At 40.6% G+C, this 144,179-nt stretch overlaps 4 protein-coding genes and 1 pseudogene across 9 annotated transcripts; 3 read left to right on the top strand and 2 right to left on the bottom strand.

Moving 5' to 3' along the window:
* Positions 1 to 12,156: 12,156 nt before the first annotated feature.
* LOC132136830 (guanylate-binding protein 4-like) lies at positions 12,157 to 23,433 on the bottom strand. Its single transcript, XM_059547409.1, has 9 exons — positions 23,220 to 23,433; positions 23,004 to 23,131; positions 20,329 to 20,438; positions 15,190 to 15,380; positions 14,022 to 14,264; positions 13,642 to 13,922; positions 13,203 to 13,415; positions 13,013 to 13,115; positions 12,157 to 12,738 (listed from the first exon to the last, which is right to left on the bottom strand). The coding sequence occupies exons 1-9, from the start codon at positions 23,392 to 23,394 to the stop codon at positions 12,293 to 12,295; spliced, it is 1,890 nt and encodes a 629-aa protein (XP_059403392.1). The 5' UTR covers positions 23,395 to 23,433; the 3' UTR covers positions 12,157 to 12,292.
* A 2,919-nt stretch (positions 23,434 to 26,352) lies between these two features.
* On the top strand, positions 26,353 to 26,469 carry LOC132154193 (5S ribosomal RNA; annotated as a pseudogene).
* A 14,511-nt stretch (positions 26,470 to 40,980) lies between these two features.
* On the bottom strand, positions 40,981 to 47,943 carry LOC132136962 (guanylate-binding protein 4-like). Its single transcript, XM_059547440.1, has 9 exons — positions 47,753 to 47,943; positions 47,537 to 47,664; positions 47,188 to 47,297; positions 46,747 to 46,934; positions 45,440 to 45,682; positions 43,761 to 44,041; positions 42,626 to 42,838; positions 42,314 to 42,416; positions 40,981 to 42,041 (listed from the first exon to the last, which is right to left on the bottom strand). The coding sequence occupies exons 1-9, from the start codon at positions 47,925 to 47,927 to the stop codon at positions 41,599 to 41,601; spliced, it is 1,884 nt and encodes a 627-aa protein (XP_059403423.1). The 5' UTR covers positions 47,928 to 47,943; the 3' UTR covers positions 40,981 to 41,598.
* Positions 47,944 to 59,772: 11,829 nt separating this feature from the next.
* LOC132139002 (gastrula zinc finger protein XlCGF8.2DB-like) lies at positions 59,773 to 71,473 on the top strand. 3 transcript variants are annotated; one of them, XM_059547732.1, is made up of 3 exons: positions 59,773 to 59,833; positions 64,225 to 64,359; positions 70,093 to 71,473. In XM_059547732.1, the coding sequence occupies exons 2-3, from the start codon at positions 64,275 to 64,277 to the stop codon at positions 71,103 to 71,105; spliced, it is 1,098 nt and encodes a 365-aa protein (XP_059403715.1). In that variant the 5' UTR covers positions 59,773 to 59,833; positions 64,225 to 64,274; the 3' UTR covers positions 71,106 to 71,473. The 3 variants fall into 3 exon arrangements, with proteins under 3 accessions (XP_059403715.1, XP_059403706.1, XP_059403724.1); XM_059547723.1 differs by lacking the exon at positions 59,773 to 59,833 and adding an exon at positions 59,892 to 59,995; XM_059547741.1 differs by lacking the exon at positions 59,773 to 59,833 and adding an exon at positions 59,901 to 59,963 and having other exon boundaries at positions 64,227 to 64,359.
* Positions 59,902 to 121,061, top strand: LOC132138271 (gastrula zinc finger protein XlCGF8.2DB-like). 4 transcript variants are annotated; one of them, XM_059547665.1, is made up of 3 exons: positions 59,902 to 59,995; positions 115,565 to 115,699; positions 119,719 to 121,061. In XM_059547665.1, exons 2-3 carry the CDS (start codon positions 115,615 to 115,617, stop codon positions 120,741 to 120,743), a joined length of 1,110 nt encoding a protein of 369 aa, XP_059403648.1. In that variant the 5' UTR covers positions 59,902 to 59,995; positions 115,565 to 115,614; the 3' UTR covers positions 120,744 to 121,061. The 4 variants fall into 4 exon arrangements, with proteins under 4 accessions (XP_059403648.1, XP_059403655.1, XP_059403665.1 ...); XM_059547672.1 differs by lacking the exon at positions 59,902 to 59,995 and adding an exon at positions 105,971 to 106,099; XM_059547682.1 differs by lacking the exon at positions 59,902 to 59,995 and adding an exon at positions 106,110 to 106,271.
* The last annotated feature ends 23,118 nt before the right edge of the window (positions 121,062 to 144,179 follow it).

The following is a 144,179-nucleotide window of genomic DNA, read 5'->3' as shown; positions in this document are numbered from 1 at the left end:
GGAGCTTGACAGAGGTGTCCTTAGATGTGCAATCGTTAGTGTACAGGGAGAAGAGCAGTGGGGAGAGAACACAGCCCTGGGGAGCTCCGGTGCTGATTGTACGGGTGCTGGATGTGTATTTTCCCAGCCTCACTAGCTGCTGCCTGTCTGTCAGGAAGCTGTTGATCCACTGACAGACGGAGGTGGGCACGGAGAGCTGAGTTAGTTTGGGCAAGAGGAGGTTTGGGATGATCGTGTTGAAGGCAGAGCTGAAGTCCACAAACAGGATCCTCACATAGGTCCCCGGTCTGTCTAGGTGTTGCAGAACATAATGCAGTCCGATGTTTACTGCATCGTCCACAGACCTGTTTGCTCTGTAGGCAAACTGAAGAGGATCTAGCAAGGGTCCAGTGATGTCCTTCAGGTGGGCCAGCACCAGTTTTTCAAATGACTTCATGACTACAGACGTTAGAGCCACAGGCCTGTAGTCATTTAGTCCTGTAATTTTGGATTTCTTTGGGATAGGGATGATGGTGGAGCGTTTGAAGCATGAAGGGACTTCGCACAGTTCCAGCGATCTGTTGAAGATCTGTGTGAAGATGGGGGCCAGCTGGTCAGAACAGGATTTCAGACAGGCTGGTGTAACACAATCTGGGCCTGGTGCTTTTTTCCTTTTCTGCTTCCTAAAGACCTGGCGCACCGCATCCTCGCTGATCTGTATTGCAGGTGTGGGGGAGAGGGGGGATGCAGGAGGTGTGAATGGTGAGAGCGGTTGATTGGAGAGGTGATCAGGATGGGTTGCAGGAGCTGTGAATGGTGTGAACGGTTGTTTGGAGAGGCATTCAGGGTTGGTTGCAGGAGTTGTGAATGGTGTGAATGGTTGTGTGGGGAGGTGTTCAGGGCAGGTGATGGATGTTCTATTAATATACATTTAATATGTATATTAAATATCAGTAAATATAACAAAAAATTATAAACAATATAGTTCCTCTCACTCTACAACAAATCCTTTATATTTAATGGTATTCAGAACAGAATAAGAATAAAAAAATAAGCAGCTATTAAATTATATATTAAACTATGAAATAAAACACAAATAAGGCTATAGTGGCATTCATTCATTAAGCAATAGTTAATAACTAACAGTATTAGGGGAGCAGTCACTGGGCTAACACGTAGATATACTCAGATAACTATGTACCAGTACGTATCCAGACCAGATGGTGGATCAGCACCTAGAAAGGACCTCTACATCCCTGAAAGACAGCGGAGACCAGGACAACTAGAGCCCCAGATACAGATCCCCTGTAAAGACCTTGTCTCAGAGGAGCACCAGGACAAGACCGGCTACCGGAAGGGGGACCTACTGAAACTAGCCAGACAACAAAGAGTGGGCTCTCTACTTACAACCCATTAGAGGAGTTAGCATTCTCTAGGTAAGTAAGGGCTCAAGAGAGCATTACTTAAAACCCTAAGCAGGGGAGCGATCTCTGAGCTAGCACATAGCTGTATTTGGACCGATCAAACACACAACTATTAATTACATTTAACAAAGAATTTCTAACAACTCCTCATTTAACCAAAGGGTCTATGGACCCTTCCCCCAAAAATGAAGCTATCACCTCAAAAAGGACAGAACAGGCCTCTGGTTCCCTAGCAACCAAAGGCTCAGCTTGGGATAGTGTCCATGAGCAGTGCTTGTTGTGGCTGCGTGGTGTTATCAGTGTCCTTGTGGGATATGTCAACCACATGATGACTCGGACTCGGTGTGTGTGTGCTGAATGGATTGACACACTCTGCTGAAGGATGACGGAGGGAGAAGTAGATATTGTCCTTAAACACTCTAGCACCAAGTTTGTTTGGGTGGAGGCCATCCGGTTTAAACAGTTGTCTATGGCCCCAGAAAAGATTAAGTTGTCGATGAAATTCACTCCTTTTATATTACAAGATCTTTGTAGCCATGTGTTCAGCCCAAGCATCCATGAAAACATATTTGTTCCCTTTGCTGGGAGTGGTCCACTGATGAACGACTGAACTTTGAGTCTTCGAAGTGTTTTAAAGAGTTCACTGAAGTCCTTCTTAAGGAGTTCTGACTGCTCTTTCCGAATATCATTCTTCCACACATGGATGATGATTCGATTTGCAGTCTTGTGCTTCATCAGAATGTTCTGAAGTTCCTTGTTCACATCAGAGACCGTTGCTTGAGGAAGGCAGCATGTTGTTGTAGTCCTGCTACGGATGTTTCTGATAACAGAGTCACCCACTATCAGAGTCCTGCATGGGCTCGGCGGCGCTCTGAGCTGAAAGCCGCTGTCTGTTCATCCTTGAGCGCCTGTTTGTAGCGATGTTAGCTGCTGGCTGATCAGATCCATCTTTAAATACATTTGGGGATTCCTCACCCACATTCATTAATGCTTCAAATCTGTTCTCAAGATGTATAGGGGGTGGTTGAATGCCAGTATTCACAAGCCTTGTCATAGTCGAATCTGGGGTAGAGGAAGCTACGGCAGCAATACGAGAAACTTGTGACAATCTGATGCCTCGTGTTCCTTTGGGTCTTGCTCCCTGTTTGTGCCATCAATTAGTGTGGCGATCAGTTTCGGCTTGTTCCTCTACACTTGGTATAAACTGTTGAGATTCAGAAGATTCATGGGACTCACCGGCTGTATGCTGAGAGGGTCCATGACGACTGTCTGCTAAGTGTTCCGTCTGTTTTGGAATTCCAGCAAGTAACTTTGTTTCAAGAATCACAATCCTTTGTAGAAGTTTGCAGTAGTTCATGCAACAAGTAGATCCAACAGGATGCCTTTTTTATCCCTTCTGTTTGAATGTAGGCAGTTGTTATCCTTTCTCAGGAATAAATATAAGCTGCTAGCAGTGGGAGAAAAAGTCTTCTTTTTGTAGTATTATTCCAATCCCAATGTTTGTAGTTTTAGTGTTTGTGCCAAAAAATCTGTTGTTTGAGCACTGTGCTAATCTGCTGAAGTAAAAATCTAAGAAAAATCTGAGAAAAGTACAGAAATAATAAGCAAAGCGCAGGGCAGTAAGCTAGAAAGTCCAAACAGTAGCAAAGCCGGATGATAGATACAGTAGAAAAACCTTTCTTTTTTATTAATTCACATATACTTTAGGGCATTGTGTATGTTGTTCCTGTTCTTGTATATCGTGTTTTGTGTATTGTATATGTAACAAATTAGCTCAAAGTGAGATGTACATAATTAATCATAATGGGTTATAATTAACTACATTCATTTACTTGTAGCATTATAGCATTAATAGAACAATAAAACGATTTGTTCATCCACAGGACAGATAGTGTTAATCAATTATTGACTAAGTAAAATAATTTCTCTGGCCACGAAAATGAATTTTACTACCAATGCATTGCTTCCAGAGCATGTAACAAAACCGGAACGTTAAAGTGACCTTGTCCTTTGAGCAGCAAACACAGACAACCAAGTGTGAATACATATGGATGTTTATTAACCTACACTACAGGGGAACATGAAACATCTGACTAATAGATGCCAACGCAAGGAAGGCATGGATAGAGAGAGAGAGAGAGCGCGAGAGAGCAAGCGAGAGCTCACATGCAAGAGAGTGGAGAGTCATGGCAGTATTTACTCAAAAACTAAATCACAACCTGTTAAGAACCATCAAAGAATAACATCACATTAATTAAAAGTGGTCAAAGCCTAGAAGTGCATCTAAATAGTTAAAAAGCGATTACTTGCATTGGTTCTGTAGTTGCTGAGTAAAGTGTCCCGGTGCATGTATAATGCGTAGATTCCTGTTGAATCCTGTTAGGAGTGGAACCTTCATCATTTCATCCATGGGTTGACTGCTCCGAAGTGAATCAACAAAGTTGCTGAAAACTGCCATGAAGATCAGACTCTCCCCCGAAGGGGAGCCGCAAGGTTTCCAAGGTGATGGGTGTCTCCAGGGAATTGCAAGTTAAGAGAAACACACTTTTGTCTGTAGAAGAGGTTTTATTTGGTTTCACGGTAACACCCATTTTGGTTGGGATTGACCAGTAACAAGGCATATAGTTTCAGCAGGAAAGTGTTTATTTGTCCCAGTGACACCTTCATTTGCATGTTTGACTGGCATGATTAACTGGTAACCCAAGCTATGGTACAAATATTATGATGCATTTTATGATAATATAGTGTACATACTTGTTTGAGGAATAAAAAGCAGCTAATTTTGATACCAAGGAATAAAACATGTAGAAGATCTTAAAGCAGAGATAAACTCATACACCTGAATATAAGCATTAAGAGTCTAACTAATACAAATAAAGAATTGTAACTAGGCAACTACTACAATAGTGAAACACAAAAACAATACATGCACATACCAGATACAATTGTAACTGATTAATTATAGTCTAAATGAATATAAGTGTGTGTGTTGTGAGAATGTGAGTTGGCTGCACAGCCAGGGCCCTTTGGTGTCTGGCATCGAGGCTATCACGGAATGTGTTTGAAGTCGGATGGGGAGACCTGTTCAGTATCTTCTGGATAATGGGGGAAACAATTCCCTTTAGGCACCCATATAAATGTATACCATGGGTCCAGATTCTGTAATTGAAATAAAGGAATCCCTAAAACATAAAACACAAATGATCATACATGATCCTAAGCAGATGCTACATATATGTTTTATACATGCTTATGATGGATCACAAGTTAATATAACCTCATCTATATGATGTTTGGTATCTTTTTTCATGATATAAATGAGAGTGTATATTATACATTGATGCCTATGCAACACATTAGTTTTATAAAAATCTTAAAGATTCTTCTCTTGAACCTTCCAATCTAATTTCATATGCAAAACACCATACTAGGACCAAAGAGTTGTACCACTTCCCTCCAAAGGCACCATTCATCATTGGCTCACTTAAATCCTGTGGGTGTGACATCATCCCCCATATAGATCACTGATCATCAGATTAGGGCGATTCTTCTAGATTCAGGAATTCCAGGAGAAGATGCTGAGCTAAGAGCCCTCAAACCCTACTAAGCTTGTGCCAGGCTTCAGCCTTGACTATTCATTCATCAAGATCCTCTGATTCGAACGGGTCTCATAAACTCACTTCAGCAGAAACCAACTGGAGCCCCAAAGTACATCAGGACTCTTTTTCAAACAAGCGAGGCATGCAAGTATTAATTCATGCAAACTTAGTCCTATTAATTGATACATTTAAGTATCATATACACCTTTTACAAAGGTGTATGTCAACTAAGAAACTGATGTTTCCTTCAGTCTGAAGATCTGCTGAATACTTTACTTCTCATCTCTTTACTGCTTAAGCTTTAACCCTTTTTCCTATGCCAACTATATGTGAGTGTGTGTGTGTGTGTGTGTGTGTGTATGTTAGTCTAGTTTAAGTGTTTATGTAGTTAATAAAGTCTTGTATCCACTTGAGGTTTTTCATTGTCTGCTCATAACTGAAGTCCCTAATCATGCAGATTTTAGCTACATGCTCCGAGTAGTATTGTATTGTAGAAAAGTTATTTTCCTTAAACAGGAAAGTAACATTCTTAGAACTGACAGACAGTTGGCACTGAGAGGTCAAGTAAATACAGCGGATCAAAATATTTAAAATTTATCGTAACTAGTTACAATTGATTATTCATATTTCCCCTTTGATATGATTCGCAACATACATGTAGCTATTCTCAGATAGCTAGGCTATAGTAAAGGGCCCCTATAACCACTCTAGGTGCTGAAAACCCTGAGAGAGAAAACTCTCCACAGAAAAAAAGCCATTTTTCATGCCTGGCAAGGCTCTCCACACACAATAACATGCATATTAGAGAGGCACGGTCCAGCTGAATATAGCCCCATCCACGATCTCGCAGGATCAGGGCTGAAACGATACGAGTTGAGTCTATACACCTAGACATCATGACACAATTTGCATGTAACTCTTAATGTGCATGTTCTTCTCCAAGACAAATGCGAAAACAGTACATGTCTTCGAGTGTTAGAATCCTAACATGGAGGCAGAGATCCCCTAAATGGCTGCTTGACTCGAGCGCTTTCTGTGGGATCAGATAACCCAATAAGAGCATCTCAATCCTGCAATCCGAGTTTTCGTCATGCCTCAGCAACAGCAGGACCCAAAACCGTGAGACACAAACACTTGTCTCTCATCTCTCAAGAACTGAATGTTCAAGTTCCTGACCAATTGCCACTTTTTGCGCACCTGATTGTGCGTGTCCTCAAGATCCACAGCGCTGACCTGCCTTGATCTCTCACATGCACTTCAAACAGATAGATCCTGAAGACGGCAAAGAGGGTGACATAGTTAGCAGGTGACCTTTTATACTTCCGGGACCCCTTCCCATAACTACATGGGCCATGTAAGCCAATAGATTGGTGTTGTTTCACACATGCTTCAGACACTGGTCATCTAAGCTGCGTTCCCCATAGTGCCCCCTAGGGGGTGCAGCGTCGAGTTCCCCAGAAGGGGTTTTTCTGATTGCACTTAAATTAGACATTTAAAATGATATATAGTGCCCTCCATTAATATTGGCACCCTTGGTAAATATGAGCAAGAAGGTTGTGAAAATAAATCTCCATTGTTTATCCTTTTGATCTTTCATTCAAAAAATATACAAAATTCTAACCTATCATTGAAGTAAAACAATTGAAAGTGGGGAAAAATCTCATTGTGAAATAAATGCTCTCCCTTGTTCATGTGTCACAAGTCGTCTAGACCACAATGCACTCCCTCACTCAAGCATTTATCTCCAGCACCTGCTCACCATCCAATCAGATATCACCTGCACCTGTTCACAATTGAATCATCAATTCCCCAGCACATAAAGGCACACACCTCATTCACCAAGTTGTCGGTTCTCGTGACTTCACAGCGGAACATTCCTCTGTCTAAGTTACCTGCATTGATTCCAATAATACTTATCTCTTGTGCTTACCTTCTCTCCAGCGATCTCCAATCTCCTTGTAGCTTCAGTGTTTCACCTGGGCTACAATCTTCCGATCCCTCCAGTTCCCACCATCACTGAGGTGTGTGCTCACTCCCGTCAACTCTGGTCACCCCATCCAGCAAGAAGACATTCTGGTTTCCAGCTCTCATCATTTCCATCCACCCAAGTATCCACTTACCTGCATCATTCCCACTGTTTCTATCTTACCTGTACCAATAAAATCCTGCTTTCCACTAACCCTCTGCCTTCAGTCCGTTTTGTTACAGAAGATCTGACCAAACACAGAATGAGTTGGGCTGAGGATTATGTGTGAGATCCTGCAGGAGGAAAGGTCTTTGGAGGAGTATGTGGAAGATCTGTTTCTCTTTTTGACTGCTGATGATTGTCGCAGACCCGTAGTAGATTTTATTATGATCTCGAGTTAAATGATTCAAAGTTCTTTGTTGATTTGGAGAATCCTGATCCTCCCATCCGGAAGCATGTGGGTGCTCCAGCTCCGCATCAGCCAGCTCTCTCCACATACCACTCCAAAGAGGCTCACTCCCTCCTTTCCTTCTGCTCTTCCCCGAAACTTCCAAAGCTCCTCCCTAGTCCTAAACCTATAAATGTTGGGTCTAGTTTCAGAACCCCAGTTAAGCCCGGTGCCACGTGCTTGATATTTTTGGGGGGATGTTTCGTAACATTTAAGTGAGACACTGCTGGCACTGGGGATGCAACAACATAAAATGCTCAAGACAAAGTCTATTTATTTTGAGAGGTACAGATTAACAGTCCTTAAAGAAAATGATTTAAGAAACTATGGGGGGGGTGAGGAAACGGAGTGACGCCAAAACAAATCAATAATCAAAAGCAGAAACAACCCTGATAACTTAACCCCAACCCAACTAATCTAACTATGAAACAGAAAATGTAGAAATAAAACTTCAGCATATCCAATGCCCAACATAAAGTACCCTAATTAATAACAAAAGTACAGAGATTGCAGTCACTCCCTATCTAGAACCAACAAAATAGAACTATAGATTACATACAAAAAAACTTACCTACCTCCTTTCCCCAAAACTAGGCTAAAAGGACTCTTTGGTTTAGGTTAACTATTCTCTGGTATAATGTCAAAACAGAAATTACAGCTCCAATCATTCAGCAACAGATGTTTCCAAGTTCTAATGATCAATGACCTAGTTCTAGTAACATATCCACAAATCAGGAAAGATCAAACCAACAAATAAGTCAGTTAACTAAACGATTCAGAAAATAACTAAACAAAACAACTCAAACAATCAAAAAGAAAAATGAATGTGGCTGGCAAAAATGGACAGTTGCCCGCTGGCTGAAAAGCAGGATGGCTGACAACACCACATGAAGCCTGGCCCCCTTTTATGCAGGTAGGTTCATCCTGATTTGTTGAATGATGAACCGAACAGCCAGTAAACAAAACCTAAGAATTTAGAACAGAAAAAGAGAGGGAAAGAAAACAGGGAGCAAACAAAAAAATACAAAACATACAAGGAACGTAACACCCAGGATGGCCTCCCAATCTCTTATTGTTCCCAGATGAGGCTCCTGATCTCTAGTTATGCCCAGGAGAGGCACCTGTTCCTAAGTTTAGCCCAGAAGAGGCTCCCGATCTCCCGTTCTGCCCAGAAGAGGCCCCCGATCTCCCGTTGCGCCCAGAAGAGGCCCGCAATCTCCCGTTGTGCCCAGAAGTGGCCCCCGATCTCCTGTTGTGCTCAGGGAGGGCCCCTGATTCCCTGTGGAGCCCAGGGAGGGCCCCTGATTCCCCGTCGAGCCCAGGGAGGGCTCCTGATTCCCTTTTGAGCCAAGGGAGGGCTCTTGATTCCCCTTCGAGCCCAAGGAGGGCTCCCGAACCCCAGTTAAGCCCAGGGAGGGATCCTGATTCCACATTGAGCCCAGCGAGGGATCCCGAACACCAGTTAAGTCAAGAAGAGGCCCCCGATCTCCCGTCGTGCCCAGAAGAGACCCCCGATCTCCCATCGTACCCAAAAGAGGCCCCCGATCTCCCATTGTGCCCAGAAGAGGCTCCTGATCTCCAGTTATGCCCAGAAGAGGCCTCCGATCTCCCGTTGTGCCCAGAAGAGGCCCCCAATCTCCCGTCGAGCCCAGGGAGGGCCCCCGATTCCCCGTCGAGCCCAGGGAGGGCTCCTGATTCCCCATCAAGCCCAGGGAAGGCTCCCGAGCCCCAGTTAAGCCCAGGGAGGGCTCCTGATTCCACATTGAGCCCAGGGAGGGGGGGCAGTAGAGATCCAGCCATAGGAGGCCGAGACGGTGGTTGGAGCCTTGGCCTCGGAGCCAGAACCGCCATGGTCGCCCCAGTCTCCAAATCCGCCCTGGAGGTCCTCCTCTGCTCCACCGTGTTCCTATCCTGCACCAAGCTCCAGGGCGCCCACCCCAGTTTTACGGCTCGGGACGAGCCTTCTGGGAGGGGGGGAGTACTGTCACAAGTCGGTCAGACTCATCATCCACAATGCACTCCCTCACTCAAGCATTTATTTCCAGCATCTGTTCACCATCCAATCAGTTCACACCTGCACCTGTTCACAATTGATTCATCAATTCCCCAGCACATAAAGGCACACCTCATTCATTAAGTTGCCGGATCTCGTGACTTCACAGCGGAACATTCCTCTCTCTAAGTTACCCACATGGACTCCTCTAAAACTTATCTCTTGTTCTTACCTTCTCTCCAGCAATCTCCAATCTCCCCCTAGTGGCTTCAGTGTTTCACCTGGGCAACAATCTTCCGATCCCTCCAGTTCCCACCATCACCGAGGTGTGTGCTCACTCCCGTCAACTCTGGTCACCCCACCCAGCCTTCAGTCCATTTTGTTACACATGTTGGACACAATTATTGTCACCCAATTATTGCAGTGTCCTTTCCCCAAGATAACAGCTCTGAGTTTTCTCCTATAATGCCTGAAAAGTTTAGAGAACACCAGAGACCATTCCTTCATCCAGAATCTCTCAAGAATCTTCAGATTCACAGCTCCATGTTGGTGCTTCTCCTCATTAACTTAATTTTTTTCTATAGAGTTCAGGTCAGGGGACTGGGACAGCTATAACAGAAGCTTCATTTTGTGTTCAATGGCTGATTTTTGTGTTAATCTTGATGTTTGTTTTGGAATACTCCCCTGATTGAAAACATGGTCCACTATATGATTTCTAACAGAGGCAGTCCATGAAGGGAGATCGGGGGTCTCTTCTGGAATCCATGATGCCATGTATCTAAACATGATGTCCAGGACCTCCAGCAGTAAAACAGGCCCACAACATTAAAATTAAAGATCCAGAGTTATATTTAAATGTGGGCATGGGGAACTTTTTATTCCTTTTTGTACTAAACCCGTTTGGTGAGTTTGCTGGCAAAAAGCTCTTTGTTTATTTCATCTGACCATAGAAGCCAGTGGCATTTTAAATTCCAGTTGTGTCTGACAACTGCATATGCTGAAGTTTGTTTCTGGATGAGCGAGGATAATTTTACCTGAAACCCTCCTGAAAAACATGTGGTGATATAGGGGCTGATTGATTTTTTTTAGGCTTTCTGACCCCAAGACTCACCAAATCTCTGCAATTCTCCAACTGTGATCCTTGGAGAGCCTATGGCAACTCAAACTCTTCTCCTCCGCGTGCATTAGGACAATACAGACACACGTACTCTTCCAGGCAGATTTTTTACATCTTTTAGTTGATTAGAACTAGATAATTATTGCCCTGATGATGGACATGGGGATTTTCAATGCTTTCGCTCTATTCTCTATAACAATTTTGTTCTACACACCAGAACTATATTCTTTGGTTCTACTCCTTCTGATGGAAGATTTAAGGGAATCTGGCCTTTGTGTTTCTCATATTTATAATCCAGTAAAACAGGAAGTCATGGCTGGACATGCTCCTACCTGGTGTACTAAAAAATGTAAATATGAATGGGAATATGATTCAGAGATACACAAGAATTTCTAAGGGTGCCAATAATTGTGGACAATATGCATTGGGGAAAAACATTTATTTCATAATGTAAGTCCTCCCCACCCCACCGATTTATTTTCTCAGCCACTTTTACTCATATTTACCAAGGGTGCCAATATTAGTGGAGGGCAATGTAATAAATGATCTGTGGGGTATATAGAGCTGAAATTTAACAGACACATTTAATATTGACACCTGAGAGTTTTATTACATATTGTAAAAAGTGGCATAATAGGTCCCATTTAATACTGCAGTTATAATGGGTTATTCACATCCTGAAAATCCAAACTGTTAACCATTTTAACGTATATTTTATTAACAAATTTTATTTTTTCAAATATTTTGTTCCTTTCCAAAAAATTATATTTAGAGTATGTTTTGTTCTCCAAAGCTACATGGCCTTGTGTGCAATAAACATCTATTACAATACCCACCTTAATTTTTATGCAACAGTAGCACAACCATTGTAACCTGAATGTTCTTTGGATGTGATCCACTTTATAGGTATTTGTAGCAGTTCAAAATGGCTTGTTATACTACTGAATAATGGAAACTTGTATTTTTATAATATTACCTACATTTATCATATTACTTAACATATCACAAGGTGGATAGCTATGTAATTTTGAGGTGTTTTGAGTCGCTTGTTTTAGAGAAACAGTTTGCATTGTGCCCCCCTAAAAACTTGCTCAGTTGTCCATATAGTTATTCAGCCTATGCACATTAGTCTTCTCTTTTCTATATTTTGAGCCTAACTTATGTTGTATATTGTCTCCCTTGACATCATTATTTTTATTTGTATAGTTCAATGGAGTATACAGACGTCAGATTCAGAGAAAAATAGAACAATAAAAATAAGAATATAATTGTATAACTAACTCATTTGTCTTAATTCACCCTACCCCGGGAGTTAAATCGACAGAAGATCTGACCAATCATAATGTATAATCTGCAATTTTGTCTGTCAAACAAACCAGAAAGGATAGTAAATTAACTTCAGTTGACTTGAGCTTGAAAAATGGTGTATTGTTTCTCTGTGGTTGAAATGAGATACAAAATACCTTCTGATGTTCATTCATGTTTATTTTGTGTTATAACTAGTGAAAATAAAGATATGGTCAGTTCATGTACTGCTTGATCTGAGACACTAGAATAATACATCCCAACACATTAAAGAGACACAAAATGGTAACTAAGGGGGCAGGTCTTTGAGAAGGGTCAATTATGATTGTCTGAATAATGATAGCACTCAGTTTAATTAACTGTATATGGAAACAATAATTTCAATTCTGTAATATGTATAGGTACAAAATCATTTATAGTAAGTAAATTGCATTGTACAATTACATGGCTCTTAATGCATTTCACAAGATGCAACATCCATCCGAACTGCGCGCACTCATCTGCTGCTGTAAAGCATTCATCTGTTCACTGTGCTGCTGCATCATCATAGCCATAGACTCCTCATGTCTCTTATTGGAGTTCTCCAACAGCTCTGCAAACTCTCGAGCTCTATTACTCTCAGCTTCTGCGTTCTGTCTCTTGAACTCTTCCATCTCCTGGCTCATCCTATCAGCCTTCTCCTTAAAGCCCTTCTCCATCAGTGCGGCCTGCTCCCTCAGTTTGCTGTCCATGGCACGCTCGGCCTCCTCTCTCTGAAGCCTAATCTCTTCATCCATCTTCTCCTTCATCTGTCTCATCCTCTCTTCATTACTATGTCTTTCTGCTTCCATTTTCTCTAGTAACTGTCGCTGCTCCTCCTCTTTAGCTTTGATTTCCTGCTCCAGGAGTAGGGCTTTCTCTGTTTCCTCTGGTTATTGACAAAAAGAAAAGGAAAGAGATGTTTTATAGGTAGACAAAAGACTCAAACCTTGAGATTAATGGCCTATTTTTCTGTGAGAAATATATACTGTAAACTGCAAAGTAAAATTTTTCATGACACTTCTGTGAACGGCTTTTTATTTATTGCTACTTGTTAGCGCTGTTTATTGCATTTAAAGCTTATCACCTATAGAATTACCTAAACCTTTGATCCCTTCTTTCACATGTTACTTGGTCAGAGATTAAGAATGGGGAACTCTTACCTTTAATCTTTTTTTCCTTCTCAGTCAGTTTTTTGTCGGCCTGCAGAATAGCTTTAGAATCTACAGACTTCTGCTTGAGAAACACCTCTAGGACCGCTTCAGCCTGTTGACACACACAAGCTACATCAGAACATCTCATAGACTTTCATTGTTTTAAAATTAAAATTAAGGTGTGCAACATAGACAAGACCTTGACTTCTTTATTGGTCTGGCTGTTGTATTTCTTCACAATGTCCTCCAGATCCTTGCAGAAGAGCTCATAGCCACCAGATTTAGCATAGATGCCCTGTTTGAGTTTTTCATTCATTGTTGCTGAGAGGGATGACAGGAGATCCTCGCATCTTTTCTTTGAAGCTTGCTCATTTTGGCAAAGGTATCCATTGAAGAGTTCATTAACTTTTTCCTAAAAAAACAAACAAACAGTGTATTTGTTCTTTGGGACTTGGGGCTTGCTATTTGGTCTGACTTGTTTATTTGGAATAACACTGTCAGCACATAATGACATATATGAGAAGATGGAATCAGTGAGAATGTCCAGATCTCATTCACTACTCTGAAAGAAGATCTCTCTATTAGTAAGCTCAAATCAGCTCCTTAGAGAGAGATCCAACTATCGATATCCATCTAACCTCTAGAGATTTCAGGTGCTTCCCATCAGTGTCCCTGAAAGATCGAGTCATGAAGGTTTGTGTGGCCATGCCGCTGAGACGTTGGTGTTCTGATGAGACCTCCTTCAGTTCCAGAGGGAAGGACTTCTTCAGCTTCTCCATTCCACTCTGGTACACCTCGAGTCCCTCTTTCACCGCAGCTTGATTCTCAATCAGTGCCATGGCAATCACAGCGTTCTCCAGACACGGAACAGCTCCACTAGCGATGGCGTCTACATATGTGTTTGCTAGATGACCCAGAACTTTTAAAAAAGAAGGAAAGAAGTCAAACAAAATGATTGAGCAACAGATATTCCACTGAAAGCACGTGTGCAAGCTCTTCACATGTCTTTCTGAATCACCTCTGCCAGTGACTGTGTATCCATCTTTCAGTTTCTTCACTTCACTCTTGTCAAAGACAAACTTGCAGAAACGTCCTGTAACTTCCAGGAACTCAGTGGAAAAGTCAGCAGGATCCAATCTCTCCAGACGAGACACGTTCTCTGGGGCGGTTGGAAACGGGAACGTGAAGCACGTCCTGGAGGGGAAGAATTTTTGGATGCACTCCCTGGGAAGGTTGTATTCCATCACTTTTTTTGATGTTCCTAGAAGAGATGAATAAGCTGTAGCTTTTCTCAGTTCTAGAAATGTGTAAAGTTTAAAAAGAGTGTCTGTCCTTTGAGCAGAGTGTAGCCGATTCACCTAGTCTTCTCTGCCACATTGTCACCAAACTTTTTTTTTCTCCACTTTGAACCCTTTCCATCCACAGTGTATTATAAATATATACTATTATCTAGGTGTCCAATCCTGCTCTTGGAGCGCCAGTGTCCTGCAGAGTTTAGCTCCAGCCCCAATTAAACACATTTGTACCAGCTAATCAAGGTCTTACTAGGCATACTAGAAACTTCCAGAGAGGTGTGTTGAGGCAGGTTGGAGCTAAACTCTTCAAGACAGTGGCCCTGCAGGAGTTTTGGGCGCCCCGATCTACAGCTGTGGTTCCTAATTCCAGTCCTCACATACCACTGCTCTGCAAATTTTGCATGCCCATGGCTGCCAACTAGCACGCATTAAGCGTGAGACTCACACAATTGAAACATTTCGCATGCTCTCACGTCTCATACATTTTCTCACACAGTCAAAACACCATTAGTTAAAATTGTGGCTACGCCGCAGTCTGCAACGTTTTCACACACCGACAAAACTTACTAGAGAAGTGACATTATATACACCTGTGTAAATAAATACAATTTAAATTCACATCTCGCACACATTAATGCCCTTTACATGGAACATATATGATCCCTTCCAACTGGAATCATGGCAAAATATCCTGTGTTGTCCACTTTGCAAACCAGTTACAGTCGAATAGAACAAATATCTGAAGTGTAAGAGATAAATATGCAGAGTAGGGAGGTTGCAAGGACTGGAATTGAGAACCACTGATCTACAGTGGGCGAACACAATCTGCTGTGGATGAAAAATACAGTTTCAGGGCTTTTAAAATAATCTTTTGTACCATATTTAAATTACCATGTTTCAGCTTCAGAGCAAACTCTAGATAATCATTTTCTGTTGCGTCTTTGCCATCAATCTTTCGCTCCAGGGTGAAGTCTCTCACTGCCCAGATGAAACTAGGGAAGAACTTCACAAACTCATTTGAATCATCAACATCCTCGTCTGGTGATTTGACCTTGATGCACTCTGTTAGTTCAGAAACATATCTGACAGTTTGTTTAGGTATGAACACAAAGTGACTGTCCAACATGATTCCTTTAGTATTTGTATGTATTTTACATTAAGTGTGGTTCTACCAAGTACATTTACATAGACAACAAAATGTATAATATTGATTTAACAGCATCTAAAACGATTGATGAATGAACAAATTTCAGATGTACACATTAATCTATGAATGTAAATGCCTTATGGAATTCATTGGTTGATTCTGTCCTATTAATTATCAGTAAGATTATGTTTTCAATTGTATTTAATGCAGTTGAGTCAGTTATTAATTATAACATTTCATTCTGTTCTTTGTGACTTCTGGTGCCAATTTTACATAATTATATATTACAAAAGTATTACGTAATTTTGAACAAGACTACACATTAAAATCCTACAATGAATGTAATTTAAGTAATTGTTTATACATTTAATTGTTTATGTAATTCTGTTGTGTATTTGCATATTTATATTGTTTTATTATTTTTGCACTACAATAGAAATGTAATGCAATAATGTAATGGTAAAACCAAGCTTGTCAAGCACTGTTATAAAGATAAGATGGAGGAGAGGTTCACCAGAGAAATGCAAGAGCAGTGTGGCATAGGCTCAACACGATAATGGAGAGAGCTCAGGTGTCAGTTCAGGAACAATGTCCACACTCAGTTAATGGTTTTAAATCTAGTAGTGTCATTGTTAATACTGAGGTCACACAAGGTTGTGTCTTTTCTCCTGTTTTGTATTCCAAATACACAAATTACATATAACGCCAATGGTTTGTCACTTTTGAAAAATATTAATGACATATCCTTAGTTGCCTGTATGATGGATCAGCAATATCTGTTTAAATGCAGGCAAGTATGAGGACACTGTGGTCCTCTGGTTCTAGGAAAGCTCTCTGGAAATGTAAATATAGATAGAGAATCCTTCACCTAGATATCATACTATAGAGACTGTGTCTGTTTCCTGAACTAGTAAATACAAAAAATGGCCAAACCAGTTTAAGAAAAAAACAAATAAGACTGATGACTAATGAAAAACCTTGGCTTAATTAATACTAGATTCCTTTCTATGAAAGTGCTTTTTGTAAATCATATGATTACATACCCCTCAAGATTACTGTTAGAAATATGAGCTGCGTCCAAATAGTAAAGGTGAAGGTGTTGCTAAAATGTATGGCAATATTTTCCATATTTGTCAAATGTCTGATTTCAAGTTCAATTTATTTGAAATGATGGTGCTTCATATAATTTGATCCAGTGTAATATAATATCCACGTAGATAATAAAAATATGCATTGGGATCAGCATTTATAGACATTCTAAACTCTATCGACAACACGTGTGAGGTCCTGTCATAATCATACTCTAGATTTATAAGTCACATGGAATTGATATTAATGGCATTGAAATTCTGTAGCAGAGCATTGATATCTCAGATCATTATCTATTATTGTGGATTATACATATAGCTAAAAAGCTCCTTGTTACAAATATGTTAGAACTATCACTTCTATGGTAAAAGACTATTCCTGATTTGTCTCCTTAGCATGAAACTATGAACTCTCTCTTTCCTAGCACTTTACACACCGTTGCTTCATTACGGTTAAAAAATGATTAAGGAAATAGTTGAAACATTGGTATAACAAGCACACACTAAAGAGAGCTGCCTGGAAAATGGTGAAAACAGGTAAACACAACTAGAAGCATTTCATATTGCATGGAGGGAAAGTACTTCCTCCTACTGAAAATCAGAGACAATTTATAAGAGACATGCCATTTCCTCAATCCTCAATACAACTATATAAGGAAAACCCGTAACGGCAAAGATGGCGGTTGTGTGCACATGTCCCGCCCCTCCCACTGGAAAGCCAATTATCTGCTTTTAACAGTCAAGCCGGGAAACATTTAAGCCTATCGTCTGGTTACACTGACGTATGCGTACAGTAGAGGAACCCTTGCGCATGCGTAGTAAAAGTATAACCTATGGGGAAAAAGGCGTTTTAAACCTTATTTTGGGGCAAAGTCATCAAAAAATGTTTTTTTTATCACATTTTACTGCTGTTTCTATACATGCAGTTTTTATGTCCCAGTGACCAGTGAAAGTGCAGTTCTGACTCTATGCCCATTCATTTAGATAGGAAACTAGTCTTGTTAGTTTGAAATAGCTGCCCGGAGGCGATCCCAAGATGGCGGCAGAGTGGCACAACTTGCCTAAAAGGACTTTGCTAAAACTACTAAATTTGCTGACTTTTCATCTCTTTTAGAAAAAAAAAACACTGCCACAGGCATTTATTCCAGATAATGATACTACTGCATCAGATAATCCTCTATAGGAACAATGCCACTCAAAGATCTAGGACTGTCAAAATGGCTGAAAAACTAAAATCGAATTTGCAATTAAATATGATCATAATTCAAATTATATTTGAATTTAAAATCCATAATTTCAGTTAGGGTGAAGAAAACCTTTTGGCTTCTCTTCTGAGGCCACAAGAGGGCACATTGGGCAAGATATTACCAATGCATGTTTATTCAAAGCATAAGAAAAAATTACTGTGACAAAAGTGCATAATATTTCAAATAATGGTTATAAACCAATTATAATTAAGTAGCTTAAAGAACTATAAACAAAACAGCATCATGTGTACATGCATAGTTTAATACAAAGGGGTGAAAGCCAAACACACAGAGTACATGATGAATGATGAGACAGAAGTGGTACTACTTGTCGAGCTTGTCCTTCTTTTGAAAGCTGTGCAGACAAGGCTGTGTGTGAGACGGAACAAAATGCGGAATGTGAAGTATACCTCCTTAATGGACACCTAAAATTCTAATACAACATTTTTGCATTCGAATGTGGATTTTTTTTTACTTCGACGAATATTCGAAATTCTATTTTTTTTGACAGCCCTACAAAGATCCTCTTCTGAATATTAATTAATCAATGTCATTAGGATATGTCCCAAAAACCTTAATACTGGCTTTTATTAATATGACGAGTGGGGCGGGCAGAGAGTCATGAGAATGTTGGGAGGCCGTGGAGTAATTGTAAATGAGCGACACCTGCGGCACTCACCGGTCTCGAAAAAGATGAGTTACTACAGTGAAGGATGAGAGAGGACCAGACATGGGTTTTAATTTGTGTTTTGTTTGTTCACGCCAGTCGTCCGCGAGGATCTGACGTGCTGTTTTGTGTTTGTTTTACTCATTAAAGTTTTATTTAAATGTCTGCCGGTTCCCACCTCCTTCTTCCCGACTTGCGAACAGCGTTACATTGGTGCCAAAACCCGGGAGGAAGGAGGGACGTGCTGCCGAAGATCCCTTGCCGCTGTGGTGAGTGCCATCAAGCATGGCGGCTCAGTCTGCCACCGTGGACGCTTGAGGCAGTGGGCTGGAGTGAGTTGTCGGGAGGAGGGATGAACTCGCTGCCACCTGGGATGTGGAGGGACGGCTGCCGTCTGTGAGGGAGTGGAAAAGTCGTCGCCGTTTGCCTGGGGCCAGAGCCTGCAGCCATCCACCATGATGGGGAGGAGCAGGGAACGGGGGACTCCTGCCAGCTGCCCGAATCCGGAGGAGCCGTCGCTGCCCACCGGACGGCCAAGGAGCCATCGCTGTCCACCAAGGGCTATCCAGTGCCACTGCCAAGAGTTTACCCATCTGGTGGAGGGTGACTGGAACAAGGTTTTTTCCTCTCTCCCCTCTCTCATCTCTGAGTGGGACGGGACCGAGGGTCGTGAGAACGGATCGAGGCCAGTGGAGTAATTGGAAATGAGTGACACCTGCACCACTCAACGGTCTCGAGTCCCACAGAGGAGCTCCGGAAGGATAAAGAGAGGAGTTATGGCAGTGAAAGACGAGAGAGAGCCAGGCCTGGGTTTTAATTTGGGTTTTGTTTGAGCGTGGCATTTGTCTGCGACAGACTGTCGCGCTGTTTTGTGTTTGTTTTGTTATTAAACTTTTATTTAAATGTCCACCTGTTCCCACCTACGTCTCCCCGGCTTGCGAACAGCGTTACAATTAAGTCTCTAAAAAAACCACTTTACCCTAAAGAATAGTTAATTACAGACTTATCTTGAATGTAACAATTCTGTAAAATATACTAGAAAAGGTAGTGTACTCACAGCGGTGTTCCTTCTTTGAGAAAAATGTTATCTATGAGGTTTTCCAGTCAGGATTTAGACTATATAATAGTACTAAAACTGCTCTCATATGACCATATGATACTATTGATCACAACACTCTTTTAATATGGACTACAAAATTATGTTGGCATTAGTAGAATTGCATTGGCATGGTGCAAAACATACTTATCTTATGTCATCCATTCGTAGCAGTGAATGAAGAGTTATCATATTGATCACAAGTACAGAATGGAGTACCTCAAGGCTCAGTACTAGGACCAATGGTTTATACACTTTATATGTTAACCTTGGGATATATCATCAGGAAACATCAAGAAATACCCTCCATCACCAAAGACCCTTTGGCTCATGGCCAAAAAGAGCTTACTTAATCTCATGCCAGTGCCACTACACTGTAGTAAGCAACTATCAGTCTACGATACAACTGAGCCAACAGGTATATATAGATCTTTACAACATCGCTCGGTTAAAAGTATAAAGCCAAATTAGAAGGTTTTTACTGATCTCAATTGCCCTATCAAACAAAGATGGTGAAAAAGTTAATGAGTCATTTAGCTCTCTGAATATCAGCAATTTTGTAAACAACCTGCCAGCCTGTGCCATCTAACTTCTCCCAGTCATGTTTTTTATATTGTAGTACATGTAAATATATAAATATATTTTGTATAAAGCATTGACAAAGAAAGTACATTTGCATGGTTTTCCTGTGTAAAATGGTGGTAAACATTTGAACAATCTCTTTCTTTTGCAAATAAACAAATAAATGAATTCATTAAAATCTAGATAAATGTTCAGAAGGATACTGGAGCTCCTCTACAGCCCTGTTGTCGATCGTCCCTCGACTGTTGTAGACCAGAGTGCTGCTCAGTAACACAGCCAGACAGAAGATGTTTGTGTCATGTTTCGAGTCCCCCTAAGATGCAGAACCACATTTGTGAAGAATAATAAGCTGGAAATAGCCTTGAATTTGCACTTACATTGACTTTACAGCAAACTAGCACTAGACTGAATGCATCTGTCCATTCTCAAAAGCCAACAACATGCTGAATGCAGATCCAAAATGAAAAAATAATAAATAACTTCAGACACTCAATTGAATATCGAGTTGGTTGACAGCTGTTATTGCACAGTTACCATTTTAGATTGACTTTCTGTAATACTATAGGGATGTAACCAGAGGTGGGTAGAGTACCCAAAAACTGTACTCAAGTAAAAGTAAAAGTACTTCTAGAAATATTTACTCAAGTAAAAGTAAAAGTACTAGTCTTGAATAGTTACTTGAGTAAGAGTAAAAGAGTATCGGATAAAAAAAAATCTACTCAAGTAGTTAGTTACTAGTTACTTTGGGTCATATATACTGTACTGAGCCTATTTTTATTTAGATATATAGATAAAATGTATGTAATGTATGTGTGCGTGTATAAATGTATATATTTCATCAGCCTTTACTCCAATTTATGTAATTTATTATAAAACCCTGTCTGTTTACTAAAGTAACAGATATAGGTGTCATGCCATAACATATTTTAAATACTACTGACTTTATATTAAATGTGAATTTAACATTGAAAGTTAATGTGATATAAATATTGCTACTAATCTTTCATTGTTCAGAAAGAGAGCAAATAACATTTACATTATTAAAGATCATTTTCACTGACAGTCTACATTTCAATCACTCTCAGAAACTCCCATTAAAATCACTGAAACTGTTAACACTGTGAAATCAATATCTTAATTAAAGATTCGTACACACATCTGCACTTTGTTGTTCCTGCGAGAGAATTTGCCAGAAAGAGGTATTCAGTCAGTGAGCGAGTGAAGGAAGCACCGGCATTTTAGCGATGACTCATCTGAACGCCTCTGATTGGCCAATGCTTTAATAAGCTCAACAGAATCATGTGTGATTGGTTATAATGCGCAGCGCTGTATAAACGCATCTATCTCTGGCTAAGCGCCAGCAAGCAATCACAGATCTGAATTTAGCAGCTGATAATATGACTCGCTGAACGTACTTGCACCAGTGTGATTGTATTAAAATTAATAAAATCTTAATCGGCTATTTTTTGTCTTTTGGAAGCTGCATTCAACTTGACTCCCCTCTGTTATAAGCCACACACGTACAACAAACTAATGTCACAGTGGTATCGTGTACTGTAATCGAATGTAGCCCAAGTTATTACCTGTTAAACAGTAGACGGCACACGCGGTGTTCATCTAATAAGGATCTCCATCGCTAGCAAATAATAGCCTTTGCAGATTTCAATTCAGTGCAGTTCCAGCCACGTTTTCAACGCTCTTTCTGTTCTTAAACGTTACAACTCCGAGTGAACCACTTCAGACGCTCAGCGTGTGCGGCAGGGAACTGAACGACTCATTCAAACTGATTCATGAACCAATTCACTCGTTTGCCAATTGGTTTGATCAAGCCTTTGAACAGAATTGACTCAAAAGAATGAATCATTCGCGAATGTGCATCGCTCATTGCCCAGAGAAAAGTAGACGGCGCGTTTGGAATAAACTGAAGCATTATAACATTTATTGCATTAAGATAAAGTAACGAGAGGAGCGTCGCCCACAGTAACGAAGTAAAAGTACAGATTTTTCCCCAAAAATTTACTCAAGTAAGAGTATAAAGTACCCATCTTTAAATATACTCCGAAAAGTATTCGTTACCCCAAAAAATTACTCAAGTAAATGTAACGAAGTAAATGTAACTCGTTACTACCCACCTCTGGATGTAACGATATCAAAATCTCACGATACAATAATTAACGAACGAGTCAGTCTTTTGTTCGTTATCTGGCTCTGTGTTCATCTTCAGTTCTCTCTTCACAGCAGTTCAGTCAGTGTACTGTTTGAGTAAATGAATTACTCCGGGATATTGGTTTGTTTTAACTCAGAGGGAGTGTCAGCCACATTAAACAAGTTAACAGCTTAAGTCATTTGTGAATTTATGCGAATTGGAGAAGCGAACCATTTAAAAAGATTCAGTTCAATTTGGTGAACTGGTTCAAGAAGATCCGGTTACATCGAATGATTCGTTCGTGAACCAGATATGACAAACTGCTTTGTTTTGAACTCTCTCTCACAACAGACACGGAAGAGAAGACAATGCTGAATAAAGTCGTATTTATAAAAAATGTATTTTCGATGCTTCAAAATATTCTAACTGACCCTCTGATGTCACATGGACTACTTTAATGATGTTTTTCTTACCTTTCTGGACATGGACAGTATACCGTACACACAGCTTCAATGGAGGGACTGAGAGCTCTCGGACTAAATCTAAAATATCTTAAACTGTGTTCAGAAGATAAACGGAGGTCTCACGGGTTTGGAACGACATGAGGGTGAGTCACTAATGACATAATTTAGATTTTTGGGTGAACTATCCCTTTAAGGTAATCTTTGCTGCAGAAGTGAAAGTGTTATTGGACCCTTGGGCACTCGTAATTTGGTAAATTTGTTACTTCACCTTGTCCACATCTCCGAGTCCCTCGGTGTCCAGCAGCACCAGAGTGGTTCCTGCTTTATTGGGGTGAGGCACGCACCACATCCAGATGCCCTTCGTCTTGGACTCGATTGTGCTGCCCAGTGCAAACCCTGATAACCACACACCAGAAACCCCACAATGACTTGCATGCACTCATGTGAAGGACACGAGCGTTTGGATGACATCAGTGCTGCTGACCTGTTTGCTTCCCTGCCAGTCGATTCATCAGGTAGGACTTCCCAGTTCGGTAGAGACCCACCACGGCCACCACCACCACGGGCTGCTGGATCTGCTCCAGAACCTGCAACGCTGAGCGCTGGACACACAGCTTCCCATCGGACGCCGTGTCAATCAAGCACACTGGTTTGTCCATGGCCCCTGGACACCCAAACACACTTCACTTCCTTTAATCAACTGCATTGAAAAATACTCCAATAATCCTGCATTACACAGTACAGTAGCTCCCCACATGAGCATTTCCTCTTTCTGTTCGGGAACTTTATGTAAAATATTGTGTTTTTAGTATTGCATTAACACATATTCCCAACAGATTACACAAGCAGGCTGAATGAAACACACAGATTTGTAATAAATGCTGTCAGATTTGTTTGTGCCCAGATACAATCTATAACCAGACTGGCTTTAGCTGATACTGGTTTCTACTAGAGAAGTGAAATACAAGTTAATCATGTGACATGAACAAAGACCTTTCAAGCTCTAAAAAAAACATGAACAGAACATCTATCAAGACAAGTCAGATTATAGAGTTCACTCACACACACACACTCACGGAGTCTTAAAGTTAATTCACCAACATGAAATCTCAAAGAAACACAGTCACACATGATCAACTGCAGGAGCAAAAACAAACAGGAAGAATCTGCTTTTGTGCTGATGCTGACTGTAAAACACTGAACATTGTATTGTTTGCAGTTATAAGAGCAGCACAAGTGCTAGAATGATCAGAATGAAGGAACGGCTCTTACCTGTTTGCTTTAGTTCACTCCAGTCTAACTTCAATCTGAGTTGTGTTCATGTTGTAGCTTCCTGATATTCTACTCATGTTTCTTAGACACACCCTCCGCTCCAGACTCTCAATGCTGATTGGTCGAGAGGGAGCTAGAGGACATTCCTGGTCCCCTTTTTTGTCAATAGTGTGTACACACAGATGTGTGCACAATGAGTAAGCACAGTTTCAAGCAAAGTGTGTGATTTACTAACTTGTATGTAGGAATGTGTGTAAATATATGAACAAAATATAGAACCTTTTCTACACTGCTGATAAACGAGGACCCTGGTCTCTCAGTATGTCTCAGGTTATTCTATGTGGCTGAACTGAACTCCTATTAACTGAACAAACAACAACACACAGTTTAAATCTTGGTTTTACTTTCAAAATCAGCAAATGCAAAGTGGAAAACATGTGACAGTGGTCACAAGAAGCTTGGATTGTTTCAAGAATGTGCAACCACATAAAAAGAAAAGATGCTTTTCATTTTTGTGGTATTACATGACACAGACTGGAATGACATTTTGTATATCTGAGCCTTAAACAAGACAAGCTGACCTGTCTGTTTATCTGGTGATAAAACTGGTTTCTGATGACATTGAATGGAAATTCCCAAAAACTTCCCCCTCCAGAGTATCAGACACTATGAAAAGAAATGGGAAACTTTAATGTGTACTCATGACCCCATTAGTACTGAATGATATTAACAACACAAGAGTCCAGGGAACTCTTTCATTCATAAACTGTGTACCATAGAATGTGTTAAATCAGTTGATGGGGTAAACCATCAGCTAAAAAGGAAATGATTGTTATACTATACTGGGCTGTGTTATGTCGATGAACCCAAAAGCAGATGGAATGCTCTCACAAGATTTATTGAAGACAAAAAACAGAAAACAAAACCCACGAGGGGGCAAAACAAGACAAAAGGCAAAAGCCTTGACTAAGACCTGACGATGACTAAACAGTTACTAACAACAAAACAATTTACGTTGAACAGAACTCCAGACAAAATACTCACAGCAAGATATCATTTAAGATAGACAGTGACAAAGCTTGACAACATCTGACAACAGTTGGCAATGAACCGACCCAGGACAGAGAAACACAAGGGGTTTATAAAGGGAGGCTAATAATGAACACAACAGGTGAAACAGATACGCTAATAATTACAAAACAAGGATCACAAGGGGGCGGGGTTACATGACGAGACAACGCAAGCACATGGCCAAACAAATGGCCAACACTGGCAAACATAACATATACGACAAAGACGTGACCTGTGTGACTTCACAATCAAATGACTTCAGGTTGATAGGGAACTGACTGCCACACTTCTCACCATTTTTCTTGTTTTATTTCATGTTTGTTGATTTACTTTAGTTCACCCAAAAATGAAAATTATGTCATTAATGACTCATGACATGAGGGTAATTTTTATATTTGGATGAACTAACCCTTTAATGGCTATAAAGTTTTAGAGCTGTTTTACTGCTGCAATGTATCCCAGCATGTCTTCATTTAATTACTGTTTTTATTAACCTTGGACTTTCTCTGGTGGAGTCGACCCAGCTGTTGTTGTACTCCCATTACTGTTCCTGTATTTCAGCATAAAGCTAAAAGACTGTTTTGTACTGCCATAAATTTGAATAACTTAGCACTTCCACTTGGAGTTTTCTCAGTGTTTTTAGCTCTTTCACTACTGTCATTGCTACGTAAGCCTGAGAAATCCTTTGTGTCTGAATCTGCTCTTTTGTTGTCAATGCTGTACCTTAAAGGGTTAGTTCACCCAGATAGCAAATTTATGTAATTAATAACTCACCCTCATGTTGTTTCAAACCCGTAAGACCTCAGTTCATCTTCAGAACACAGTTTAAGATATTTTAGATTTAGTCCGAGAGCTCTCAGTCCCTCCAGTGAAGCTGTGTGTACGGTATACTGTCCATGTCCAGAAAGGTCAGAAAAACATCATCAAAGTAGTCCATGTGACATCAGAGGGTCAGTTAGAATATTTTGAAGCATCGAAAATACATTTTGGTCCAAAATTAGCAAAAACTACGACTTTATTCAGCATTATCTTCTCTTCCGGGTCTGTTGTGAGAGAGAGTTCAAAACAAAGCAGTTTGTGATATCCGGTTCGAGAACGAATCATTCAATGTAACCGGATCTTTTTGAACCAGTTCACCAAATCGAACTGAATCGTTTTAAACGGTTCGCATCTCTAATACACCTTAATCCACAAATGACTTAAGCTGTTAACTTTTTTAATGTGGCTGACACTCCCTCTGAGTTCAAACAAACCAATATCCCGGAGTAATTCATTCCGGCAGCCATATCACCCTGGAGCCCAAGACCGGTTTCCCACTGAAGCTAAGCAGGGCTGAGCCTGGTCAGTACCTGGATGGGAGACCTCCTGAGAAAACTAGGTTGCTGCTGGAAGAGGTGCTAGTGAGGTCAGCAGGGGGTGCTCACCCTGGGGTCTGTGTGGGTCCTAGCGCCCCAGTGTAGTGATGGGGACACTATACTGTCAACAAGCACCGTCCTTCAGATGAGACGTTAAACCGAGGTCCTGACTCTCTGTGGTCAGTAAAAATCCCAGGATGTCTTTCGTAAAGAGTAGAGGTGTGACCTCGGCATCCTGGCTAAATTCGCCCATTGGCCTCCGACCATCATTGCCTCCTAACAATCCCCATATCTGCTGATTGGCTTCATCACTCTGTCTCCTCTCCACCAGTAAGCTGGTGTGTGGTGGGCGTTCTGGCGCATTATGGCTGCCGTCGCATCATCCAGGTGGATGCTGCACACTGGTGTTGGATGAGGAGATACCCCCTGACTATGTAAAGTGCTTTGAATGCCTAGAAAAGCGCTATATAAATGTAATGAATTATTATTATTATTATTATTTGCTCAAACAGTACACTGACTGAACTGCTGTGAAGAGAGAACTGAAGATGAACACCGAGCCAGATAACGAACAACAGACTGACTCGTTCTCAAGTTACTCATAGTTAATTTTTGGACCAAAATGTATTTTCGATGCTTCAAAATATTCTAACTGACCCTCTGATGTCACATGGACTACTTTGATGATGTTTTTCTTACCTTTCTGGACATGGACAGTATACCGTACACACAGCTTCAATGGAGGGACTGAGAGCTCTCGGACTAAATCTAAAATATCTGAACTGTGTTCAGAAGATAAACGGAGGTCTCACGGGTTTGGAAAGACATGAGGGTGAGTTATTAATGACATAATTTTCATTTTTTCTGTAAACTAACCCTTTAAGCATTCTTACTTTGGAGGACTTTAACACTGAAAAACACAGTTAAGGTCAAAGGTCTCTGTGTCTCTATTGAGTGTTCTGATTTGTTACAACATACTGACCGTTCTGCACATTACAAAAGTCACATATTAGACTTTTATATTGTTAATTTGTCTTTCATGTTTCAGTTTTTCTTTCTTTCTTACCATCTTGCCTTCCTCTTAATATGGATTTCCCCTCTTAGTAAGTCTTACTTAAAAGTTTTACTAGATTGGATTCTTTTGCTCCTTTAAATAAATGGCAAGTATGTTTACAAACACAAGGAGTTTGTCTAATAATTAAAAGTTGAATCCAAGAAAAACTGGCTTTCTTATTCACATCTTCTTTTATGAACATCTAAGTTTTAACTTTGCTAAAGCATGTACTGTATCTATCCCTGCTCACATTCCTCGATAAACCTTTGTCTAATCTTTCTTAAGTTTGAGAAGTACTTCTGCTTAAGACATGATTACATGCTTTGTTTGTGTGAGCTGTATGTTTCAGGTGCTATATCTTAGTGCCACATCTGTGGCATTACAGGGTGTGTGTTGTGTTTTCTTTATTGAATGTGTTAGGTACACATACTACAGATGCCTTTCCTTCAAAGTTTGCAGAAGTCTGCAGTCAACAGATTTGAGATATGCTAGGGTGTCACCATTTGCTTTTGTTCTGTTTTTATTTATTGTAAACATTCTTTTTCAGTAATATGTTTTTTTTGGGGGGGGGGGGGGGGCTTATTGTTTGATTATCATTTTACTTTAATTTATTACTGATTTATTGGTAAAGTTTTGATATTTAAAATGAAAAATTTAATTTAAAATGAAAGTCCGCTTTCAATCACTTCTTTGACTGGGTCTCACTGCATCATTGTGTAATAACAGACAGCAGAATTTACTCACTGAAAGATTTATTCATGAGGGGAATGAGGGAAAGCTTTAATGCAGTGAAGGAGATGCAGACTCACTTCTCAAATCTCAAAACGCTTTTAAGATGCACAGTAATATAGCAAATCCTCTTCACCAAATAAATTCAGTTCAGTTTATTTAGTTTCTATCTAGCTAAAACGAGTTGGAATTTGGAGTAAGTTTATATATATATATATATATATATATATATATATATATATATATATATATATATATATATATATATATTTTTTTTTTTTTTTTTCTTAGGCTTTATGAGAGTTTTTAGGAGTGGAGTAAATTAGACAACTTGGTGTCTGATTATGTAAAGATTTATAGAAAAGTAATAGGATTTGTGAACTCAATTCTAAGTTCTTTCTGAAGAGGAATGACATGCGGAAATTTCTTACTTTCAGAACTTGTGCTGCTGCATTCTGAACCACATGTAAATAGGTCATTTGAGACCTTGAAATTACATAAGACAGAAAGCTGCGGTCCAGCCTAGTCATAATTAAAGCATAGCAATTTCTATATCTTTTCATATAGAAGGGGCTTAATTTTAGCAAGCAAGCAGAGGTGCAAAACTAGATCCAATCACAGAGCTAATATGTTTATCAAACTTGAGAGAGTTGTCAAACTCCATTTACTGAAAATCCACTCACTGACAGCAGGTGGCGCTTATGGAAAAGCTGAGTTATGTCAGGATTTACTGCGGAAGGAACAATGGAGATTCTGAGAAACATCAACTATCTTTAATATTGGAATCACAGGGAAAAAATCCACAACAAGAACACGTGAAACAAGACATCCAACAAGTAGACCCGACAAACAAACTGAATAGACTGATGCTTTTAAACACACGGCAATCAGGGGAACACAGATGCATGGAATGGGTCAATTAACTGGGACAGGGAACACATGGGGAGGGAAAACACAACAAAACCAGTCCAGGGGCGTGACATTACTCCTGGGCAGACAGAGTCCAGGGCGGTGATGAAGGAGCAAGGAGCCCAGATGGACCCATGCCACAGCCATTATAATGACTAAAGTTGGAGCCGACGGAGGGAGGAGCCATGGATGAGGAATGGCCGCTGACTCCAGGGGGCCGACCAATGGCGGCGGAGCAGGTGGTGGAGGAACCCGAGGCAGAGAGCCAATGTACCAGTGTGATGGGGAGGATCCAGAGGTCCTAGGCAGAGCAGATGGTGCCGGTGACCATCATTTATCGTTTAATCATTATGATAATCAAAACCAAAACAGATGTTTTTGGCAGGTCCGAGCTGTAATGGTGCAACTCTATCCTAGAAAAGGGGGCAGGGAGCAGCAGCTCATTTGCATTTAAAGACACAAGCAGGAAAATAAGCATGTTTCTGCTTCCACTCAAAATAGGCATTTTCAAAATTATATAATAAATGATCTGGGCGGTGTTTTAAGCTAAAACTTTACAGACAATTGCATAATGTAAAAAAGGGCATAATATGTCACCTTTAAGATTGTGCTCTATGCTAGACAGTATTTATTTATTGTGAGTTTTTAAAATCACGGTAATTGAATAGGGTTTTATTGATAATTAAAATATGAAATGGTAATACTAACTGTAACCCCTATAAAAGTAGGAATACTAAATCAGAGGTAGTAGTATTACCTCTAGGTGGGTATAATGTCCTCTAGAGGGCGCTCTACTCCTCCTAGTAGAGTGGAGCAGAGAGTAAGCAAGAACTTTTTTTTCCTGTCAAAGTTTCTTCCAGAAACATGTATGCATATGAGGCTCCTGAGTGTATATCAAGCGCAGTGTTAGTTCAGTCAGGTCACAGAGGCGATGGACTGGAAGTGATCGTAGTGAGCATGACTCCTCTCAATTGATATAGACACTTTGCCCGCGACTCATCGCCAAAGTTGTACTACCAGCAACTTTACACAAGATCTGCTTCCCTGCTGGAAGAAGCAAGATATTCAAGAAGAATCAAAGCATCCACAAACAACTGGTCATTTCACCTTTATTTCATCGTCTTAACGAAGCTAAGCAAAGTTTCTTTTATTTTTATTGCCTATAGTCAGTGTTGGGCAAGCTACTTGGAAAATGTAGTAAATTAAGCTTCACTACACTGAAGCTACCCCCTGGGAAATGTAGCAAGCTTAGCTACATCAACAGTAGCTTGCTACATCTAAGCTACCTTTAAAATTAAATTTTTATGTTGAACACGTTTTATTACAAGTCAATGCTATCTCAGTGCTCAAAACTGTCAGTCAAACAGATAGGCAGATGTAATTGTTTAGTTCAATTGTGTATTTTGTTCCTTATCAATTTGGCAACAAAAACAATCAAAATACATGTAATTCACGTAATAATGTACACACAAGTATGTGTACGCATCTGTTTGCATGGGCATGCTTAATATAGGCCTTTGCAAAACAAAATGCAATGTGAATGTCTTTGGAAACCCAGCTAAATTGATTTATTTTCTGATTTACTGTTTTCTACATTAAATCATCCTAAAGAACATTATGTGAAAATATAATCTTGATTACATTTAAATTATAATTAAATAATATAATCATATCAGTGATTTAAATCAAACTTTAATGGGGTTTTTAAATTCACAAATTCTTAATTTAGCACAAGGGCATGTGCTATTTTCCCCTTTGTTTACAATATAACTGAAATGTGATTTTCTTAACAAGGGAAATGCTTTTTTTCTACCAACAGATGGAAAAAAAGATAGCTAGAAAGTGCTTAGTTTGTGATTGAAGACTGAATTGCGATGGTTGTATATTTGGGAATCAGTGTCATGTACTTGTCGAGGTACGGCCACGGTCGACTCGCTCCTCGGGATCAACTGTTCTCCGATCCACCCACCATTTCATTGAGTAATTTTTTGCCTGACTGGCCAAGGAGTGGTACCGTCCGGGGCAGAAGGTGATGGTAATGCATCATAAAGCTGGTTGGTTGCTATCCACCGTAAACAAGAACAAGATGAAGTGGCGGCATCACGTCACTTATTGGTCCAGGATCAGTGATCTTAGCAGTTGTATTTCCCGATTTGAGTTTGAGCTTCAGAAATGCTTGCGAAAATGTAGCTTGTGTGGAAGCTACCGCGCTACTTGGTAAAAAAAAGAGCTTCGCTACAGAAAAGCTATTTGATTTAGAAAGCAGCGAAGCTACGACCACGCTACTGAGGAATGTAGTTAAACTAGTAGCTTCGCTGCTTGTAGCGACGCTACTGCCCAACACTGTCTATAGTGCTATGTTGGCGATCATGCTTCAGACATTGCTCATTGTCCAAGGCTAATTGTTCAGTTATGTTTGCTAGGCATACCAATGAGGAGAAGTTGACCAATGAGCCACGTTAATCTGTGGTCAAGGCTGTCGATATGAACGGGCTGCCACTTCAGGCTCATCTATTGGGGATGCTTTCATTAAACTTATCTGACTATTTCCAACACACTGTGTTATATCAGTTATATGCTGTTGTGCAAACTAACTAATGTATCGATAAAGTGCTTGATACTTAAATGTACAGATCATAAATTTCGCTCGTATCAATGCTAAACGTTATCTGTATCTATCAGGGTATTGGGACTGCTTGCTTGTTGAGGCTTATCTAGTGTCCAGAATCATATCGTGCTAGACCTGCCATTGCCTTAGCAGGATTTATGCTTTCACCTGGCTCCAGTGTGAGCCTCATGCTGACTGACAGCACACCTTCCCAAACGGTCAAGGCTTTATACTTAGTTTTTATACTTGTTGTGTTCGCTGTCATACGGGTGCTTGAAATCCTCGAAAATGCTGGAAATGTAATGCAGTGTTTTCAAGGTTAAAAAAATATATAAAAATTCTTGTATTTAGATAAAGCGCTTGAAAATGCTGTACATTGGCTTTCTTACTGAACGGTTAATCATTTTCTTTTTTTAAAATAAGCAGCTCCGCTCAAGTCTGCGCGTGTGGCTGTAGTGTGCTCTTTATTAACGCACACCTTCAGATAGAGGAGAGGGAAGAAACTAAATCCCTGCTCAGTTAACTGTTAACCTGCACCAGAACTGTCACAGTGTCTGGGTTGTGTCCCTGGGTTTCCACTAGATGTCCTCCTTTCTCACGGTGTCTGTCACTTTATCACTTCCTGTCTCCTTATTTGGTCACCTTCCTCCTTGTTTAGTTAATTGATTGTTCCCCACCTGTCTCCTGTTTCCACATCATCCTTTTGTGTATTTATACCTGGTCTGTCTGAGTCTTAGTCACGGAGTCCTTGTTTAATGTTATATGTTAATTCATGTCCGTCAATGCCTTGCCTTGCCTTGCCTTGCCTTGCCTTGCCTTGCCTTGCCTTGCCTTGCCTTGCCTTGCCTTGCCTTGCCTTGCCTTGCCTTGCCTTCTTGTTTATGTTATGTTTGGATTTACCGGTTTTGACCCTGCCTGGACTGTTTAACCCTTTGGATTTGCCCTTTAATAAAGTCACATACCTGCACTTGGTTCTCTCTCCTGTGTTCTCTGTAACACCGATCGTGACAGAAGGACTCCGTCACTACAAGAGCCAGCGGTATGTCGGCTTATGTCTCCTCCCCAGCCACAGTGCGGGAGAGGAGTGGATTTGAAGGAACTCGCCTGGTGGTTTTCCGGGGAACCAGAGGAGGTCGCCGAGGAGGGAGTGGTCGAGAGGATACTCAGCACCGCTCTCAACCAGGGCCGCCCTTCGACCCGGGGCTCGTGTGGGATGGATTAGAGCCACCGTCTCACCATGGCGGACGGAGAGGAGAGCGGAAGCGCACGTCCGCCACAGTGGTGTCACTGCCCATGATGGCCGCTAGTCCAGCGCCACGAGGCAGGATGGACGCCAACACAGCACCACAACCCAAGGCGATCACGAGTCCAGTGCCACGGTGCAAGATGGCCGCCAGCTCTATGCCAACGCCCAAGAGGGCCGCTGACTCATTTTTGGATTATTTCGCTACGCTGTCCAAGATCCTAGAGATTCCAAAGACGGTTAACATCATGGCTGCTGAGCCCGCGCCACAGCACAAGATGGCTGCCAGCCCAGAGCCACAGCACAAGATGGCTGCCAGCCCAGAGCCACAGCACAAGATGGCCGCCAGCCCAGAGCCACAGCACAAGATGGCCGCCAGCCCAGCGCCACAGCACAAGATGGCCGCCAGCCCAGCGCCACAGCACAAGATGGCCGCCAGCTTGGAGCCACAGCACAAGATGGCCGACTCAACGCCTGAGTCTCCAGACAAGGTGTCACCGACTCGCCAACATAGAGGGCGGAGGAGGAGGAGACAGGCGTCTACCGTTCCTCAAAGCCCAGAGGACGTTCCCGAGGCGGTGCCCGATGCTGTTCCGGAGGCCGAGGCGGTGCCCGATGCTGTTCCGGAGGCCGAGGCGGTGCCCGATGCTGTTCCGGAGGCCGAGGCGGTGCCCGATGCTGTTCCGGAGGCCGAGGCGGTGCCCGATGCTGTTCCGGAGGCCGAGGCGGTGCCCGATGCTGTTCCGGAGGCCGAGGCGGTGCCCGATGCAGAGGCGGTGCCCGATGCTGTTCCGGAGGCCGAGGCGGTGCCCGATGCTGTTCCGGAGGCCGAGGCGGTGCCCGATGCGGTTCCGGAGGCCGAGGCTGTTCCGGAGGCCGAGGCGGTGCCCGATGCTGTTCCGGACGCCGAGGCGGTGCCCGATGCCGAGGCGGTGCCCGATGCTGTTCCGGAGGCCGAGGCGGTGCCCGATGCCGTTCCGGAGGTGGTGCCCGAAGCCGAGGCGTCTCAAGTCTCCACAGGCAGTCCAGAGTCGAGTCAGGTTCCAGTTGACCCTCCAGAGGCGAGTCAGGGGCCAGTGAACTCTCCAGAGTCGAGTCAGGTGCCAGTGACCTCTCCAGAGTCAGGGCTAGTCACCGCTGGTCCTCCGGAGTCAGGGCTAGTCACCGCTGGTCCTCCGGAGTCAGGGCTAGTCACCGCTGGTCCTCCGGAGTCAGGGCCAGTCACCGATGACCTTCCAGAGTCAGGGCCAGTCACCGATGACCTTCCAGAGTCAGGGCCAGTCACCGATGACCTTCCAGAGTCAGGGCCAGTCACCGATGACCTTCCAGAGTCAGGGCCAGTCACCGTTGAACTTTCAGAGTCAAGTCAAGTCACTGGGTGGTCTGCTGCTCCGCCCTGTTGGACTCCGGCATCGACCACAGGGGTGTGGTGGTCATCTGCTCCACCCTGGAGGACTCTGGCCTTGACCACAAGGGTGTGGTGGTCTTCTGCTCCGCCCTGGGGGGCTTCCGCTCTGACCACATGGACGTGGTGGTCTTCTGCTCCGCCCTGGGGGGCTTCCGCTCTGACCACACGGATGTGGTGGTCTTCCGTTCCGCCCCGGAGGGCCTTTTCCCCTTACCACACGGACGTGGCGGTCTTCTGCTCCGCCCTGGGGGGCTTCCGCTCCGACCACACGGACATGGTGGTCTTCTGCTCCGCCCTGGGGGGCTTCATGTTGTTTTTTCCTTTTGTTTTTGTGTTAATGTCTTTCCCTGTCCCTTTCTGTTAGTCTGGCCCTCTGTCCCTCCCCCTGAACCTCCTCCGGTCCTCCTCCCTCCTGGTCTTTCCGTGTTGTGTTTCATTCTGGTGCCTGTTCCCCATGTTTTTCTTTTCTGGCCCTCCGTCCCTCCCCCTGAGCCTCCACCTGTCCGCCTCCCTCCTGGTCTGTTTTGTGTCTGTCGTGGAGCGTCTGGGAGCCGCTCCGTAGAGGGGGGGTTCTGTCACAGTGTCTGGGTTGTGTCCCTGGGTTTCCACTAGATGTCCTCCTTTCTCACGGTGTCTGTCACTTTATCACTTCCTGTCTCCTTATTTGGTCACCTTCCTCCTTGTTTAGTTAATTGATTGTTCCCCACCTGTCTCCTGTTTCCCCATCATCCTTTTGTGTATTTATACCTGGTCTGTCTGAGTCTTAGTCACGGAGTCCTTGTTTAATGTTAAATGTTAATTCATGTCCGTCAATGCCTTGCCTTGCCTTCTTGTTTATGTTATGTTTGGATTTACCGGTTTTGACCCTGCCTGGACTGTTTAACCCTTTGGATTTGCCCTTTAATAAAGTCACATACCTGCACTTGGTTCTCTCTCCTGTGTTCTCTGTAACACCGATCGTGACAAGAACGCCCTCGTCCTCAAAGCCTCTCCACACGCACATGTCAGTGATTACGAATAGATTAAATGAAACAGGACAAATTTGATCTTGACAAACTATGTATCATTATAAAGATCTAAGCCTCAAGCATCGACGACAGATCGCTGTTTTCAATGGAAAGCTTATAAAGACTGTATTTGCTACATTTGTGTAAGCAGTACACATAAAAACATGAACAATGAAAACGCTGTATATACCAGATCCATCGTAATAACGAATCATAAACACATCCACAGCTGTAAATCCCGGTTTAGTTAGAAAGTTAAGGGTCCACTGAACAACATCTAATGGAGCACGTTTAGTCCAACGAAGCAATAACGTTGTAATATGGATCATAATTCCTTTGTTTACGTTTCATTTCTTCAGCGACAGAATTGTTTGCGTCCGTTATGGAATAACTCACGGTCGGAAACTGCATCTTGGTAGTAAAAACACGGCATGGTTTTGCAGCGTACTGTGTCACAAACAGAATGAGGCGATCCACCGGAAAAAAGAATGAATTAAAAATAGGCGAAAGATAGTTTATTTGAATTTTGGCGCTCCCTCGTGACGCGCTCTGATGCACCTGTCAGCTGATGGAGGCGGAACTTACAGCGATCGCCTTTTTCTTTGTTTGTTTTATTTTTCACCAGTTTTTATATATGTGAGGGTGTGTTTTATGTTGAATGTGAATGTATCTGCATGATTACCATCTGTTTGAGTGCAAATCAGTCTAGTGTTTTATAATTGAAAAAAACTATGCAGTGGTATGTTTACTGACTAAATAGTTTGTAGAAGCCTTCAATACTATTGGGAAATATATTTTCTTATATTTGGGGGGTGGGGAGTGTAGACATAGTCTCATAAAAATATTTGCAGGAGTCTCATTTTTCATAATATCTTATTCAGATTTGAAATAGAAACTCATGAGACATGTGGCTTTCAACCCATTACTTTTCTAGATTGCTCCAGGACTTATTTCATGTATTTTTATATCAAATAAAAAAATATTTAAGAGTGGTAAAAAAAATTCAAGGCACTTTAGTGTCTATAACTTTTAATATTTTTGAGCATTATCAAATCTGGTTGATAAAAAGTAAAGCCCAAAGGGTCTTCTTTCTAAAGACACCACAATTATGTTTGTAACACACTGAAGTAGGAAACTATTACAATTATAAGTTAGTTAGAGCACTTCAGCTGTGAGTCCCATAATGGCGGGTGCTGGCTAACAGGTTAAACTAAATCTTAAGACTGTCGCAATTAAAGTAAAAAGTGAAAATGAATGAAACGTGTTATGGTGGTATTCTCACACCAAAAATATAATCAACATTAATCATCATTGTCACTAAAATCTAAGGACATTCAAATGTAAGGACATCATACAAACTGTTGTACCGGTTCAAATGCGATTTTGTTTAGAGCAATGCAAATTGCTAATGTGCCTTCAAAAATCCAAACAATTTACAAAGTAAGGTGTGTCTGTGTTGTATCTGTGTGTGTGGCTTTAAACTAAGATAAGATTATGTATATAACAGATAATTTACCACAGTTTAAAGAACTGACAAACTTAAATGTACTTGAAAGTGCTTGAATTTTACTTTGGGAGGTGTAAGAACCCGTGTATACTTTTCTCTGAAACAACAGGGGGTGACGAGGAGTAACCGTCCTCTAAAACCATCGGGAATCACCAGTGAGAAGTTACTGGTTGCATCCGAAACCTCAGGCAATGACTTGGAGGCAGTGTTTTCTGCACAAAAGCAGCTCATGAAGTGATTTTGGACAGGCTTCTGAGTATGGCGTTATTTCCCTGTCAAATGTTGAGAGCAAATTATTGTAGGGTGAAAGTACATAAATATAATGCGTGAGCGCGAATCTCTCTCCTCGAGTAATATAATGTGCGGAGTGCAAATCTCTCTCTCGGATACATGTTGCTCTTGTAAGAATTTTCTCTGGGCTCATTTAGAGAGTATGCCTGCACTTAAAATGTGTTCAGTGCAATCGCGAATCTCTCCTCTTCACTTAAAGTAAGCGTGTATGTGCTTAGACTGTGTCCCGTGCGTTCGCGCATGGTCAAGTACTCTTCTCTTCGATTTCTTTCTCTTTGCTCTTGGCATAAACGCTGTGAAAACGGCAACAACCAATCAGAAATAGGCTTCAACGACTGACCAATGAAAACGCGACATCGTACGTGGAATCTTATTGGTTGATATTGAACCGCACATGGAACACATGGAATAAGTTCACTGAAGTCCAATCGAGACGAACCGAGATGGATCTACCGAATCGACGATCTAAGGTAACCAGTTTTATTTGTTTTGATGTTAAATATGTCAAATGTATGTTAAAAATGTCTGGGAGGAGGACGATTGGTGTCATGACCTTATCTTAGATTCCCCCGAAATATTTGTTCAAATTAGAATTTAGCAGTTGATCTCCCTACGTACTTAATGTTTAATCACTGGTGTGATTGCACGAGACAATGTGTTAATTATCAGACGTAAAATATTATTTTTGCCTTTTGGAATTGGCTTTCAAATATATTCGGCTAAAAAATCTCACTTTCAATGGGCATGGAACACCCTTGCTGCTATAACTTCAGGGGCCAGCTGTTCTATCCCTCAGGGAGGGACAAACACCCCTCAAAAATAAAAAGGGCCTGCTGGTTTCTCCTGCTGGAGAGAACACCCTTTGCTGCTATAACTACAGGGGCCTGCTCTTCATCCCCAGCAGGGTATGAACACTCCTCGCAAGATAAATTGTGTTCAATAACTTGCCAAAGTGGTCCTGTCTGAAATATTAAAATACTGCAAACTTACTGCTTTAAATCCTGAGTTTTTGAATTGAATTACTTTGTTTACTACTCAGATTCCACTTGAACATCGAATGAAGCACTCTTGGTCAACTTTGGTTAAACTCCGGTGACTGAGCCGCATTTGGCTAGTTCTGTTTCTGGCTGGCTACTTAGAAGGAAAGAGTAGTGGTGTCTGTTTGTTTAAAAATACATTTTCCTTACAAAACCAATCTGAGCATCTGAGAATTAAATGTTTTGAACCAACTTTGGTACGTATTATCATAGTAAGGAGAACAATCAATGTTGTTACGACAATGTTCAAACTTTTACTTTCAAGCACACCATGTTTTAATGTTAGAGGCGACATGCTGGCACAACATAATGGGTCTGTGTGACTCGTTTCAAGCTAAATAGTGATTGTAAAGGGGTTATAATGCAGATGCATAACAAGTGTATTTACTTGTGAGTTGTACATGCTATTTGAATAAGTTAAATGGAAATAATGCTATTTCATATCATGTTAATGTGAAAAATTTAAGAAAGCTATATTTTAAGGAAAAACAATGTTAGCGTCTTTATTTTAATATTTTAATTTATGTAATTCATTTTATTTTGGAAACACGTTAATTAAAGATATAATTGCTTATGTAATCTAAGTGAGAGCCCAATGGGCTTGATTTGTCCATCAAAACACCAGATAAGAGCATCAACCTTGTCCACGCTGGTAAGAATACTTAGTGCACTCAACGCACCCACATTTGAGGAGCAGAACTTCTCTTTTGTCTGAAATCCATACACTCATTTAAGGAACTGATCGCTTTTTGGAATCTATGCACACACTGGTTTAAGGAACTAGTCTTTGGACTCAGACACATATATTCAAGGACAAAGAACTCAAAACTGAAAGTGTAATTTAAGTTCTTTTCTGGGTTTTCAGGAGAAAATGCCTCATCACGCGTATACGCGTTAATCAACTCCAGAGGGTTGAATGGGTTTCTATTTGATTTTGTTTATTTCTTATTTTAAAGAGCTCTTCGTTTTATTTTATCGTTTATATACTCAGTTAATGCTGTGTCTGTTACATAGCTGTTTCAGACAATAAATCAGTTAATTTGTTCAACCCGACTCACTCTTCTTAACCAACCCCTGTCCGAGCCTAGATAGATGTTATATCACTGGTGCGGGAGTAAAGGTACTGCGTAACCGTGGGGAATTTTATCATAATTTATTGTCAAACTGGTAATCATTACATCCCTAATACAGATTGTGTCAAAGCAGCTTTACAGTATCAAATAGGAAAATAGTGTGTCAGTAATGCGAAAGGACAATAGTAAACACTCATTTAAAGTCCATTCATCATTGAATTCAGTGATGTCATCTCTGTTCAGTTAATTAGTGTCTGTGCATTTATTTGCAATCAAGTCAACGATATCGCTGTAGATGAAGTGACCCCAACTAAGCAAGCCAGAGGCGACAGCGGCAAGGAACCGAAACTCCATCGGTGACAGAATGGAGAAAAAAACCTTGGGAGAAACCAGGCTCAGTTGGGGGGCCAGTTCTCCTCTGACCAGACGAAACCAGTAGTTCAATTCCATGCTGCAGCAAAGTCAGATTGTGCAGAAGAATCATCTGTTTCCTGTGGTCTTGTCCTGGTGCTCCTCTGAGACAAGGTCTTTACAGGGGATCTGTATCTGGGGCTCTAGTTGTCCTGGTCTCCGCTGTCTTTCAGGGATGTAGAGGTCCTTTCTAGGTGCTGATCCAGCATCTGGTCTGGATACGTAATGGATCCGGGTGACTGCAGTGACCCTCTGATCTGGACACAGACTGGATCTGGTGGCCACTGTGACCTCGGAATAAGAGAGAAACAGACTAATATTAGCGTAGATGCCATTCTTCTAATGATGTAGCAAGTACATGGGTGTTATGGGAAGTGTTTCCGGTTCCGGTTTACCTAATTAATGCAGCCTAAAAATCCTTTAACGGATTTGGATAATAAAAGCATATTAGTATGTTATGTGTATGCCAGGTTAAAGAGATGGGTCTTTAATCTAGATTTAAACTGCAAGAGTGTGTCTGCCTCCTGAACAATGTTAGGTAGGTTATTCCAGAGTTTAGGCGCCAAATAGGAAACTGCAGGAAACGTTAATAATGCTTCACTACCACATGATTATGCACCCTTTAAATAAGTGTTAGCTGAACCTTTTATGAGAGATGAACTTTTAGCTACTGTAACAAAATTTGAGTAAAGGTTGATCAAAGAGTATTAAGAGTATTTACATAATATTGTTGCTAAAGACAACAACGTAGACCACATAAAATACATTTTGGTGCAAAACTTGTTTTATTGCCTCAATACTCATAGGAGACAAAATCCTTAAACAGAGGTTATTCCTTTCATAATTAATCAACATGAACAAATTCCAGGAGAGAACGATAATATTTGTTAATTTATCAAAATTATGTAATGTTTGAAGTTACTTTACATTAATAAAAAAAGAGTAGAGCTAAAAAGCATAAAAATTTAGCACTATAAAAAATACTTGATACTAAATGATTAATAGTAAATGTTCATCAACATTTACAAATGATGAACAGTTTCAACGTGGCACAGCAAAAAGACAAAGAATTAATAAACTATTTACAAATATGTTTAAGTAGTAGAAGTGTGCATGCACACCACAAAAATGGCAAATGTGTCAACTTTACAGACTGTGGTTATGAGTTAATTAATCATGTCAACAGGAGTAGTGTCTAAAAGAGCTCAAATTTACTGACATTTATACAATAATTGCAAATGTAAAAAGTGCATTAGAAGATATAGAATTTATTTTAATCAGTTGAAGCAACAAGTTTACATTACATGAATGTAAGCATTCATTATAACATGTTAAAATCATTTGAATATTGTTATAAAGTGCCTGATCCTATACAGTATGAATTGAAAGTTTATTACCTTTTCATTTGAAGTTAATTCCCACCTTTCCCACCTTAACAAGGATCTGCCACATTCACAATAACACCAGTGGTCAAACCTGTCAAATCCCATGTTTACAGATCTACACAAACACCTGCTGTCATTGGCTGACTTGGGGAACACGTTGGCTGCAACCAACAATGGTTCATATGACCTTTGCCGTGAGCATTCATAAATGAAACATTCAGCCCATGAACATTTTTTATTAAAAAAAAAAAAAAAAAACTATCAACGCTAAACATTAAGTTAATGTAATCATGTAGACATTGCCAGTGTTTGGGAGTAACTAGTTACAAAATAAATGTAACTGTAATCAGTTACAGTAACTTAGAAAAAAAAAAGTGTTATAAGTCAGTTATGAAAATGATTGCGAAGGGGGTTACATGTGAGTGTTGTCTGTAAAAACACAATGAAATTGTTTTCAGTGAGATTACAGTAATAATGAATTCAGAATAGTGTATAAGCAGATTTCACTGTATAGAACAGCCTGAAGATGAAGGTCTCGGTCTGCTGTTGATCGCTTGCATCTGCTGTCTGTGCTGTTGCCTCATCACTTCCAAGTTCTGTGCGTTTCTTCGCTCCTGATCCGCTATCATCTGTGCGAACTCTCTGGACTTCCTGTCCTCTACCTCTTTATTATTCCTCCTCAACTGCTCGATCTCGCTGGCCATTTTGTCGGCTTTCTCTTGAAAGCCCTTCTCCATCAGGGCAGCCTGTTCCCTCAGCTTACTGTCCATGGCGCGCTGCGTCTCCTGCTGTTGGGAGGACATCTCCTCTTCCATCTTCTGTATGACCTGTCTCACCCTCTCCTCATTATTCTGTTCTTCAGTCACCATCTTCTCCTCCAGCTGACGCTGCCTCTCTTCCTGGGTCTTGATCTCCTGTTCCAGAAGGACTGCCCGCTCTCTCTCCTCTGGTCAGCCAAAACACAAGTGGTTCAAGAAACAGACATGCTGTAAGTTCAGCGAAGGAGACAAATCTAACAACATCATTCCTCTTGTTTGACACACTGAAAAGATAAGTGTTCAAAACGGTTGTAGATGTGGAATGAGATTGCATCCATCCCCTTACTCTACAATCCCTTCCACCACCCTTTCATTTAACTGTGCCACTGGGTTGATTCTATTCATATTCTCATGTGCAGGGCTTACTGTGTCTACTTTGTTGAAAACACCAAGCTCTTACCGTAAATCCTTCGTTCGTTTTCGGTTAGTTTATCATCAGCCTGCAGAATGGCTGTGGTGACTGCAACCTTTTGCTGTAGAAATTTCTCCAACACTTCAGCAATCTATGAAGAAACACAGAAAGAGTAAACTTGATGGCAAAAAATATTAGTATCTGAAGACGCTTAGTGTTATTGCTTTAATATATATACAGGATATACACAGCCATATCTAATGGCTACGAGTGTGATATTGCTCATCTCTACCTGTATGTCATCAACACTATGGTAATAACAACAGCATTGCTCTATGTTAATAATGTAACACTTATCACCTTGACTTCTTGACGGGCCAGTGTATTGTACTGATTCACAATGTCCTCCAGGTCCTGACAGAAGAGATTGTACCCACCAGCTGTGGCATAAAACCCTTGATTGATCTTCTCTGTCATTGCTTCAGAGAGAACTGATAGAAGACTTTCACATTTAGCCTCGGAGGCCTTCTCATTGTCCTGGAGATACCTGTCAAACTGTTGATTGATGGCTTCCTAAAACAGCACAACACCACAGGAAGGATTCTTTATGCTCATTATTCGAGTTTTCTGTACACTTAATTTTGACCGATCTAGTTTTTTACCAGATGCTTTTTTCAAAGCAACCTACAAAACAATACAATTCTTTGTATCCAATCCCAACCATTAGGAACAAGGGATTTGGTATCTTGCTCAAGGTCACTTTCCATTCAGACAGAATAATGTTCTGTTAACTATAGAAGGTACAGCTATCATGAAACCAGAGAGAAAGGCCACATGACTATAATATTATGTGAGAGAGTCAGTGGTAATATGGATGTGTTCCTGTTGCTCAGTATTAGAGGAGCTCATCTTAACCTGATAGCTAATCTGCTCCTGACCAGGTTAGTTTCCCAGAATAATATACCACACTCACTGAGCTTGAGCTATAGTCATTTTGATTTATGAAGCCAAATCAAGTGACAATGAGTCAGACTAACTGAAATAAGCCTGGCTTGTTTGGCAAACTTGTTTTATGTAACAGTCCTTTTTTTTTACCCCACTGGCAGATATTTTATCTTGTTTTAAGCTAAAACAAACAGTTATTACGATATGACTTAAGATACAGTATGTCTTGTTTTCTGAAAGATGCAAGTCATTTTTCTTGCTCAAGTGTTTCTGAGCCACCGTGTTCCCTGATGAATTTGCTTTGACATGAATTGAAACTTTATCGGGCAGCTCTCATTGTTACACATGCTTTAACTTCCTACATGACATTTAAAACCATTGTGTGCATTTGTAAATTAAAGTTAATTCGATTGTTATTAAATAATCTGCTTCTGAATTAACATTTGTCACCCATGTTGTTATTGGAGTCCTGGCTGTGAGTTTCATGTTGTTTTTCATAGTGACTTGAAACCATCTATTGTTGTAATGTGGCATGTCCACTCCCACCTACCTCTAAAGATGTCAAGAACTTCCCATCACTGTCCCTGAAGGAGCGTTTCATGAAGGTCTGTGTTGCCATGAGACTGAAGCATTGGTGTTCCGAGTTGATTTCATTCAGTTCCAGAGGGAAGGACTTCTTCAGCTTCTCCATTCCACTCTGGTACACCTCAAGGCCCTCCTGAAAAGCAGCCTCATTCTCAATCAGTGCCATTGCGATCACAGCATTCTCCAGACATGGCACAGCTCCACTGGCGATGGTTTCTACGTATGTTTTTACAAGATGACCCAGAACTGTAGGAAAGCAGAGGTGTCAAACACTAGTAAGGTAACAAATAAATGGATGGTGTGACAGTCAGTCCTATCAGCTTTAGTTTTGGAACAGTGATTTTTATTTTTTAACAGAAGCTTTATGTCATTAAGTCGTCGATGAATAAAAATGCAAAGACAAAAAAGAATTAAGAGTCCAAAACAGTAAAAGCATAATTCACTCGCAAAACAAATATTTGATGACTATTTTAGGTTAAACCATTTGGGTTCTATTGACTTCAATTTGTATGTCCAAAAAACTACAGACAGTTCTCAGAGTAAAGTCTATGTTCCATTAAAGAATGACTGAATGAAATGAGGTTGTGTAAATGATATCAAAACTGTAATTATTGGGGGAAATTTAAGAGACTGTCTTGCTAGTGTTGTGGCTACAGCAACGACTAAAATTGAATGGTGACCAATATAGCATTTGTTGAAAAGCTTGTGGAACCTGAACTGTGGTTGCTATAAATATTGAATGTATTAGCCAGCCATGCGGTATGTTTAACCACCAACACATCTTTTGAAACTAATTTCTAGCATCTCCCCGATTCAACCATTTAGAGTTGGGCGATATGACCAAAATCTTACACTATGACATGAGTACCGTATTTTCCGGACTATAAGTCGCACTTTTTTTTCATAGTTTGGCTGGTCCTGCGACTTATAGTCAGGTGCGACTTATTTATCAAAATTAATTTGACATGAACTGAGAGAAATGAACCAAGTGAAAACATTACCGTCTACAGCCGCGAGGGGGCGCTCTATGCTGCTCAGTTCTCCTGTAGTCTAACACTAAAAACATAGAGCGCCCTCTCGCGGCTGGAGACGGTTATGTTTTCTCTTGGTTCTAAATAAATGGGACTTATAGTCCAGTGACACATATATATGTTTTTTTCCTCGTCATGACATATTTTTGGAATGATGCAACTTATACTCAGGTGCGACTTATAGTCCGAAAAATACGGTAACTTCCCATCACAGTAATGGCTGAAATTTGTTTACTTTTTATATCAAGACATTACTTAAAGCCATATATAACTCACACAGCTTCTTGTATTAATATCTCTCAACACAACACAACACTGCATTTTAATGCCATAAAATTAAATTTAAATTTAATTTTTCTCTGATGTCAGCACTTTCATTTAGCCCTGGCACTGATTTATATGCTAGACAAAATAATAAATACAGTATGGCCAAATCTCAACATAAATCATATCTTCCAGCTCTAAAACTGCTCAAAGTTAAAACATTAAGGCATTGCAGACATACCAGTATTAGCTGCTTTGAAACAACTTCAGTATGTGTAGTATGAGAAGGGCTATAGAAATAAATTTGATCTCTTGGATTAGCCACTGTCTAAATGAACCAATGCTTTACCTCTGCCGGTGACCGTGTGTCCATCTTTCAGATTTTTCACTTGGCTCTGGTCAAAGATAAACTGGCAGAAACGATTCGTGACCTCCAAGAATCGTTTTGAAATCTCAGCTGGGTCTAGTGTCTCCAGATAAGAGACATTGTCTGGATTGGTTGGGAATGGGAAGGTGAAACATTTCCGAGATGGGAAGTATTTGCGAATGCACTCTCTTGGAAGGTTGTAATTGTTCACTTGAATTGAGTTACCTTCAAAAAAAAAAGTAAAAAAAAGGACAGCCTTCAGTCTAAATACACAGTTTGAAGTTTATTCAAGTGTATTATAAGTATAGCTCTTTTAAACTAAAAATAAGAAAGTATACTTTGTCTACTTTTTATTTACTTTGACATTTAATGACATTTAAGTATACTTTTATCCTTATAAAAAGTCTAGATTTATTTGAGCTATACTTGTGAAAATGTTTTTATTGTTATACAGAAGGGGGCGCTATTAAAAATCTTCTGTACAGAATTCCCAAAACAGTCTTTTTCAGCTTTATGTTGTTTATTTATTTATTATGAAACTTACCCACATTCCAGTGTTTATAGAAAAAAATGCATGAAGTTAGAATAAAATGTTTTTGTTTACAAGCAGATACCCTGTTCTTTCTTTTGATGTTTTGTATGTTCAGATAACCATAACAAAATATATACATATTAATGAATAAGGATATAGTAGTATACTTAAAGTATGATGTAAAGTTCAATTAAGGAAAACTTACAAGTATGCTTGCAGTATAAAACTACTAAACTAGTAGTTTACTGAGACTATACTTGTACTAAAGTATGTAGTAAAAATGCAAGTATTTAGTAAACTATTAGTATATTTTAGTATAGTTGCAGTACAAACTTAAAACATAGAGGTAAACTAGTTGTGTACTCAAAGTTTACAACTGTTGTACTTAAATTATACTTAAAACTATACTTTTGTATACTAGAAAATGGGCCTATTTAGTCCCAAAGAGTATTAAAATAGTATACTCACAAGTATACTATTACTACACTGATATTTGTATACTTACTCCATAAAGTATACTTAATATATATTTGAACTTTACTTAAATATATTTAATAACATAAATTTGAAGTATACTTCACTTTTTGGTAAGGGCACATAATGAAAACTTTACCATCAAAGAAAGTGCTAGCTTGTTAATGATATACATGTATGATCTCGGGTGTCATTGAAGATAACACAGAAAGCTGAAATAATTGACTGGAAGTGGCTAGAAATGTTTTGTTAAAATAAATTAATTAATATTAATAAATATTACCTAGTTTTAGCTTCAGAGCAAACTCTAGGTATTCATCCTCTGTTGCGTCTTTCCCATCGATGTTTAGCTGCAGAGTGAAGTCCCTCACAGCCCAGATGAAGCTAGGGAAGAACTTGACAAACTCTCCGTCATCTACAACTTCATCAGGTGACTTGATCTTGATGTACTCAGTTAGCTCAGTGACGTATCTGTTCAGTGTGAGTCAAAGGATTGTTGAACATTAACTGCAGTAATGTAAACCACGGAGAGCTGTACCAGAGCAATCCCAGCTAATGGCCAATTTACAAAATGGACAAAAGACAACTATAATTTGGAGGTTGCTTTACATGGAGTTTTTCTAATATACACATTACTAACCTATTTACCTAAATACTTTGCAGGCTCTCATATCAAACAAACTTCAAACTGAAACTGAAATATCAATTCTGATCAGAAGGATACTGCAGTTCCTCTATAGCCCTGTTGTCAATAGTTCCTCGGCTGTTCAGGACTAGAGTGCTGCTCAGAAGGACAGCCAAAGAGAAGATCCTGGTGTCATGCACGGAGTCACCCTGAGACAGACCAGAGATGAAGACGTGAGACCACAGCCCATAACAGACACACAGTTCCTGATATTGAATCATCTGCAGTTGTGTGATATTTGTTTGGGTTGGGTCTGTCACTACAACAAGTAAACAAGCATACAGAACATTGTCCATTCAAACAGGCAACTAGGCCTGGACAACTGACCAGCCATCAGACAGACAGACGTATAGATTATATATATGACAGAAGTACTTTAGTTTGTCACCTTGTCTACGTCTCCGAGTCCCTCGGTGTCCAGCAGCACCAGAGTGGTTCCTGCTTTATTGGGGTGAGGCACGCACCACATCCAGATGCCCTTCGTCTTGGACTCGATTGTGCTGCCCAGTGCAAACCCTGATAACCACACACCAGAAACCCCACAATGACTTGCATGCACTCATGTGAAGGACACGAGCGTTTGGATGACATCAGTGCTGCTGACCTGTTTGCTTCCCTGCCAGTCGATTCATCAGGTAGGACTTCCCAGTTCGGTAGAGACCCACCACGGCCACCACCACCACGGGCTGCTGGATCTGCTCCAGAACCTGCAACGCTGAGCGCTGGACACACAGCTTCCCATCGGACGCCGTGTCAATCAAGCACACTGGTTTGTCCATGGCCCCTGGACACCCAAACACACTTCACTTCCTTTAATCAACTGCATTGAAAAATACTCCAATAATCCTGCATTACACAGTACAGTAACTCCCCACATGAGCATTTCCTCTTTCTGTTTGAGATACTTTGTGTAAAATACTGCTTTAACAACACACTTTCACAGCAAACTACACAAACAGGCTGAGTAAGACACATACTACAGCTACAATCTATAACCAGACTGGGTTTAGCTGATACTGGTTTCTACTAGAGAAGTGAAATACAAGTTAATCATGTGACATGAACAAAGACCTTTGAAGCTCAAAAAAACATGAACAGAACATCTATCAAGACAAGTCAGATTATAGAGTTCACTCACACACACACACACACACACACACACTCATTGAGTCCTAAAGTTAAATCACCAACATAAAATCTCAAGTACACCTGGGGGCTGTTGCATAAAAGACGCTTGGATTAAAATCCAAAACCTTACTTGAAATAACTTAAGAAACCAATTGGGACTAAAGCAGTTTCATAAACGACGATTTAAAGTCACCATGAAATCAACATTTTAAATCCTTATTTTTTAATGGAATATTTCATTATTATTTTTTTAATTCATGTGCCCTGGTAATCTATAATCAAAACATTAACCTCCCCTCCCCCTCAAAATGACTCATCGTCTCTTCTGGTCAGTGACGGCTAAATGTTGGGGGAAAACTGAAGCTGATGCTTTACTTTATAGAAATTAATGCATTGACCAGTGCTGACACAAGTCATGGCGGAGTACTCTACCTTTAAAATTGAAAAAATATTAGGATATTACCACAACATTGCTCATAGGGCATTGAAAACTTTTTTTATGAATATGACTTAACCTGATGGAGGATGCACTCAATCATTCAGACAGTCTCTCTCTCTCTCTCTCTCAAGTCCCGCCTTCTCATTTCAAATGCTGTTTCACTCGGATAGACGACATGGTAGAGAAATCGCTACTTCTGTTTCATGCCGAAACGGGCTGCTTAAGAATAAGTGTGCACATCAAATTATCCTGACTTATTCAACCTGGATTGAATTGGTGAGATAGCGTGAACTTAATGTCCATCATGGATCAAATCGATCCACCATCACAAACAGTGAATATTAGTACAGTTTAATGCATTTAAAAAATTGTGTTTTCCTCAGTGCATAATTGACACGTCAAAAAGTCATTCTGATATATCAATTTTGCTGTCAGGAGTGGAAGAGGCTTACGTGAGTGAATGAGCATGCATGCTAAACAGATGGAACGTTCAATATTTCTGAATAAAATAGGCATTCTGCTACATAATTTTTTGTTGGACATTAAATGTTACATAGAATTTTGATCCTACATTAAGTGTATTTTTATAATAGCAGTAACTGTGAATCAAATATACGCTAGCTAATACAGCCCTTATTACTAGTCCGTGCATGTAGCAGCATGTTAACCCTTTGAGCGGTACGGTCCCACATATGGGATTCTTATTTCCGTGGCCCTGGGAGTCTGGTCCCACAGACGGGATTTAGAACGTTCGGTGATGTCACATATCTGCCAAATTCAAACTGGCTCCGAGCCAAAGAGAGACCTGCACTGCTCTTGTCATATCACAACTATGCAGTGTTATTAACCACATGATGCATCTTCTAAGATTCAGACATTTAAATAGACATAAATACCAGTAAAACAATATATTTAGAGTTTGAAAAATACACGCATATGTCTATGGAAGCAACAATTACAATCCATTCAAATTTAATTTGCTGATTTTTTTATTATATCAGATACACATGTTGTAAGTAACTATAAAGTTCACTCTATTCTTCTCCCAGTTCACCTGCCACTTAAAAAAAACCATAGGTGAAGGTGAAGTGACATTCGGCCAAGTATGGTGACCCATACTCAGAATTTGTGCTCTGCATTTAACCCATCCGAAATGCACACACACAGAGCAGTGAACACACACACACACTGTGAGCACACACCCGGAGCAGTGGGCAGCCATTTATGCTGCGGCGCCCGGGGAGCAGTTGGGGGTTCGATGCCTTGCTCAAGGGCACCTAAGTCGTGGTACTGAGGGTGGAGAGAGCACTGTACATGCACTCCCCCCACCCACAATTCCTGCCGGCCCGGGACTCGAACTCACAACCTTTCGATTGGGAGTCCGACTCTCTAACCACCAGGCCACGACTTCCCCACAAATTACTTGTAATTACTTGTAATTCACGTGCTGTAAATCTGACTGACAGGACTATGAACTGCAGCGTGAGCAAACATGGCGGCGCCCATCTCACATTAACTAATTGTATGAGTCAGTGGTGATATGGATCTGTTCCTGTCAGACTAACTGAAATAAGCCTGGGTTATTTGGTAAACTAGTTTTATGAAACAGCCCCCTGGTCACACATGATCAACTGCAGGAGCAGAAACAAACATGAAGAATCTGCTGCTGTGCTGATGCCGACTATAAAACAATAGACAATTGATGAGTGCTAGAATGATCAGAATGAAGGAACCTCTCTTACCTGTTTGCTTTAGTTCACTCCAGTATGATTTCAATCTGAGTTGTGTTCATGTTGTAGCTTCTTGATATTCTACCAGTGTTTCTTAGACACACCCTCCGCTCCAGACTCTCAATGCTGATTGGTCAAGAGTGAGCTAGGGGACGTTCCTGGTCTCTCAGTAAGTCTCTGGTTATTATCTGTGGCTGATTTGAGTTCCTCCTATCACTCCTAGTTTCACTTTCAAAATCAGAAACATTAAAAACATGTGACTGCAGGTACAAGAAGCTTGGATTGTTTCCAGAATGAGCGGCCACATAAAAAGATAAGATGAATATCTTTTTTGTGGAACAGTATCACACAGATTGGAATGACATCTTGTATATCTGAGCTATGAACAACAAAAGCTGACCTGTGATATTCCAGAAATAAGAAAAGTACAGAAGATTGTCATTTTTAACCTGTGAACCTTGCTTCTGATGACACTGAATGGAAATTCCCAAAAACTTCCCCCTCCAGAGTATCAGACACTATGAAAAGAAATGGGAAACTTTAATGTGTACTCATGACCCCATTAGTACTGAATGATATTAACAACACAAGAGTCCAGGGAACTCTTTCATTCATAAACTGTGTACCATAGAATGTGTTAAATCAGTTGATGGGGTAAACCATCAGCTAAAAAGGAAATGATTGTTATACTATACTGGGCTGTGGTTTATTTTGATTGTTTGGTTAATATTCTAAGGTGTGCAGTTATTTCTCAGGGAAATCGTGGTTAAAGTAGACACACATGCACAGCAGTAGTCAGCCATTTATGCTGCGGTGCCCAGGGAGCAGTTGGTTGATCAAGGGCAGCTCAGTCGTGGTATTGCCAACCCAAGACTCAAACCCACAACCCTTGGCTTGGGTTAGGAGTCAAACTCTCTAATAACCACTAGGCCACGACTTCCCCAATACGGAGGCAGAAGGATGCAATTTATGTTTCTTTATTTTTTACAGAAGCCAAACACAGCAACCACAGCTGGTTTTGGCTAGGACAACAACTCTTCTGAACTCTGAGTGGTAAACCACCATTTATCTGAGAACGCCCACTAGTGGTCACACTCCCAAATGACACTACATTCCCTTAGCCCTGACAACACTAGTCATTCAAAAATTTGGTCACATATATATCAACAGCATTATATCAACATTAGAACAATTTTCTTTTACATTTGATCACATATCCTAATCCTGAATTCAGGTGGACTGCCTCGTTCCAACAGAGTTCCAGGACGCGTTCTTGCCCAGTGGCTGGGGAACTCACCACTACTCTAAGCAAAGTCTTTCAAGTAACTGGCCATCTTCCTTCTTCTTGTAGACCTTCTAGTTTCAGGCTGCTCCTCTGCCTTTAAAGACTATGATATGGTGGCCTCTGGTGTAATTCCAGTTGTGGGTGCAGGACTGTTTCAGGCAATGGCATCTCCTCCACGTCTTGCAGCGATGTCTCTCAGTGGATAATTGTATTCAGCTGAGAGGAGCAATAAGAAACAAACATGTAGAATGATAACCTATTTTTTTTAAATGACAGAAATTAGCTTTTTTTCAGTAACGATGACTGTTACTCGAAAGACAACAAGAATAAACCTATAGGAAAAAGGAGAAACATACATCAGTTTTAGAATATGTTATTCAAAATAAGCACAAAAAATCTTATAAAGAACATATTAGCCGACAGCAGCAGCATTAATGTTTAATCTTTTTTCTAAATAAGCATTTAGATGCTCGTGACAATATCTAGTTTGTTTTCTCTAGTATTAAGTCATGAAACATCTTTACAGCATCGCTCAGCTCGTCTGACACTGTCATTTCAGTTCAGTTTCTAATCTAACATGTGCGAACATTTGCTGAACAGCGACCCTGGTCACAGTTTTCACTAGGTCACCGATCTCAGCAGTGTTCATACGGCCATCCTGCACTCATGTGAAACTATTTCCTCCGACACGCAACTCCTTAATTCCTCGTCACCAATTATGTGATATCCTATGATGCAGAAGAAAACAGAGACAGAAGGCTGCCATCTGGGCGAAAGTACCACTTCTCAGAAAAACATGATTTTAAAAGATAAAAGTAACGCAACAAGATCGATTTTTTGTGTTACTCTTATTGTTTTTAGTAATTATACCTGACTATGGCCTTCTTAATATGCAACTGCAAACATATTTCATCCTTTATCTTTGCAAAAAATTAGCAAATTACATTTTCATTTAAAAATTCAATTTCAATTTCAATTCATAAACTTGAATTGTTTAGATTGTTTATTGGCAATTAATTTTATAAAACATTTTTTTCGGCAGTAAGAATGTATATATTCCAAGAAACAGCCAAGAGACGCCATGATCATTTGCCTACTCATTGTCACAGTAGTGACAGATAAATGGAGTGTATAAAAAAGAAAAAAGCGAAGAGACAGTTGGTGTGGGTCTCCCTCGAGAGAAGTCGTTTCTGGGGTGGTGTTGCTGATTTACGGAGGTTTCTGGAGAAGTGCTGTGAGAGCTCGGCTGTATTGAGGGTGCAACGGCGATTGTGTGAGTACGAGTCGAAGACATCAAATGCTGGAAAGCGAGTGAGATATGGAGATTGAGTGAAGACTGGAGAACACCGTCATCATTGGAAGGGAGATAAGTAGGATGAAATCGGTTTTGATTGAATGTATGCACCTGCACTGAGTTGAAGACAACGTTGTGAAGTGTATTAATCACGAGTATAATCGTCACTCGAGAGGGGTTGGATTGAGTTATTATTGAACTCTTGTTTCTCTTCTTCTGAGTGGGAGCGAGTGTTGAGGAAGCAATGTCCACTGTGCCAGTGAGGAGGCACCCGAATTCCCTCGTTATGTGATGAGAACTGATTCAGTACGACAGTGGAAGGATCGATCATTGGGTGAGAGCTGGCCTTACTGCACTGAGAGAGAGAGAGTGGATATGCAATGCCTGATTTGATGTGTCACACAGTATGGGTTTGAAGTGAGATTGCAGTGTGTGGGGATCATACGTATATACTGACCGCCGTGCACTCCCCAACTTTTTATTCTTATTCGCTGTCATTGAAGAGGGATTTCAGGTGCTGAATGTGAACCTTTCACTTTTGCATGTTGGAAGAATGTGCGTGCTTGTATAACTTACTTTGTCTGCTCAAATAGAAGAATCTTTCTGTCAAATGTCCCTCTACGTGATGTCTGCTGGGAGGAGAGACTCACGTTAGGAATACTTCTTCGTCTGTCTGTTTTACAGAAACACACCCCAGTAGTAAGCTCTTGTCTTGTATTGAGGAAAAACATACATGCACTTGTATAACTTACTCTGTGCATTCAATAGAGAATTCTTCTGTTAATGCCCCTTTATGTGATATATGCCTGAAGGAGAAACACACATTGAACACACCTCTGTCTGCTATACAGAAACGCACGCTCCAGCTGTAAGCTTTGTCTCTGCACTAAGAAGATACATACATGCACTTGTGTAACTTACCCTGTCTATTCAATAGAGAAGTTCTCTGCCGACGTCCCCTTATGTGATGCCTGCTTGAGGAGAGACACACATTGGATGCAACCCCGTCTGCTTTACAGAAACACACTCTAGCCGTAAGCTCTTGTCTCTGTACTGAGGAGAAGCATAAATGCACTTGAATAACCTACTCTGTCTGTTCAATAGAGAAGTCCTCTGTATATGTCCCCTTATGTGATGCCTGCCTGAAGGAGAGACACACATTGGACACACCCTCATCTGCTTTACAGAAACACACTCTAGCCGTAAGCTCGTGTCTCCGCACTGAGGAAAAGTATGCATGTACTGGTATAACTTACTCTGTCTGTTCAATAGAGAAGTCCTCTACATATGTCCTCTTATGTGATGCCTGCCTGACGGAGAGACACACATTGGATATACTTCTGTCTGCTTTACAGAAGCACAACCCAGCCGTAAGCCTTTGTCTCTATACCGAAGAGGAGCACGCATGTACTTAAGTTACTTACTTGTCTGTTTCGCAGAAGAATCCCTCCGCCAAAGCCCCTCCGGTGGAGGTTTGCTTGAAGAAAGAGACTCTCGTTGGAAGCACTCACATTGTTCGCTTGGCAGAGGGCCGCTCCCCTTCCTTGTCCCGCTCCGTACCTTAAGGAGGTATACGTATCTGGAAATTCACCTGCCTGGTAGAGGATTCCCCCCTTCTGTCCAGCAGCTCCCGTGCCGGTCACGGCTTGACAGTCCGACGGTCCGAGAAGTGTTGCTTACCTGGATACTTCCCTGTTGGTCTGGCCGGTGGCCGACTTCCGCCTCCTTTAGTCGTTACGTTCTGGCACGAGTTGCCTTGAAGTATTCCACGCCTTCCCTGGGGTCAGAGGTTTGGTCCCCACCCCTGTTGGAGGACACAGAAGCTCCATTAGGACTTTTAAATTTATTCAATAAAACTTGTTAAACTTTTATCCACTTGTCTGTCTGGTCTTTTGCACGCTCCTCGAGGTGGTCCTGGGTTTAGGGGTGGGTGCAGTCTGGCTTGACCCCCCCGACCTGTGACAGATTCCTCATCCTTGTTCTGGAACCTGTGGGTGCAGTGTTTTCTTCTTTTCTTTGGAGCGGACCGGCTTCTTCCGGATCCTATTCTTTTGCTCCTGCTCCAGAGCTGCTCTCACCGGAGAGTCTGTGAGGATCGCCGTTGACCTGCAAAATTCAAAGTGAGAAAAAGTGTTGTCAACATTTGTATACATTTACAGGTAGTTATTGCTCATCCTCTGTCCACATGGTAGCAGCATGTATAAAGAAATTACTCAGGACAAAGCAAAACTTGCTTCCATTTTTGTCCTTTCTCGGACCAGCTTTAGGAAAGGGCTGTACAGCTTCTGGAATGAAAGCCTGGACAGAAGTCCTGGAACTCAGGTCTACACTAGTGTGAATGTCGGCCCCGCTTGGGACATCAAGCAGACATCTTTCATCTTCTTCAAACAGCTTAATCAGGTTTTGGAGAAAGGCCAGAAAGTCTGTATCCTGCATCCAGTCTGAGCTATTTGCAGAACCAGCTGAGCCAATGGGACCATTTTTCACAAATTGGTCCTGAAACTTCCTTCTGGAAAAGATGACAGATGAAGTGCGGGGGGAATGCAATTGCCTTGTGTATTTACTGCAAGGACAATGGTGACCAATGTCCCCCTCTCCCCAGGGGTCACAGCACCGACCTGACACTTCCCCTTGGTGGCGATTATTTTATCTGGCACTTGGACTGTTATGGTACCTGAAAATTAATTATAAACACTGATAAGCTTTCATGAACATTTGTAGGTGTTTATACCCGTTTGTATATAGTTACATATTTATTTTCATTACTGTTTTATTATCTCTATATCTGTATTTATTTATTAATTAATTAATGTAAACAATTGATGAAAACTTTATAAAAATCACAAATGTCCATGCACATACATACACTTACTGATAAAAGCAAAATAAATATAACACTGTATAAATACAGTTTATGTAGCACATAACTAGAACAAGTCTCTCATGCATTGAGATCCACAACGGCCAGAAACACTGTAGAGGGCCAACCTTTACGGTTGCAGTAAGCAGCCTGGTCGTCATGAGGTCTTATGATTGGTTTGTGGCACCCATCGATGGCACCTGCACACATCTTGCAGCCATGGGCAACAAAACCCTCAATGGTTTTTTGGGACGCTGGCCTTGAGGCAAGCATATAAAGCGCTTGCAAAGAGCTGTCTTCAAAACATGTGTTACCTACGGTGGTGAAGTTAGATTAACTTTAACTTGGTTTTACGTTTGTATAGTTCTACTACAAATTAAACTTTTTTTTTGGTTTTATACTAATAATAAACAATAATAAACAGGATATGGTCCTGTATTCAGTTGGGGTAACGTTAGCGTACCACCACAACACAACAGCGAGTCTCAGTTGGGGTTCCAGTGGTTTTACAAAATACAAGCGCAGCTGTTTAGAGGTTAATGATGACACAGAATTGACCAGTATTTTGGAATTCATGTGTGAATGGTCCTTTTCAGGAAAATGAGGGAATGGTGTTAACTGTTTAAACAGCGCCATGGCCGTAGCCAGCTATGAGGTCATCGAGGTCTGGACCTCGGTACATTTCTCATGTCAATTTTCATGTGTTGCCAGAGCCAGCTTTTATTAGTGTTTTTTGACTTGTTTTTCCACTAAATTGAACACTTTAGAAAGTTAATCAAGTAGGAAGTTGCGGTTTAGGGTCAGCGATAACTTTATAATATTTATAAACTTAAGAAAATATTTGAAATAATTTCGGTTTATTTTATTTATTTATAGGTTTTGTTTATTTTAATAGCAACATCTGGCAACATTGCATCGCCGGCATTAGTCTGGCAGTTACGTTGATTAGAAAAGGCAGCGGCACTAAGAGCAAATATCTATATATTCTATTTATACTATGTTAAAATAGCATTATTTTCTGCTATTTATACTACTTACTGCAAATAGTGGAAATTATCTGCACCTCAGTATTGTAGTACATTATAAAACTGTATGCAATAATAACTTAGGCCCAATCCCAATTCTACCCCTTAGCCTTCCCCTTTCCCATTGTCTCGATTCTCTTTTGGTTGGAGGGGTAGGGGTAAGGGGAAGGGCCAGATAGCCCTTCAAACGAAGATTTTCTGGGACCACACTTCAAACGAAGGGGTATGAATTATCTTGGCAACATGGCTGCTACAGCGAACAAAAAGACGCAGTAATGTAAGCTTTTTTGGCATAGATAAAGATTTTAACGAAAAGTAATCATTTGTTTTATGTTACAGTCAATCGTGAGTTCATATTAACGGTCATGTTACTCAAAGAAATGTTTGCAAAAAATCGCTAATATTTGCTAACATCATATCATTACAGACTGCGTGATAGTGCCACAGCATATGTCTGATCAGGGCGATAACTGCCGTAGACATTGATGTGGGCAAATCCACCCAATAATTAGAAATCTCTAAATCATTTTCTCAAATATTGTCTATTGAAGAGAGAGAGAAAGAGAGAAATGGAAGTTGCGTATATTCGCGTCTTCGTTTATATTTTTGGAGTGAGTTTACTTAAAAACAGCGATTGTATCCTCTCGTCGCTGGAAAATATAATGTAGCGATTCAGTATTTAAACTGTAGGGGTATATAATAGAATTGGGATTTGGGTCTTATTGAGTCTAATTTAATGGATGCCACCTTATTGGACAATAAAGCCCTCCCTACACCTACCCTTAACTTTTAGACTATTTACTTAATTTTCATTGAAAATACATGCTTTTCTGATGTGATTTGAAATTTGAAAAGGAAGAAAAAGATTTGCCAAAAGCCAGAATCGAACCAAAGATTAAAACACGGGTTGATCACGTCAAAGTATGCATGACACACACTTTAGCTTCTGCGCCACTGGTGCTGCCTGTCAGGTATTGTCTTTTGTACTATTGACTATCTGAAAATAACACATAAAACATCTACATTTCTATCTCTTTTCAAGTGTAAGTGTATATAATTAGTTGTATTTATAGGGGTTATTATAGCACAGTTCTATAATAAGGGGGTTATTATAGAAACCCCCTGGACCTCACTAATTTTCAAAGCCTGGCTACGGTCATGAAGTTTTTTTTTTAAATTTACCAGTAAAGTTGTCCCAGTAATATTACGGCATTACTGTGTGAAAGAGAATGCTCCGGGAAAACGTATCGTCAGTGTCGGTCACAGCGCCTATGAATTGATGTTTTGAATCCAGCAATCATTTATTTACAAATTATAAGCTCTTATTATGACAAGCGTGGTATAAAAGCTTTGTTTATTAGAGGAATAATAGGTTAACGTTAGATCGTGACCATGACTCTGGATGCCGTTCGAACCTAAAGCCTTCATTTATGTGGCTTTGTTCTGGTTCGCGCGAGGGTTGGACATGAATTTCCACAAATTCAATAGCATCTAGGCAATGTTTCTTTTCTTAAATCTTCAGGTTCTAAGCCTCTAATTTCACAGTTTTATTTTATTATCTTTCACTTTTAATCCCTGTTTTTGCATTTCTTACTGTGGTCAACATGGGAAGGGAAATTAAAGATTTCATGAATTAAGAATTCGTTCAATTTATTAATTTGTTCCCTTATTTCAGTTAAATCATGGGTTATTTAGGGAACAAAATTAATGAAACATGGACAATTGCAAATTTAACAAGTTGTAGGATAGATAGCCTTTCCATCCTGTGTCCCGCAGCCCTGCAAATCACACAATATGAAACAATTATATGATGAAATGACTATGATTTCTATTGCTTTCCACGTTGAAGAACTTTTGTGTTGTTTCTATTTTAATGTACTTTTAAAGTTTAAATCATATTAAAAGCTTAATTTGTACTTTGTGAATGAATGATGATGCCGTCACATGTTCTTCGCACGAGCCACACGCAGCCCAACATTGGTTAACCGACCATCGACAGCTTTAATCAATTGCATCTCTTATCGACAATTAATCGATCATTGATTAATCTTTGACATCCCTACTTCTCACCATTTTCTTGTTTTATTTAAAAAATATATATTTTTTATTAATTTATTAACAAAATATGATGTTATAAAAGTGAGTTAACTAATCTACAGTATATAAATATTAATATAGATCAATGATCTCACCTTTATGAGGTCATCTACCAACAATAAGTTAGCTACTTTCAATTGAAAGATGTTGGCAACACTGGTCAGTGTTTTTTTATTTATTTAATCCACACATGACTTTTGTCCACTGTTGTGTCATCACTGGTTTTCATTCGTGTTCACCATGCGTGTGTGAGAGACACGGTCTTATTCACAGCAGGTGTACACAAATCTACACATGAAGTCATTTTCACCAACAAATCATGATTCACCAAAAACTTTAGTACAGCTTCTTCTAAATTTGAATATATATATATATATATATATATATATATATATATATCACGATAAAAATATATTTATGATATATGTAATTCTGTAAGATTAAATCTGGTGAGAGTGCATCTGACAAATCTGTTTCAGGTTCATTTATATTATTGACATTTAAATAACAATGATAATTAGGTGATATAAGTAATACACTGTTATGATTAGATTTACATTTCATCTTAAATATGTGTTTGATGATACAGTTGATACAGAGCTGCAGGGTTTCTCTGTGTGGAAGCTAATTGTGTCTGGTGTGTCTAGTTGTGTCTTGAGAAGGACAGGGAGGATTGTTTTAGGCCTGGACATCGCGGTTTTTGTTTTTCATAGTTTACTCAATATTTATGTTTTATTGAAGGACAGAGAGGACTTTAATTTTGCTCTGGCGGCGTGACGTCATAAGACTGCGCGCTCCCGCGTCTGTTGTGATCCGGCTCGAGAAAGGTCTGTGTTTGAAGCGTTTAAACTGATAGAAACCGTTCAGTCCATTTTAGAGTTTTTAAGCGATGCGAGATCTGCTATTGAATGTAACATACTAATGCTTTATCTAACATTAATAGACGTTATTTTGTGAGTAATCGCACGCGTACACGAGTAACAGAAAAGGTGAGTGTCTGAATCAGTTTATAATCGACACTAACCAGGTCACTTCCAAGTAGTGACGGAGAAACGGAGACTCGATTGAATCGGTTGTTTGTCAAATGATTCAGTGGTTTCAGTGGCTGTTTCACAAAACAAGTTTACCAAATAAGCCAGACTTATTTCAGTTAGTCTGACTTATTGTAACTTGATTTGGCTTCATAAATCAAAATGACTATAGCTCAAGCTCAGTGAGTGTGGTATATTATTCTGGGAAACTAACCTGTTCAGATGAGCTCCTATAACACTGAGAGCAACAGGAACACATCCATATTACCACTGACTCTCTCACATACAATTAGTTGACCTTATCAGTACAAAAATACAAGCATACAGAAATGCAACTTGCGTAAATCAAATAAATAAAAATATAGGCTACAGTCAACTGTATTTAATGTATTGTGTCCAAGATTTAATTACTTTTTTTAAAGATATATTATTAAACCATTTTATCATGCTGTAACATGTTGCCTATTTTATTCAGTATTATCATGCTTTCGTTCTATTGCGTTCCATCTGTTTAGCGCACAGCAGAGCTCGTTTGCTCACGTAAGCCTCGTCCACTCCTGCATGACCTTCTAACATTTAGAGATGAAGAATATACATTTGACGTGTACGTTATGCATTGAGGAAAACACAATTTCTCAAATGCATTAAACTGTACTAATATTCACTGTTTATGATGGTGGATCAATTTGATCCATGATGGAGATTTAAGGGCTGCTTAAATAATAAGTGTGTACATCAAATTATTCTGACTCATTCAACCTGGATTGAATTAGTGAGATTGTGTGAAATTAATTTGTCGTTTATGAAACTGCTTTAGTCCTGCTTTTATGAAACAGCCCCCAGCTGGTCGAAACTGTAAATTTAGCAAGAACAACAAACAAACACGACTGTTACAAACCAGCTGAAAATGTTCTCTTGCTAGTTTGATTAATTGTAAATAATTTACAAACTCTGATTTACTGTATATGCATCACAACTAAATATAACTTGTGTGCCTTTATGTATTTGCAGCGCTAGTTTTGAGTGTTTTTGTCTAGTCAGGTGATTTAACTCTGACTCTACTGACTACTGAACTAGTGTGCTGAGTATTGAACTAGTGTGCGGACTACTGAACTAGTGTACTGTGTGCTGAACTAGTATGCTGACTCCCTTACTAGTGTGCTGAGTCTGCTGACTACTGAACTAGTGTGCCGAGTACTGAACTTATATGCCGAGTACTGAACTTATATGCCGAGTACTGAACTAGTGTGCTGAGTACTGAACTAGTGTGCTGAGTACTGAACTAGTGTGCTGAGTACTGAACTAGTGTGCTGACTCCCTTACTAGTGTGCTGACTACTGAACTAGTGTGCTGAGTACTGAACTAGTGTGCTGACTCCCTTACTAGTGTGCTGATTACTGAACTAGTGTGCTGATTACTGAACTAGTGTGCTGATTACTGAACTAGTGTGCTGAGTCCCTTACTAGTGTGCTGACTACTGAACTAGTGTGCTGACTACTGAACTAGTGTGCTGACTCCCTTACTAGTGTGCTGAGTAATGAACTAGTGTGTTGAGTACTGAACTAGTGTGCTGAGTACTGAACCAGTGTGCTGAGTACTGGACTAGTGTGCTGACTCCCTAACCAGTGTGCTGACTCCCTAACCAGTGTGCTGACTCCCTAACCAGTGTGCTGAGTACTGAACCAGTGTGCTGAGTACTGAACCAGTGTGCTGACTACTGAACCAGTGTGCTGACTACTGAACCAGTGTGCTGACTACTGAACCAGTGTTCTGACTACTGAACTAGTGTTCTGACTACTGAACTAGTGTTCTGACTACTGAACTAGTGTTCTGATTACTGAACTAGTGTTCTGACTACTGAATCAGTGTGCTGACTCCCTTATTAGTGTGCTGACTCCCTTATTAGTGTGCTGACTACTGAACTAGTGTGCTGACTCCCGAACTAGTGTGCTGAGTACTGAACTAGTGTGCTGAGTACTGAACTAGTGTGCTGAGTACTGAACCAGTGTGCTGAGTACTGAACCAGTGTGCTGAGTACTGAACCAGTGTGCTGACTTCCTTCTAGTGTGCTGACTTCTGAACTAGTGCGCTGAGTACTGAACCAGTGTGCTGAGTACTGAACCAGTGTGCTGGCTGACTTACCAGTGTGCTGACTACTGAACTAGTGTGCTGACTACTGAAGTAGTGTGCTGACTCTCGAACTAGTGTGCTGACTCCAGAACTAGTGTGCTGACTCAAATATTATTATTAATTGAAGTTTTACAGCATATAGAACTGACATTGAACGCTCCGAGCAAGCTGTGCTGTGGTAAACATGGAAATTTTTTCTTGACATGAAACTGTAAATAATCAAACCAGTGGAAGCAGTGCATTTATCCTTTATTCATGCAATATCTATTCAGTCAGTATTGCTTTCTCTGCTGAGGTCGAGTTGGGCTCTGCACTTTCTGCCATCTTCCATGCAAGACGCGTCAACTTTCAGCAGTGACGCTGTGCCAGACAGTGCGACTCCTGTGACCTGTCCCTGAACCCTCAGGTGCGTTAGCGCGCCCTCTCGCAAAGCAGATGGCCACGCCTCTACTACGTGGGCATTTTTTTCCCATTTTTTTTACAATTATTAGGGCCCGAGCACTGCAGTGCGAGGACCCTATTGGAATTGCTCCGTTTATTATTATTATTATTATTGGAATATTATCACCTTCGGATTTTATTTTTTTTAACTGTTCAAATATATATTTGAATTTAGAATATTCGTTGACAGCCCTAATTCTAACATAACTGTGGGATTTAGCTCAGTGAGGGCTTGTTTAATATGTTGCACACACACACACACACACACACACATATATAAATATATATAGGCCGTTCAGATTACTTGTTAAAGTGCAATGAAATACCTATCTGCAGACAATGTACGTCTCTTTGTGGATGAAGCCTAATTCACCGGCAGGCTCTAATCCTCATTTGCGAGCATGCGCTGTGTGTGTGTGTGTGTGTGTCTGTGTGTGAAATGCAGTGTTGAAGTGAAATAGCTGGGTAGTTGGATAGCCGAATTATAATAGGCAGCCCTATAAAAGTAATAATTATTATTATAATTTAATACATTTATAGGAGAATGATCCTAATATCATCTTGACTATCAACAGAGACATTTGCTATCGTCGATACATGATACTATCCTCTCTGAACTAGGGAGCTGACTACTGAACTAGTGTGCTTACTACTGAACTAGTGTTCTGAGTACAGAATTAGGGTTCTGACTACTTCACACTGACAGAGAGATTTAGTTGGGTTTACTTTACTCTGTTCATTGTTCTCTTCATCTTAAACAGAGAAAGTCCTGCTGAAGAGACTGAGATCCTCGTGACACACTGATACTGAACTAGTGTGCTGATTACTGAACTAGGGAGCTGACTACTGAACTAGTGTGCTGACTACTGAACTAGGGAGCTGACGGAGATATTTAGTTGGGGTTTATTTTGCTCTCTGTTCATTGTTCTCTTCATCTTAAACAGAGAATGTCCTGCTGAAGAGACTGAGATCCTCGTGACACACTGATACTGAACTAGTTTGTGGACTACTGAACTAGTGTGCGAACTACTGAACTAGTGTGCTGACTACTGAACTAGGGAGACGATGGAGAGATTTAGTTGGGGTTTATTTTGCTCTCTGTTCATTGTTCTCTTCATCATCTTAAGCAGAGAAAGTCCTTCTGAAGCGACTGAGACCCTTGTGACACACTGATACTGAACTAGGGAGCTGACTCCATTACTAGTGTGCTGATTACTGAACTAGTGTGCCGACTACTGAACTAGTGTGCCGACTACTGAACTAGGGAGCTGACTACTGAACTAGTGTGCTGACTACTGAACTAGTGTGCCGAGTACTGAACTAGTGTGCTGACTTCTGAACTAGTGTGCTGACTACTGAACTAGGGAGCTGACAGAGATATTTAGTTTGGGCTTATTTTGCTCTCTGTTCATTGTTCTCTTCATCTTAAACAGAGAAAGTCCTGCTGAAGCGACTGAGATCCTCGTGAAGCACTGATACTGAACTAGTGTGCTGAGTACTGAACTAGTGCACTGACTTCTGAACTAGTGTGCTGACTACTGAACTAGGGAGCTGACTGAGATATTTAGTTGGGGTTTATTTTGCTCTCTGTTCATTGTTCTCTTCATCTTAAACAGAGAAAGTCCTGGTGAAGAGACTGAGATCCTCGTGACACACTGATATAAAGATGGCATTTATTAAAGAGGAGAGTGAAGACTTCAGGATTGAAGAAGTGTTCAGTCTGAAACAAGAAGAGATTGAGGAACAAACAGGTTGGTTTCTTTCTCAAAGATGAATGCATTCATTTGAACCGGTTATTAAATGTCCAGTTCTACATAAATAAATGATGTTTCTGAAGTGTCCTAATTAAAGTATTTTTATTTGACATGGAGCCTCATGTGGACAGATGTTGAGATCACATAACCTGACAAATACTAAGTGCACCTTTAGAAGATCCCACTTGAGTGTTGGACTTTTGTTATTTTGAGGTCATCCAGTAAATCGGGAGAAATAAGTAGCCTAAACAAAACAAGTAGTTTGAGTCATGATTTTGATCTTTTTTTTCAATGATAAATGTTTCATAAAATAGCGTAACCAGTTTTTGTACAGCTTACATTCTCCAAAATGACACTACGGTAATGCGGAGAGACCATAGACTGTATAAAAACGTGGAAGTAGTGTCCTGAAGAGAGTTTTTGAAGCTCAAAGTATGCAGAGCGGGCCATCGCCATCTTGGCAGCGCGTCACCAAGTGACTCTCCCGGACAATCGAAAATGGGCAAAAAGGCGGGAGCTGGTTGCTGAAGCCACGCCCACATAGCGCAACGGCACTGTCAGCAGCGGCGAACCACCTGTCACTCAAGTGGCCATGAAACTAAATATGCAGAACTTTAAGTCTTAATAAAATTTAAACTGATGAGTTATAAAAAAAATTCAGTTCAACTGGGTATTTTCTTAGATGACTTGGATGTGTTATTCTTAAACTTTCCTGAGGATGGTACTCCTTTAGTAGTACTTGGTAACCTCAGCATCCCCCAAGATAAACCACAGGCTGCTGACTTCAACACTGCTTGCCTCATTTTACCTCAAACGAGCGTCTACTACAGCGACTCACAAATCAGTTAACCAATTGGACCTCATTTACACACGCTACAGCTCTACTGCCCACTTTACTTACACCGTTGCACACCTCAGACTGCTTCTAACCTCACACTGACTCCAGACATGACACACACTCTTCTGCAGGTCACCTTACCAAATGTATACCAAGATGGCAGCACGTCCACACGCAGCGGCTTCTATCTGTCACAACAGAACAGTGTTTTCGTGTTTTTTGTCTTATGAGTCGCAGTGTTTTTGTACGTCGTCATCGTGTCTACCTGTCTGTAAGCGCGCATACAGTCGCGAGTTTCTGCTCGATGTCGGCAGAACCGCATTTTTACTGTTAAACTCCGCGCATGCGGAACAGCTGCGGGATCTCGGTCTGCTACGGAGGCCTTCACCATCACCGACCCCCACTACTGCATCTCACCCACAGTGGAGGCGCCACAAGCGGGCTAGGCTAACAGCTAATCCACACAAGCCATCTATCCCCACCATCGTACTGGCTAACGTACGCTCATTGGACAATAAACTGGACTACATTCAATTACTACGTTCAACTCAGAGGACTGTAAGAGACTGTTGTGTTTTTGTGTTCACGGAAACATGTCTCAGCAACAGCACTATTCAGATCGACCAGCTGACGTGCTATCGAGTGGATAGAGCTCTCGTCGCGGGAGGAAAACCCACGGTGACGGGCTTTGTGTTTACATCAATGACGCGTGGTGCCGCGATACTGTTGTGATCAGTAAACACTGGTCACCCCTGGTGGAGTTTATGATTATTAAGTGCCGGCCGTTCTATCTGCCGAGGGAATATACTGCTCATTTCGGTGTACATTCCCCCGATCAACATCATCTGCTACAGGAACGACGCACTAAATGAACTGTACCAGCACATCAGTGAGCAGCAGACAGCACACCCCGATGCTTTTCTCATCATAGCTGGGGATTTCAACCATGCTGACTTGAAAGAGTGTGTTTCCAGAAATACACCAACACATTAACTTTCCAACACGAGGTAATAACATTTTGGACTTTGTTTACACCACACAGACAGGAGCTTACAAAGCCCTTCCCCTCCCCCACCTCGGAGCCTCGGACCACATCACTGTCATGTAGGGCTGGGCGATATACAAAAAAAAATTATATCTCGATATTGTCCAAATTTTTACGGTATTCGATATATCTCGATATGTTTGCATTTGCATTTAAATAATAAAAAATAAAACATGATTTTCTTTTGCCCATTAAAAAAAAAAAAAACTATTTAGATTAAACAGCCAATGTAAGCAGTTAAAAATGTAGACCAAGAGATCACTTACTGCTTTTTATTAAATGAATACATGTATGCCTATATGTAACTGAAGCAGTGCAAATAAAGTAACAGTTACAGAAAGTGCATTCTGTCAACTTTTTAGTGCATGCAATTCACAATTTAAACTATGCAACTGGGATAAGTATTTTATTTTAATTTTTTTAAGTTTTTAAGCTAAGAACACAAGTCTGTCAACTGTCTGTGGTTTTAAGAGAAGCTCTGTGGCATGAAACTATGTTCTTACTGACACTAAAAACCCTCTTAGATGGGGAGCTAGTTGCTGAAGCACATAGCTATTTCTTATATATAAATATATATAAATGAATACCAAAGACTTTTGCATTCTCTCTGTCTATATTATGGAAACTGGTAAACATATCAGTGAAATTCCCCAATAGTAATTCCAAATGGCCATAGCCTATGTTTCTCTATTCAAACATCAGCGGTCGAGTTAGTGCATTTATTTTGCGATCACAAATGCAAACAATACAGTTGAGATCTCACGACAGAACACAGACCGGCTGAACTTGATTTTGAGATTTAAACTCTTGTTATCTGGCAACCGCTATCATTACAGCTCTCGTAGTAGAGGGGCGTAGAGCAGTCAGCAGTTACAGGTTCCTCTTTGGAGATTCGGCGCGTTCTTTTGGTAAAGTATGCTTGAATTTGAAATATTCGATATTCCCGATATATTCAAATTGTACATCGTCGTCAAAATTATTCCGAAAATATCGCTAATATTCGATATATCGCCCAGCCCTACTGTCATGCTAATGCCTGCATACAGACCGCTCATTAAAGTCACCAAACCAGTTCACAAACAGATTAAAGTTTGGCCAGAAGGATCATCAGAGGTTCTTCAAGACTGCTTCAACACAACTGACTGGGACATGTTTAAGCAGGCTGCCACATGCAAAAATACCACTGACCTCCAGGAGTACTCAGAGACTGTCACTGCCTACATCAACAAGAGTATTGATGATGTAACGGTCTCAAAAACCATTACTGTCCGGGCCAACCAGAAGCCGTGGATGACAGGGGAGGTTTACAGGCTCCTGAAGATGCGGAACGCTGCCTTCAGAGCTGGAGATGAGGTGGGCCTGAGAACAGCCAGGGCCAACCTGTCCCGCGGCATCAGAGAGGCTAAGAGACAGCACTCCAGGAGGATAGCTCATCAATTCAGTGACAGCAGAGACACTAGGAACCTGTGGCAGGGGATACAGACCATCATTCCAGTTCCAAAGAAGCCATCTCCATCCTGCTTCAATGACTACCGTCCTGTTGCACTTACTCCCATCGTCATGAAGTGCTTTGAACAGCTAGTCATGCACTACATCAAGTCCCCCCCCTCCCTGGACCCCTTCCAGTTTGCATATCGGTCCAATCGGTCGACCGATGATGCCATCGCCACTGCCGTCCACTCAGCACTCACACATCTGGACAAAAAGGACTCATATGTCAGAATACCGTTCATTGACTTCAGTTAAGCATTCAACACAATCATCACTCAACAGCTCATTTACAAACTGATCCAGCTGGGGCTCAACACTTCGCTGTGCAACTGGCTGTTAGACTTTGACTGGAAGACCTCAGGCAGGACGGGTCGGCAGCAACACATCCAACACCATCACACCGAACACTGGGGCCCCCCCAAGGATGTGTGCTGAGCCCCCTCCTCTTCACTCTGCTGACCCATGACTGCACACCATCACACAACTCCAACCTTTTTATTAAGTTTGCAGATGACACGACTGTGGTTGGTCTCATTAGCAGCAAAGATGAGACAAATTACAGGAGCGAGGTGAGCCGCCTGGCCAAGTGGTGCAGTGACAACAATCTCTCTCTGAACATGGAGAAGACGAAGGAGATTGTTGTTGACTTCAGGAGAGTGCACATTCAGCACGTTCCTCTGACCATCAACGGTGTGTCTGTGGAGAGAGTGAGAGCAGCACCAAGTTCCTGGGTGTGCACATCACAGAGGACCTCTCCTGGACTGAAACCACAGCAGCACTGGCCAAAAAATCACAGCAGCGTCTCTACTTCCTCCACAAACTGAGGAGAGCCAGAGCCCCGGCCCCCATCATGTACACCTTCTACAGAGATACCATCGAGAGCATCCTGTCAAGCTGCATCACTGTGTGGTATGGCGCCTGCAACGCGTCCTGCCGAAAGACTCTGCAACACATAGTGAGAGCAGCTGAGAAGATCATTGGTGTCTCTCTCCCCTCACTCCAGCACATTTACAGAACCCGTCTCACTCGCAAAGCCCTCTGCATCACAGCTGATCCCACCCACCCATCACACAGCTTCTTCAGCCTGCTGCCATCAGGCCTGGTCAGGCCAGGACCAGCAGACTGAAGGACAACTTCATCCACCAGGCTGTCAGGAAGCTGTACTCTTTCCCGAACTTGCCCCCCCTCCCCTCTTCTGCCCCAGGCACCACTGAACTATGAACGCCCCCCAGACCCCCCCCCCCCCCACTAATATACGATGTCATGTACCAGTCACTTTGTGCAGAATTGGTCTGCTAACTACCTCATTCTCCATGGAACTGACGTCATTCCACTACCTCATGGTAGCTTGAAAAAGCTGCCACCCTTTGCACCACGGACTGAAGAGGGGAGCCTGTGTGGCCGCCAGTCTCTGCCCCTTACCTGGACCCTTCCTTCTCTGAACACTACCTGCTCTTCACATACCCCTCAGCACAACGAGGACACCAGACCCCCTGTTTATTTTGGACAATTTCCCCTTCAGACACTTTTATTTCCTGTTTTGGTTACTTTTCTGTTAATAAAAACCTCTCCAAGGTCTGATGCCACCCCCACTGTGTCTGTCGTTTGCTCCTCAGCTGCCACAGTACTAATAAGTTCTAGTATGCATGTTGTTGGTTGGATAACTGTTGATATAGACAGCTAATTCCTCTCACGCAAGTGCTGAAACTACGTGTTGTGTTGCCATCACACAATTTCCTATTTCCCACTTATGAAGTTGTGATTAGCTTGTCATATTCAAGTGCTTTAATGTTAGAAAGAATAAAATGTAGCATGCCATTGGTTGAATCATATAGCTATACATGCAGTTTGCTGACAATCCTGGACTTTTGATAAAATAAATGCTTATTTCACTGCTTATAAAACATAAAATATGATTGTTCATATCTAGCCTATAAATATACTACTTTAGTGACATGACGAAGGGATGTAGTTGTTGTGAGAACAGCACTGACAGCAGCAATGGTTGTCCCATCCACCATGTTTCAAATTCTACCACACTCGGAAACTTCTGGTATCAAATTTTTTTTTTAATTTCCCAGTAGCAAATACAACTTGAGAGGCCATTCATATCCAATTTCTGATCAGGAAACTCGTATTTATGATATTTCCGATAGCATGTGAAGGCAGCATTAGTTTGCAATGGTCTGTTGTTGATCTAAGCCAAAAAGCTGTGCTTGAACACAGTTGGCTTTCAACACTGATCGTTTTTTGAAGTCAGCTTGATGTGTCCAAGCTTTAATGTTCCTTTTCACATCTTTTGCTTTGTGGTTTTAAACTGTGGTTAACTTGTATTTGTCTTTTTTTTTTGCTTTAGATCTGCTGGTGCTGAAAGAGGAGAATCAAGATGCGAATGAAATGGAACGGACATATCTGTATGAGAAACACCATGATTTCATAAATGGTGAAGAAGCCACACAAACAGCAGCTATACGTAAAAGAGCTCAGAAAACCAAATCTAACTGCTCTTTCACCTGCCATCACTGTGGAAGGAGTTTCAGTGAAAAACAAAAATGTAAAATGCACCAGAGAGTTCACACTGGAGAGAGACAATTCACCTGCCAACAGTGTGGAAAGAGCTTTGCTCACCAAGGTGCCTTTAAAAGGCACACGAGAACTCACACGGGAGAGAAGCCTTACACTTGCCAACAGTGTGGAAACCGTTTCACACAGAAAGGATCTCTTAATAATCACATGAGAACTCACTCGGGAGAGAAGCCTTTCACCTGCCAACAGTGTGGTAAGAGTTTCGCACAAAAACCACACCTTCATAGACACATGAGATCTCACTCGGGAGAGAAGCCTTTCACCTGTCAGCAGTGTGGAAAGAGTTTTACACAGAAAAGCACCCTTCATACCCACATGAGCATTCACACTGGAGAGAAGCCTTATACATGTGAGCAGTGTGGAAAGAGTTTATCTGCAAAACAAAACCTTAAAATCCACATGAGAATTCACACTCAAGAGAAGCCTTACTCTTGCAAGTATTGTGGGAAGAGTTTTACACATATGTGCACCCGTAATTACCACATGAGAGTTCACACTACACCTAAGTACACATGTGATTGTTGTGGAAAGACCCTCACAACAAAATTTAGCCTTGAGTGTCACAAGATTAGGCACACTGGAAAGAAACCCTTCAAATGTGATCAGTGTGGAAGGAGTTACATATGTAAGGTAAGACTTAATTACCACATGAAGACTCATTCGGCAGAGAAATGCTGTAAATGTGCTCGGTGTGGAAAGAGTTTCAGGAATAAACGTAGCCTCAATGCTCACATTAAACAACACACACGAAAAAAGACAGTGGGAAGAGCTTCTCACAAATAGGAAATCTTACGATTCACATGAAATATGTGTGGAATCGTGAACAAACTCACATGAGATTTCATTTTGGGGAGAACTATTTTAAATGCAATCACCGTACGAAGTGTTTCTCAGTCAAATGAAACATAAAGACTCACACTGGAGAGAGACCTTTCATGTGTTTCTGTGTGTTCCTGAAACATTAAAGAAAATCCTGGAAATAAAGCATGACTGTGACAAAAAGTTCATTTAAAAAAAGAAAGAAGCAATTTTAAAAATCAACAAGCATATTCACTCTGGAGGAAGGCCTCATGAACTGTGATCAATGTAATGCATTTCTTTTGACATCAAACCTGATAGACACACCTGAGAAGTGGCTCTGCAATTTAAAATAGCATCAGAAAACAGGTATCTGTTTGAAATTAAGACTACGCTCACACCACAGCTTATGTACCGTAATTGATTATGGCACCTTCATAGCCATGTCTTTTATTTGTATTTTTCACTTTTTTTTATACTTGTCATGATCGCCTGTTTCCACACCTGACTGCCTCCTTTGCTATGGTTTCAAATATTGCAGTAGACGCTCTTATTTTGACTGTGTGGAGATATTGTGCCTTTCAGTTTACTGCTAACTTGGAATCAAAATATGACCTTTCTGTTTTAATGTGAAATGCCACAATGTAACTAAATGGTTATAAATAAAATGGTGAACTGCATGAAGTATTGAACATTGCACTGAATTATTTGATGCATGTTTAATGAGAGAATGCCCATGTAAACTTGTTTCAAGTTGGGACCAGGAGTGGGGAATGTGGGGAATGCTGGAAGGTCGCTCTCCTGCAGAGTTTAGTTCCAACCCTAATCAAACACATCTTAACAAGCTAATCAAGGTCTTCAGGATACAGGTACAGTTGCGATCAGAAATATTCAACCCCCTCACCTCAAAAAGACATTATAGTAATGTTGATAAAAGATAATGAAAATTAATGGGGAAAAAAAACTTGTGAAAGAACAATTTATTGATGTGTACGAGTTATTTTGACCACAGAAGTTGACTGAACTTTGAAGTTCAAATAAAAATTGTAACACATGAGCATGTGCAGCATTATTCTACTCCCAGCTTCAGTACCTTGTGGAGTGTCCTTTATTTTTTATAACTTCTAACAAACAGTTTTGATAAGCGCTGACAAGCTTCTTACGCCTCTCGATTAGAATCTTTGCCCAGTTTTCACGTGCAAAAGTCTGTAACTCAGTGATGTTTGATGGCTTGCGTGCTGCAACTGCCGCCTTCAAATGCCACCAAAGATTTTCAATTGGATTTAAATCTGGTGACTGAGAAGGCCACTCCAGGACGCTCCAGCATCTTTTCCCCAACCAAGCTTTAGTTGATTTGGAGGTGTTCTTGGGATCATTGTCTTGCAGGAAGATCCAATGATTTGTCAACAGAAGGCATCACGTTCTTCTTTAAAATGACCCGTTATTTATGGGAATCCATGATGCCAGTAACATGATCAAGATTGCCAGTTCCTGTCACAGAAAACATCATCAATGACTCACCTCTGTGCTTAACCGTGGGGATGGTATTCTTTTAGTTATAAGCCTGACCTTGTGCAAGCCAGACATACCGCTGGTCCATATGTCCAAAAAGTTCCAGTTTGGTTTCACCAGTCCATAGAACTGTCTCCCAGAACTCTTTTGTTTTATCTAAATTCCTTCTGGCATATTCTAGTTGACTGCTGATGTTCCTTGAGGTCAAGAGTGGAGTGTGTCTTGGGATCCGGCCATGAAGTCCTTGCTTATTCAATGCACGTCTTACAGTTGCCACTGAAGCACTTGTACCAGCCTTCATCAGGTCATCCTATAGCTGTCTTGCAGTCACACGGGGGGTTTTCTTAGATGTCCTGACTAAGTTGCTAAGGGCCCTTGATGAAATTGTGGGCTTTCTTCCACGGCCAGGCAGGTTTGCAGTTGTTCCATAAGTTTTAAACTTCCTTAAAATGCTCCCAATGGTGTCTCTTTGAATGTTAAATATTTTGGAAATCTTATACCCAAGGCCCTTCAGATGCGATGAAATAATCTCCTCTCTCAGATTTTGTGGAAGCTCCTTTGTCTTTTCCATGATAGCAACTTACCTTGAAAACCTTCATGGTTGGGGTTTATATATGCATCACAGCTGAAGCAAATAGAGGATCATTATAGAGTTGCCAAAGACTTAATGATGTTTCAGCTCCACTTCAGGCCATAAAAACTGTCAGAAAGCTTTAAAAATAACTATTATATAGGGGTTGAATAATTGTGACATGGCTTAATCATCTTAACAAAATATACTGTTACATACAAATATTACATCATACATTTTCTGTGTTGATTTTATGCAACACTTAACTCATAAAGAGGTCATCCAAAGCAGAATCCTGCACTTTGAAAATATTTTTATTCATAAATCCTTAAAACTGGAGGGGTTGAATATTTCTGATTTACAACTGTAGGTGTTTTTTTTCAGGGTTGGAGCTGAAACCTGCAGAACAGTGGCCCTCTAGAAACAATGTTCTGGACTTAATTATGGCTACTCTTGGATAGGGTTGGGTATCTTTGGGGTGTTTTATGATAACGTAAAAAAAATAATGTTCTCTTTTGTTGGACAACAGGTTTAGAAACGCTTATCATTGCAAGTTATTACAAGGGAAGTTTAACTTCATGCATTTTAATTTAAGCACATTTAATGTAGCTAGGTAACAGTAGGTTACCTGCTGCCATCAGAGTAAAATGTTTTTTTACTCTTTTTCTTGTCTTGAAGAGCCTGCAGTATCACGCTCCTGGAGTATCGCCTACCTCCTGTACAGGCCTGGCAGCTAAACTCTCAGTTTTTCCACTGTAGTATACACCTCATTCCTTTGCTCATCATCAGTGAAAAAAGAAAGCTTCTTAAAACGTGGCTCAAGAATTGCAGCCTTGATATAAATACTGCTCTCCTCTTGAGGGTCTTAGTAACAGCGCTGTCATCTTCATGTACCACCAAGTGTCGTTTCTTAAGGTCAAGGTCAAGGCTAAATTTATTTATATGGCACAATTTAAAACAAGAATGTTGACCAAAGTGCTTCACAAGCAGAGCACATACACACAAATAAAAACAGGGCTGGAAGGTATTCATATGGGGTTAGAATTGTTGCTTTATTCCAAATAAATAGATTATGATCCACAAATAAATGTAACAAGATTCACAAAAATATATCAAATTCACAAATAAATGTACAGAGTTTCACAAAAAAATATAAAACTCACAAATAAATAAAATGAGATTTGCAAATAAAAATATATATATTTACAAATGTGTTTAATGTCACAAACACAACTCTACCTGGTATTTATTTGTGAACCGCTGTCTGTGCATTTGTAAATCACTGCACGCATTTGTGGATCGGTTCCTGTGCATTTGTGGATTTGAAACACTTCTAGCGTCGACGTGCAGATAAATCCACAAATAAGTGGACTCCACCCACCGTTTACTCAAGCCAATCAAATAACGGCCACATTGAGCTGACCAATCGTAGCACGTTATCGCTTCAACCAATCACGTTTTGGCTTAAATCCAGGGGGGGGGGGGGCGTCTTGCCTGATCGGCCATGTTGTGCGTACTTGTCTGTAACGTTACTTGTGGACTTGTGAAATGTCATCAGTCGCTGCCCAAGTACTGTTTCCCTTTTCAAAGTTCACATCTAGCCAAGTCCAGTTCAAATCCCCGGATGTGTTCTTGCTCCGCTCCTTTTACCGAGGATGCATGGAGAGGTGACTTGTGCGGACTTGATACGGGCCATAACCCAGAATTCAGCTCGAACCAGGTTAGCATCAATGGCGGAGGAGAAAACTCACAACTGTAAGTTATACATTTCGAAATACTATTGTTGTTTTATCACAAAATGTAACGTAGTTCTAAGAGTTTTTATGCCAGAATGTTGTTTAAACTTCAAAGCTACCGTCGAATTTTGAAAATTTGCTCAGACTATTTCGTTACGAGTTGAAAAGTAGCCTAACCCTCGGCAAGTCCTCCTAAAAAGTAGCTAGGCCCTGTAACATTTTGTAAAATATGGGGCTGCCTGTGTTGATTCTGTAGTGGATAAACATTTGATATATTTTGCTTTGGGTATATCTAATGGGCAATTGTTTTGCCTGAGGGAAAAGTTTCCTAACTAACGTTTGCCTAACGATACTTATATCAAATGCAAACCTTATTTTAGAGTGCTCTTGTCATTTTAACCAAAATAGTTTGCTTGTCTTTATTTAAATTTTTTTTACAAATTCTTTTATAATTGTATTATTTTTCATCAACTTAAATTAAGCATTATTTTTTATCAAGGGACTGCTGAGGAAACTCGGGCCTTGATAGAGTGGCGGGCGGCCAACGAAAGGCTTTTCACCGGGAGGCGCAATTCCTCCAAAAGTTGATGGGAGTGAGTATTCATTTTGAGTGCTTGTATAATTCCCTGCATGTCTGAAGGTTTGGAGCTAGATTTGGACAGTCTTCATCCATAAAAATGAATACGTTATTGAAGTGGAATCATGTAAATCTTTATGGTTTTGTTTTGCCTATAGGCATTTTGTTCCACTTCTGGTTTGGCCATAACTGCCAAACAGGCAAAGAAAAAATTGAATAACCTAAAAGATAAATACAAGGTAATCTGCCTGTTTCTCTACTTTCTGTTACTGAAAGAGGCTTACCAAGATGTGTGTAAAGACTTTCCGGTCATATTTGAAACCTAACATAGATGCATTGGCCCTTACATTTTATTTTGTAAAATGTAGTTTACTCCGTTTACATTGTTTACTCTGAGACTGTAAAAAAAATAGTTCACCCCAAAATGAACATTCTGCCATTCACCTACAATTTTAAGTTGTTTCACACCTGTATACACTATTTATTTATTCTTTTTTTTTTTTTTTTTGCTTTACACAAAGGAAGAATATTTGTAACCTAAGAGTTCTGGGGCACCACTGACATGTGTAATTTTTTGGTGCCTCAAACTGTTAGGTTACAAAAATTCTTAAGAATATCTTCCTCTGTGTAGAGCAAAAATAAAAAATGTCTAAAAGTGTGGAACAACGTGAGGTGAGAACATGACAGCATTTTGCTTTATTTCAGGAGCTTAGGGACCCACCCACAGGAAAAGGGGTAGAGGCCGGTAGTGTGACTGCTGCCACCTGGCAGTGGTACACTGCAATGGATGCTGCACTCCAGGGGCAGCACTCAGTTACTATGCCCGTAGTTGTTGCATCAAACCCACTGCCACTACAGGTGGCTCAGTCAGCACACCAGGTTCAGCCCCTTCTGTGGAAGCCAGGAGTAGCCAGCAGTCAAGAAAGAGGCGACGGGACAGCCAGGCTCTTCTTTAGTTTCTAAAAGAACAGGCAGAGAGGGAAGAGGAGAGGGAGAGAGAAGCATTGGCGAGAGAAGAGGAGAGAGAGAGGGCAGCAACAGCCAGAGCAGAGACATATGTCTCTTTTTGAAAAACTTAATAAATTCTAAATTAATGTTGTATTTAATGATAAATGATTTTATATAGATTATTTGAATAAAAAATAATAAAAATGAATGTTTCAATTTCAACCCTGGCAAATCATTGTTATAGCAACAGTGTATTCTTTATATTTACAACAAAAACACAAATAATATAAAATAATGTAATATCCAATGTCTATAGTGGTATACAATTATTTACAATAATGCAGTTAAATCTCAAGAAGAACATACCAACATTAAGAAAACGTATAAATGTATCTATACCCATCTACTTGCACATTTATTCATACCTATCTTTCTAATTAATGTCATAGCTATTTCAACTGTTTATGTTGCTCTTTTAATGAACATGACAACATCTGGAAAAGTTTACTGTCTAGATGTAGTACTGTTCAGTTAGACACCCAGGCAGTTCCACGGGAGAAGAAAGCTGAGCAGCCAGACGTCCTCTGAGATGGTTCCCTGATAGGTCCCTCTCACCCACTGCTGCATTCTCACCATCCTCGCTGTCTTCTTGTCCTTGGCTTTCTTCCTCCTCCTCCAAGAGATCACCTCCCATCACACAGATGTTGTGGAGGATACAACAGGCACCAATCACCTTTGGGGCGAACAGTGGCCTGATCTCTAGGGCCCGCAAGAAAATTGCACGCCAGTGAGTTTTTAACATCCCAAAAGTGCGCTCGATGATGTTCCGTGCTTGTGCATAATGCCTGTTGTATCGGGCTTCAACTTGGCCTGTTAATCAAAAATCGTGTAGAAAATGTGTAGTGTATTGCAAATTCATAACAGTAAAAATTTGGTTTATCGTGTGTGTGTGTCTGTCTGTCTGACATAAAAAAAGTGTTCTTACTTGCGACAGGCTGGCGGTATGGGGTCATGATTGCAATAGGATGCTGCAAGCAAGGGTATCCCCCATCTCCCAAAAGATAGTATCCAGCTGGTGAATACAAAGCCTGCTGGTACATTGGTGATCTGCGCAGCACAAGGGCATCCTGTACAGAGCCTGGATTGCCAATATACACATCTATAAATATGCCTTTAGCATCACAGGTGCCCTGTAGAATGATGGAAGGGAAGATCTTTCTATTTATGTAGCATCTTTTTTGTGGCATTGCAGGAGGAACAATCCTGATGTGGCACCAGCAGCACAGCGGAATGCCTCATGGCCAGCAAGGTGAGCAAAGCCACCCCCCACCTCATCCATTTCCTCTGCTTTTGGAAAATGAATAATTTTGTGGAGGATGGTCATCATCTCCTCCACAACATTGTGAACAGTCCTACAAACTGTTGAAAGTGGCATGCTGAAGTCATCTGATGTGACCCTGTAGGATGCTCAACAGGCAAGCCAATAAACCGTAACAAGTACTTCAATTTCACGGCTCCATCCATGGGCTTTTTGACGGGGCAGCATCTGTACCAGCATGTTGATGCTGTTCCTGGAGAGCCTGAAAGCTGGCTTTAAATCCTCTCCAGAAAAAAACTTGACCAGGATTGGTACCTGGTCATTGATCTGTGAATACCTGCGAGTGGGACTTTGTTCCTGTTAAAATATATAGATAATATATTAAGAATGTTTTTACTTTTGTTGTATTATGTATTTGTTATATGTATTGCTTTTAAAAAGTTGTTACTATATGTACTGTCGTTGCATTGTATTTATTATATTTTTGGATTTAATATAAGCTATATACTCAGTTGTTTTAAGGATTTTGTCTAAAATTTACTAAAATCTGCCATAATTAAATCTCCCTCTAACATTTGCTCTTTTCGTGAAGTATTTCTTTATACTCTATTTCGGTTTCATTCATTTATTGATAAGCTCTAGCACAACATTCATCCCAGAGTCTAAAAGTTGTAGCCTATATGATTATTATAGATATTAAATTGTCCTGTTTGTGTTAATGCAGTAATATGATGTGCACCTAGCTATATAAAGATGATAAACTATCAACTTATTTGAGCACCACAAAGACAAATAAAAGGTGTGTGAAGTGTAAGCTAGTTAATTTAAATGTTATCAACTGTCAAACCTATTGTACTTGTCAGTTTATTTGGTATACTGAAAAATCTAATGTTGTCTCATTACATCCCTGCAATAGTTTACATAACTTTTTGTGAGATAGTACTTTGTAGTCTGTTGATAGGGTGCCTATATGATACATTATAATAAATTTTTATTATGACTTTTCATTTGGATATACCTAACTAAGTCCACATAAGTATATGGGCAGTTTATGAAGAAAGAATAATTAGAAAAACGTACAATGCTAGAGAGACATGCTAATATGGCACGTCTCTTCGCCATCCTCCGCTGCATCCTGGCTTTTCTTTGAAGGATTCGTCTCCTCCGTTCGGCAGCCTCCTCTTCAGCATCTTGATAAATAGCAATTGCAATGGTAATCCTAAGATGTTCCATTTTGATTTACACTTATTTACAATTGATTTACACTTTTCAACCGTATTATTTAAATTGTAGCTGAGTGGGTTTATTGCTAGATTGTTCTTAATGAAAAGAGGCAGTTGTTTCCACATATTTTATTTATTTTGAACGACGTAAATATAATCACAGTATTAATGTTACCTGAACCACATATTAATGTTTAATAGTTTTTAAAATAAAAAAGAGACAGTCGTTTAATATTATATTCAATTTCATTATAAATATAAAGTGAAAATAATCAGAGTAGGTAAATATTAGTTTTTTAATACTAATATATTTAATATATTGAAAATAAAAAAGAAGTTAATTCAAGTAAAACATGCATGCTGAGTGAAGCTATCAAGTACGCTGCCGTTCCATTTGTAGAATGACTGGACTCGCGTCCTCCCGTCCTCGAGAGTTCGTTCTTCTGAGTCCAACTTGGCATGTCCAAACTCGGAAGGACGGAAGTCCAGACTCTGCGAACTTGGTATTGAGAAATGCCCTGACTGTCTGTTGTTGGTCTCAAGTTCCCCTGGCTGTAAGCCAAAACGTGATTGGTTGAAGCGATAACGTGCTACGATTGGTCAGCTCAATGTGGCCGTTATTTGATTGGCTTGAGTAAACGGTGGGTGGAGTCCACTTATTTGTGGATTTATCTGCACGTCGACGCTAGAAGTGTTTCAAATCCACAAATGCACAGGAACCGATCCACAAATGCGTGCAGTGATTTACAAATGCACAGACAGCGGTTCACAAATAAATACCAGGTAGAGTTGTGTTTGTGACATTAAACACATTTGTAAATATATTTTTTTTATTTGCAAATCTCATTTTATTTATTTGTGAGTTTTAAATTTTTTTGTGAAACTCTTTATATTCATTTGTGAATTTGATATATTTTTGTGAATCTCGTTACATTTATTTGTGGATCATAATCTATTTATTTGGAATAATGCAACAATTCTAACCCCATATATTCAGTCCAATCATAAAAAAAAATATTTAAACACAATTTTAAAATTACAAAATAAAAATAAATGTTCAACCCCTAGCATTTAAGAGATATAGAAGATTAATCCAAATTAAGAATAAGTCTGAGTAAAGAGGTAGGTTTTAATTGATACTTTAAAAAGGCTTAATGTAGAAGAAACTCTAATATTTAATGGTAGTGTATTCCAAAGTTTTGGAGCATAGACTGAAAAAGACCTGTCGCCTCTTGTTTTCAACCGAGATTTCGGGACATTTAAAAACAGCTGGACTGATCTCTGAGGAGAATAGAAACCGTCTCTGGTTACTCACGTAACCTTAGTTCCCTGAGAGGAGGGAACGAGACATTACGTATGGGGAAATCCATTTCCTCGAAATTATGAAGTCTGATTGAATAACTCTTTTGCTTGCAAATAGCCAATGGCGCCCTCGCCCTCACCTGATTGGCTGACAGCCATCAATATAGGTGACGGCGGGCGCCAAAAACCTCAGAATCTTCGACTGAACGAGAGTTATGAGGCTCCTCTCAGGGAACTAAGGTTACGTGAGTAACCGGAGACGTTCCCTTATCGAGTCGGTCTCTCAACATTACGTATGGGGAACAATAAAACCCCCGCCGTGTGGGAAATACTGTCCGGCCCAGCTCACATCGAGCCACAGAAGAGCATACACTAGTTCTTACAGCTCATTAGCTCTAGGTCGGTTACCGGACCTGGTTGAAACCCCTTTTGGCACAGAGCCAAATCAGCTCTTACACCATCGTAACCCAGTGCACCTAGATAAGCAACACTGGTGTGATATGGGGAAAATGCAGCAATATGTTGGTGCTTGGGAATACACTGCCGGCTTATAATGCGGGCATAATAAAGGTGCCACACTAGATAGTGAATGAATACCTTAACCGCAGCTATTACTAAAACAACTGACGCTGTCTATATGACCTGGTCGAAGCCATGGCTAGTGCACGCGCCAGGCAAGGCGTGCCATAACCTAGTCCAATGACTGCTCAACTCCCTCCTCCTGCACTGACAGCACGTGTGATGCGAATGAGGGAATGTCCAAATTATAGAATCTCGCAAACGTGTTGCGAGACGACCAGCCCGCTGCGAAACAAATGTCCTGAATAGACATGCCTTTCGCCCAACTCCATGACGACGCCAAACTCCTTGTGGAGTGGGCGTGCACTCCGATTGGGCAGGCGGTTCCCCGGGAAGCATAAGCTAGTCGCACAGCCTCCACTATCCAGTGTGATAGCCTCTGCTTCGACAGCGCGCTGCCCTTCTTGGCACCCGCGTAGCAGACGAAAAGCTGGTCTGAAGTTCGAAACTGGCTAGTTCTGTTCACATAAGCACGTAGGGCACGCACGGGGCACAAAGCGCACTTCTGAGACACTGAATTACTGTCCTCCTCGGGGCAAAATGCTTGAATTGTAACTATCTGAGCTCTGAACGGCGTTGAGAGTACTTTAGGCGAATAGCCGCGTTTGGGTAAAAGTCTGACCACGGCTGGTTGGGCCATTTGGGTGCTACCAGGATCAACGCACATCTCTCCTCCCTGATCTTTTGCAGCACCAGCAGCATTAACTTGACTGGGGGAAAACCATACTTCCGTCCCTTGGGCCAGCGGCTCGACAGCGCGTCTCCCCCCAGGGGGGATGCTGTCAGTGAGAAGTACAGAGGGCAGTGGGCGTTCTCTTGCGACGCAAAGAGGTCGATCTCCGCTTTGCCAAACAGATTCCAGATCATATTTATCGTTTGCGGATGGAGCCTCCATTCTCCGTGTACAATGCCGTCCCTGGACAGCATGTCGGCGCCGCAATTCAAACTGCCCGGTACGTGCACTGCCTGAATTGACAGAAGTACCCTGTCCGTCCATAACAGCAGCTGTCTCGCTAATCCCTGCAGGGATCGCGAACGTAAACCTCCCTGGCGATTGATGTACGCCACCACCGCCGTGTTGTCCGTTCTGATGAGGCTGCGGCCGCCATCAGACCGAGCAGTCTCTGAAACGTTCTTAAGGGGATAGCTCTGCCTTGAACGAAGAGGACTAGTGTATTGTGAATCGACTGGATTCTCGGCTCTGACAGCTTCACGATCATAGTGCGCGAGTCCAGTATCATACCCAGGAATGTGATATATTGGCGCGGCTGCAGCGTGCTCTTCTGAATGTTCACAGACAGCCCCAAACCTGTCAGATGGGCGAGGAGTCTGTGTTTGTGTTCCTCGAGAGTGCTTCTCGACCGTGCGATGACTAACCAGTCGTCGAGATAGTTCAGTATGCGCATTCCACTGAGCTTCAGGGGAGCGAGCGCTGTATTCATGCACATTGTAAATACACGGGGAGCCAAAGCGAGCCCAAACGGCAACACTTTGAACTGGTACGCCACCCCCTTGAATGCAAAACGTGGGAAGCGCCTGTGATGTGGGGCTATCTGGATGTGGAAGTATGCATCCTTTAGATCCACTGCAATGAAGTAATCGTCGGGCTGAATGTGCGCGAGGATCTGCTTCACAGTTATCATCTTGAACGTGCGTTTCGCGAGCGCTTTGTTCAGTAATCTCAGGTCTAAGATGGGGCGCATACTTCCGTCCTTTTTCGGAACTAGAAAATAATGGCTGTAGTACCCTGAATTTCTCCGTTCCTTGGGCACTATCTCTACTGCTTGTTTGGCCAGGAGAGAGGATAGCAGCGGGGCGCTCTGTTCTGATACTTCTGTCATAATCACACCGCCGAAGCGGGGTGGTCTGCGAGTGAACTGGAGCGTATAGCCGCGTTTTATCGTGTTGATCACCCAATAAGATGCCGCGGGGAGCGTGGCCCACGCGCTCAGTTGACTCAATACAGATGGTATTAATGCATGCTGCGGCGGGGGCTGCGCACCAGCCACCGGGGAAGCATTGACCGCTATATGAATGGCAGGTGACTTGTCCGCGGCTTCTTGCACGGGAGCATACAAAGCAACCTCCTCGCGTTTCCCCGAGCTTCCGCTTTGCGAAAGGTCTCTCGGGAGAGAGGCTTCACTTATGTAGCGAGTAATAGTAGAGGGAGGAAGAAAGCTCTTTTGCTGAGGCATGTAATGCATGTTTATTGAAACAGAACACAGTGGTTTCATTATCACAACATTCACATAGTTGACGAACTCTGGGCGGGAACACGCCCTCTTCGCTGCGGGTCCGACGAACACGTCCCTTGGCTGCTAGAGGCTGGTTTAGCACCAAAATGGGGCTTCCTGGGCTGCCTCTGGCGGAACGGTGGCTCTGGCTCACGACGCTCTACCGCGCTCAGGAACGCGTGCCTGGTATATCCCGCCGGGCGCTGCGCTGAAGAAGACCTGGACCTCGCTGCAGGGGGGGCTTGAGACTGTTTCGGCAGGAGATGAGGCATCATCTTAGACTGCTTGACGGTCTCGGCGTATTTCTCCGACAGAGATTCCACTGCGACACCGAAAAGACCGGTGGGGCTCACCGGTGCATCTAGGAACTGCCTTTTTCGGCATCGCGCATGCCAGACAGTGTCAGCCACAGATGGCAATGCAGGACCACAAGGCTGCTCATATTGCGGCCGATTCCCTGCGCGACCTTCTTCGACGCCGCGAGAGCTAGATCCGCCGCCATGCGCAGCTTCCTGAGCGACTCTGGGTCCGGGCTTCCCTCGTCCAGGGACACCAGGAGCAGAGTTTGGAAGACCTGCAGGATTGCCATCGTGTGGAGGGCAGATGCTGCATGTCCAGCCAATATGTATGCCTTCTCGGCGATGTGAGCAGTAGCTCGACATGGCCTAGACGGCAAAGAGGCGGTTTTCCAGCCGGGAGAAGATGCCAGGTGGGCCGCGATAGCATCCTCGACGGGAGGCGGTCGCGCGTATCCCAATTTCTCCGCCCCTTCCACCGTCGTCAGCAGCTGGGTCCCCTGTGCATGGGCTCGGGCTGAGTAAGGGGAGCGCCATGACCGGGTGAGTTCCTTGTGGACCTCAGAGAAAAAAGGTGCGGGTCTCTGCGGGGCTTCAGCCTGGCGGCCCGCGCCGAGGAAGGAACCGTCCATCCATCTCTTAGACGGCAGCTCCTTGGGGGCTGTCCACTCCAATTCCATATCTGCCACCACCTCCGTGAGGATCGCCATAAGCTCGGCATCCAGCGATGTGGGGGCAGCTTCAGACGGGGCCTCGGACCACGCTCCCGGGTCTGAGGCATTAGTAGACATGGCGTCGTCCTCGTCATATCCAAATGAGACCATTTCCCGCGCTTCAAGTGGAGGGCAGTAACTGGCCTCCGAGTATGAGAAGGGATCTTCCACGTGAGGGTGGTGTGGGCGTTGGGCCGACGCCAGTACCTCGACAGAATCCGTCGACGGAGCTCTCTGCAGTCTCCCGGTTCGCGGCTCGACGGCGGACGGGGGAGAGGCAGGAGATACAGGGCCACCGTTGCGGGTAACGGCCAGCCTTGCACGAAGGATCTTGATGGGAAGCTCCTCACAGGCACGACATCCCGAACCTTCGAATGCCGCCTCTGCGTGAGCCCGACCCAGGCACAGCACACACTGCTCGTGTGCGTCCGGGAAATCAATGGGCCCACCACACATGCGGCAAAGAGACATTATAAGAGAAAAATCATCGGAACGCGAGAAGGGATAATTTTCCACAATTTTCCGCTCTGTATGCGTGAATCCACGGCGAAACTAAACTCAAGTGAAGAAAAAAGATTCTGAGGTTTTTGGCGCCCGCCGTCACCTATATTGATGGCTGTCAGCCAATCAGGTGAGGGCGAGGGCGCCATTGGCAATTTGCTAGCAAAATAGTTATTCAATCAGACTTCATAATTTCGAGGAAATGGATTTCCCCATACGTAATGTCGAGAGACCGACTTGATAAGGGAATTATAAGTTCTGATATATAGTTAGGGGCAAGTCCATGTAGAGCTTTAAACGTATGTTAAAACCTTGAAATCAATTCTTTGTTTCATGGGAAGCCAATGAAGAGAGGCCTGTATAGGTGAAAAATGTTCTCTCTTTTTTGTCCCAGTCAAGAAACGAGCTGCAGCATTTCGGACTAACTGTAATCGTGAAAGCGATGACTGACTAATTCCAGCATACAAGGCATTGCAATAATCAAGCCTTGAGGAGATAAAATTGTGAATTACAGTCTCCAAATCCTGAAAGGTAAGGAGGGGCTTTAACTTTCGCAGTCCCTTTAGCTGGAAAAAGCTAGCCCTGACCACTGAATTTATTTGTTTATCGAACTTCAGGTCGGCATCTATAATGACCCCCAGATTTTTCACAAAGGAGCAATTTTTTGACTGAAAATGCCCCAAGGGACCACTGTATTTGTCAATCTGTGGTTTAGAGCCAAATAAGATAATCTCTTATTTTGTCTTATTTTCATACAACTGAATGAAATTCTCATCCATCCATTCTTTAATATCCTTTAAACATGCTAGTAGAGAAATGACAGATTCACTTCCAGAATCTAATGGTAAGTAGAGCTGGGTATCATCTGCATAGATGTGATAGGAGATGTCATGGTGCTCAAAAATTGAAAAATGGAAGCCTATAAAGAGAAATTAAGACTGGACTCAGAATCGAACCCTGTGGCACCCCACAGGTGATTGGCAAAGGGGATGAGAAAATTTCTACAGATATGCTACAATTTGATAGATAAGACTCAAACCAATTTAAAGCAGCATCACAAATGCCTGCCTCGTAATTTAATCTTTTTAACAAAATGCTGTGGTCCACAGTGTCAAAGTCTGCGCTTAAGTCCAACAGAACGAGGACTGCACAGTTTCCAGAGTCAACTGACAACAGAATATCATTAGTCACTCTTAGAAGAGCAGACTCAGTACTGTGCCTAGCCTTAAAAGCAGACTGAAAAGGATCTAAGATGTTGTTAGAAGTTAAGTATGGTGTAAGTTGGAGTAACACCACTTTTTCTTTTATGAGAGCCATGCTTAGAAAACGATGGGTAACAGTCAGTTACCGTGCTTTTTTTTTTCTTTTCTAAAAAGAAGGATCTAAACATTGTTTATCATTTATCAGCATTGATCAGTTATTCAATGTTCTGAGATGTTAATCTAAATATTAATAAAAAGCTAACATTAAGCTTTTCTAAAAAGAAGAATCTAAACACTGTTTATCATTTATAAGCAGTGTTTGGAATAACAGCGTTTAAAAGAACGGCGTTAGGTAACGACGTTATTTTTTCAGTAACGGGGTAATCTAACTAATTACTTTTCCCGTCGTTACAACGCCGTTAACGTTACTGAACGTTAAATGCGGTGCGTTACTATGCATTTATTTAATATGCAATCCGAACGCACCCCTGGCTCACACAGCGAGTGAGCAGGTGGGTTAATAACGAGATAAGCGATTATGATTGACTAAGGCAGAGTCATGTGTTTCATGGTAGCCAATCAGAGCCAGTGTTTTTACACACACGCGCCAGCGGCGCCAAACACACACAGTCACACCGAGTCACACACACGCAACAGCTAAACAGAGATTCGCAGCAGCAGCAGAAATGGCGAGTCAGGAGCAATCCGATGAAAAGTTGGCATTTTCAAGGTGGAGATATAAGCACTACTTCAAATTCATTGTAGTCAAAGGCAAGAACGTGCATGTAATGTGTGACACACGCATCTACTAAGCTAGTGGCCAAAAACACTTTTCTTACAAAGAGTGCAGGATAAAACTCTTGCTGTCTGTTGACGTGCAATAAATCTCGAAAGTTATGTACGAACACCTGTCTGTTCTACTTATTTCAACTGACTTGTGAAAACTGCAAAAAAAATTTTTTTACTGAAATACTGAAAAAAAAATACTTTGACATATAGCAACTTTTTTTTTTTTTTTTTACAGTAACGCAAATAGTTACTTTCCCTGGTAACGAGTTACTTGTATTATACAATAATTCAGTTACTAACTGAAGTAACTACTAACTGTGAGTAACTGTAACTAATTACTTTTTTAAAGTAACGTTCCCAACACTGTTTATAAGCATTGATCAGTTATTTGATGTTCTGAGATGTTTAAATGTTAATAAAAAGCTAATATTAACACTTTCTAAAAAGAATCTGAACATTGCTTATCAGTTATCAGCATTGATCAGGTACATTTTAATTAATGCTCTGAGATGTTGAAATGTTTGCTTTCATTGAAGCAGTAAGAGTTTTATTTGAAAATTGTACAAATGCGTTCACAATAAATGTGGGGGGGGGGGGGGAATCATACAGTTGTGTTTATTTGATTAGATGGAGAATTAGTTCATGATGGCCCTACACATAGCCAATGCTTTGCATATAGTCCAGTGCAGCTAAATATTTATCTACTTCCATGCAGAGCCATACATACATACATAGAGTTGCGACAACGGAAGTTTGAAATGTTTGGTTGTCACGTGATTCATGTAGACTTGAGATAGTCCCAGGAAGTGCGTTGGCGGCCATTCAAACTGATAGAGTAGAGTGACAGAACTGCGATTTCTGCTAATAAGGAGTCAATAAATGCATTCATTTTATATATTTATACAACACACCGACATATGTATGGAGCATGAGTATGTAGTTACAGCGATGTTGTTTTTAAAATATCAAATCAGGTAATTTTTGAGGATTAGTGTTCAAATACCATTATTTAAAAAACTTAACCTTTGGCTAACGTTAAGTTGTATAAACACGGGTTGCTGTTGCCTTTTTACGTTACATATTGTTCTTTTTTTTCCACTGATCTCATGTTAAGTATTATATGATATAGACAGGTTATATAATATAGACAGGTAATAGTCAATAAATCACAATGACTAAAAACACTCCACCCATGTTTTTGCAAACGCAGTTCACTCTAAATTTATATCAATAGGGTGCATTTTATTATGGAATTTAATTATTTAATACGTGTAATAAGGAACAAACTTTATAACCTATTTTTTTACCACTTCCACTCACCGCTGTCACACGCGGTAAAACGTTATATTGACCTAATATGTAATGTTAGCTAACTTTCCCCACCCTGCAAAAAAATATGTTTAGACTCCTTTTCTCTAATTCCAAACACGATGGATGAAACTGAATTAAGAGAACAGATTTTACAATTAATAGGGTGTTCGTTATTAACTTTATTCAGCTCCAATCCTAGCCTAATCTCTTAGTTATCTGATAACATCCCTTAAATCTACTCATTTAATGAGTAAGAATCTACTAGAAGGTTTTAATTTACAATTTATTGTTGTTTAGATGTACTGATAATATACAATCTTATTTTAACGTCTTACCTTTTAAAAGTGTGTCGCAAACGGTTTGTTCTGCTGCATCTCTACGGCGCGGCATCGGTTTGCTGCTACTTCCGGGAACTATTTAGAGGCTCCACGAGCCGCCAGTGCTGCAAAAAAAAAGTGTTCCATTGGAGTCAATGGAGTTGTCTCAACTTTCTCTCTCTATGGCTATGTTTCCTTGCATGTTGAGGGTTACATTGGGTCCACAGCAACACTAAGTCCAGCCAGGTCATCAGGACTCAAAGGACAGTCACTCTCAGGGACATGGACACCACAGTTGGGATCACAGGGTATAGGACCACTACTTTACCAGTCATTCAAATGTGCAAATCCTGTAAGATAAAGTCATTATTTCTACTGCCACCAATGCATGGTGTTTTTGAGTATAATTCACAAATATTTACCTCATTGTATTCTTCGGAGTTGTGCTGTAGACCCATATGCCTAAGTTGATTGGGAGTGAGATTTCTCTCAGTTGAAAGAAGGTGATTGTCCCAGCCATCTCTGAATACATCAAGCTGGGCTTGCAGTCGAGGAATAAAAACATACTGGCAGCAGAAGAGTTGAACACTACTGGACAGGTCAAGGAGACCATCCCTCCGAACACTGTTCGGCATCTTACTGCCATGAACACATCTTGCCAGATATTTCAGGATTTAAAATATTATTATATGTCCAGAAACAAGCTACTCCACCTGAATAATAACTAGCATGTCAATAAAAGAGAACAAGACAATAACAATAATTGAAGAACTATAGTTTGCAATGTAATAGTCCTGTTAAATATATATTTAAAATATTTATTAAAAATAAATACTGTACTCATGATAATGGATACCTCTGATTATGTACACTTTTCCCTGCAATGAAGCTGTTTCTCCCGGATCCTCGGATGGAGAACATAAGGCGAGCGACATCAACATTTTCCACCCCGTGGTCACCCCGAACCCTTGAAGTAAATAAGGAAGAATTTAAAACTGCATAATTTTTTTTACAATTCATATAATTGACAACTTTAATATTCTTTAATAAGACAAGATAATATGCCATTCATACAAAGTACAATTAGTTGTATAGTTAAGAGTAAAATATAACTGTAACTGTAAGTATCACCTTTCTGGTAAGCCACATCTCTCAACAGCTTCACTGAAGAAGGCAAGGGTTGTGGAGGCCTTGTTGTTATTTGCCACACCAAGATACATGATCTACAGGAATAAAACAAAATAACTCATTACTTTCAGCTATAAGTAACAAACCACTTTTTAAATAATTGTTAATACTTTAAATAAAGACTTCTAACAAATGATTCTCACTACCTTCCTGGAGAAGCCATCAATTCCAAATATCCCCATATTGTACCTACATTGAGCAAGTAAAAAAATGTGTATAAACATCTATCACCTTAATTTATACATTGTGAACAAGCAATAGATTTGTTTGTAAAAGTTTGTGGTTTGTGTCGCATTTCCTAGAGAAAACACAATTTTAATGTTACAAAACTAGTTCAAACAAGTACTTCCAATATCTTAAAAATGTTAACTGCCTAAATTATACATCAGGACTATGAGAAAAATAGATGAGTCAAGTCAAGTCACTTTAATTTACATATCGCTTTTAACAATATGAATTGTTTCAAAGCAGATTTATAGTGATAAGAGAAAATTACATCAACAGAGATTGTTTTGGCTTTACATAAACACTAGGATAAAGTTATTGTCCAGCTAAAGTTAGTTTTTTTGATTGATTCACTCCCTTTGCGAAGACATTACAGTAGTTATTAACTTAGGAGCTGCTAACACGACACGGTTATAAAAAAAAGTCTGTGACTGGACTATAAAAATATATCATTTTTGCATTAAACAAACCTGAAATTAAAATACTGGACACATATTTGTTATAGTCGTGGCACAGAGAAACAATAATAAACATAAACTTAGCAGATCACGTTTTTCCCCTTCTCGTTACTTCGGGCGCCAAGCAGCGACCCAAAGTAGCTCTTCTGATTGGCTGAAATTCTCTAATCTCTAAACAGTCCCGCCCACTACCTCTACAGATGCACAACTCACTTTTGAACCAAATATCTCGGTGCAAAAGTGAGCGCACGAAACTTGTCACTTGAAAGCGAAAAACAGTGTTTGAGATTCATCGCAGCAGTTTCAAGCAGCTGTAGTTATGTACTTGTGTTTGTGTTAGAAAAATATACAAGACATTTCTGAGAAAATATTCTACAAGTGTGCAACTCTCATTGGATGAATTCACGTACTAATTTGCCGATGTGCAAAGTTTCTCCATGTGAGTGGTGAGGTGGGGCCACCAGGGATTGGATTTGTTGATCCAGCATATAAAAACAGATGATCGATTGGATTGAGTTCTGGGGAATCTGGATGCCAGGGAAACACCTTGAACTTTTCCATGTTCCAAACGTTTCCTGAACAGTTTCCGCACAGTTACTTACAGTGGGTTACATTATCCTCTGGAAATAGTCCACTGCCATCAGGGAATACCATTGCCATGAAGGGGTGAACGTGGTCTGCAACAACTTTAGGTAAGTGATGTAAAAGTAGCATCCACATGAATGCCAGGATCCAAGGTTTCCAAGTAGAGCATTGCTCAGGCTTGTCTTTTTCCCATAGCACATCCTGTATGTTACGTTATTATGTTTTTCATTGTGTTTCATAATACTTGTGTTCTGTTGGGTGTTTTTTGTTTCAGATCGCTGCTGATTTTCTAAGAGTGATGCAGTCTATCAGTGGTAATTGGGTGATTAGCTGGTGGTCCTTTTAAAATGCCTCTTCTGTACTTCAGAAGGTTGTTGACGCAACATCAGGCCGGTTGCACTTAATGTATTGTTAGTGTTTCTGAGTGTTTCTGTTGATTGTTTGTTTCCTTTGGCATGTGGTAGTAATGTAGGGGGGATCTACCCATTTAAATGTCATTTCTCTTTTTTGGTTAAGAGTAGTTAGGTTAGGTTGATTGTATTTATTTTTCTTTTCTTTGTGACAGGTTATTTATATTGCTGTTTTATTTTATTAGATTGGTTTTGTTTGTTATTTTGGGCCTTGGGTCATTCTGACGAAAAATACCATTTCATTATTCTTATCTCTTTATATTTCTTTATATGCGTCCCTCAGACGAATTTAGTTTTATTGTTATTTCTTTGTTTGGACCATGGGTCTCTTAATGAATTCTACTTACTTTTCATCCTCTATTCATTGAAGAAGTCTGGGACCATCACCTTTAACTCAACCTGGCCAAGACAGAACTGCTTCCAGCAAACCCATCGTTTCATCACAATTTCACCATCAAGTTTGGCACATCAATCGTAACTCCTTTAAAAACAGCTAGAAACCTTGGAGTTATGATTGATGATCAGCTGACTTTCTCAGACCACATTGCTAAAACTGTCCGATCCTGCAGATTTGCTTTATTCAACATCAAGAAGATCAAGCCCTTTCTTTGGGAACATGCTGCACAACTCCTTGTTCAAGCTCTTGTTCTGTCCAGGCTGGACTATTGCAATGCTCTCTTGGCAGGTCTTCCAGCCAGTTATATCAAACCTTTACAATTAATTCAGAACACAGCAGCAAGATTAATTTTTAATTAGCCAAAAATAATGCATGTCACATCTCTGTGTATCAATTTGCACTGGCTTCCAATAGCTGCTTACATTAAATTCAAGGCACTAATGTTTCCCTACTGTTACGGCTTAAGCCTTTTGGGATTATTGATTTTCTTTTTTGGTGCTGATTTGTATTGTCTTTCCTTTCCAAGGTTAAGCTCCGCCCATGCGCACCTGCAACCTGTTTCTGTGAGACGCTCAAATGAGACAAGGAGCATGGACACTGGGCGGAAGTGGTGTGTTGCTGCCAGTCGCGTGATCACTACAGTAACTGTTTAAGCTCTGTGAGGAGAGTGGCATGCATTTGTCAAGGAGCTCTGTATGTATTTCGCTGTTACACCAGCAAAAGAGCTCTGTGAACGTCCTGGTATCCAGTAGGGATAGGTGATATATTATCTTTTGCAATATACCATTAAAAATGAACCTAACTATAAAAAGTTGTCTCCTCACGATAATAACGATATGCCTAGTTTATGATATAACGATATGCCTACATTATGCCTAATGTAGTTCTATGCGCGACCCATTCACCACTTAACAAACATGGTGGAAGACGAACATGAGGCTGAGAAGGAGCTTGTCGCTAACTAAAGAGCTACCTTCACAGTTTGGAACTGGTTTTGTTATAGAAAATCAGATGCAGAACAAACAACTGTAATATGCAAGGTTTGCAGAAAAAGACTGGTTACAGAGAGTGGAAACACGTCCAATTTGTTCCACCATCACAAACACAAACCAGAGTATGACAAAAGTTTGAAGATATGCGAGGAGATGGAAACACCAAGTAGACCTAGGGCTAAGAAAATTCCTACTCGGTCAAATAATGCCAGCGTATTTGCTAATTGCATTCCTTATGATAAGCACAGTAAATGATGGAACGAATTGGCAGTGCCGTTTTGTTTGGCAAAAGACATGCTGCATTTCCAAACTGTCGAAAACCAAAGATTCAAGCGAATGATCCATAAACTGAACTGAAGTTCAAGTTTATTTTATTTATATAAACCATAAAAACATACACAGAAAGCAAAGCAGATAAAAATAACAACCAGAATAAAAATGAACGTATAATAGTAATCAATACACTAAGGAAAACAAATCACAAGATCTTAGGCTTCTAAATGGAGTGTATAAATTAAGGAGTTCTGAGAGGTAGGTAGATATTTATAAACAAGGAGTAGAATTTTGAATAGTGCTCAACCGATATATCGCCAAGAATGATATATCAGCTGATATTTGGTATTTTTCAAAAATCGTCATTGACTGACAAGTTTTTCTGTTTGGCTGATGCATTCAATGCAGGACTTTTATTTTGACGATACACTTGACTTTTATTTTGATGGCACTGAGAGCGGCAGCGCCTGAGCTGTGTCCCAAAAATTGAAATGCGTGGACTCCAGAGTGTGCATTTGAAGTGTGATTGTGTCACAGTGTCCTAATTCAGCTGTCCCAATTCAGAATGCACCAAAGACCACATTCGATTGCGTCACCTCGTCGCAACAATGGCTGAGGGATTTCGAAAGTGACTTCAAATGCGCCCTCCGTTTCCCAGGAAAATGAAATGTCCATCTGTTGGACACCTCACACCCTACCATGTCCCAGAATTTCAAAATCACACCAGGTCCCCAGATAATACTAATCCCGTGCGAATATGGACTTCAAAGGGCTCTTCGTGCACTTCGGAGGCCTGGCCTCACACTCAGGGGTTCACACTCAACTTTGGGAGACAGCTATAGTCAAAGCCACTTTAAGGCAAGTCATTTCACTTGGCGGTCATCTTTAAAACACCTCTCTGGTGTGCAAGTACAACTCCTTTCACTTTCTATGGGGAAACATTACAAAAACTGTTCACTAAGCTTATGAAATCACTAATGAAATCTGACAACTGTGTCATAAATGTTTCTTAATGTGTCATAAATGTTAGATAGAACTGTTAAACAAAGGAATTAAATGTGTACATAAAGTATTACAATGATTGTTTTTAGATTATTAGCAACAGAAAGGCAAACATAATTAAATTCACAAACCTTGCGAACTTTGATGAATTCAGTTGTGAGATCCTGTGAAGTGTGCATTTTTATCCTGTATGATCGCATGTGCTCTGCGTGAAGGTCGATCAGTGTGAATTAAATGTGGACAGGAGGAATTGGTTTCACAGATGCCTTTTCTTCTGAAAACTTGCAGTATTTTCAGTCACAGTATCATGCTTGAAGCCTATTCTTTACCTATTCAACGGGGGAAAGATGAAGACACAGATCACACCAAGACAATCAAAAGTTCAATACTGGACTATATGAACACCAAATATGGTAATCTAAGTCTTGATCCATGCAGATTTCAATGTGATGTTAAAGGCTTTGGCTATTCTGTTTTATACTATCTTATACTTATTTTTATTACTATCTTATACTTAAAGATTCTAATCAGTATCTTGATGTGCCACACCTGTGTGGTGGATGGATTATCTCAGCAAAGGAGAAGTGCTCACGAACACAGATTTAGACAGATTTGTGAACAATATTTGAGAGAAATAGGCCTTTTGTGAACATAGAAAAAGTCTTAGATCTTTGAGTTCTGGCAAAAACAAAAGTGTTGCATTTATAATTTTGTTCAATATAGTTATTAATAATGCTTACAAATTTATTTGACCACCCACCATGAGAATAAACACAAATATATAACTTGTTTGAAACCAGAAATAAAAAAATTGTATTGTCATTTATAAGGCAGAAAATAATTACAAACTAAAACAACTAATTGTTTTGTTTTCTTCCAAATTCCTTTGTTATGCTGAACATAAAAAATATATTTGGAAGAATGTCAGTAATCAAACAGATCTTGTCCAACATTCACTACCATAGTAGAAAAATTAATACTGTGGAAGTCAACTGGTGGCCGAGATCTGGTTGGTTACCAACAAAAATCTTCCTTTGTGTTCAGCAGAACAGAGAAGCTTATAGGCTGTTTCAACGGCAATAACATAAACAAATACGCTTTTGTAGCCCTAACTTATCTTTCGGTAGACTTCCAAATAGAATCAATAACAACAGCTCAAACCCCTCTAGAGTAGATTATTTTTTGATAAAAAGCTAAATATGTTTGCTGTGTAAATCAGACAGACCTATTGAAAATGCAAATTCATTCTCTGCCAGCAGGAGGGGCTTCGAAGCGGGAGAAATAGAGGTTTGCCCAGTAACTGCTGTACACAAAGCAGCGCTCTGCTCACAAACACTGCTTTATCAGCCATATAACATGCAAGATTAATTGAAAATGACATTGAACATTTTCTAAAGAGAGTCTTCCTTCAGAAATACAGTTGAACAATAACACCTGCACTTCGTTTTGATATCGTGGCGGCTCGCCACAAGTTAATAAATGTATGGAACACATCCCACAACACGACCACCCGAGCCCAACTTCATTACTCATCACTTTAACTTTAAATGCGTTTGTAGTCTGCGGCACTAGCCAGACCAATAAACAAACACAGACCAGAAGTTAACTTAGAGCCAGGCTCTTGTGCCCAATGAAGCCATCTATAAAGATTTGGAACACCCTGACTGTGAGGAAATGATGACAGCATGTTCATGTTTGGGTCAAATCTGTCTTTAAGGCATTTGATTTTGTAAAGTAGAACTTTTGCGTGTCGTAGTATTTAAAGTCTGTTACCATCAGACTGAAAAAAGCAACCTCTGCCAGAAGTGTTCTTCATGTGTTCAGTGATTAGATTATAAAGCTTACAAAATGTTTATGATAAACTAGTGCTATGACCAAGAATCTGCTCTAACAAAATGTATAATCGCTCGGTTTGTGGTAAACATGCCTAGTGTGAGTGCCCCCTTATCACCCTGGTTCTTCAGATCATGAAGCCAAGTTTTGTGCTGAAATGAGTGATGTTTTCACTTTAGGTGTCTGTGGTACCACTGAGGGGTATCGTCATCTTCCTCTGCCTGCTTCATCTGTGTGTTCAAGTCGTTCAGGAGGTGAACACTGTCTTGCTCAAATGACTCAGTATTTTTATGACAAGTAAGTACATTTGTGCTTGAAGTCGATGTTTGAATCAATATATTCAGTTTGAACCGTGAATGTGGTTTGAATAACAAAATGCACATGGAACAAGGCAAATACTATAATGTTTTATCGTAATTGCAATAACCTTAGCTAATACTTTATTTCGATAGTCCACTTGAGATATTCTACTAACAGTAAGTAACTTTGCAACTATATGGCAACTAGCAGTTAGTAGAGTATTAGTAGACTGTCTGCTTAATATCTTCTAACACTTTCTTTGTAAACTTATACTAACCCTAAACCTAACCCTAAATGTACCCCTACAGTCTACTCTGAGAGTTAGTAGACATGTAGTTGTAAATTAATGAAAATTAGTTGACATGTAGTTACTTATAGTTAGTAGAATGTCTAAAGTGGACTATCTAAATAAAGTGTAACCCAACCTTATGCTGTTTTATGTCTTTCAGTGTCCAGCCAAAGACCAAACAAGGAGCTGATGCTCAGTATGCTTTATCGATCTAAAAAAAATCTAAGAGAACCTAGAGGTGTGTTCAACTTAGAGCGGCGCTGTGCAGAAGGATCACTGTATGACATCAAAGTACCCTGAGAGAGCCATAGGAGAGCAGACAGATCCTTATGCTTTCTAATCGCTCTTGCTGTACTTTGATGTCATACACTGATCATTCTGCGCAGCGGGAGCTGAAAGTGTCTGATCTCGTTGACCGGTTCTACTTGAACACACCTAATATAGCAGCAAGAAGCAATTATTGGGGCCAAGCACCAAAAGCAGGATCAGACTGATTACAACATGGAGTAATTAAAAACAATTTGCATTTATTCAGTAAAGTTGAAAAATCTAAAAATAAAAAAAGTATAATATGATTTATTGCTTATCACAGCACTTTTTGGTGCTGTGACCAAACTGATGTGGTGTAGTCAATGTACAGTGAAAGTAGTTACACTGTAATTTACAGTAACTTGCTGGCAGCAATTAGCTAGTAAGTTGCTGTAGTTCATTTCACAGTATGCTTACTGTAAACCTAATTGCAGTAACTTTAAAAATACTGTAAACTTTTTTACAGTAATAATCACAGTACTGTGTTTCATCGCCTCATATATTTTACTACTGTAATAAGGATTACAGCATTAATTTTGTGTACTGTAAAATGAAGACACTGTTTTTGCCACAAAATGCCATTTATTTATAACTTTTCACACTTTTAAGTTCTAAATTCATAAAATAAAAATAGCATAGCAAAAAAAAAAAAATCTTCAATAGGTAAACATTTATCTGTTAACATTTCATTTCGTTTTGTATACAACAACACTTTTCTGAACATACAAATCAATCCTGTTCAAATGTATTAAAATGTTCGGTTAAAATTAGAATGCATAAAAGGCAAATTAAATTATTTAAAAACAGCAGGATTTCAAACAGTAGAATTTGGTCCCTGAATGTTGTTTTTCTCCCAGAACTCAATTTTTCTTCAGAAACGGGCCTGAATTAGTCAATTTCCTGGGCTGGAGTCTTCTACCCTGCAGTGGAAGAAATTAATTATTAATGGAAAGGTTTATAAGCAAGACAGATGGGTTGATGACAATATATAAAAGTTTGATTAGATCATTTGATTTAGCCAGTAATACAATGTGCACTTCTCTATAAACCAAAACTCTTACTTAAAACACACATATTAGGGCCTGGAGAGAAAAATCGATTCACCTAGCTATTGCATAGATTCTAAAATAGTTTTTTTAATTTTTTTATTACAGAATCTAAAATCTATGTCCTTGCTTGTAGATGAGGTTGACAGAAGTTAGCCACTTTCGTTCCAAGAGAGGATGAAATGTGTGGTTATCTATGAGTATTAAAGTGTCGTAACATCCAGAGTGTACATGTAGAAGAGACATGAGACTGAACACACTGAAAAGCCTTTGCCCTGCTTAGATGCTGAGAGAGAGATTAGACAAGAGAGCTGCACGATTCATCTTCAAAGACTGTGATCTCGGTCATCGCGACCTTTCAATTTGTCTGTCTACTAAACTTTGACAAAATCATATCGCAACATTCATAGACGTTAGTCATGAAACAGCTTCACAAATGGTCTTTTAAACAAATATTTTAAGTTTTGATATTTTATATGCTCATTACAGTGAGCACAATAATGGAAGTGTGAAGAGTAGAGATGGGAATTTTGAGTAATTTAGAAGTCAAGTACTCTAAAAACCAAGTACTTTATTTGCATGGTGAGTTAAAATAAAAGTTTGATGTTTAAAAATTACACAACAGTCCACATAAACCCAAATAAACACTTTGAGAAGTATTTTACTAATCAGGTAGGTGGTTAAAGAATGAGTACTCAAATATTTGTTCCCATTCCTAGTCAAAAATATATCAACATCAAATAAGTGCTTACCTCTGGATAAAATCTAATGTAGTGGTTGCCTCCGCAGGATATTCCATGTTAAATATATAGAATGATGCAAAAAGCACAGCCAGAGCAGAAGTGAATTCGGAACGCTCACTCAGTTGGATTTGGTTGGAGAACTCTGCCCTCGATGGAAAGCATCCACCTATATGCCCCCAGAATGGACTCTCCTAAAAAAATTAAGTTGAGATTGCACAGCATTCAATCTGATATGGTTTAATGTTTGGCAAAAAAACTTTGCTACACAGTTCACTTTCATAACATCCTCTAATGCACAGCCAGGTAGTGAGCCTGCACATGTATGCACAGTGCAGAATTTGTGCACTTCATTTAGTAAAAATCTGGGTGTCTGTAAAGTCCTGATCATATAACAGAATACTGGAGACATGGATTACACATGATGAGTAAGTGTGACCTTTTAAAATGAAGTTTTGAAAGCATTTTGCCTTTATACATGCATTGAGCTCATTTTTTTATTGGATCAGTGACAACTAGAGATTTTCGGAATCTAAGTGCAAAATGACGTAAAACCTTGTTCACACACAGTGAATCGATACAAATATACTTAACACTTAATATACATATATACTTAAAATTGTGATCTATTGTGTATGTGTAGTGCTGGGATCTTACCGAGCATGATGAGTCTTAAGAGTGCTTGGCAGGGAAATCTGGGCCTCAACGTCTGCTTGGGTGGAAGTTTCCTGTAACACAAAACATACAGAAAAAACACTTTTAGAAATCACAAGTACAATATTCATAAGAGAAAGTGTGTGGCAATACACACTTTTGAGATCTAACGTTAGGTACATATGTGTTTGCAACACACAAAATGTCTTAATGTTTGCAAGTTTTATGTGCACTTTCTAGGGATTGTGTCTGAAGAGAAACAACATTGTTTGCATTTGAAAAACATTTTATACATGCTAGTTCATATAATTTATGTACTTGGATTGATTGTTAAGGCCTCTTTGCTGCAAGAAATGAACCAAATGGTAAATAAAAATACGAGTAAGATCTCGATAAATCTTAATACAGTGCGAGTATATTATTATGCTTCCACTTATAGAAATCCAAGATGGCGCCGCACATGGCTGCTTCAGTGCTTGGCTCTCCAGTGTTTGTACTGTTTTTGTTCGTTTTTCCTGTTTTTTGTTTAACAAACACGATCAGTTTCACCAGGGATGAACTGCTGAACATTCGGCAGAACACACCACATGATATTTTTCCGGATTTCTATTATACAGACGTTTTACTGAACATTGTTATCGGAGGAGCAGCGGCGCTGATCAAGCGCTTCAAGACGCGCAGACGGGGAAAGCGAGCGGGAGCGCTCGTCAGACTCAGGAAGCGCGGTTTTCGAACGCCGTTGCCTAGCATCCATCTCGCAAATCTCCGCTCTCTACCCAACAAAACGGACGAACTGCTTCTGCTCTCTCGGACAAATAAGGATTTCTCTCACTCTGCTGCTCTGTGTTTCACGGAAACCTGGCTGAATGACGCCATACCGGACAGCGCACTCCATCTGCCGGGCTTTCAGCTGTTTAGAGCGGATCGCGACGCAGAATCAACGGGGAAATCGCGCGGCGGCGGGACATGCTTTTACATCAATGAACGGTGGTGTACAGATGTAACTGTATTAAAGAAGATGTGCTGTCCTGATCTAGAAACGCAGTTTATCAACTGCAAGCCGTTCTATTCGCCGCGGGAGTTTCACTCGTTCATTCTGGTTAGTGTTTACATCCCTCCTCAAGCTCAAGTAAGTCTGGCTTTACAGAAACTCGCTGATCAGATCACAGACACAGAACAACAACACCCGGACTCTGTTTTAATCATTCTTGGGGACTTTAATAAAGCCAATCTCTCCCGTGAACTGCCAAAATACAGACAGCATGTTACCTGTCCCACCAGAGACAGTAATATACTGGATCACTGTTACACCACAATAAAGGATGCATATCACTCTGTTCCACGAGCAGCTTTGGGACATTCTGATCACTGTCTGGTTCATCTTATACCGACCTACAAGCAGAAACTTAAATCTGCTAAACCTGTAGTAAAGACTGTGAAGAGATGGACCAGCGAAACAGAGCAGGATTTACAATCTTGTTTTGACATCACAGACTGGAGCGTTTTTGAAGCTGCTACCACCGATCTGGACGAACTCACAGAGACTGTAACATCCTATATTAGTTTCTGTGAGGATATATGCATTCCTACCAGGACTTATTTAACATTCAACAATGATAAGCCATGGTTTACAGTAAAACTCAGACACCTTCGTCAGGCCAAAGAGGATGCCTACAGAAATGGGGACAGGGTCTTGTACAATCAGGCCAGGAACACACTGAACAAAGAGATTAGAGCGGCTAAAAAGACCTACGCTAAAAAGTTGGAAGACCAGTTTACTTCCAACGACTCTACTTCAGTTTGGAGAGGACTGAGAGCCATCACAAACTACAAGACACCATCCCCTTGCACTGAGGCTAATCAACGACTTGCTAACGACCTGAATGAGTTTTATAGTAGATTTGAAACCCCCAACACCCACTCTGACCATCTCCCTACACAACCATTAACACCTCCTGCAATCCCCCTCTCCATACCTCCTGCTCTTCAAATCTGTGAAGATGATGTGCGCCAGGTCTTCAAGAAAAACAAAAGAAGAAAAGCACCAGGCCCAGATGGCGTTACACCAGCCTGTCTGAAAACCTGTGCTGACCAGCTGGCCCCCATCTTTTCACAGATCTTCAACAGATCTCTGGAGTTGTGTGAAGTGCCTTCCTGCTTCAAACGCTCAACCATAATCCCCATTCCAAAGAAACCCAAGATAACAGGACTTAACGACTACAGACCTGTGGCTCTAACGTCTGTCGTCATGAAGTCGTTTGAAAAACTGGTTCTGGCTTATCTGAAGGACATCACTGGACCCTTACTAGACCCCCTGCAGTTTGCGTACCGAGCAAACAGGTCCGTGGATGATGCAATCAACATGGCATTGCACTTCATCCTGCAACATCTGGACAAAACAGGGACTTATGTGAGGATCCTGTTTGTGGACTTTAGTTCGGCTTTCAACACCATCATCCCAACAACCCTCCAGACCAAACTGACCCAGCTCTCTGTTCCTAGCTCTATCTGTCAGTGGATCACCAGCTTTCTGACAGATAGGCAACAGTTAGTGAGACTGGGGAAATTCATGTCAAACAGCTGCTCCACCAACACTGGTGCCCCTCAGGGATGTGTTCTCTCCCCTCTGCTCTTCTCCCTGTACACCAACGACTGCACCTCTAAAGACCCCTCTGTCAAGCTCCTGAAGTTTGCAGACGACACTACAGTCATCGGCCTCATCCAGGACGGTGACGAGTCTGCTTACAGACAGGAGGTTGAGCAGCTGGCTGTCTGGTGCAGTCTTAACAACCTGGAGCTGAACACGCTCAAAACAGTGGAGATGACTGTGGACTTTAGGAGAAACCCCCCTGCACTTTCCCCACTCACCATCATGAACAGCACTGTGACTGCAGTGGAGTCATTCAGATTCCTGGGAACCACCATCTCTCAGGACCTGAAGTGGGACAATCACATTGGCTCCATTGTGAAAAAAGCCCAACAAAGGTTGTACTTCCTTCGCCAGCTGAGGAAGTTTAACCTGCCACAGGAGCTGCTGAAACAGTTCTACTCAGCCGTCATTGAGTCAGTCCTGTGTACTTCAATTACTGTCTGGTTTGGTTCAGCTACAAAATCAGATATCAGAAGACTACAGAGAACTGTTCGGACTGCTGAAAGGATTATTGGTGCTCCCCTGCCCACCCTCCAAGAACTGTACACATCCAGAGTGAGGAAAAGGACTCAGAAAATCACTCTGGATCCCTCACATCCAAGTCACCCCATCTTTGAACTTTTGCCATCTGGCCGGCGCCTCAGAGCCGCAAATACAAGAACAGCAAGGCACAAGAATAGTTTCTTCCCCCAGGCAATCTACCTCATGAACAGTTAAATGTTTCCCACTTAAACTTATGCAAAAATGTGCAATATCCTTATATTTATTTGTTACCCCTCCATCCTAGAACATTCCTGCATCTCACTCAATCCTATTCCATTATCATTTATAGCACAATTGTTTATACACTTATTTATTTGCCAATTTGTAAATCTCCTGTAAATTGTTTTTTTTTTTTTTTTTTTTTTTTTTTGTCTGTGTGTTGTTGTCTCTGTTTACTGGAAGCTTATGTCACTAAAACAAATTCCTTGTATGCGCAAGCATACTTGGCAATAAAGCTCTTTCTGATTCTGATTCTGATTCTGATTCTTATCATGAATAAAACTCTCGATTGAATAACACTTTCGAATCGGCCCGCTTAAATGTCTGATTCTTCAGGCGCCAGCGTTAGCAAGCAAAAAAAAAAACAAAAAAAAACGAGTGAGATTATTCAAACGGCTACCGCGTCAGCACAGACATCAAATACACAATTTCAAATTAATGTTATATATATATACAATGCTAAACGTTACTCTTTAATCAAACTGAAGACATTATAAATGTACGTTAATGTTGCCAGAGAAGACAAATCTTTATACAGTATATGCTCCCACATGTCGGGAATGGCACTTCGAATTAGACTATCAACAATCTCGTTTCTGCGGTTTGACTTGCGATGAAGTTCAGAAAAATGATGAACCTATGAAAAATGTCTAAAGTCTTATCTAACTGCGTTTTCTGTCGAGTCTGGACTCTGGAGTCGGCTCACTCGGCTGGCTTGGCTTCACTGCTTCACGCGCACGCACGGTGATAGTTGACGTTAGCTTGCCAGAGAAAAATCCGGCTAGTGCACCAACAGACACATCAATTAATTCCAATAAAATTTTTATTCAACAATGTTATCCTTCTCTGTTATCCTAATTTTTTTTTGGTAATAAAATGAACACAAGACAAGAGTTTACTAGCAAGTGTCCCGCTATTTTACCTCTCTCTCTCTCTCTCTCAGTGCACTCTTGAACAAAATAATAATAAATAATGAATTAGTTGAACAAATAGTTAACTTTAAAATTCCAAATTAATTAGATATTATTGCACATAAGTTTGTTGTAAAACAAAGCTTTGCACGTTTTATTGGTAGTGGTGATATTTATTTTGTACAACATTAGCAACTGCTTTTTATCACTTAATTAGAAACACCATAATTTAAATTGTGTGATCAAATGAGGTCTTCTCACCAGTGATGGTTTTAGAGGACAATTTCTTCTCGTCGCCCCCTGTCATTTCAAAGAATAGTACAATGGGAACTCAACAAGTATAAAAGCCTCGTCTGTCTGGGAAGGTGTTTGGTCAGCAGAGGCTCGTGAAGCAGAGCTAGGCGGAAATATAAATCCTGTTTGTGTGGGAAAGTTGGTTTTATGTAAGACATTCGTTAGACATTCGATTTTTACTTAAACATTAGTTTACACCTAATCGCATAAGTCAAGGATCATGCTGTATCTCACTCAGACCACATTTACATTTTACATTTACATTTATAATATTTTAACGAAAAGTAATCAGTCTTTGCGTTTATCTTTCTAGAGTGAGTTTACTTAAAAACAGCGATTGTATTCTCTCATCGCTGGAAAATATAATGTAGCGATTCAGTATTTAAACTGTATTTAATAAAAGTCGTGGGGCAGCGTTGACAAGTTTATTTTCTCCTGGATGTGTGAGCTGCATGATTTCCGATATGTGTGTGTGTCAGTAAGCAGCTCATTAATACAGAACGATAATTAAAGGTGCTAATGCACACCAGTATATGTGTGTATCGTAAGAGCTAGACGACGAATGATGGCGTGTGACGTCATGGTAGTGGTGTCCCAATCCTTAGGGGAATATCCCCACCCCCCCCAATCCTTAGGGGAAGTGCTATAAAATAGAATTGGGATTGGGCCTAAGTAAATTGCTGGTATAGGCAGTTCCCTCCCTGGTTTAATCTTTAAGTTTTCTCTAAACCCTGATAGTTACCACCACGTCCCCACACAATTATCACACACTATTGGTGCACACACTCTCACACACACTCAATACCCAGTGATATTTTGGTTGGTGATCGACAACACTGCACACGGTGACAAGATAGCACCACCACCGCTCTCTCTCTCTCACACACACACACACACACACACACACACACACACACACACACACACACACACACACACACACACACACACATATGTGGAAATCTGCCTCCCTGCCCTTTTGGGGTTTGACCTACAGCACCTGTAAATGAACAAACCAGATCAAAAAAGAAGCCAATTTACAACAATTCAAGCAAAACTAAATATACCCAAGAGAATAAAGAAGTGAACAAAACTGAAATAAACAAAATGAAATACACACTGGGCTCAAAAGAAATGAACAATCAAATAATACATTTAGATCATTGAAATCATCCGGCCTTCCACATCGAGTACATATAGAGCAATATAAAAGACCCTATATGTACAGATATCAAGTTATAGGCCAAATATGAGCCCTCCAACAAAGGACAATCAAAAAAGACAGAAACAAAATCCACAAACAATCAACAATCAAAAGTGAACGTCAAGCCATGTTTTGATTCAAAGCATCAAATTTGAAATGAGCTCATTTAGTCAGATTTCTCAGTTTAAAAATGTATGTTATCTGTGTTCTGTTGTGAATAAAATGTTGGCTCATGTGATTTGAAAATCCTTTAGTTTTAATTTTATTCAAAATTAAAAAGCGTCCCCACATTTCCAGAACTCGTAAGTAAATTTCAATGTTGTTTTTTTATGATGAATTGAAGTTAATTCGTGATTAGCATGAAACATGCTATATTATTTTTATGTACAGTGAAAAACTTACATACTGTACAGCACCTTTAAGTTTCCAAGTAGTCCCATTTTCTCCAGAACTGGCCTAAAAGAAGAGAAAAAGGAAAGACTTAAGAAAAATATTAATTAATTTCTCATAATTGTATTTATTTTTTTAATAAATCCAAAAACGAAATGGCTGCCATCTACTGGTTGTAATTGTTTGCTAATTTCATGTAATTTTCATCTAAAAAATATTTATTTTTTCAGGAGACCCATTTATCATATCATCATGATTGAAAAGTGAATCTTTCAAGTGAATTTCTTCGCACAGTTATAGAGTTGAGAAAAATAATGAAGGTCTTAAAATATTATAAGTGTTTAAAACATGTATTCATGCCTATGAAGGTAAGTTATCAAGTATCAAGAATACCATTACAATGTTGTTTATGAGATTACATACAATTTCATAAATGTGTAATAAATATAAAATATATATATTTAAACTTTAAATATGATATATAATATAAATAAGGGTCATTTTTTATTGAGATTTGATTTCATAGTCTGAAAACTGAATAAATGATCTTTCCATTGATGTATGGTTTAATTTATATAATATTTAAATAACTGATAATTAGGCTATATAAGTAATACATAGTATTACTAAAATATATGTTTGATGATACAGTAAGAAGAGCTGCAGGGTTTTCTCTGTAATCTGGCTCTGTGTGGAAGCTGTTCATTGTGTCTGAGCTGGTTTGGAGATTTATAGAGATGATAGGTTAATCGGGTAAGAGTGTCAATGGTCCATTAGAGGGATAGGTGGCAGTAATGCTCTAAAAGTCTGAGACCCGCCGTAAAAGAAGAAGAGCTGGGTTTGAGAAGGACAGAGAGGACTTTAATTTTGCTCTGGCGGCGTGACGTCACAAGGCTGCGCGCGCGCTCCCGCGTCTGTTGTGATTCGGCTCAAGAAAGGTCTGTGTTTGTAATTAAACTGTTTAAACTGATAGAAACCGTTCAGTCAATTATATAGGTTTTAAGCGTTGCGAGATTAATGATCTGCTATGGAATGTAATAGTGTAATACGTTAACATGAATATACTTTATTTTTGTGATTGAACGCATCCACACATGAGTAACAGGAAAGGTGAGTTTTATTCCGCTCCCCGTGTCGTGAATCAGTTTATCATAAACACGAATTAGCTCACTAAGTAGTGACGGAGAAACTGAGCTCTTTGACAGTCCATTGAATCGTCTGCTTCTCAAATTCAGTGACTCGGTTGAATCGTCTGCTTCTCAAATGATTCAGTGACTCGATTTAATCGGTTGTTTCTCAAATGATTCATTGATTCGAATCTCCACTCGCTGACGTCACCTGCTGGTCAAAACTGTGTACATGAAGTGAGAACAACAAATATCTGTTACAAACCAGCTGAAAATTTTCTCTTGCTAGTGTAATTACCGTAAGTGTATATAATCTACAAACTTTGTTTCACATGTACATCACAACTAAATATGAATTGTCTGTATAACTTGTGCTCTTTTAATATTTTTTTTGTCTATAGTCAGGTGACTTAACTCTCCCTCCCTTACTAGTGTGCTGGCTACTGAACTAGTGTGCTGACTACTGAATTAGTCTGCCAACTACTGAACTAGTGTGCTGACTACTGAACTAGTGTGCTGAACTAAAGTGCTGACTACTGAACTAATGTGTTGACTCCCTTACTAGTGTGCTTGCTACTGAACTAGTGCATTGACTCCTGAACTAGTGTACGGACTCCTGAACTTGTTTGCTGACTACTGAACTAGGGAGCCGACAGATATTTAGTTGGGTTTATTTTGTTCTCTGTTCATTGTTCACATCAACTTAAGCAGAAAGTCCTGCTAAAGCGACTGAGATCCTCGTGACACACTGATACTGAATTAGTGTGCGGACTCCCTAACTAGTGTGCTTACTCCTGAACTAGTGCATTGACTACTGAACTAGTGAGCTGACTACTGAACTAGTGAGCTGACTACTGAACTAGTGAGCTGACCACTGAACTAGTGTGTTGACTACTGAACTAGTGAGCTGACCACTGAACTAGTGTGTTGACTACTGAACTAGTGTGCGGACTCCCTTACTAGTGTGCTGGCTACTGAATCAGTGTGCTGACTACAGAACTAGTGTGTCGACTCCCTTACTAGTGTGCTTACTACTGAACTAGTGTACTGATTACTGAACTAGTGTACTGATTACTGAACTAGTGCGCTGACTAATCTAGTGTGCTGACTACTAGTGTACTGACTACTGAACTAGTGTACTGACTACTGAACTAGTGTACTGACTACTGAACTAGTGCGCTGACTAATCTAGTGTGCTGACTACTAAACTAGTGTACTGACTACTGAACTAGTGTGCTGACTACTGAACTAGTGTACTGACTACTGAACTAGTGTACTGACTACTGAACTAGTGCGCTGACTACTGAACTAGTGCGCTGACTACTGAACTAGTGCGCTGACTACTGAACTAGTGTACTGACTACTGAACTAGTGTGCTGACTACTGAACTAGTGCGCTGACTACTGAACTAGTGTACTGACTACTGAACTAGTGTGCTGACTACTGAACTAGTGTGCTGACTACTGAACTAGTGCGCTGACTACTGAACTAGTGCACTGACTAATGAACTAGTGCACTGACTAATGAACTAGTGTGCTGACTCAAACCAAGATGGTGCTGCCTAGTCTGGTCGCCGTCCAGGTCACTCCGCTTAGAATGTGTTTTTATTTACTTTTTACTTACTTTCTCAAATCAGAAACCGTGGGTGGACAGAACAATCTGCTGCTTACAACGCTGGTCTTCTGTCAGGAAACATGAGTGAGTACAAAGCATCGTGCTATACTCTCCAACGCGCAGTAAGAGCCGCCAAACACAGATACAGGGAACGCATAGAGTCACATTTTCAGCTAAATGACTCCCGACGCACATGGCAGGGACTAAGGACCATCTGTGACTTTGGAAATAAATCCTCTGCAGAGGTGAGAGCAGATCCGTCGCTGGCTGACAAGCTAAACACTTTCTACGGCTGCTTTGAAAACAATCTAAGGAGTGCGAGTCTGCCAATCAGCGCGTCAGGAAGCAGCAGTCAGAGCAGCGATCGTCATGTGATTACCGTGTCGGAGGACGAGGTTTGGAGGACACTAAAGTGGTGGCCTAATGGTTAGAGAGTCGGACTCGCAGTCGAAGGGTTGTGAGTTTGAGTCTCAGGCCGGCAGGAATTGTGGGTGGGGGGAGTGCATGTACAGTGCTCTCTCCACCCTCAGTACCACGACTTAGGTGCCCTTGAGCAAGGCATCGAACCCCCAACTGCTCCCCGGGCACCGCAGCATAAATGGCTGCCCACTGCTCCGTGTGTGTGTTCACTAGGGCTGCAACTAACGATTATTTTGATAATCGATTAATCTGTCGATTATTTTTACGATTAATCGGTTTATGTACTTATATTTTAGTTTTTCCCATTTTTCCCCCAAAGTAAATTATTAATAAAGGGTCTTTATAATTCAGCATAGATTTTTAAGAGATTTTAATAATTTTGCATTGTCAAACTCTTCTGCAATCAGAACACTGACCCATACTCTAGCAAATTTCACAAGGAGATTTCAAATAATGTTTTCACCATGGCAGTCCTTAGAGCTCCTTAAGTAGTTCCTGAACAAAGCTTATTAAGGAATCTTTCAGAACATATTTTCACGAAGAATAAGGATAAAACAGAATAAGATTGCAGTGCGTTGTATTTTATTATTTACTGGGAAACAGCTTTATAGCTTATGCTGAGAAATTGTAAACAATCCTTCGAATAAAGTGCCAATGGCATGAAACCTGAATGGAACTCACAATTTAAAGTAAAATCCATCAGAAGGTTGTCCAGAAAAAACGGACACACAAAAAACCTGCTGTGTGAAAAAGAGCAGTGAATACTTAGGAAAAAAAAGTGCATTTCAAATATCTTTAAACATTTACCTCTCTCATTCAGTCATAATTAGGCTGCACGACTGAATTATGAACTGGTAAACGACAAACTGATCACAGAACATGTTTGTAAAGCTTTAAATGTTAACTGTTAAAAAGCAATGTTATCAGCTTTTACGACTAAACATTTGCAAACAACATTGTACTGGAGAATCTGCACAAATGAAAGTCTTAGGGGCCGTTCACAAATCGCGCCTAAAAACGCGTGGAAAACGCTAGGCGCGCCGCTTTCTCCTTCTTTCCAAAGCGCTCGTGCAGAAGCGCCCCTGAGGCGTCTGCCTTTGCTAAGCAACCATGACGTGCTCTCTCCTTGAAGACGCGGAAATTTCAGCAAAGGATAAATGGATTTGCAGCTCAAAAAATCGCTTGCAGTAGCTCTGCTACTAAATTTATTTCAAAATGGGAATCCATATACAGCTATGATCAGCTGTTCCTTCATCTTGGCTGAGCTTTTAACGTTGTTACGGGAAAGGATGAAGCTGATTATTTAGTTCTTGTCACATGACCCGCGGTGCGCTTGCAGCATTCTGAAAAGTTGAAATGTTTTTAACTCGAAGCGGTGCGCACGCGCCTGGAAAAACGGGTGCGTCGCGACTGCGTCGCTTCCATTATACATTGGAAATAACAACCATGAGCGCGCAAAAGACGCGATATGTGAACGGTCCCTTAAACAGTTCAGTAGTGCAGAGTTTACAGGTTAATCTTTTTTGAAGGCTCAAAATAAAGTACTTCCACATCCTGCTGAATGCTGCAGAGACGCCGTTCGGGAAGCACGTGACATAAAACGAGGCCAGCTATTGGCTATTCGCTACTTCTCCTGTTGTACTGGCTGAGTAAATCCTCCGGTGGCTCATTACTGCCACACTTTGGTCACCGCAGATTTGAAATATGCACGAAATAAGCCGTTTATGGCAAATAAATTATTTAGCAACGAATCGATGACTAAATTAGTTGACAACTATTTTAATAATCGATTTTAATCGATTAAATCGATTTGTTGTTTCAGCTCTAGTGTTCACTGCTCTGTGTGTGTGCACTTCGGATGGGTTAAATGCAGAGCACGAATTCTGAGTATGGGTCACCATACTTGGCTGAATGTCACGTCACTTTCACTTTTTTTTTTTCACTAAAGCGAGTGACTGTAAGGAAAGCAGCTGGACCTGATGGGATTTCTGGCTGTATTCTGCGGTCCTGCACTGATCAGCTCGCTGGTTTGTTTACCGTATTTTCCGCATTATAAGGCGCACTTAAACAACCTTTAACTTTCTCAAAGAACGACAGTGCGCCTTATAATCCGGAGCACCTTATATATGGATCAAGGCGCTCTGTCAAAATGTTGACATTCCCTTTAACACAGCTCCATTTAGTGGATGCATAACGCAAACCCAGTCAAACGTTTGACTACGGTATCTTCTATTCTATGCGCCTTATAATCCGGTGCACCCTATATATGAAAACAGTTCTAAAATAGACCGTTCATTGAAGGTGCGCCTTATAGTGCGGAAAATATGGTACATCAATTTTTAATGAGTCTCTTGCTAGCTTCTAAACTCACTACACACATGACTGCGTGTCTTCGCACAGCTCCACATCTATAATCAAATTTGCTGATGATACTGTGGTTCTTGGCCTCATTCACAACAATAATGAGACCGCATACTCGGATGAAGTAGAGAAACTCACATCAAGGTGCCAGTGCCCGGTTGCATGAAACTCCTCAAGTGAGGGTTTCCCTGAGGGAGAAAAAATCCCTGAGGTAAGGGATTTCATTAAGAGCGTTGCAAGAAACCTCTTAACTGTCACCCTTACCTAAGTGTTTATACTAAGCGTTTCACAGTAGTTTCTGACAACATACGGCAAAGATCGCCGCGGTTGCTATAGTTACTACCTCTAACAGTAAACAGACCATAACGAACCACAAAGCCAAACCCTTGCTAAAATCACACTTGTATTAATATATTTGTGCTATGGAGAGTACAAACATAACAGAAAACAAAAAACGTAAACCAAACTGGACAGTGGACGAAAAGGCAATTCTTTTAGAAGAATTCACAAAAAGAATAAACATTCTCCAAAGCCGCTATAACCCATCAGTCACTCATTCGCACAAATCGAAAGCCTGGTAGGAGATAACAGAAAAAATAAATTCAAGAAAACTTGCTGTTAAGCGAACAGTAGAAGAAGTTATGAAAAGTATGAAAACATAGTGGTGAGTTCAATAAAAGAAATAGCAAACAATAAAAAAGAATCCGGAAAGACCGGTGAGTAACGTTCATGCTCGTGCCTGATAAATTGTATCAAAAAGGTATCGCGCTTGGTATGGAACAATGTTATTGTTTTGTTGTGTAAAGGAGGAGGGCCACCGCCACAAGACCTATTCGACACAGCGAAATTGGTACAAGATATATTAGGGAAGGATTCTCCTACTCTAGTCGATATTCCAGGCGTTCCCTTAAAGCAGTTCGGGAAGCAGGTAAAATAATGCAAATGAGCGCTACAATCTATACATATACATATATATGTATAAACTGCATTTCTTTTTTGTGTGCAGTTTGTAAAACATCTTTTGTTTTCGTAAGTGGTTATAATAATAATAATAATAATAATAATAATAATACTTTTCAGCCTTTCATCAACTATTCATCGTCTCCAAGGGATTATTACGATCATTAAAAACACGCCTTGGTATTTCCTCCTCTTCAATTAACACTAAATCAGCCATCGTATTTTGAGTTTAACATGACTTAAGGAAGCTGTTTTGGTCCCTTAAATTTATTAAGGTGAAATGGCCACTAAGGACTTTGTAGCAACGTTTAAGGGAACACTTAGATGATTAAGGGGAAAAACTTAATAACAGCCTTAAGTTCCTTAAGGAAACCCTTAGGGTTTTTTCTTGCAACCCAAGTTTCACTAAGGGTACCCTTAACCTTATATCTAAGGGATTTCTTAGCTTAAGGAGTTTCATGCAACCGGGCACAGGACAACTGTCTCTCTCTGAATGTGAGCAAAATTAAAGTACAACTTCAAGTACCTTGGTGTAAACATCCCCGAGAACCTGACTTGGACTACTCACATTCAAACACAGGTTTATAAAGCCAGGCAAAGACTGTACCATCTGCGACAGCTGAGAAAATTCAGGGTCTCACCAGCAATCATGAAACTTTCTATTCAGGGGCCATAGAAAGTGTATTGACGCAGTGTATCTCAGTGTGGTATGGGAACAGCTCCAGTCAAGACGAGTGTTGTGCGCTTAGCTGAGCGCATCTCCGGGTCTGCTTTCCCCTCTCTGCAGGACATCTACCTCAAACGCTGCAAAAGCAGAGCTGTTAAAATCATCACGGACTCCACCCACCCCAGTAAACATCTTTTCACTTTGCTGCCATCTTCCATAGCCTGATGGCAAAAACCGAGAGACTCAGGAGGAGTTTCTTCCCCCAGGCCATCAGGCTCCTAAACTCAAAACCAGCCTCTTAACATCTTCATGTCTCCACTTAATGTACACTTTATCAGTAAGCTATTCATCATTCACTACCTCAGATTGACATACTGACAGTGTCAACCTGTTTGCACATTTGCCTCTTGTACATCCCTGTGTATCTTAATATTTAAGACTACAGTATAATGCACATATGCACATTGTACACCCTGTGTATCTTAAAGGTCCCGTTTTTCGCGCTTTGTTGAAGCTTTGATTGTGTTTACAGTGTGCAATATAACATGTTCATGTTTCGCGTGTAAAAAAACACAGTGTTTTTCACACAATAAACTTATCTGTAGACAGCTGTTTTCACTGTCATAAAAACGGGCTGATGACTTCCTTGTTCTATAAAGTCCCTCCTTCAGAAATACATAAGGAGTTCTGATTGGGCCAGCGGTTCCTGTGTTGTGATTCGACACCAGCGATTGGGCTAGTTTTGAGAAGCAAGTGGGCAGGATTTGTTTTTGAAAAATGCTGGAGATGTACTTATAATCACAGGAGTGTTTTTACTGACGAGATGCGCGTGAAAATCGCATTCGATTTTTTTTGCACAGCCCTAACATCGTTAACAAAGCTAAACAGCGTTGCCCTTTGTGTAATAAGTTACAGAAACTGTTAAACGCACCAACTTAAATAATAAAATACACTTACCGGTTGTGGTCCATAAACAACGCCTTCTCCAGACAAAGAGGGAACTGCTCCATCTTTCAAGAATAATCTTTGTGTGAATCCGGCATTAAATTGATTGAGATTGAGGAAGCTGTCCTCAGCAAAATGTGCTGCACATAGTTTTACATGTGGATTATAATTTTCGGGAACAGAGTTAAACATAAATTGTAACCATTGATCTCCAAGTACAGCGTCCCTGGGAAGCCCAAACAAAGATGATTGGATGAAAAGATGAAAATAACAGTGTTTCGACGACATGGCGACAAACACAAACGCAGCTCTTCCTCTTCTCCGTCGGAACGAAACAAGGCAACGCCCTCTTTTTTGTGTATTCATGTGGGCGGAGGTTAGTCAAAAACTGTTTTAGGGACGTCATTACTGCAGGAACTAGAGGGATGTAGTCCAAACGGATCGTTTTTTTTTTGTAGGCAAATTCAGTTAAATAAAATATCTCGCTTGGCATTGAACTTTGAGCTTTAGAATTTTACAGATATTATTTATACTCTAACAACAACATTACACACTAACTAAAGTTTAAAACGGGATCAACAGTTTACTACAGTTTACTTTCATGCACATTATTTTGCGTTCTATATTTAATTATACAATATACATCTATTTTATATTTTATTTTTAAATTTTTATTGTTTACTTTTATTCAATTCTTCCATAGCTATATTTATGTATATTTTCATCTGTGTTGTATTCTTTAATAATTGCACTGTCCATGGAGCGGACCTGACTCACATTTTTTACTGCTGGTTATATATGCTCTATATAATTTTGTATGTGACGAATAAAAATCTTGAATCTTGACTTCCTTACTAGTGTGCTGACCACTGAACTAGTGTATTTACTACTGAACTAGTGTGCTGACTATTGCACTAGTGTGCTGAGTACTGAACTAGGGAGCTGACTTCATTACTAGTGTGCTGACTTCTGAACTAGTGTGCTGACTACTGAACTACTGAACAGGTTGGGACGGTGTGGGTTAAGAAATTGGCACTTTATTTGCGGGGCGGGTCACTAAAAACATCCATTTATGTTGTGTGGAATTTAGTGTTGGAAATTTAGAGGTGGAAATTTAGATTCTTTCAAGAGATTTGTTTATTTTTCAGTTCGTTCACCAAAAAGATTCGTTCACCTGATTTGTTCAGTGACCATTTCTTCATATTACACACATACGCCACAACAGGTGGTGGAAAAGAGTGTCTTGTGGTATGCCTTAAGTCAACGAATGTATTTACTTGTGACCAAAACTGATTTGGCTTTATTGAAGTGTGTGTATGATCACATTAAATAAATAGTCTAAATAAGTTGTTTTAATGAACAAAGCAGAAGGTTTTCTTGCATAATTAAACATTTTAATTGTTTGGTAAGACAGTTCATATATAATATATTCACATTAATAAATCTGGGATTAAACGTGGAGTTATGTTCTGTATGCTAAATACGAAAACAAGTGAATGTGCACCAATAACTGTGCTTTGTATCTGCTGATTACTGATCGAGATTCCATTCTTGGCTGACTGACCTGGTATACTCTCATTCATTTAATTCTCGAACGAGATGTATCAGTTCATTCAACTCGTTCACCTATGAGAAGATCGTATTCGTTCACTACATTCAACAAATCTCTTTGACAGGATGAAACCGTTCACAGAGCTGTTCACGAGCTGCACATGCGTTGCTAATAGCGCCGAGCTCGCACGCTGCTGTGTATGGAGGAACTTCAGTGAATGAGAAATATGAATCAATGGATTACATGAACAAGAATGATTCGTTCACCTAAAATATTAGTTCACGTAGTGTAATTCCCTATAGCCTATATTAAATATTTGGAATATATATTTTCATATTTTATTAGGTTCTTTGATAAGGTTGCAATAAGAACGTCTAAGCACCAACGTAACTTCCGTGATGTCCCCTATGCGCGGGTCGGGTCAAGAAATTTTACTTTATTTGCAGGGCGGGCAAAATAATTTCAGAAAAGTGGGGCCCACGGGTTGGAAAAAAAGCAGACCCGCACATCAGTAGTGCTGACTACTGAACTCGCGCATTGATGGAGAGATTTAGTTTGGGTTTATTTTGCTCTGTTCATTGTTCTCTTCTTACACAGAGAAAATCCTGAAGTGACTGAGATCCTTGTGACCCACTGATACTGAACTAGTCTGATGACTACTAAACTAGTGTGCTGACTACTGAACTAGGGAGCTGATGGAGAGATTTAGTTGGGGTTTATTTTGCTCTCTGTTCATTGTTCTCTTCATCTTAAACAGAGAAAGTCCTGCTGAAGAGACTGAGATCCTCGTGACACACTGATATAAAGATGGCGTTTATTAAAGAGGAGAGTGAAGACATCAGGATTGAAGAAGTGTTCAGTCTGAAACAAGAAGAGATTGAGGAACAAACAGGTTCGTTTCTTTCACAAAGCTCAACTCACACATTTGAAAATGTCCAGCTGTAAAGAAATTAATTATGTTTCAGTGTCAACTCAACTCAAGGTCCTCAGCTAAAATTTTGGGTTTTGCTAATTTATTCTGAAGAAAGATAAACATGTTTAGTGATGAAAGCAAAACATTTAATGCCATGGATGAATATTTACAAAGTAATCCAATATTTTAGTAGTGTGATTTCAGTGACAAATTACAAGGTGGTAAAAATGGCTTCATAAAGATGGCATCATTATAATGTTATTTTTACCCAGAGATTAGTAGGTCTGTTAGTAAAATCTGTTGACTTCAGCAATCTTTGTTGCATTATGTGGTAATGGTGAACATTTAAAAATTTGACTCTGAATCTCATGCAAGGCTCCAGACTAGCTATTGTTACAAGGAGCACTGTAGCCCCTGCCTGAACATTTTTAGGAGCACAAGCAAAACGAATTTAGGGATACACCTTGAATCAACCTACAATGCAATCTTAACTGTATTACTGACAAATACCTTGATAGTAAATAGACTTAACTCACAGAAATTACAATCTGCAGTATCTTAAGTTCAGAGAGTTATGACATTATTTATTACAGTAAAAGAACACATTCGTAGATGCAAAAAAATTATGTGGCCAGTACAAAAAAACAAGTAAAATAAGTTAAACGAGGCAATTGAGGGTTCATTATCATCAGAACACGTAAATAATTCTTGGTGTGTAAAATTGATCTACCTTGATACTATTTTTTAATGCTCTACTATAAAGAATTAGTGGCCTTGTTAACACAGTGGAGAAGTGGTCCAACAGGAAGCCCAGCTCCTCTGTGCCATAGTCTTATCAGCTCGTCTCTCTGCTCTGGCCAGGAATCTTGTTTTCTGTTTGAAATAAGATTATTTTGATTACCCCATTGGCAGATTATTTTGCTTATTTCAAGCAAAAACTCACCAAATGTAATTTTTTTCTGAAAACAAGATAATTTTTTTACTTGCCTAAAAATCCTTCTAGATTTAAGAATGTTTAGATATTTTGCCTGAAAAAAACCCCCAAAAAACTCTGCTTAAAGCATTTTTTGCAGTGTGGAACAGGAATAAAAGTCCCTGGTTCAGCTTGGAGGAGGGCCTCCTTATTACACCTCCTTATGTCCAAGATTGACAGCAGCACCTTCTGCTATTATGTCTCTAACCACCCTGTTTCAGTCCCTAATGATGAAAAACCTCTTTGGTGGCATTATAGACCCCTAAAAAATATATGTTTTCTGTAATTGTTGTGTACCTTTAAATGTTAATCTGGAATGAAATTTAGCCTATATTCAAGTTTATTTGTATATCGCTTTTTACAATACAAATCGTTACAAAGCAACTTTACAGAAAATTACATTTCTACAATATTTAGTAGTAGCTTAAAGTGGTCACTGTCAGTTTGTGCGCGCAGACGAACATTATTAACAGCAATAATTATATGATGCAGTCACACTTGTAGCAATATTTGTCAGTTCTGTTTGTTGTTTCAGGGTTAGCATCATTTGAGGTGCTCTGAGGGTCAGCATCATCTCCTCAGGTGTTCTGCATCCAGACTGGAGCTTGTGTAAACATCCCGTGGCAAAACATAGAAACAAAATAGAGACATAATTAGCATAGATGCTGATCCAACAAAGTAAAATTAATTAGTTTAAACCAAGATAAAAATAAGAATGCGCATTTGATCAGATACAACTGCAGTCACAATTTAAGAAATGCATTATTCGAATAATTGGTGAAAGAGATGTGTTTTTAATCTAGATTTAAACAGAGAGAGTGTGTTTGAACCCCGAACATTATTAGGAAGGCTATTCCAGAGTTTGGGAGCCAAATGTGGAAAAGATCTACCTCCTTTAGTGGACTTTGCTATCCTAGGAACTACCAAAAGTCCAGCGTTTTGTGACCTTAGGAAGCGTGATGGATTGTAACGTGGTAGAAGGCTAGTTAGGTACGCAGGAGCTAAACCATTTAGGGCCTTATAGGTAAGTAATGATAATTTGTAACTGATACAGAACTTAATAGGTAGCCAGTGCAGAGACTGTAAAATTGGGGTAATATGATCATATTTTCTTGACCTCGTAAGGACTCTAGCTGCTGCATTTTGGACTGTAGCTTGTTTATTGAAGAAGCAGGACAACCACCTAGAAGTGCATTACAATAGTCCAGTCTAGAGGTCATGAATGCATGAACTAGCTTTTCTGCATCAGAAAAGGGTAACATGTTCCGTATCTTGGCAATGTTTCTAAGATGGAAGAATGCAGTTTTTGTAACATGGGAAATATGGTTTTCTGTAATATAACACCCAGATATATGACTTTAGACGGATACACTGCTACTTCCTCTCGTTGCAAATTGTTATCTACAAGATTCTGTGTACTGTTTTTTGTTCCAATAAATCTTTGTCTTATCCGAATTTAATATAGTTTCATCTGGTCTCGTTGAGGTATATAGCTGAGTATCATCAGCATAACTATATGTATATATTTTCTAATAATATTACCAAGGGGCAACATGTATATCAAAAAAAGAAAGGGGACCTAGGACGGATCCTTGTGGCACTCCATTTTACTGGTGATAAATTAGATGACTCCCCATTTAATTAAACAAAATGGTAGCAATCGGACAGGTAGGATCTAAACCAGGGATGGGCAAGTTCGGTCCTGGAGGGCCACTATCCTGCAGAGTTTAGCTCCAACCCTAATTAAACACACCTGAACAAGGCAATCAGTGTTTTCGGGATTACTAGATAGATACAGGCAGGTGAGTTTTTATGAGGGCTGAAGCTAAACTCTGCAAGATAGTGGCCCTCCAGGACCAGAGCTGCCTGTCCCTGATCTAAACCATCTTAGAGCCTGCCCTTGAATACCTGTATAGTTTTGTATTCGATCTATAAGTATGTCATGATCTATGGTTTCGAACGCAGCACTAAGATCAAGTAAAACTAGCAATGAGATGCAGCCTTGATCTGACGCAAGAAGCAAGTAATTTGTAATTTGTAGTTGAAATTCTTCATACAGATAATTTTTTTTGCAGGAAGGAGCTCAATTGAGCAGAGACAACTTTTTCTAAAATTTGAAGGCTTGTGGACACGCATAACAAAGCCAAGACAGCCTTTCTACAGAGCTGTCCAGACCACGTGGAGTGGGCTATCTACTTACGATCCAAAGAGGGGAGACAGCTCTGTCTAGATAAGAGCTCAAAAGACAGCTACTTAAATCCCTAAGCAGGGGAGCGATCACTGAGCTAGCACATAAATATCCTCAGATACCTAGGCTCTAGGAAAAGGGGCCCACTCCATGATAGGGCTCACTGCAATGGCAGTAGAAGGTATCTAGCCACAGGTAGTTGTATTCAAATAAAGTCTAAGATCAAGTGTGATGTAAGCAGTAACCATAGCACTAGAGGGCTAGACACAGTTAACCTCGAATAGCAGTTCTCTCAGATAGGGCTGAAGATAGCCCAGGCTATAAAAGTGGGCCATCTATTTACAAACCTTGAAGGGGAGACGGCACAGTCCAGGCAAGAGACCACAATCTAAAAACTCTAAAAGGGAAGCGGTCTCCACACTGGAACACATCTAACCAGGAATAGCAGATTCCTAAACAAAGACTTCAGCACTTACTCGAGAACTTACATGAGCAAGTTTAGGCTCCATGACTCATCACGATGAGCACGTAACTCTGAATGTTTATGCTCTTTGCTAAGACAAACGCAAAATGAGAATCCAAATATGGAGGCACACATTCCCTAAAGTTCTGCTCATCTCGAGCGCTATCCGCAGGATCCATAAACCCTAAAAGGTAATCTCAACTATGCAAATCCATGTGATGTGATCCAAACATCATAACATCATTGGTGACGCACGTACCAATCACACTATCATACACTATTTTACCTTCCTAGATTGGCGAAAGTAAATATCACTACATTTGCTTTGTGGCTTCAAACTGTGACATAACTTGTATGTCTTTTTTTTGCTTTAGACCTGTTGATGCTGAAAGAGGAGAATCAAGATCTGAATGAAATGGAACAAACAGATCAGTATGAGAAAAACCATGCTTTAATAACTGGTAAAAAATCCACACAGACTAAAACGACATCTTTACAAAAAAGGGCTCCGAAAACTAAATCTAACAGCTCTTTCACCTGCCATCACTGTGGAAGGAGTTGCGGTGAAAAACGAAAACTTCAAATGCACATGAGAGTTCACACTGGAGAGAGACCATTTCCCTGCCAACAGTGTGGAAAGAGTTTCACTCAACAAGGTGCCCTTAACAGGCACATGAGAACTCACACAGGAGAGAAGCCTTACACATGCCAACAGTGTGGAAACAGTTTCACTCAAAAAGGACACCTTAAAAATCACATGAGAACTCACACAGGAGAGAAGCCTTACACATGCCAACAGTGTGGAAACAGTTTCACTCAAAAAGGACACCTTAAAAATCACATGAGAACTCACTTGGGAGAGAAGCCTTTCACCTGTCAGCAGTGTGGAAAGAGTTATACACAGAAAAGCACCCTTCATACCCACATGAGCATTCACACTGGAGAGAAGCCTTATACATGTGAGCAGTGTGGAAAGAAGTTCTCTGGAAAACGAAACCTTAAAATCCACACGAGAGTTCACACTCAAGAGAAGCCTTACCCTTGCAAGTATTGTGGGAAGAGTTTTACACATATGTGCACCCGTAATTACCACATGAGAGTTCATACTGGACCAAAGCTGTTCACATGTGACCGTTGTGGAAAGACCCTCACAACAGAATTTAGCCTTAAGTGTCACAAGATTAGGCACACTGGAAAGAAACCCTTCAAATGTGATCAGTGTGGAAGGCGTTTCATACGTAAGGTAAGCCTTAATTACCACATCAAGACTCATTTAGCAGAGAAATGCTGTAAATGTGCTCAGTGTGGAAAGAGTTTCAGTCATCAAGGTAGCCTCAATTCCCACATTAAAAAACAACACACTCGAGAGAAGCCTGTGGGAAGAGCTTCTCACAAATAGAAAATCTTAAGATTAACATGAAATATGTGTGGAATCGTGAACAAACTCGCATGAGATTTCACTCAGGGGAAAACTATTATGCCATCATTGTGCAAAATGTTTATCAGTCAGAGGAAACCTGAAGATTCACAGAGGAGTTCAGACTGGAGAGAGACCTTTCAAGATCATCCTGGAAATAGAGTGTGACTGTGACAAAGCTTACGTAAAGAAGCTATTTTAAATCGCCCAACATTTTCACTCTGGAGAAAGGCCTGTTAACTTTGATCAATAGAAGTCATGAAAGTGAGAAAGATTTTTTGTGGTTGTAGAGAATAGCCATATAATAGGTATCTGTTTGAAATTAAGACTATGGTCACACCACAACTGAATGTATCTGTTTACGGAATGGCACAATGCCACCAAACAATCAAAATTAGAATGTCTACTACAATTTTTAAAACTATGGTAGACAGTCAAATGTGGATACAGGAGATCATATATATATCCACATCCGACTGTCTACCATAGTTTTAAAAATTGTAGTAGACATTCTAATTTCAATTGTTTGGTGGCATTGTGCCATTCCGTTTACTGATAACTTTTCAAAATGTTTAATTTCTGCCTTATGCCACAATGTAACTAAATGCTTATAAATAAAATGGAGAACTGCATGAAGTAATGAACATTGCACTGAATTATTTGATGCTTATTTAGTGAGAGAATGCACAGTAAAGATGTTTTAAGTTTACACTTAATTTACACTTAATCTGTGTTCTTTAAGCCATTTTAGGTAATTTTTTTTTTTTTTTTAGAATTATGTATATTTATAATCAATTGCTAATCAACATAGAATTTATTACAGTATAAAATATATTTTCTGCTTCATTCTGTGACAAGAAGCCAAATCTGATCACAAAAGCATGTTATTTACAAGTGTTAAAGGAATAGTTAACCAAAAAATGAAAATGAACCCAAACCGTTGCAGTCTTATCAGTCCCATTATGTCAGTGGATGGGAATCACGACTAAAACATACAATGAAAAAAAATACACATACAAAACCGAATTAAACCCTGTGGCTCGTGACAATACGTTGATGTGTAAAGACACAAAATGAAATAACAGTATTTATATCCTTTTTTTTTTTTACCTCTGATTCATGATTCTGATTCAAACTGTTAGAGCTCTCCTGAGCACGTCCTCTTATAGACAATTGTACAATTGACCATTGATAGAGTGTCAATGGTCCATTTGAGAGATAGGTGGCAGTAACTTTTTAAATCTGGGGGAAAAGAAGAGTTGAAGACGGTCCAAAAACAACTAAGATGGGAGATTAGGAAAGGAAAAGACAGTTACAGGAAGAAGTTGGAGTCACGCCTCCAACAAAACAACATAAGGGAGGTTTGGAGGGGTCTGAAAACCATCTCTGGTCAGAACAAAGTCAGTGGCAGAGGCTTTGTTTCTGGTGACTGTGACAGGGCAAATGAATTAAATCCTTTTTTCAATAGAATTGATTCTACCCCCTCTCCTCCCACTTCCAACCAGACTTCAGACCTGTCGGGAGTTTCTTTACCTCCCTCTAGCAGCCTCTCTCTGACAGTCAATCAGGTGAGGATGGAGCTAAAAAAGATCAAGGCAAGAAAGGCACTGGGCCCGGATGGAATCTGCCCCAGAATGCTTAAAGATTGTGCAGATCAGCTCAGCGAAGTCATCCTGCACATCTTCAACTTGAGCCTGAGTCTGGAGCGAGTTCCAGTCCTTTGGAAGACTTTGTGTGTTGTTCCAGTTCCAAAAACTGCACATCCCAGGGAGCCCAATCACTTCAGACCAGTTGCCTTAACTTCACACCTGATGAAGACCTTGGAGAGGATTGTACTACGACATCTGAGAACCGTGGTGAGTTCAGAACTGGATCCCCTACAAATCGCTTACCAACCAGGCATAGGGGTGGAGGATGCCATCATCTATCTTTCACACAGAGCACTATCACATTTGGAGAGCACTGGGAGCACTGTGAGGGTCATGTTTTTTGATTTTTCCAGTGCTTTCAATACAATTCAACCATCACTGCTCTGGGAGAAGCTATTGGGGGCTGGTGTTGACCAACACCTGTCTGCATGGACCATCAGTTACCTCACGGACAGACCACAGTATGTGAGGCTCCAGGACTGTGTGTCTGATGTGGTGATGAGCAGCACAGGAGCACCACAGGGGACAGTGCTTGCTCCTTTTCTCTACACCCTGTATACAGCAGACTTCAGGTATAACAAAAGCAGCTGTCACATGCAGAAGTTCTCAGACGATACTGCCATTGTTGGGAGGGTTGGAGAGGAGAATGACCAGGAGTACCGGGAGGTCATCGGGGACTTTGTCAACTGGTGTGAGTCAAACCACCTTCACATCAACGCCAGCAAGACTAAGGTGATGGTAGTTGACTTTCGCCGGAGGCCACCTGGTGCTACACCGGTGAACATCCAGGGTGTTGACATTGAGATGGTGGAGACATACAAATACCTGGGTGTTCACCTTAGCAAGAAACTAGACTGGTCCACAAACACAGATGTCCTGTACAAGAAGGGCCAAAGCCGTCTCCACCTGCTGAGGAGGCTGAGTTCTTTCGGTGTGTGCAGGTCTCTGTTAAAAACTTTTTATGACTCTGTGGTGGCATCTGCAATATTTTATGCAGTAGCATGCTGGGGAGCTGGGAGTACAGAAAGGGACAGGAAAAAGCTTAATAAACTGGTGAAGAAGGCTAGCTCTGTTCTGGTATGCCCTCTGGACACCATAGAGGAGGTGGGGGAAAGGAGGATGTTAGCCAGGTTGACATCTATTATGGGCAACACTTCTCACCCCCTGCATGAGACTGTGAGCTCCTTGAGCAGCTTCTTCAGTAGCAGACTGCTGCACCCTCAGTGTAAGAAGGAGCGCTTCCGCAGGTTCTTCATTCCAGCAGCAGTCAGACTTTTTAATGCAACATCATAATGCAGCACTGCAAGCTGCTTCTGAACTTTAAGTAGCACCGGACAATTATTCGGCATTATGTGTATTTCTTTATCTATTTATTACGTATGTCACCTACAATTGTGCAATATGTAACCTACGTTCATTTACATTATACTTATTTGTATAATTGTATATTTGTATTTATATACTGTCTGTTTACATAAGGTTGGTTATTGTGTGAATACAGTTGTTTTCTAATCATCATTATTACTGTTATTGTAACCACTCTTATTCTATTCTATTATATTCTATTTTTTTATTCCCTATATTTTTGTATTTCTTACTTTATTTTTTATTTTTGAGCTGCTGTAACACAGAAATTTCCCCAATGTGGGATTAATAAAGTCCAATCAATCAATCAATCAATCAATCAATCAATAATGCTCCTATAAGTCTGCAATCTGCCATAAAGCAAGAAGAAGAAGAATAATCCTCATGCACCTGGCCACTTGCTGTTGAGAACAAGCAGAGAGGACGCACTGGCTCAAATATACAAATTCAGCCAAGTTTAATTATCAATTTGTTATGTTTTTCCTTTTTGTTACCTAAATCTATTTTCACTTTGCCTTTACCTTATTTTAGTATCTGACCATCACCATCTTCCCTCTTTGTATAGGATTACAGTAGTTCTATTAACTGTTGTTATCTTAATGAAGTATACAGGATTTTAGTATGCTAATATCTGTTTCCTCTTTACCACTCTTCAGTGTCATTCCTAGTACATTTAAGTGCAGATACTGTTCCAATGTAACGTAGGCCCCCGAGCAGACTAGAAACACTTTATATTGTTTCTTTTTATTAACCTTGATGTGTTTGTGTCCCTGGTAACAGTCCCCATAGGTATATGACCCTGCTGCATTATTTAACAAGTGATAATTGCTTAATCATATCTCCTAGCTTAAACTAAATGAGGAAAGCCCTTCCTTCTCCCTCTGTCTCTTCCTGATTTTATTTCAGTTTGTTTGATAACTTCATAGTGACCAAACCTGTCTGAACCAACAGAGAATAATAATGTTGATAAACCTAATAGTCTGAGTCATAAAATGACCCCCTAGGACCCCCTTTCTCAAATCTTGCCCTGGAGGTCCAATGCGCTGAAGAGTTTAGCTCCAACCCTGATCAAAGTCACCTGCCTGTAATTTTCAAATGATCCCAAAGATATTCATTAGCATTGATTAGCATGCTCAGGTGTGTTTGATTAGAGTTAAATCTAAACTCTACAGGAAAGTGGATCTCGAGGTCCAGATTTGAGGAACCCTGCCCTAGGATATTAACCATCAACAGTGTTACTCATAGTTTTATTCAGCCACAATATCAAAGCATTTAATGTGCGTCACTAACTGATCACACCAGTTAACCACACAACACATATCCCAAACATTTTGGCTTACTAAATCTGAACAGACTTTCCCTCTACACCTGTCTTACACCTGTGTCCAGATCATCCAGCCCTGCCAGCGGATGAAGAGGACAAGGAGCTACAGGATGAAATGGAATGCTTCAGCAAGGCCTCTACAAAACCTGCACAGACACTGAGCAAAGAGATCAGCTGGAATATAAGCCAGGGAGGCTCCAACAGGCTGAAGCTCTCTTAAGTAATGGACCAGGCAAATTGAAACAACGCCTCTGAATGCCACCTGCAAGCAGCCCGAGCTGAAACCCAAGTCCTTGCTCAGCAACGAGACCCCAAACACCAATTGGGTAAAGTTAAATAAAGCCAAAGTGACTTTCAATGTGATATTTCAATGAAATATGCTCGCAGATCACACGGTGAACAGACAGGTAAAACACAACACAGAATTTCCCCTGACAAGCAAGCCCAGGCCCCCCAGCCAAGAGTCCAAACCTGCCCCACAGACCCAAACAAGCTGGCCAGAAACATTACAACTGTCGACCTAAATACTGCAGAAGGCCACAATAATTGTCTACTTGCAAAACAGGGACTTCATTAACTCTGCAAATGTGACCTCACAAGGCAGACTATCTGCTCAGGATCACCCCCAGCCTTAAAAGGCACACAACATCCTGTACTTGCAGAAAAGGTCTAAGCGGATTACAAAAACTACAACTATGAGTCTAATAGAACATTGAGTCTACAGCAGATGACAGAACATGCCACAAGGGAGGAAGGCTTCAACTCCAGAACCTTCCCGAAATCCACAGTACACCGGACTACAGAGAACACAGAGCTGCCTCCATAGAGACTGTTAAAATACTGCCTATCTCTGCACAGTACCCAAAACTGACTCTGAAGAGCACATGGTCCAGCATGAAAAGAATCCTGAGGACATTAAATGAACTGATCCTGAGAGTGGCCTCACTAGCACTAAAAACAGGATATATCAGATTAGCAGACTAATTTTAATTACGAGCGGCATGAGAAACCAACAACCTACCAGAATGCCCTCCTGCTAAAAGAAATGCCAAGATCTCGGCCAACAGTCTCTCACCACAGAGACATCCATCTTAAAGCCTGATGGTCATGGAACCCAGAAAACACATCAGCAGATGGCTGATGACCCATTACGTACCAAAATACACACAGCCAAATCCCCTGCACCTTACCATCAGCTCCATGAGACTGTACACCCTGTGTACACAACACAAATGGACACATGCCCTCTTTTCACCAACATAGAACATCTATGAACATTAAGCATTCATAGAACTGGGCATTAATGTGGGAACATTCACCTTTCCAGCCAGCCAAATCATCTGAAGTGCACTGCCAGGTCACAAAGATCAGGCTTGACATCTCAGCTCTCAGTCTCAAAGTCAGACCAGCCCACGATCCAGATCTTTGTTAACCAGCCACTGACCACAGGGTCAATCATTCCAACACCAAGCAATGTCATCACCCAGCCACTTCAGCTAATTGCTGTACATCCAGGATGATCCAACACTTCACCATACTGGTCACCACACAAACCCGGGATCAAGACTCCTGAGTAAACCAGCTTTTCTCACTCACAACCCTTTGACAAATCCCACTCTAAAGCTCAGAAACAGAACTGAACTCTTAAGGCCCAAAGGTGTGCACTGAACATGCAGCCATACACACATACCACCTTCTCGCTGGATCACATTGACCCTTTGCTGAACTTAAGGAAGCTGAAACTCCAGGTTGGAGTGCAAAACCCCTGCCACTTCAGCCAGACAGGTCACCCAGACCGACTGTAAGGTCACGGGAAAATCTCACAGCCAGCCATGAGAACATGGCCTTAAGCCTCAAACTCTTCGAAGCACACACCAGACCATACTTCGCAAGCAAGTGCATGAGCTTCCCTACGAGGTCTTTTTGTAATCCATGGTCACTACCAAGGATACCTGTGTTTTAACCTGATGTAAAATAACCAAAGCTCAACCTGCTAATAACTGGTCCTCGCAGAACTTCCTGCCAGACCATACGAGACTTTTACTCTATTGAATATATGAGACTTCAGTTCCAACATATACATAAGGGGTCGTTGTTCAGCTCAACAGATAGGGTGGCCAAACTCTGAACCACACACCTTCAGGGGAATTGAGGAAACCTGGCCCCACTATGAGCAACACCCCCTTTTCTCAAATGGCATGGGTACTCTACGACATGCCTGATTTACCCTCATCCCCAGAAGTTTAATCTGACAGCTGGATTCACCAACTACTGCCTTAGTGCTGGTCTATACCAACAACATGGCCAGAACTAAAGGGGGTTCCCACTTCAGCAGAACACTGCTCCAACCATAGCAAAAACTACTCAGATGACAAAGAGAGCCCGTTCTGTACTTCCTGAACAACCAACGATTCTCCAGTCACAACGGAACATGGAATGTGATCACATAGATGTGTCGCCAAACTTTAATGGCCCTCAACAGCCAATGCATCCATACAGAGAGCCAACACCCCAAAGCCACATGGTCAATGGCCTTTTAAAAACGCAATTTTGAGGCACGGTGTGCCCAGAACAGGTGTTTTGTGGGTTAAAAGCAAACATCTCCCACAGCAACACTGCAAGCTGGACTTCCAGTCATCAACGTACAAGTTACGGCCATCCTGATCACCCTTCAAATCGTATGGTAGCCTACCATGACAGTAACCCACAGTTATACCTGGCCTCAAATCTGCATATGTGTAACCTGACCAAAGACATTCATTGTCTCTGCCCCAGCAAGCCCTCCCTCTGAGACAACACTGAAGTAATCTGCGGGTTACAACCCATACAGAGAGAGAGACTCTGTCTGGCTGAGGCCAAGCATTGCACACAAGTCACAGATATATAAGCAGAGATTGTGGGAAATCAGTGGCTTGTCAACACGCCTATCCATACCGCCACACTGACCTATGACCAGCATGACACTGCCACCCGTGTCAGGCGCCATCCTCCACCTCGGGGACCTGGCACTGTACAACCTTTAATGTGAAGAATTACCAATCTGAGGTAGAAATCTCAGACTTCTTCAAGGACCACAATCTCACCCTAGAACCTGAATTGGAATTGAGCACTGTCTCGGCTGCCTGTCCAGACCACTTTTCCCATTGCCCGATCCTGGACCTCTGCTGACAACCCCACTTTGCTTCACCACATCAATTGGGTACACTCTCTGGCTTGCATTTGTCCTGTTTAACAGAGTCAACGGGGTGCAAAGGTCCATGAACAGGTGCACAGCAACCCTTCCTCGAACCTTCAAATGGAGTCACCAGAAAAGAGAGACCCAGGCGGAGACAATCCTGAACCTGACCAAGGTTAACACCCAAGCTGATGGTCCAAAGGCTTAGGGAAAATTAGAAACCGCCTGCCATCTGACCATCAGGATCCACCTGCCATCGGCCTTCCTGGTCCATGGCAACTGCTGTCTGACGATGTTTGCAGGTGGACTTTGTCAGCCAAAAAGGGATTCTGTAGCATCTGATTAGAGTCGTGTACGATCATTTGGGCTTTATGCCTTAGAAATTCCTTTTGACATTTGCATATAAATTACAGAATCTGGCCCCACAGTCTATAGTTACATGGGCGCTATAAATTAGGGATGCACCGAATATTCGGCCACCGAAGATTTTCGGCCGAAAATGGCCCAAAAGAGCATTTTCGGTTTTTGGCCGAAAGACTTTTATCACCGAAACAACACGGCCGAAATGTTGTGATGATGACGCAAACAGAAACCGCGACCTGAACGTGCACCTGCATAGCGCAGACCACGAGCTCCCCGCGACATTCACTTCACACCAGTGAGAACATTCTCTCTCTTCTTATTCCTTTATTCGCAGCACTAAAGCGTCTCCTAACAAAGAGATTGAGACGGACCACGAAGTGAGAACAAAGAAAGGTACAGTCTTATAGAGTCTGTTAGCACACGTCTCACTGAGATCTTTTCGGATCCTCTGCACTTCATCGCGAATGTGCTTGATCCGCGTTATAAAGATCATTACTTGGATGCGGAAATAAGGCAGCGTGCACGAGAAATGATACAGGCCGCGCTGGATGCGGAGAACCCGCGTGGAGACGGAGAAGCGCCAAGCGCAGGAGACAGATCAGAGAGCGGAAAAAAGACTCGTCTCTTGGCATTCACCCTCGTTGTCTGATATTTTCAGTGAAATTCTGCAAGAAAGTGCCTCAAATAATAATACATTGGCTATTGTTCTAGTTCTTAGGCTACTATATATGTGACATTTTATTTACAGTAGCCTATATATATATATATATATATATATATATATATACACACACACACACACATATATATATACATATACATACATACATAATATCAGATTGTAGCCATATTTCTGCTAGATTTTCTGCTAGATTTCTGCTTTAATTTGATAAAACAAATTATTTATGCCCTGCCCCTATTTAAATACACTCTCTCAAATATTTCTCAAATGTCAGGCAGATGACAAGCTCAACTGCTCAACAGCTAGATGGTTATCTGTCTGAAGTCCCCATCCCCAGAAGTGATAACAGTCTTGCCTACTGGAGAAGTAATGCACTTTCTAGTCCTACAGAGAACAATTTCAAATGCACTTGACCTAAATGCACTTTGTTTTTATGAGAGAACAGTTCATTTTAAAACCTTTCTGCAGGCCAGTAGGCCTGTACATTATTATTTAATATTCACATGAGTGGGATACATTTTTAGTTTGAATTTTATTTTATACTGTGCATTGTTGCAATGTGCTTAATAAATATTGCATAATTTGTAATTAAGTATTTTTATGTTTTTTTATAATTTATGTAATTGTAATTATCTTTGAAACTTTAATATTAATTTATGCAATTGCAATGTCTTAATTTTAGTAAAGTTAGTACATGGTCATAGCAATAAATGCAATGGAATAATTGGCATAATTTCTTTCGGTGTTTCGGTTTCGGTTTTCGGCCTTGGTTTTCTCTTTTTCGGTTTTCGGTTTCGGCCAAGAATTTTCATTTCGGTGCATCACTACTATAAATTGCCAAAGTTTACTCTCATTATACGGAAGATGCTGAACAGATCAACTCTCTGGTCTCCTGATTGAACATCAAACACATTCCAGGAGGAGCAAATGACCCCTGTGCCTGGTACCAACGGCCTGACTAGACCAGTGGTCTGTCTCCACAATTTCAAAACATATCACACACACACATAAAAGACATTTTACTTTTTGAAGGAGCCTGATCTTCTGGCAGTTTTCAGCAACTTCGTTGATTCACTTCGGAGCAGTTAGCCAATGGATGAAATGACAAAGCTTTTACTCCTAACAGGATTCAACAGGAATCTACACATTATACATGCACCAGTACACTTTACTCAGCACCTACAGAAACAATGCAAGTAACCGCTTGCTTACTATTTAAATGCAGTTCTAGACTTTGACCCCTTTTAATTAAGGTGATGTGATTGATTCTTTGATGGTTCTTAACAGGTTGTGATTAGTTGATTCGTTTATACTACTATTGCTCTCTACTCTCTTGTGCTACCTTTCTTTACAGTGCGCTCTCTCTCTCTCTCTCTCTCTCTCTCTCTACAATGCACGCTCTCACTCTCTATCCATGCCTTCCTTGCGTTGGCATCTATTTTTAACATCACGGTTTTGTTACATGCTCAGGGAGGAATGTATTAGTAGTAAAATTATTTTTTGTGGCCAGGGAAATAATTTTACTTGGTCAATAAAACAATTAATACTGTCTGTCCTGCAGATCAGAATCATTTTGCTAATAATGCTACAAATAATTCTTGATGATGAATATAATTAATAAGCTGTTAAGATTGTTCATCTCATTTTTATGCTACAATCCTCTTCTGCATATTATTAATTCTTCAGTGACATTAGGATATGGCCCCAAAACCTACAAATTGCCTGTTATTAAGTCTCTCATTAAAAGTGAATTAAAAAAACCTTTACCCTAGATAATTACTTAATTACAGACCAACTCAAATCTCCCTTTTCTGTCAAAGATTCTATTCACATTAATCACAATTATATTCCTTCTTAGAGAAAATGGTATCTGTGAAGATTTCCAGTCAGGATTTAGAGTGCACTGCAAAATCCAGTCAGGATTTAGACTGCAGGATTTAGCATTTAGACCGTACTATATACTGAGACTGCTCTCATTAGAGTAACAAGTGACCTACTCTTATCATCTGATCATAGTTGAATTTTCCTATTATTTCAACTGGATCTTAGTGCTGCATTTGACATTTTCAACCACAAAATTATTTTGAATACACTAGAAAGATATGTTGGCATTAGTGGAATTGCATTGGCATGGTTCAAATCATACTTATCTGACCGTCATCAATTTGTAGCAATGAATAAAGAAGTATAATATCATACACAAGTGCAGTATCGATCGAGTACCACAAGGCTCAGTACTAGGGCTGTTGATTTTCATGCTTTCCATGTAACCCTTGGGAGATATCATCAGGAAACAGTGTTTGATTTCACTGTTATGTTGATGATACTCTTTCTCTGCACGCCTAATAAACAAACTCTAGCTGATCTAAAATGCAGAAACTAAAGTTCTTACCACAACTGGGAAGTACAACTATATTAGCTCATTTCTGTCAACTCTGCACTGGCTCCCTATCGAACTATGAATACATCTTAAAATCTTGCTAATTACTTAAAAGGTCCTGAATGGTTTAGTTCCTCAATATCTGAGCAGGCTCATATCATGCTCATTTTGTCCTTTAACAAAATTGAAAATACCTAGAATATCAAAATCAACCGCGGCAGATCCTTCTCCTATTCAGCACACAAACTCTGAAACAATCTAGCATTAAAGAAATTTTAGGCTTCATTAATTAGATCAAACGGAACCGGGAACACTTCCCATAACACCCGATGTACATTTTACATTGTTAAAAGAATGGCATCTACGCTAATATATGTCTGATTTATTCTTATAGCAAGGTCACCATAGCCAACAGATCCAGTCTGTTTCCAGTCCAGTTGGTAAATCAGCACTTAGAGATGACCTCTACATATGACCATAAATATCAGGGGAAACCAGGATAATTAGATGTGGTCCAGAGACAGATCCCCTCCGAGGACCTTGATGACCATCGGCACAAGACCACCGGACCCAGACAATCCCTTTGCAAATCTAACCTGTGTTGCATCCTGGAATTAAACCAAGCAATGCTGATTTCGTCTGACCAAATGAGAACTGCCTAATGCAATACAAATAGCAATTTTTAAAAATTATTATATTATAAAAAAAAGGAAACAGAATAGACAAAGTTAGTGTTGGAGGTAGGGGTGGCCGTTATGGCAAAAAAATGGGTGAATGATCTGGACTGCAGGCTGGCCATTTCAGTACCCGGATCCTTCTTCTATGTAGCCATGATGTTGTAATTGATGCAGTATGTGGTCTGGCATTGTCATGTTGGAAAATGCAAGGTCTTCCCTGAAAGAGATGACGTCTGGATGGGAGCATATGTTGTTCTAGAATTTGGATATACCTTTCACCATTGACGGTGCCTTTCTAAATATGTAAGCTGTCCATGCCACACGCACTCATGCAACCCCATACCATCAGAGATGCAGGCTTCTGAACTGAGCGCTGATAACAACTTGGGTTGTGTCCTTGTCCTCTTTAGCCCGGATGGCATGGTGTCCCAGTTTTCCAAAAAGAACTTCAGATTTTGATTTCGTCTGACCACAGAACGGTTTTCCACTTTGTTACAGTCGATTTTGAATGAGCCTTGGCCCAGAGAAAGCGCCCGTGCTTCTGGATCATGTTTAGATATGGCTTCTTTTTTGACCTATAGAGTTTTAGCCGGCAATTGCGAATGGCACGGTGGATTGTGTTCACCGACAATGTTTTCTGGAACTATTCCTGAGGCCATGTTGTGATTTCCATTACAGTATCATTCCTGTATGTGATGCAGTGCTGTCTAAGGGCCTGAAGATCACGGGCATCCAGTATGGTTTTCCAGCCTTGATCCTTACACACAGAGATTGTTCCAGATTCTCTGAATCTTTGGATGATATTATGCACTGTAGATGATAACTTCAAACTCTTTGCAATTTTTTTTTCTGAGAAATTTCTTTCTGATTTTGCTCCACTATTTTTCGCCGCAGCATTGGGGGAATTGGTGATTCTCTGCCCATCTTGACTTCTGAGAGACACTGCCACTCTGAGAGGCTCTTTTTTATACCCAATCATGTTGCCAATTGACCTAATAAGTTGCAATTTGGTCCCCTAGCTTTTACGGCCTCTTATTGCTACCTGTCCCAACTTTTTTGGAATATGTAGCTCTCATGAAATACAAAATGTCTCACTTTTAACATTTAATATGTTATCTCTATTCTATTGTGAATAAAATATAAGTTTATAAGACAAACAAACATGGGGCAGCTGTGGCAATAAACCGCCATTTGCTTCCCGGGCACTGGATATATAGCTGCCCACTGCTCCGGGTGTGTGTATGCACTTGGATGGGTTAAGTGCAGAGCACCAATTCCGATTACATCAGAATTTGAGATTTGGATTTCCTCAGAAAAAAACAATGAAGAGCTAAATCCAACAGCGATCATAAACATGAGTAAATCTCTTTTTATTTATTAATTTACTTGTATTAGCTTTCACATAATGTGTATACATTTTACTAGTTAGACTTTCCAAACTACAATTTCTGACTAAATGTATAATCAAGTGAAACATTATGAAGTTTCAATAACAATATTCACTATACCATTCAAAAGCTTGATGTAAATAATATTAATGTAACAAATAAATGTAAATGTAACAAACAATGCTGTTCTTTCAATTTATCAAAAAAAAATAATAATCTCAGCTCTTTTGCCCATTAATAATAATAACTATAAATGTTTTTTTCTTTGTTTTTTTGTGTTTTTTTTTGTTGTAGAAAATCAGTGTGACTGGAGCAATGATGCTAAAAATTCAGCTTTGAAAATCAGCTTTGATTGTTCCTAATAAACTGTTTAACTGCACTCACAAGTGAACATTAAATTATGTTGTGGGATAATTAAATATATTCTAAATAAACTACAAACATAAAAATAAATAATTTATTTTGTTCTCACATTCTTTCTTGTAACTCCTCACTCTCAGTGGCACAGATGACTGAGAGGCTCATTATGCAGCTCATTATGCAGGCCTTCGTCTTCTCAGGTGTAAATCACAATGATATTCATGATAGTTGACGCCTACTCACATATGACTTTTATCAACAAAAAGTGTCTTAGAAAATGTAAATCAATATATCGTTTTCTGTAAGTGAGTAAACAAGATGATTTTCACATAATTCTAGGCTACAAGCTCCAGTTCTCAAAAGTCCCTGAAACCAATGTTCTTTATGTGTTTTATGGCCTTATTCAAGTGATGTAAAAATGTTAGTTTTTCACTAACCACGCATAAACATTGCTTTCTAAAAAACACAATTATGTACATACATGCTGCTCACATATTATTATAGCCTAGTTTATGCTGATTACGAACGCTCTGTTATATTGGTGGCAGCGGTGGGCTTTGAATCCACGCCCCAGACTCTCTCCCGTTTGCTGAACATTTAAAAAGACTTGCACCACGCCATTTTTTTTTATTTAATTTTATTTAACCTTTATTTAACCAGGAGAGTTCCATTGAGATTAAAAATCTCTTTTTCAAGGGAGTCCTGGCCAAGAGGCAACAACATTTACACAATTATAAATATACAAAGAAACATTAAAATAACACAGGTTATGAAAAACAATTGCACATTATTGAGGCAGTCTCCATTGTTTTCAGCTTAGTTTTAAAAGTGTTTAAGGACAAGAGCTCAATCAGTTTCCAGTCCTACTGCAGCATATTCCAAGCAAAAGGAGCCGAGTGGACAAAGGCTTTCTTCCCCAACTCAGTGCGGGCAAAAGGAACAGAGAGCAACAGCTGATCATTTGATCGCAAGGAGTAAGAGTCAACACTTCATTGTGTGATTAAAGTACAAATGTATGGAAGCAGTAATCCAAGCATAGCTTTGAAAATAAAAGTGTACCAATGTCCCTGCCTTCTAGTGGCCATAGAGGGCCATCCCACTCGTGAATACAATTCACACTGATGCGTCATGGCTCTACAGTTAGTAATGAACCTCAGAGAAGCATGATAAACCGTGTCCACCATTTGAAGACATGAAGAAGAAGCATTCATATAAAAAAGATCACCATAATCTTGCACAGATAAAAAAATTTCAGTGACAAAGCGCTTTTTTACTTCAAAATAAAAACACAATTAATTACGGAAGAAAAACCCCAGTTTAAGTTTTAATTTCTACACAAGTTGTTCTATGTGTGGTTTAAAAGTGAGGGAGTTATCAATCAAGACACCACGCTATTTATATTCATGAACCACCTCTATGATATTCCCTTCAAGAGTAGACAGTACTGGAACAGTCTGAGGCACCATTGTAAAATCTGAAAACAACATTAGCTGAGTTTTGTCAGCATTAAGGACTAGTTTTAACTGAAGAAGTGAATGCTGGACAGCAACAAAAGCTTTCTGCAGGGTTTCAATGGCCTGAGCAAGGGATGATCCACAGCAGTAAATGACTGTATCATCAGCATAAAAATGCATATTAGCATCAGAAACATTTTGACCCAAATCATTGATATATAAGATAAATAGGAGGAGTCCCAAAACTGAGCCCTGTTGCACCCCCTATGGACAACAATAAAATCAGAACAGAGTCCCTCATATTTAATGCATCAAGTCCTGTTATTCAGATAATTTGAGAACCATGCAACTGGATGCTCTGACAATCCTGAGCAAATTAATCTGTTCTTTAAAACAGCATGGTCGACAGTGTCAAAAGCTTTTGACAGATCTAAAAAAAGAGAAGCACTGAACTGTGTTTCTTATCAAGTGCCACAATAATATAATTTATCACCTTCATAATAGCGAGAACATCCTCAATCAGATGGCATGGTCAAACACTTTAATCGAACGCTGATTGACCAACTGGCTAAGAAACTGTTGACTTATGGTGGGGAATTGGATGAGTATGTGAAGCATGTGGCATTTGCTTATAATTCAACGACTCACTCCAGCACTCGTTTCACACCTTTCTTTTTGACCCACAGTCGGGAAGCGCATGTTCCCGCTAATGTGCTATTAATGTACTATAATGTGCTATGAGTTTGTTTCCTCATTGCTGACAAAACTGAACTCCAAAGTTGAACTGAACTGAAGTTTTCAATTCTATATATATAAAAAAAAGCAAGTGGTAACTGTTACAATAACTGCTTTGGGTTTGAGTAATCCAATGTTTAAGAGCCCAAACTTTAAAAATTAAATATTACATGGTACAACTGATAGGTTTTACTGTAGCATTTGGACAGTTATTATTATATTTTACAGTGTGTGTATTTTAGATGTTTTCTTTCCACTTATCTGAAACAATACTTCATGAAAAGCTTGTTTTTGCCTGTAGTGTCTTGCCTTAATACAATATACAATGCTGTCTTTATTCAATATGCAATACTTATGCTCTGTTTAATTTGTTTGACTCTTACTACGAATTTAAGATCTGGGATTGTAAGACCAATAATGATCCAGACAAAGCTGCAAACTGTTCAACCACCCAAACAAGAATGCATGCAGATAATTATAATTGTTAAAACACTTTATGTATTTATTTTTCAACGTTGTCTGATTGAATTTCATATAACTTCAAATTTAGTGAAATCGGTAAATTATTAGTTGAAGTAATGGCTAAAACATAAATTGTACAGTGTAATATTTTATCATTAATATTAAAACTTCTTAAACTTGCTTGTTTGTCATAGCATCAGTAAAGCTCTGCTGATGACATCTAGTGGTTAGAAATATCATTACAAACAACATTATGTGTGAATTAATAGCTAATGATTTCAGTACTAACAGTCCTCTGACACTTCATGAAGTTACATGAGGCTTCACCTTTTTATATTGCAATTTTTTATTATTTTTGTTGATTTTTAAAAAAAAGTCTTAATACTAATGACTTCACAATAGCTGAAAAAGAAGAAAATTTAATGAAGTAAATTAAAATAGTAAACTGCAGTAAAAAATAAAAGACTGTTCAAATGAAAACATTAACATTTTACAAATAATATTTAAGTAATATTTAAGTATTGCATAAAATATGAATAAAAATGTTGACGAGTCGGCTGCCTCTCCCATAATTATCATCGTCACCTTGTGCTTTAATCGCCGCCCTCAACCAGGCTCCAGACAGGAGTGGGTGTGTAAGAGAGAGGAGGGGCGTTGTATGAGCCAGGGCTGGTGGCGTGTAATGGGGCACACCTGATGCAAATGGAGCCACATCACAGCCACTGTTTAAATGCTGATCGCTCCTCTGGAGACCGGTCTCTTCCCCGTGCACGCACGCTGGTGTCCCCGTGGGTCCAGGAAGGGTGTGTAGAGGGACTCCTGCACTGCCAGAGATGTGAGCTGCCGGACCCTAGGTCCAGACGAGAACTGCACTCATACACAGCTGTCGGGCCAGGATGCCGGGACGTCTAGTCTCTTCAAGCACCAAGGCCAGCAAGAAAGATGCAGCCACCTGAATAAGCCGCCGGACTCCACCCCTTACCTGGACCCTTCCTTCCTGAACACTACCTGCCCTTCACATACCCCGCAGCATGACAAGGACATCAGGTCCCCTGTTTATTTTAGACAATTTCCCTTTAAGGCACTTTTATATATGTTTTGGTTGTTTTTCTGTTAATAAAACCTCTCCGAAGCCTGATGCCACCCTGTGGTGTTCTGAGTTAGCCTTTAGAGGGAGCTCTCGGTTTGAGTGAAGGTAGAGAAAGCGATAAGAAAAGAAGTGAGATGTAAGTGTGGAAAATAAAGGAGGTTACACACAGTTCGAGATGGAGTGCATTTGCTTTTAATTGAGACACTCAACATATTGGCGACGAGGATGGCTTTGAGTCTGAGCCAACCTGCCCCGTTCCTGCAAACACCGGGTGAGCCACCCATTCCGTTCAAAGCGTGGATCAAAACTTTCGACAATTTTTTGCTGGCCTTGGGCGAGGAGCTGCCTATTGCTAGGAAGTGTGCTCTTCTAATTCGGAGCCTAGGGCCAAAGATTGTTCTACACCCTGACCGTGAGTGATCAGGGAGATGATACGTACGCTTCTGCTTTGAGTGCAATAAGGGAGTTTTTTGTTCCTAAAGTTAATGTGGTTGCTAAACGTTGCCGCTTCCGCCAACGAAGCCAACGCGCGGGCGAGACTACAGATCAGTATGTCGCTGCACTACGTGAACTGGCTGCCACCAGCGAATTCGGCGTGATGGAGGACGAGATAATACATGATCAGCTGGTTGAAAAGACTAATTCATTTCGCATTAGAGAACGGCTGTTGCTGGAAGTGCCACTCGACCTTAAGAAAGCTGTGACAGTCGCCCGGCAAATTGAAACTGCTACGGCGGAGGCAAAAGCAATGATTGCGTCATCCGACAGTTCAGTACAAGCAGTGCAACAACAAAACACAGTTCGACGGAGCAAAAGTAAAATCAATGCCTCTCGGGGACCTCCGAAATTTACCCGTGCATGTACTTGCTACCGTTGCGGATTTGATCAGCACACAGCTAATTTTCCCGGATGTCTGGCAAAGAATGCGGTTTGCAGGAGCTGTAACAAAACAGGACATTTTGCAAAGATATGCCGCGGAAACAAACAGGTGAGTGAAATTACCGTACCTTAAGTGACTGTGTTAAAAATGGAACATTCTGCTCGTGACTGTAGCAAAATAATGTGCACAGTACAGATATGTGCAAGCACTGGACAAACACGGGACATTCAGTTAATGGTGGACACAGGATCGGCAGTGTCCATATTACCAATGTCCATTTACTCTGGATCTTTCAGTCAAGCACCCCTTTCACCACCGAAACTTAGTCTAGTTAGTTTTGGGGGCAATGCAATTGAAATGAAAGGATGCCTGCCAGCCAGCATCTCGTATGGAGGCCATTGCACTACCACAGACTCAGCTGTGCTAGGCAGAGACCTCTTTACTGGACTGTACTTACAACTCTGTGATGGTAAGGTCAGTACGGATCAGAGCACACATACTGCCTCAGCTATAGATGCAAAGTCAGAAAACAGGCTGGGATGTGCTAGAGGATTTGTGCACCGTGTTCATGTTCGGCCTGGTATTCAGCCTTTGCAGCAGAAACTGAGGCAGTTACCTTTCTCAATTTGCGACAAGGTGTCCAAGGAATTACAGAAGCTTGTACAACAGGATGTGATCGAGCTTGTGGATGCATCTGAGTGAGTCTCCCCAATAGTTGTCTCTAGAAAAAAAGATGGGGGGATTCGGCTCTGTGTCGACTTACGCGAGCCTAACAAGGCAGTGGTAGTAGACAGCTTTCTTCTTCCACATATGGAGGAGATGTTTGCAAACCTGTGTGGAGCAACAGTGTTTTCCACATTAGACCTCCAAAGTGCTTATCACCAGGTAATGTTGCATGAGGTCAGTCAAAACCTTACAGCGTTTATCACACATGATGGGCTATTTCGTTTCAAAAAGGGTTCATTATGGACTGGCTTCAGCACCAAGCTTCCAGGGGATGATGTCTGAAATCCTTAAAGGTCAGTCTGGAGCTCATTGTTACTTGGATGACATCATGGTCACAGGAGCAACGCGCAAGGAACATGATGAAAATCTACAAGCCGTGCTGCAGCGAATTGATAAAGCAGGCCTCAAATTGAATTGATAAAGCAGGCCTCAAATTGAACATGGCAAAGTGCCACTTCAGAAAAGCAGAATTGTCATTCCTGGGTCACACCCTGTCTGAGAAGGGATTACAGCCCGATGCATCCCATGTCTCTGCAGTGTCCGATGCACCACCTCCTGCTGATGGGGTTAGCCTTCGTTCATTTCTGGGTCTCACGTCCTGGTATTCTAAATTCATACCAAACTATGCTACAGTAGTGGAGCCATTGCGTGTGCTTTTACGAGGCACTACTCAATTCATTTGGTCACCCGAGTCTCAGGAGAGCTTTGAGACCGTTAAGAGACTGATCGTGCATAGTGCTGCCCTTGCGCTTTTCAATCCAGAACTGCCTACTATAGTCACCACAGATGCCTCAGACTACGGTATAGGAGGTGTTCTTACCCAGATACATTCAGATAACATGGAGAGAACAGTGGCTTTTGCTTCACGCACCCTTACTGTAGCAGAACAGAAGTACTCCACGGTAGAAAAGGAGGCATTAGCATGTGTTTGGGCCATGTGTTTGTGGGGACGACACTTCACACTGCATACGGATCACAGCCCACTGACCACCCTTCTGTCATCCAAGGGTCAAGGCAGAGCAGGTATGCGCATAGCAAGATGGTCAGCTAGGCTGATGGCATTTACCTATTATATTCAGTATAAGCCAGGGCATGAGAACGTGACTGCAGACTGTCTATCTCGCTTACCACTCCCTAGCACTAAACCTAGTTTGGAACATGATTTAGAAGTCATAGATCTCACATCTACGCTCACTGCAATAACCAGCTCTGAGTTCAAAGCAGCATGTGATTCCTGTCCTATCCAAGCTGAGCTACGCAGAATGTTTACCTCAAAATGGCCAAAGTGTGCAAAGGCACTGGACTATGCTTTAAAGCCGTATTTTCAAGTGTGCCATGAACTTTCACTTCAGGATGGTTGTGTGGTGCGGGGAACCACATGCCTTCTGGTTCCAGAAAGTCTCCAGCCCAAGTTCATTGCACTCGCACATGATACACATCAGGGCATTGTGAGGACAAAAAGGAGGCTGAGAGAGCTCTACTGTTGGCCTGGCATAGACAAACAAGTAGAAACAGCTGTCAAGGCTTGTGTCACTTGTCAGTTACTTGACAAATCAGCTGTTATACATACCACTCCTCTCCATCCTGTACCTTATCCTACTGACGCCTGGGAGAAAGTGGCCATAGACATCATGGGTCCTTTTAATGCAGCACCTGCTGATTGTCGTTTTCTGGTCACTTTGATGGACTATTACAGTAAGTGGCCTGAGATAGCATTTGTCTCACATCCTACAACCCAGGACGTGATACAGTTTTTGTCTACAGTGTTTAGCAGGGAAGGGAACCCGAAAGAGCTGATTTCTAATAATGGAGTACAGTTCACTTTGCACGACTTCAGGCTGTTCTTGCAAAACAGAGAAATCTTACACAGGGCATCATCTGTGTATTATCCAAGAGCAAACGGGGAAGTTTAACGTTTTAATCGCAGCTTAAAGGATAATTTACAAACTGCTTCGCTGGAAAGAAGAGGGTGGAAGGAGTTCACCAAAGACTTTCTGCAGGCATACCGTGCAACGCCACATGCTACAACACAGTGCACACCAACTGAACTTTTGCATAGGAGAGCCTTGTTAACCAAACTTAACATCTCAGATCTTTTCTTGCCACCTGCAGGCAAAAGGTCCACACCTCACCAGCTTGCCTCACACGTGAGAGATCAACAGAAAAAAATGAAACAGTACAGTGACAGAAAACGCAGCTCAAAGCAGGTTTCATTTCAGTGTGGATCATATGTCCGTGTAAAGAAACGCGGAATTGTGCCAAAGACCCAGTCTAAATTTGGAAAACCCCTAAAGGTTGTGGGTAAGAAAGGGTTGTACACATACAAGTTATCAGATGGACGATACTGGAATGCATCCCACCTGGCACCTGCACTTGCTCAATACAGAGCAGACGAGTCCAGTGAACTGCCATTGTTTGACTCTGGGGATACTACTCCTGCAGGGGGTGAACAACCTGTAGTACAGTCGTGGCCAAAAGTTTTGAGAATTACATAAATATTGGAAATTGGAAAAGTTGCTGCTTAAGTCTTTATAATAGCAATTTGCATATACTCCAGAATGTTATGAAGAGTGATCAGATGAATTGCATAGTCCTTCTTTGCCATGAAAATTAACTTAATCCCAAAAAAACCTTTCCACTGCATTTCATTGCTGTCATTAAAGGACCTGCTGAGATCATTTCAGTAATCGTCTTGTTAACTCAGGTGAGAATGTTGACGAGCACAAGGCTGGAGATCATTATGTCAGGCTGATTGGGGTAGAATGGCAGACTTGACATGTTAAAAGGAGGGTGATGCTTGAAATCATTGTTCTTCCATTGTTAACCATGGTGACCTGCAAAGAAACGCGTACAGCCATCATTGCGTTGCATAGAAATGGCTTCACAGGCAAAGATATTGTGGCTACTAAGATTGCACCTAAATCAACAATTTATTGGATCATCAAGAACCTCCAGGGAAGAGGTCCAATTCTAGTAAAGAAGGCTTCAGGGCATCCAAGAAAGTCCAGCAAGCGCCAGGATGGTCTCCTAAAGAGGATTCAGCTGCGGGATCGGAGTGCCATCAGTGCAGAGCTTGCTCAGGAATGGCAGCAGGCAGGTGTGAACACATCTGCACGCACAGTGAGGACAAGACTTTTGGAAGATGGCCTGGTGTCAAGAAGGGCAGCAAAGAAGCCACTTCTCTCCAAAAAAAACATCAGGGACAGATTGAACTTCTGCAGAAGGTATAGTGAATGGACTGCGGAGGACTGGGGCAAAGTCATATTCTCAGATGAAGCCCCTTTCCGATTGTTTGGGGCATCTGGAAAAAGACTTGTCCGGAGAAGAAAAGGTGAGCTCTACCATCAGTCCTGTGTCATGCCAACAGTAAAGCATCCTGACACCATTCATGTGTGGGGTTGCTTCTCATCCAAGGGAGTGGGCTCACTCACAATTCTGCCCAAAAACACAGCCATGAATAAAGAATGGTACCAAAACAACAACCCTCCAACAGCAACTTCTTCCAACAATCCAACAATAGTTTGGTGAAGAACAATGCATTTTCCAGCACGATGGAGCACCATGCCATAAGGCAAAAGTGATAACTAAGTGGCTCGGGGACCAGAATGTTGAAATTTTGGGTCAATGGCCTGGAAACTCCCCAGATCTTAATCCCATTGAGAACTTGTGGTCAATACTCAAGAGGCGGGTGGACAAACAAAAACCCACTAATTCTGACAAACTCCAAGAAGTGATTATGAAAGAATGGGTTGCTATCAGTCAGGATTTGGCCCAGAAGTTGATTGAGAGCATGCCCAGTCGAATTGCAGAGGTCCTGAAAAAGAAGGGCCAACACTGCAAATACTGACTTGCATAAATGTCATGTAATTGTCGATAAAAGCCTTTGAAACGTATGAAGTGCTTGTAATTATATTTCAGTACATCACAGAAACAACTGAAACAAAGATCTAAAAGCAGTTTAGCAGCAAACTTTTTGAAAACTAATATTTATGTAATTCTCAAAACTTTTAGCCACGACTGTAGTTACACCGCCTGTTCGGAGCAGGCATGCACCCGCATGGACTCAGGATTAAGTAATGTGAAATGTGCTTAATGCATTACTAGTACACAATAGTTGTCTACACAGTATAAGGAAAATAATGTTCTGGCTATTTTGTGATTATTGTGCTTGAGCACTGTTATGTGATGCTTATACCAAGTGTTTGGAAACTGCATTACTGTACCACTATTCGTTCAGTATGGGTTGTTTGCAAATCAATGTTGGGATTGAAAGGTTGCAAAGAAAGAAAAAAACTAACCTGTTAACTAAATTGTTAACTAAATGCACTGTGACTTTGTCCCTATAGTATATTTGTTCTTAAAGGAGTCATAACCTAGTATTACCTAGGATACCCACACTCTATTATAGTCTTTCAGGCCCTTCTAAAAAAGAAAAGTGGAAAAAAAATAAACACAGAGCTCCTCTGACCCTTATTTCTGAAGGCATTATTGTCTCGCGAGATCTGATGCGATATTTTGGCTGTCGTGGACGGTCATTTTAATAATGCAAATGAGGGGCGCGTTGATTGGTGGCAGGAAGGAGGGGGGTTGACACCGCAGGTAACTTCAGCATATCATTCCAAAATGACATCATGGCGCAAGTTGTGAATGAACCCGACCTGGCCGCGACCTACGGAATTGAACTGTATATTCACGAGCCAGACTCTGG

The sequence above is a fragment of the Carassius carassius genome, chromosome 1, assembly GCF_963082965.1.
Source record: "Carassius carassius chromosome 1, fCarCar2.1, whole genome shotgun sequence".
NCBI lineage: Eukaryota > Metazoa > Chordata > Actinopteri > Cypriniformes > Cyprinidae > Carassius > Carassius carassius.
Note: the sequence above shows the minus strand (reverse complement) of the source record. Positions and strands in the feature narration are given on the sequence as shown.

Bases quoted from the DNA above. Each gene is read 5' to 3' on its own strand.
- LOC132136962 (XM_059547440.1), bottom strand. From the start codon at position 47,927: ATGGACAAACCAGTGTGCTTGATTGACACGGCGTCCGATGGGAAGCTG. The intron at 47,665-47,752 runs GTCAGCAGCACT...TGTGGTTATCAG, and splicing joins ACTGGCAGGGAAGCAAACAG to GGTTTGCACTGGGCAGCACA. The intron at 44,042-45,439 runs GTAAAGCATTGG...GCTTTCCTACAG, and splicing joins ACACACGGTCACCGGCAGAG to TTCTGGGTCATCTTGTAAAA.
- LOC132136830 (XM_059547409.1), bottom strand. From the start codon at position 23,394: ATGGACAAACCAGTGTGCTTGATTGACACGGCGTCCGATGGGAAGCTG. The intron at 15,381-20,328 runs GTATCCTTCTGA...ACAAACTGTCAG, and splicing joins AGGGCTGTAGAGGAGCTCCA to ATATGTTTCTGAACTAACAG. The intron at 14,265-15,189 runs GTAATTTAAATA...CATCTCTTCTAG, and splicing joins TGCTCTGAAGCTGAAACATG to GAACATCAAAAAAAGTGATG.
- LOC132139002 (XM_059547732.1), top strand. From the start codon at position 64,275: ATGGCATTTATTAAAGAGGAGAGTGAAGACTTCAGGATTGAAGAAGTG. The intron at 64,360-70,092 runs GTTGGTTTCTTT...TTTTTGCTTTAG, and splicing joins AGAGATTGAGGAACAAACAG to ATCTGCTGGTGCTGAAAGAG.
- LOC132138271 (XM_059547665.1), top strand. From the start codon at position 115,615: ATGGCGTTTATTAAAGAGGAGAGTGAAGACATCAGGATTGAAGAAGTG. The intron at 115,700-119,718 runs GTTCGTTTCTTT...TTTTTGCTTTAG, and splicing joins AGAGATTGAGGAACAAACAG to ACCTGTTGATGCTGAAAGAG.